The sequence below is a fragment of the Macaca mulatta genome, chromosome 1 (assembly GCF_049350105.2).
Source record: "Macaca mulatta isolate MMU2019108-1 chromosome 1, T2T-MMU8v2.0, whole genome shotgun sequence".
Classification (NCBI taxonomy): Eukaryota; Metazoa; Chordata; class Mammalia; order Primates; family Cercopithecidae; genus Macaca; species Macaca mulatta.
This window is the reverse complement of record NC_133406.1, coordinates 19,696,133-19,821,395: the sequence shown is the minus strand read 5'-3', so window position 1 is coordinate 19,821,395 and position 125,263 is coordinate 19,696,133. Positions and strand designations below refer to the sequence as shown.

The 125,263-nt window shown below is 43.6% G+C and overlaps 2 protein-coding genes and 2 long non-coding RNA genes across 9 annotated transcripts; 2 read left to right on the top strand and 2 right to left on the bottom strand.

Moving 5' to 3' along the window:
• Window positions 1-30,173: 30,173 nt before the first annotated feature.
• LOC114678945 (uncharacterized) lies at window positions 30,174-43,854 on the bottom strand. Its single transcript, XR_013416086.1, has 3 exons — window positions 43,676-43,854; window positions 40,664-42,325; window positions 30,174-32,398 (listed from the first exon to the last, which is right to left on the bottom strand). It is a non-coding gene; the product is annotated as an uncharacterized LOC114678945 (long non-coding RNA).
• Window positions 43,811-78,058, top strand: RAB4A (RAB4A, member RAS oncogene family). 5 transcript variants are annotated; one of them, XM_028826814.2, is made up of 8 exons: window positions 43,811-44,070; window positions 59,508-59,588; window positions 61,707-61,821; window positions 68,381-68,443; window positions 70,056-70,172; window positions 71,528-71,623; window positions 75,366-75,502; window positions 76,325-78,058. In XM_028826814.2, exons 4-7 carry the CDS (start codon window positions 68,431-68,433, stop codon window positions 75,479-75,481), a joined length of 342 nt encoding a protein of 113 aa, XP_028682647.1. In that variant the 5' UTR covers window positions 43,811-44,070; window positions 59,508-59,588; window positions 61,707-61,821; window positions 68,381-68,430; the 3' UTR covers window positions 75,482-75,502; window positions 76,325-78,058.
• An 11,049-nt stretch (window positions 78,059-89,107) lies between these two features.
• Window positions 89,108-93,514, top strand: LOC144340237 (uncharacterized). The gene is made up of 2 exons (XR_013416083.1): window positions 89,108-89,230; window positions 91,910-93,514. It is a non-coding gene; the product is annotated as an uncharacterized LOC144340237 (long non-coding RNA).
• Window positions 93,515-93,600: 86 nt separating this feature from the next.
• Window positions 93,601-115,657, bottom strand: CCSAP (centriole, cilia and spindle associated protein). 2 transcript variants are annotated; one of them, NM_001261517.1, is given in 4 exon segments: window positions 96,935-97,930; window positions 99,261-99,529; window positions 114,831-115,245; window positions 115,633-115,657. In NM_001261517.1, coding segments are annotated over 3 exon segments (813 nt in total). In that variant the 5' UTR covers window positions 115,198-115,245; window positions 115,633-115,657; the 3' UTR covers window positions 96,935-97,753.
• Window positions 115,658-125,263: the final 9,606 nt, after the last annotated feature.

Genomic DNA, 125,263 nt, shown 5'->3' with positions numbered 1-125,263 from the left:
TTGTGTGTGTAGTGTGTGTTTATGTATATGTGTTTAGTTTGTAGGTATAAGCATGTGTTTGTATGTTTTTGTGTATATGTTTGTATGTGTGAGTGTGCATATGCATGTTTGTGTATATTTGTGTGCATGCTTGTGTTTGTGTATGTTTGTCTGTGTAGTATGTGTTTGTGTGTGTTTGAGTATATGAGTGTGTTTATGTTTATGTGCGTGTGTGTTTGAGTGTGTGTGAGATTGTGTGTGTGTGTGTGTGTGTTGCAGCAGCAGCCGGGGATTGCAGGGCAAAGGTTTAGGATGCATGGAATGGCGAAGGTGCTGGCCAGCCTTCCACTGCCCATGCTATTTAATAAGCATATCTGACTCATCCACCACTTGGCTTGTTGGGTGGTAGAGGAGAGTGGAGGTCATTAGGAGAGGAAAGTATATTAGAAATGAGTGTTTTCCTTTCCAATCTAGCCCTATCCTGTTTCTAGATACACCTAAGTTATTAAACCAGGTTCCCTTAGAGATCTGTTTCCTATTCTATAAGTAGAGTTTATGCATTTGCTCAACAAGCATTGCCTGAGCACCTTCAACTGGGACAGAGAGCACAAAATGGTTTCATTTTCTCCCAGAAACTCCCTATTGGTTGGCGTCTAGGATCCTGTCTGAGATGTTCATGAACATACATTACCAACTTGGATGCTGGGGAAGAACTGGAGTTTGGTCCATGCCCAAGAGCCATGCCAAAGAACCAGAAGCCCTACTCCCAATCTGAACACGCCTGTGCCTTGGGCTCACAGAAGCTGACATCGCTCTAACTCACAATCAAAGCCAGGGTCGGGGCTCCGTGGAATAGCAGGGGAGGTGGGTGCAGAGCAGTGGAGCGAGCATCTGATGGGGCAGGGTGTGCACCTCGCCAAAGCTGGGTGTGGCTTTGTCACCCACCATTCTAGGATAGGCTTGACTTTTCATCACCTCCTTCACAGCCATGGGGGCTCACTCTGTAAGATGTGGTGCAGGGTTAAGGGGTGCAGACTGATCCCAAAAGAGAACAGAGCTGGTCTTGATAGAGGCTGGACCTCCGTAGAGCACAGGATGTTGGCACTGAAAAGCAGTGACGGGGCTGGGGTGCAGTTCAGGGCAGCTGGGCCCGGCCAGCAGCAGCTCACGTCCAGCGTCCTCAGCAGCCTCTGATCCCAGTGACAGCGTGACCAGGTCTCCCCTAGGAAATGGGTTCCTTTGAAGTTTTCAAAGGTATGAAGGAAAGCCTCCCTTTTTATGAGTTCTGCTGCAGGCAGAGGAAGTGGTTGTGTGCAGAGGAGAGCAATTAAGAGGCAAAGGTCGGCAAGCTGTTCTCTAGGCAGGGCGTGCTGCAGCCTGTCCGGGATGGAGGGGGTGTGGGCCAAGGCTCTAGTGCCTTCCTTCTGTGGGATCTGGGTGGGGGGGAGGAGCTCCTGGACAAAGGCAGGAAGCCACTTCAAGGCATCCCCATTTGGGATGAGTCCACTCAGACCCCGCTTGCCTGCCACAGTACTCTGGAAGACAGTGACTTGGACCAGCTCCCCATTCATCCAGTGTTGTTAGAAATGTCTTAAGTAGGCCAGGTATGGTGGCTGACGCCTGTAATCCCAGCACTTTGAGAGGCCGAGGTGGGTGGATCACCGGAGGTCAGGAGTTCGTGACCAGCCTGACCAACATGGAGAAACCCCATCTCTACTAAAAATACAAAAAATTAGCCGGGCATGGTGGCACATGCCTGTAATCCCAGCTACTCGGGAGGCTGAGGTTGTGGTAAGCTGAGATGGCGCCATTGCACTCCAGTCTCAGCAACAAGAGCAAAACTCTGCATCAAAAAAAAAAAAAAAAAAAAAAAAAAGTCTAAGTAGCACCAATATCAGTTCTGGTGGTGGGAGATGGTTAGTTCTTTTTCTCCCCAGCAAGTCTGCATCCCCAAGTGCCCTGTCACTTCCTAGAGCCACACAGCTGTCCTGCAGGGATCTAGACCAAGATTAACACATGATGTGCTGCGTCCCACAAGGTGGACACCCCTTCCAGTGTGCCCAGGATTAAGTGGCTTCCTGGGACGCAGGACTTTCAGGGCTAAAGCCAGAACAAACTGGTCCCCTACCCACATGACCCTTATCCCTCCACAAAGAGACCCAGGCCTTCAAAGGAGACAAACTAAGCTACCCCGAGGACAGAAGGCATCTAGACCAGCCCTCTAGTTGGAAGACAGACCCAGCATCATTTAAGATTAGAGGTATGGAGCCTTCCAGACCAGTCCCCAACCAAACCACTGGCGCCAATCCAGGCCTGAATGGTCCCCCAAGCCAGGCTGAGCCGAGCCTGGGCACTGAGCTCCACCCTCCTCTGAACCAGCTGAGGTTGTGTCCCCGCCCCACCCACCCACCCTCTCTGGGCTCCCAGGTCCCTACAGCAACCCTTCTCACAGCTGCCCAGGTAGGTGCCTGGGTATGGTGAGGACGCACGCCATCCAGGGTGAGGTCCATATGGCACTGCCGGTTCTGTGCATCCGGCTATAAAAAAACACTCTCGTGGGGTTTATTTTTGCTGACATCTCTTAGCCCTGGTCGGATGGAGTGAGGTTGAGGGTGGGTGCAGTGTGAGCTAATTGTGGCTAATTTTGCTTCTGCTGACCAAGAAACTAGATGAGGTTTATAGAATGCATCTAAAAAGCTGAGGGAGGTGGACTGGGGTTTCCACTGGCCTTCTTTTCACCCTACAGGTGGCTCAGCCTCCCGCTGGGTATCCCAGCCCTATGCATACAGAGGCTCCCTTTGACCCGCAGGCGTCGGTCTCAGGCCTGGATACAGGGAAGTGAAGAGCATGGAGAAAAAGTGAACAGGAAGGGAGAAGAAAAGGTGGTGGATGGGTAAGGAGAGAAAAGAGAGGGGGCCCCAAAGTTGCCTCAGTGCCCTGAGTAAAGATGCTTACCAATTCCTAAATCCCGCAGTGGCTAAGAGCTCTACGTCTATCAGCCACATGCTGACTCCTCCAGCAACTCTAGAAGCCAGGTTGGGTTCTGCCCCATTTTTACATAAAAAGAAATCGCCTCAGAGAAGCTGAGCAATTTGGTCACCATAACACAGCAGTCAGTCTCATCACAGGGAGGGGTGACTGCAAAGCTCTCAGCAGCGATCATACACAGCTTTCTGTCTTTTAAACTTCTATGTGCAGAAGTACACAGTGAATCTCCATAGCAAGGAAGTTTTCTGTCATCCTAACTGAAAGATCTTCAGGCACCAAACTCATTAACAGAAGCACCCAGAGAGTCAGAACCCTCGCCTGAGAGCTGGGAACGGCTGATGCGCTCCCCCTGCCGGCTGTTACGAAAACAATCAAATAACGTGAGGCTGGCAGCCTGGACAGGGATGCTTCACAAAGAAACGAGAAAACGGCAGCCATGCTGAGACTGCTCTGGGTTTGGAAAATGCAGTTCTGGAGACAAGAGAGAAAAGAAAGGAGTAATTCAAAACGGCTAGTTCCCTAAAGGAATGTTTGAGAGAATGGTTCTAAAATGAAAATGGTCTTTCGGCTTGAAAATTTGCAGTGGCAGGTAGATTCACACAGCCTGAATTCAGAATACAAAGAAAAGGCAAGAAATGAGATGTAATCCTTGACTAAAAATAAAAACAATCACAAAAGCCATACATAGATATATAGAAAATGTTGACAAAAACAATATTTGAGTGCTTACTATGAGCCAAGCACCATTTAAGAGCTTTACCTTTATTATCTTATCTAATCTTCATAGCAATCCTATGAAATAATGCTAATGTATCACATGTGGAAAATAGGGCATACAGATGTAAAGCAACTTGTATAAGGCCAAACAGCTTAACAGTAGCAGTAGTTTACAGGGATAGATACAGTAAACAAAAGGCAGGTGGAAGAGGGATTACATGTTGTTCTTATCCAAAGTGTTTGGAGCCAGGTGCAGTAGAATGTACCTGTAACCCTAGCTACTTGAGAGGCTGAGACAGGAGGACGTTTTGAGCTCAGGAGTTTGAATCCAGCCTGGGCAATAGAGCTAGACGCTCCCCCCACCCCACTCGCCCCCGCCCCTGCCATCTCTAAAAGATTTAAAAAATGCCAGGCATGGTGGGTCACACCTGTAATCCCGGCACTTTGGAAGGCCAAGACTGGAGGATCACTTGAGCCCAGGAATTCAAGACCAGCCTGGGCAACATAGCAAGACCTCTCCCCACCCCCATCTCTACAAAAATTTTTTAAAACTTAGCTAGGCATGGTGGTGCGCCTGTAGCCCCAGCTACTCAGGAGACTGAGGCAGGAGAATCACTTGAGCCCAGGAGGTCGAGACTGCAGTGATCACGCCACTGCATTCAGCCTTGGTGACAGAGTGAGACCCTGTTTCAAAACTAAATAAATAAATAAAAATGCCTGGGACCAGAAATGTTTCCGATTTGGGATTTTTTTGAATATATGAGATATATTCCGAAGTCAAAATTTTTAAAAAGATACGTAATGAGGTATCTTGAAGATGGACCCGAAATCTAAAGACAAAATTCGTTTATGTTTTATATATAAACCCTTATAAACACAGCCTCCAGGTAATTTTACGCAATATGTTTTAATAATGTCGTGCATGACAAAGTCTTGAATACGTTTTGACTGCTATCTGTCACATGAAGTTAAGTGTGGAATTCTCTACTTGTGGCATCATATTTCTGCTCAAAAAGCTTTGGATTTTAAAGCATTTTCGATTTTGGGTTTTTGGATTAGGGATACTCCATCTGCTGAGGGAACAAATATGCCAGCTTCCCACTCGTGGGAAGTGATCGTGTTTTCTGGGAGTGATGAGTTATTTGAGCTGCCTCTTGCTCCTTCTTTATTCCCATTCCCCTTGTAACCAAAACAAACAGACAAACCAGCCAGGCACTTGTAAGCCCAATGGCTAAGGTTGTTCATGTCTGGCCACAGTAAAGAAGAAGCCCAATCAGCTCCCACTCCCAGAATTGGAATTTCTGTCCCCTGCACCATGACAACATCACCTCACCTCCCGAGCTAAGCAGCCATAGAGACAAAGAGGGTAAGGAAGGGAAAGAACCTTAGGCTTCGGGCTGTTTCCTATACTTGCGGTTTTTAAAAGGAATCTGGCATTCCTAGGCAGACAAGAATGCAAATTGGCCAAGGTACAGAGACACCTGAATCCTGTACCTCAGACCCAGAGAGCCGCTGCTGGAAGGTCATATTTCCTGCTTTGTTTTCTGCTGTAAGATGCTGTTGTAACTCCTTCCCTAACAGAAGTGGGTGAGTGAAGGGGGCGACGTTTCCTACAGCGGACCTCCGTGTGACTCCAGCTCCTCCCTAAAACATAAAGCCTGCTAGAGCATGAAGCTGAAGAGAGTGAAGAGAAATCACTGCGTGGCTTCCGGTGTCCATGGCGGGTGTTCTTGCTGAATAGAGGGACGCTGAAGACTCCCTGGACCCAAGTCTCCAACCCAGTTAGAGGGAGGGGTTGATAAACTAGGGGTGGCTGCAGAGAATAAGTTTCAACCTCAACGCTGAAAAACGGCCTGGGGATCTTGGCAGGGTTTTAGCCCTCACATCTGCCTTCAAATGAGGGACTTCCAGCTGACCTCTGACAGTGTCCCCCAGTATTATGCAAGGGCAGAGTTAAGCTTTTGGCAGCAGGCAGGAGCACAGAAGTGCCAGGGACATTCTGTTAACAAAGCACAAAGGGTAGAAGGAAGGAACAAGCCATTCTTGTCCACTGTGCAGACTGAGCTCCATTGTGTTGATCCAACATGACAGAATTTGTTTCATTAAAGACTCCCTCATCACCACCACTGTTAAAGTCAAATCCCTTCAAAAGCCAGAACCCAAGCCCCACTGTGGTGCAAGGATCCTGCAGCTCTGCAGTCAACGGGTGAAGCCTAAAGCTCCAGCAAAAACCCAACTGCCCAGATCTGCGAGCTGCGGGGAGGGCAGGCCATTTGGCCATAACCCACCCACTCAAGGAATCGCTCCTTTCCACTTGTCTGGGTAGAGTGGGAAGGAGAGCCTCCAAGAACCAGCGGGGAAGAAGTTTTCTGGGGCTCCACTGTGTCGCTGATTTATTGAAGCCTTTCAGGGCCAGAATGACACCATCCACCTACCTCCTGCTAATCCGTATTCTCAGAGCTTTAAATCATGGTGACAGCCCCGCCAGGCACTCTGACCAGTTGAGGGCTTCCAGGGCCCTGCGGGCCAGAGCCCCCCACAGCCGCACTGCAGGTGACACCCCCACCTGCCCCCAATACATCCCAGCTCCTGCTGCTCTTGGGCCCTCTGCTCAATCAGATAATCCACGGAGAAATGACCTTCTTTTCACTGATTTAGAAGCTCTCTCAACTGAAAAAATTACAGAAGTTAGAAAAAATAATTGACATTATGACTCACCCCTACCTCCTACTATTGCTAAGCTTCAAAGTAAACACCTGCTGCTGTAAACTGAATAAATGCTAAATCACTAAGATCTTTTGTTAAACAAATTCTGCCACACCACTGCAATCTTGCTGGGCTGGAGGAATTTTCTGATCACCCAAAGCATCTTGAGTGCCCATTATTTCCACCCCACCTTTAAATGTGAGACCAAACCTTTGAAGTATACTGCCTCTTGCAAAAAAATAAAAATAAAAACCACACACACCAAAAAGCCTGATTATTTCTGAGGAACACCACAGTAGCTCACTCTCTGTATGGTAGCTATAGTCAAAAGCACAAAAAACAAAGCAGGTAGAAGCAGAAATCAGGCAGGAAATAAAGACCAAGCTGGTGAGAAATTGGAGAAAGGCTTTCCAAAGCAATGTGACAAGGAAAAGGGAAACTTGAGGAAGATTTTTTTTTCTCTGAGATCAGAGCTGTGCTCCACAGCCAAAATTAAGCTGAGCCCTGCAATTGTCAGACAGCCAGTAAGCATTTATTATGCTCCCGGTACACACCTGGCCTTGTATTTGGAATTAGAGGTCACCTCTGAGTTTATCTAAGCTCTTCTAGAAAAACAGACCCACCCTTATACATTTAAATTATCCAGTCTGCTATGTGGTTTTCCTGTCCTGCTTATTATGACATAAGGGATTCTGCCTTTGAAACGAGGATGCCAGAGATGTACTGTGATCCATAAATTCAACTCGGGATCAAACAAGAAACTCAGGATCCTGGGATCTTGGCCAGGACGTGCCCTAACTTGCTTCATGCACAATGGGCTGTCATGTCACTGTTCTCTCAAAAACTCTAGACAGGAAGTAAGGGTTGTGACTGATTTCAAAGGGCACAGCGGGGAGCCACACTGTGCTTTCCAGCCACACTGCCTGGAAAGCAGGCTGCAGGCACTGCCTCCCGGGGAGTTTGATTCTGAGTTTTATTCTAACATGATCAAAGCAGTAGTTGGGATGGGGAGCATTCTAAAAATCTGTCTGATTAGGACTATCTGAATTTATATTCTACTTCTACTTGGGAAAATATGCATTTAAATCATTGACAGCTGCAAAATTCTAATGATTCTGTGAGCTACTGGAATTAGTAAGAGACTCATCAAACCAAGAATAAATGACCGGCTGTGGGCAGTGTGGGACTTCAGACAAAGCAGAGGTCCGCATGAAGAGGCACAAGCTTGGCCCTCTGTGGGGCAGCAGGGGTGGTGGTGGTGATTTTGATCAGGAAAATACACCAACAGCAAAGGCACCACTGCCAGGGGATGTTGTGAGCCGAGACACGAAGCAGAAATGAAGCCAGTCGGTTTTCCAGGACAGTGTGATCAGAGTGATTAACCCAGTGGCGGGGATAGTTTGTTTGAGGGAGTGATGGAAGGTAAGGTCAGCTGAGATCATCAAGAGTCTAGGAATCATGGGGATAAATAAAGGGGAAATCAAAATTTTATAATAACTCTTTTACAAAGATTACTCTGCAATCAAAATATAGGAAGGATAGGAATGAAGAAAGAGGAAGGGCAGAGAAAGCTCCCACGCTGCCCACAGCATCGCCCAGATAAAAGGCCTGCAGAACTGGAAGCAGACAAGAGCGGGTAATGGGAGGGACACCTAGACCTCCAAAAGGGCGAGATTCTGTGTCTGGGTGACTATGGCAGACAGAAGGAAGGGTATGGAGGATGTGGATGTTGTGAGCCTCTGTGTGTCCGACTAGTGTGGCAGGATTTCTCACTGCAGCATTCATGGCTGCCACCTTGTCATATCCAAAGTCTTCCTTCAAATGATGCAGGATTGTCTTGCTCCTTACTTCAGCTGAATCCAGATTCTTGTCTCACAACCAGGAAAAATTAGGCACACGGACACATTGAAAGGTGAGGAGGGCAGAATTTATTAAGCAAAAGGAAAGCTCTCAACAAAAAGCGGAGTCCTGCATGCAGGTTTTCCACCTCACAAATTGAGTGCCAGGCCACTACACGTGAGTTGAAGAGGCCGGGCTCCTCCCCTGCATAAGGCAAGAATTCCTGGTGGCTCCACCCCATTCTTCCAGTCCACACATGGGCTCTTACTCTGAACCACTCCACATTGATTTTTCCCTTACTGCACCTGTGTTAAGGGACGGAAGTCTTTGCCATGGGCATGTTTAGGTAAAGCCCGCAGTGCACAATGACCTGGGCAGGTGGGAGGCTCTCCAGGGACCACTCCCTATTTGCCTAGGCGTTTGGCTCTCTCCTGCCTCTATCACAGGTAGACTGGCCTCTGAGACTAAGCCACTGGACAACTTGGGAAAAATGGGGCCTCTCTGGTGGCTTTTCTTCTTTAGGATAAGTTTCAAGTGCTCTAACAGAGACTCACAAGATCGTGGCTTAAACAAGATAGATGTCTGTTGCTCTGTCTCCCGGTCGTCCAGGCAAATAGTAAGTCGAGGCTGGAATGGCAGCTGCACAGGATCTAAGACCCTGGTTCCTCTTTGCCAGTTGCTCTGCCATCTCTATGGTGCTGCCCTTGTTGGCATTCTCCAAACTGGCTTCCCCACCCCCAGAATGTTCTAGGCAACAGGATGGAGGATGGGATGGAAAAAGATCACATCCCTTCCTGTTAAGATATGATCTAGAAGTTACCTCCAATAATTTCACTCACAGTCTTTTGGCCAGAACTGAGGGTGTTACCACACCCAGAGACAGGGGCATCTAGGAAATAGATTCTTGGTCCTAGGCCACCCAAATGCAACACCTATCACTACAAAAGGAGGAATCGATGGATATTGGGGCTCCACCAGGTAGTAACTGCTACCCATAGCACCTCGCTTAAAACAACACATCACATCATTTTCAAGCAGTGTACAAAGAATGGCCCAAGATAATGATGGTATTGAAAAACCACCTTTGCAAAAATTATAACAGAAAATTATGACAGTGAAAGAGATCTGATCTAACCAATCCCCATCTTGCCTTTAACCTCCAAACTGCCTTGGTCATTCCTGGGCTTGGGCCAAGCTAACTTGGGGAGTTACAAACTTTAGTTTACAGTTTAAATGATAATAGTCCTTCCCCAAAACTAAACTGCCTTTGTAAAGTGAATGAAGGACCACCCAGTTAGGAGGATGAGAGAAGCCTGAATTCTGCTAAGATGTAGGTGTAAACAATTACCAGCCATTATTCTGGAGGTCACAAGATTTGCAACTTCCCCACTTACTCCTGCAGATAACATCACTCTTAAAGAACCTAAGATTGGTCTTTGGAGATGTCCTTTCAGGATTTTGTATTTCGCATGACCAGATGACCAGACCTTGACTCTTGGCCCAACCAGTCTTGTGGACCCACCCAGAAGCAGACTGAGTGCACGAGGACCATTTTCCACACCCTTATGATTGCATCCCCAACCAATCAGCTGCATCTGTCACCGTCGCCCCCTGCCAGCCAAACAACGCTTGAAAAACCCTAGCCTCTGAATTTTCTGGGAGGTTGACTTGAGTAATATCTTCATCTCCCACATGGTGTGGCCAGCCTCATGTCAATTAAACTCTTTCTTTATCGCGATGCCATGGCATCAGTGAATTGGTTTTGTCTGTGCGGTGGGCAGGAAGAATCCATCAGGCTATGACAATATCATTATCAGAAACAAGAGGAATGGGGAGGGGAGCCAGCAACTGAAACTGGATGATTCATTTCAGAATGGTAAATGGACCTCTGAAGGGACATTGGCTTGGAGATCTGGCATTTTAGCTCAGGGGAGAAGTCAGATTTGGAAACCAAGGTGGCAGTCATGATGCGAGAGAGCAGGGATGCCCTCCAATAGTGAGAGGATGTGCCTTATCTGGGACTGTCACTGTACTGTGGCTATTATCTGAAACTGTCTCCCAAAAGACACCATAAATCCTGCTCTCCAGTAGTATTCCATGTTCTGAATGGCACTAGTGTTTAACCTTGGGGGAAAATGTGTTCCTTTTTCCTATTGAGTCTGTATTTGAAGACTTGATTGGCAATGACTCCTCCTAACTAGGCAAGCTGGCAACTTCTTGATGTCGGACCCTTTTAGCAAATGTGTACACACTGGTAGGGGGTAGGGGGGAAAGACAGGAAAAAGAAAAGTGCTGAGAATTCCAGGTCACCCGCTGCAGGACAAGCTGGATACCTTTTCTCTGGCAGTTGTTATTAAGAGCATTTTCCAGCATCCTGACGTTTTCATCCCCCATTGTTCAGCCACCCATTTCTAAAGAGTTAGCATAATAAGTGGGATCAGGCGTTAGGTGGACTGGGCACCAGCACCTTACCCTGGGGGTAGAGATAAATGTCTGGCTTTTAGGAGTGAAGTTGATTCTAGAGTACGAAGTGCTGTCCCCACCCTGTTCCAGGGCCGCTGGGTGTGAAAGGAAAAGAAATCTCGGGACCCCAAAATCACTAAGCCAAAGGGAAAAGTCAAGCTGGGAGCTGCTTAGGGCAAACCTGCCTCCCATTCTACTCGTAAAAATGATAGCTACTAACTAAGATTTTTTTTTAAGCTACAAACCTCCCTCACAAGGAATTTCCTGATAGATAAAGGACAGACAGAACTCGAAGCCACCCCTCTGCTCACTGAGATAAATGCATATCTGATTGCCTCCTTTGGAGAGGCTAACCAGAAACTCAAAAGAGTGCAACCATTTTGTCTCTTATCAACCCATAACCTGGAAGCCCCCTCCTCACTTCGAGTTGTCCGGCCTTCCCATACCAATCCAACGACAGAGTGGGAAGACGACCTTCCCCTGGAGTTTGGACTTCCAGTGGCCAAACTCCTCTCCGAAGTCTGAGATTTTACTGCACCCGTCACCCGAATAGTGACCCCAGTACTGTACGTCGTATCTAATATGTAGTTTTTTTGATCCTTTATCCCGTCCCACCCTGTATCTATTTTTAATTGCTTTGTGAACTGAGGCAAATGTGATAAAAAGGCATCTGATGTACCTGCTTCTAGCATACAAGAAAACATACTTCCTGAGCATGCTATTACATGCTTGACACTTTATATATACTATTTCATTTAACATCCCAACAATCCTAAAACCTGGGTTTCATTATTGCTACTCTACAGATGAAGAACCCAAGGCTCTGAGAGTTAACTAACTTGCGCAAGGTCACACAGTTAGCAAGTTGTATGGGCAGGATATAAGCCCAGTCTGGCTGCAAAGCTATGTTCTTTACACTGTAACTTACTTCTGAAGGAAGGAGGCTTAAAAATAATCCATGCAGAATTTGTATCAGCTTGATATGTGTGCCTTATAATAATAATTATTATATTATATAATATTATTATATAATAGATAATATAATAATATAATACATTATATATTATATAATAATGTATATTATTATATTATATCATTAATATATTATTATATTATTATCATTATTCTTATTATTTTGAGACAGAGTCTTACTCTGTTGCCCAGGCTGGAGTGCAGTGGCATGATCTTGGCTCACTGCAACCTCCACTTCCTGGGTTCAAGCGATTCTCCTGTCTCAGCCTCCCAAGTAGCTGGGATTACGGGCACCCACCACCATGCCTGGCTAATTTTTGTATTTTTAGTAGAGACGAGGTTTCACCAGTTTGGCCAGGCTGGTCTTGAACTCCTGACCTCAGGTGATCCGCCCACCTTGGCCTCCCAAAGTGCTGGGATTACAGGCATGATCCACCACACCTGGATTGCCAAATTATTTTAATAGAATAGGATAGGATAAAACTTAGAAGATATCGGATACCATTTTCCAGGTTGAAGGAGCACTGGTGAGACACTGTCAAAGAGAAATGCACCACATACACATGAAGAGGAACCATTTGTAGGTGGTACATAAAAGGGTGAAAAATAGGCCAGGCATAGCGGCTCACGCCTGTAATCCCAGCATTTTGGGAGGCTGAGGCGGGTGGATCACAGTCAGGAGTTCAAGACCTGCCTGGCCTACACAGTGAAACCCTGTCTCTACTAAAAATACAAAAATTAGCTAGGCGTGGTGGCGCACCCCTGTAGTCCCAGCTACTCAGGAGGCTGAGGCAGGAGAATCATTTGAACCCGGGAGGGGGAGGTTGCAGCGAGCTGAGATCGCACCACTGCACTCCAGCTTGGAGGACAGAGCGAGACTCCATCTCAAAAATAAATAAATAAATAAAGGTTAAAAAATAATTATAAAGGGAACATATCCAGAGTTTTTTATTAGAAAGTGTTGTACAAAATCTTGAAAGTAGAATAGTTCTATAAAATGTATTATCTGTAGATCAGAAAGAGAAGATATAAAGAAATGTATTTTTAAAACTAAATAAAATGAAACTGGAAAAGCAACAATAATATTATATGTGGTATTAAATTAGCTTATTAAAAGAAATATAAAATCTAAAATCATATTAACTTATTAAAAGAAATGTAAAACCTAACAGAAAGACTAAAATTAGAGGACACAAATGCCAAATGTCAGTGAAGTTTAAAGCAACTGGAACTGTGATACACCACTGACTGGAGTGTAAATTTTTTTGTTTCCTTGAGAAACTATTTGACGTTAAACATACACCTATACTCAAGCTAAACATACACCTATACTCTGACCCAGTAATCCCACCCCTAGGTAAATACTCAAAACAAAATGGATGCATGTGTCCAAGGAAAGGCACACACCTGTGCATTCACACCAAGTGTATTTACGATAGTCAAAACCCAAAATAAGTCAAATATCTGTTAACCGTAGGTAGAAATTTTCAGTCTCTTGGCTTTTAAAGTCTTCCATGTTTTGCTATTGTTTTCTGATCAATTTTATTTCCTGTTCCTATTACCTAAAAGCTCACAGTTCCAAACAAGTGAGATTCCTTGGTTCCCACTGGATGCGACAAGGAAATATGTTAGTGACCCTGCACATTCGGGCAGCTGGGTCAAAGGATGTACAAACCTTGGGGGTTAGAGAATTAATTGCCCTGGGAAGGTCTCTGCAGGTTTATCTGCCTGGAGCGAAGTGTTTACATTTCAAAGAGTAATAAAACCTGGATCCATTCACTTTGGTTTCGAATGGCCAAAACAATCCAGGGATGCCAGTGCTGTCACTTAAAAGAGGAAGCAGCCAATTCACAAAAGAGTGAATAAACATTTAAAAAAAAAAAAAAAAAGGCAGCTCAATAACATTTTCCATTTATCAGTTTGGCAAAGAGTTTTAAAATTTTTTAACAGCCAGTGGTGGAAAGATGCATGTGAGCCTTCTCACACACTGGGGATGGAAGTTACTTTGAAAATAAGTTAAACACCTTAACTCACACACACCCATTGTTCCTTTTTAGAATTATGCAGAGGAAATATAGTGGATCCATGCAAAGACAGCAATTTCAAGGGGCTTATCGTAGGGTTATTTTTGATAGAAAAACCTAACAGTCCAACAAAAGGATGTTGGTTAAATAAGGTATGATATATCCATCCATTTCAAAATGCTGTAAAAAAAAAAAAGTATTTAATGACATGAAAAATGTTAACAATCTATTGTTTAATGACGAACAAATTATAAACAATATGCAAACTATATGAATATATAGGTACTATACACATGCACATGTGTGTGTAGTGTCAAAGACAGAATTACAACAAATTTTGTTATAGATCTTATTGACTATTATTGGCGATGAATCAGGGCAGCCTCCATTCTACAAAAGAGAATGAGGGCTTCCACCAGGCAATGGCAGAACTGTGGGTTTTGTATGGTGGAAACAAGAACAGAACAGTAGGAAAAAGCTGATTGGTTAACATCAGGTTATTTCAGGTTGCTTTTGTAGTAAGGGTTAAAGCAGAGGGGATTTCCTTACATACTGCTGACTCAGGAAGGCTGGACTCTCCTATTTTCAGGAAAACCTGGTCTGTTTTGGAAATCTATCTGGTTCTTTAAAGTTTTAGTTTGATTATGTGGCATTTAGCATGAGCGACTTCATTTTGATTTCGTCTGGTCTATTGGGGCCTAGTGCAGGAGCTCAGTCCAAGACAATGGCCGCTCATGATTTTTGTTTAACAACAGAAAAACACTGGAATCCTATATTACCAAATTGGTGAGAATATGGGATATTTAAACTTTCTTCCTCCTGTTTATCTGTGTTTTCTACGTTTTCAAAAATGAATACTCATTACTGCTGGATTAAGAAAAACAATAAACATTATTATATTTAATAACACAAAGGAGCCAACTGAGAACTGGATGCAGCTTGGTAGTGGCCTGGGCAGGACATTGTCCCAAGTTGAGCTCCTCCCCCACATCCCTCAGGCCCAAAGCCAGCCCTTCCTCCTCCCGAGCCCCCTGCCCTGGGATTCTCAGGCCTTGAAAGCCACAAGTCTTGAAAGTCTCTGAAGGAAGAGACAGGGAGCGAAGGGAGTTTCTGATGCTTCTCCCAGGCAGGTGGGATGATGATGCAGGATTTTTCATGGCCTCTTTGTGGGACTCACAACAGTGGATCCCCGTTTACTTGGCCCGCTGTACTCAACCCTTTGCAAGAGGGAGCACATGAGCAAGCAAGTGCAGGATCTAGCTGGCCGCTCCAAGCACTAGCAGGAGCAAGCTCCGTGCAGGGCCCATGGCCAGACAAGGCATGAGTAAATGAGTGTGGGATCCAGCTGGCTGCTCTGGGTGCCAGCAGGAGAAGCTCCATGCGGGGCCTGTGGCAACGCCTAGGTGGGGGTGCCCACAACCCTAAACCCCAGAGGGAGTGTTACAGCGCTCTCTTAGTTCCCCCAGCTGCAGACAGCTATGTGTTAGCAGCTCAGCTGGCCATTTGTGTTGCCATGGGGGGCAGCTGCTCTTCACCAGCAAGGGCAAAAGGTCAGCGTGACAGACTTTCTGGGTACCCGCACTTGGTTTGTCCTGAGCTCTTGTCCAGTGTCCAAGAAGAATGAGATCACACGGACGCACTGAAGGATGGTGAAGGCAGAGAATGTTACTGAGTGATGAAAACGGCTCTCGGTGGAGATGGGAGCTGGAAAAGGGATGGGAAGGGCAGGTCATCTTCCCCAAAGTCAGGTTGTCTCTTCCCAGAATTCAAGCCATCTCTCTCCAAAGTCAAGCCATCTCTCTTGAAGTCTGGCCATCTCCCCCAAAGTTCAGCTGTCTCTACCAACTGAGTCTGGGGTCTTTATAGGCACAGTATGGGAGTGGGGTGGGCTGTAGGTAGTTTTGGAAAAGGCAACATTCAATTGGTAAAAAGACATTATTCATAAAGAACCAATCAGGAGAGAGTGGGCAAACAGGAATAGTTCTCACTTTGGGCTGGGCACAGTGGTTTTTGGGAAACCAAAGTGGGAGGATCACCTGAGGTCAGCAGTTTGAGATGAGCCTGACCAACATGGTGAAACCTCATCTCTACTAAAAATACAAAAATTAGCCAGGCATGATGGGGCATGCCTGTAGTCCCAGCTATTTGGGAGGCTGAGACAGGAGAATTACTTGAACCCAGGATGAGGAGGTTGCAGTGAGCGGAGATGGTGCCATTGCACTCCAACCTGAGAAACAGTATGAGACTCTGTCTCAAAAAAAAAAAAAAAAAAAAAAAAAAGAGTTATCACTTTGGGCTGTGGGTTTCAGGCTACTTTGGCTTGAAGGTGGGGTTTCACCTGGGACCCATCCCTGTCTGCTTAGAATTTATCTGCCTCCTGCTTCTATCAATGAGATCTTACCAATATCTCTGAACTCATGATGTTCCCTCCATATGCTGGTCAGGTGCTAACCTACAATATTAATACTTCAGTCCACTGTGCGTTAAATAGGTATATGTGAGCTGGGTGAGACCTTACCGTAACTGTTTCTAGGAGAGTACATTCCAGGATCCAAACAGTTGGCTTAATTAGACACTTTTGGCACCTACCATACAGGTAATTGAGAATTGCCTTTACACAGCTTTCAGTAAATTGAAATTGTTTAATTGCAGCCAACAATGAAGATTCCTCAAAGAAGAGCTGTTCTCAAAGTTTCCACTGTGAACAGCCCCTTTTTGCTATTGTCCTGCAGTAGCAATCCCGTGGTGGAAACAGAGAGCCAAAAAAAAAAAAAAAAAACCAGACCGTGGCTACATTATGGCAGACTTGGTGAGCATGCACTGACCTTATTTGCTCTTTAGGGTGACTGGACATAGGGGCCCATCAACCCTGCTCCAGTCAGCACCTGGTCAGAGTCACTAACTACAACAACGACACCATGGGGACCCCCTGGGGCTGTTGTCTGTGGGGCTTTGTATCTTGGCCAGTGAAGTCATCCTAAGGTGGGGGCCAAAACCAGAAGCAGAGGGGGCCCGGCCTCAGCTAACAATACTGTAGGAAAGGTCAGCGAGGCTGTCAGCTCCCTCCAGCCCCCAGTCACTCTTGCAGGGTTGTGACAGTCACCCCCTGCTGCTGGCTCTGAAATTACCCTCCTGCCCCCCCTCAAACTGACTCCTTTAGGGACTGCTTACCCACATAAAAACAAAGAAATTTTTCTTTTTTCCCCAAAGAAGGTAAATATGGATGTGAAAAGTGGGCAGTGGTCCAAAAGGAAAAATGATGAGACAAGAAGCCTGTGCTTAGAGCTCTCCACCCACTGCAAGTGTTTGGCAGGGCCCTGGAGTCTAGGCACTTCCATTTTGTTTCCCAAGTGACCACCACTGGTCAATACCTATGATCTCTTTTCTTTAAATGCTTGATAATGAACATGCCTGTACCTACCCATCATCATCCTTAGAAAATACCACTTTACCAAAAGAGAAAAGGGAGTGATTATTTATCCCCCAAAGAAGGAACTCCTGAGGCCCCCTGTAAGTATTAACTTGTCTCCTATACCTGGTTTAGAGTGGGTTATTGAGATAAGATCCCAGGCCAAATCAGGGCCCTGAACAGTCCCCTAGACTAGGGGACCCAACAAACTATGGCCCAAGGGCCTTTTTATAAATAAAGTTTTATTGAAACACAGACATTCCCATTTGTTAACTATTGTCTATGGCTGCTTTTGTGCCACGACGGCAGATGCAAGGAGTTGTGACAAAGGTTACAGGACCTGAAAAGCTGATATGGTTTTGCTCAGTGTCCCCACCCAAATCTCCACTCAAGCTGTGATCCTCAGTGTCGGAGGAGGGAGGTGACTAGATCATGGGAGTGGACTTCCCCCTTGCTGTTCTCATGACAGCATTCTCATTAGACCTGGTTGTTTGAAAGTGTGCAGCACCTCCCCCCGCCCACCTCATGCTCTGCCATGTGAAGATGTGCCTGCCTCCCCTTCGCCTTCCACCATGATTGTAAGGTTCCTGAGGCCTCCCTAGTCATGCCTCCTGCTCAGCCTGCAGAACTGTGACTCAAGTAAACCTCTTTCCTTCATTAATTACCCAGTCTCAGGTACGTCTTTATAGCAGTGTGAGAACAGACTAACACAAAAGGTAAACATATTTTCTATCTTGCTCTTCACAGACAAAGGTCACCAACCCCTGCTCTAGACAGTGGCGGGCTGCTGGGGCCTATCTGTTGCCCTGACATAGGCCCCAGTAGTTTCCCTAACATTCACATCACCAAAGCTGTCTGCTGCTTTTCAAGGAGAGGTATGGAGAGGTTAGGAATGTGGGAAAGGGGGACTTATTGGAGAAACAAGTGAGACAGAGATGAAGGCAATTTAAAGTCTTCAGAAAAAGAGAAGGGTAAGATGACAAGACTGAAAAGAAAAGTGAGAAAGCATCTCAAAAAACGCACAAATTTATAAGCTTATATAATTAGATATAAAAAAAATATGATTCTAACATAAAGTTTTAGCTAATGCTTAAATCAGAATACATCTGTTCCAGGCCAACAGGCATATAAAAATTATAATAACAATAGTAAGCCACCTTGGATTTCTATAGGTCTTTTCTTCTAGTAAGTTCAAAGCCTTTCCTTCTAATCTCTCACCTACTTGTGTAAAATTTATGAGAACTGTTCTCATTTAACAGATGAGAAAACAGATTAAACTATAACACAATTGGATTTGAGATTTCTTAGCTTCAGATGACCATATGGGTTTTCATCTAATAAACCAGTGCTCCTTTTGTGAGCAAACAGGGGAGGGTGCAATTAATAATTACACTTGGACAACAAGTGTAAGCCAAAACTGTCCCAGGCATACATTAATTCTCACTTTAATAACTTGCATCCCAGAGAGAAACTAGAATGAGGAAAGTTCAGTTTATATGATTTTCAGCAAGTCAAATATCCACAAACCTACTTCTTGGGAGTTTAGAATGTAAAAAACAGAAATGAGGTTGTTGTATAGAAACTTCACAAGTCTAGCCAGGTGTGGTGGCATGTGCCTCCTGTCCCAGCTACTTGGTAGGCTGAGGCAAGAGGACTGCTTGAGTTAGGAGCCTGAGGCTGCAGTGAGCTATGATTGTGCCACTGTACTCCAGTGTGAGTGGCAGAGCAAGACCCCATCTCTAATAAGAAAAAGGAAAAAAAGAAACTTAACAAACTCAGAATTCTAGCAAGCAGCTGAGCTGCCCACCCCTAGGCCTGGGGCTACAAAGCTTTTAGCCTATCCCACTTGTCTTTAGGGCCAAAGCAGGACGAGTTCTGAGGAGGAAAGGGAAGGGAGGTGGGAAGCAATACCTATAGCCAAAGGCGCTCTGAAAGCCACAGGGATCCTGACCTAAATGGGGAGCCCAGGCCCAGATCTCAAAGCCTGTGTTCTTCCACAAAAACGTAGAACAGTGGAAACTGAATATTCAGATGCTTCTCATGCTTTGACAGAGAGAGGAAGAAGGGAGACGGGGGACGGGGGGGTGGTTATCATCAGCCTTTGTTGGCTATTCATCTTTCTGCAATACAGGAGACACCTCATAATGTTGGATGATTGATTGAATGTATTTCCATGCAGCAAACTTAGATGGACTTATTAGCTTCAAATATTGGAATAGCATTTGTAGTCACAAACCAAGATTTCAGAGGGTTCCACTACTTGCACTGGATTCCTCCACTTCAGTCCAGATCCCTCTCCCAAGTCCTATAAAATTAGAATAACAGAATATGTGTAAAATTATATTACATTGTTGATGCGATTACTTAAAGAGTTAACATATATAGGGTGCTTAGAATAATACCTTCCCTACTGTAACCATCATATAAGTGGATATAATGATGATAGTGGTGGTAGTAAAGGTGGTGGTTGAGGCAGAGGGGAGGTGATGATGGTGGTAATGAAGGTGATGAAGGTGATGGTTGTAATTGTATTGGCAGTGGTCATGATGATAAAATCCAAGCACCATAAAACAATTTCAAAAAGTCTAACATACATGCAGTTGGAGTCCCAGAAAGAATAAAAAAGGAAGAATAGGTTGAAGCTCAGTAATTCTAGGGGGAGACAAAAGAAATAGGGCAGAAGAAATATCTGAAGATATAGTACTCAAGAATTTTCTAAGATTATACAAAAACAACAAAACCACAGGTCCTAGTTCAGAAAACCCTAAGTAGGATCAACACAAAGAAAAATACACCTGAATATTAGAGTCGAAGTGCTGAGAACTTGAAGATAAAGAGAAATCTTCCAGGCAGCCAGGAAAAAAATTACTTATGTAGGGTAAAAAGGGATTAATAATTATAGTTGACTTCTTGACAGAAATTATGGAAGCCAGTGGGCAATAGAGAGACAGCTTTACAGGACTGTAATTTAAAAAAGCCTGTCAACCTAGAATTCTATACCAAGCAAAAATGTCTTTCAGAAATGAAGGTAAAATAAAGATTTTTTTCAAACAAGCAAAAGCTGAGATAATGTATTGCTAGCATGCTCTACAGAAATGTTCAATAAAATTCTTCAGGGAGAAGAAAAATGATACCAAGTAATATGTGGGATCATAAAAAGAAGAAAAAAAGAAGAAAAAGAGTGCCAAATGTGATAAATATATAGGCAAATGTGGGAAAAAAAAAAAAAAGACAACATTGTGTTCTTTCAGATACAATTTTTTGTTACCTAAAGCAGGGATCATAAGCTACAGCCCACAGGATAAATACTGCCTGGTGCCTATTTTTTTTTTTTTTTTTTTTTTTTTTTTATTTTTTTTTTTGAGACAGAGTCTCACGCTGTTGCCCAGGCTGGAGTGCAGTGGCGCGATTTCGGCTCACTGCAAGCTCCGCCTCCCGGGTTCCCGCCATTCTCCTGCCTCAGCCTCCTGAGTAGCTGGGACTACAGGCGCCCGCCACTGCGCCCGGCTAATTTTTTGTATTTTTAGTAGAGACGGGGTTTCACTGTGGTCTCGATCTCCTGACCTTGTGATCCGCCCGCCTCGGCCTCCCAAAGTGCTGGGATTACAGGCTTGAGCCACCGCGCCCGGCCTGGTGCCTATTTTTGTAAATAAAGATTTTTTGGAACACAGCCATGTTCACTTATTTCCATCTTATCTATGGCTGCTTTTGTGCTATGAGAGCAAGGTTAAGTAGTTGCAATAGAGACTGTACAAAGTGAAATATATTTACTATCCAGCTCAGAAAGTTTGCCAACCTCTGGTCTAAATGTATTGTGGGGGCCAGGTGTGGTGGCTCACACCTGTAATCCCAACACTTTGGGAGGCCGAGGTGGGTGGGTCACCTGAGGTCAGGAGCTCAAGACCAGCCTGGCTAACATGGTGAAACCCCATCTCTATTAAAAATACAAAAATTAGCTGGGCGTGGTGGTACACGCCTGTAATCCCAGCTACTCGGGAGGCTGAGGCATGAGAATCATTTGAACCTGGGAGGCAGAGGTTGCAGTGAGCTGAGGCTGCACCACTGCACTCCAGCCTGGGTGACAGAATGAGACTGTCACAAACGAACAAACAAAATCAAAATTCAGGTTGAAAGATAATCCCCAATGTAACAGTATTAAGAAAGAGGTGAGGTCTTTAGTAGGTGATTAGACAGTGAGACAGTGAGGACTCTGCTCGCATGATTGGATTAGTGCCTCATAAAAGGACTTGAGGGAGCCAGTTCAGCCCCTTCTTCTCTTCCACCAAGTGAAGACTCAGCCTTTGTCTTCTCCCTCAGCAACAAGGTGCCATCACAGAAGCAGAGAGCAGCCCTCAGCAGACATCAAACATGCTGGTGCCTTGATCTTGGGCTTCCTGGTCTCCACAACTGTGACAAATACATTTCTAGTGTTGATAAATTACCCAGTCTGTGATATTTTGTTACAGCAGCACAGACTAAAACATAAATATATACTTTTTAGCCTTCTACATACACACACACACACACACACACACGCGCACACACACACACACACACAAACACACACACATTATTGGGATATAGTGTGTGTATTGTTTCATAATCCACTTCTTTCACATGAACATTTTATGGTGAATGTTTTTCCATGCTAATATTTTTTCCATAAAGATATTTTTAATGACGACATACTATTCTATTTGAACATATCAAAAGTTTTAATCTACTATTATTTGACATTTAAGATATTTCAAAAAAATTTTTTTATTTTTGCTACTAGCAATAGAATTGTCTTTTTTTTTTTTTTTTTTTTTTTTCTTGAGAGAGGGTCTCATTCTGTCACCCAGGCTGGAGTACAGTGGTGTGATTTTGGCTCACTGCAACCTCCACTTCTGGGGTTCAAGTGATCCTCCGCCCTCAGCCTCCTGAGTAGCAGGGACTACAGGCACACAGTGCCACACTCAACTAATTTTTGTATTATTATTATTTTAGTAGAGATGGGGTTTCACCATGTTGCCCAGGCTGGTCTCAAACTCCTGGGCTCAAACAGTCCACCCACCTCAGCATCCCAAAGTGCTGGGATTACAGGCACGAGCCACCACACCCAGCCACTTGCTTTGTCTCGAACAATCTGGTACTGAAATCTTTGTCCACATCCATGGCTATTTTCTTAGCATAAATGTCTAGACATAGAATAACTGGATTAGAGGGATATGCATTTTAAGTTCCTGGTAAATAGAGTCAAATTAGCCTTCAGAAAGCTTATGCTAATTTTCCGTCAGCAATGCTGTTTCTCCAAACTCTAGATAAGCCTGGCTAGTATCAATTTATTTTCTGTTACTAATTTTCTTTGGCTTTGAGACAGAGTCTTGCTCTGTTACCCAGGCTGAAGTACAATGGCACGATTTCAGCTCACTGCAACCTCTGCCTCCTGAGTTCAAGTGATACTCATGCCTCAGAATCCTGAATAACTGAGACTACTAAAAAAGGTACAAAAGTTAGCCAGGCATGTCTCTACTTAAAAAAAAAAAAAATTAGTCAGGCATGTACTATCATGCCTGGCTAATTTTTCTATTTTTTTAGGAGATGCAGGGTAGGACAGAACATTAAAACACAGGAAGGAAAAACTAGTAGAAAGAGAAAATAGACAAATTCAAAATTATATTGGGAGATTTATATTGGGAGATTCCAACATCTCTCTTTTTAATTGATAGAATAAGTACACAGAAAATCAGAAAGGATATAGATTTCAATAACATTAGCAACCAACTTGACCTAATTGACATAGAGCCAAATTAGCCTTCCCTTTCTTTCCTTTCTTCCTTCCTTCCTTCCTTCCTTCCTTCCTTCCTTCTTTCCTTCCTTCCTTCCTTCCTTCCTCCCTTCCTTCCTAAGACAAGGTCTTGCTCTGTCTCCCAGGCTAGAATGCGGTGGTGCAATCATGATTCACTGCAGCCTCAACATCCCAGGCTCAAGTGATCCTCCCACCTCAGCCGCCTGAGTAGCTGGGGCTACAGGGGCGTGCCACCACACCCAGCTAATTTGTGTGTGTGTGTGTGGTAGAGATGGGGTCTCACTATGCTGCCCAGCTGGTCTCAAACTCCTGGTCATAAGCAATAACCTCCACCTCGGCCTCCCAAAGTGTTGGGATTACAGGCGTGAGCCACCTTGCCCAGTCTTCATTTCTTAATAGTGTCAGCAACTGAGAGATATAGGAAAGGAAGCCTGTTTGGTGTGTCTGTTGCCTCCCCAAAATCTTCAGCCTTTGCAGGACAGTGCATCCCACTGTGCAAAACCAGAGAATATTTTTTGTGAGCGCCGTAAGTAACTGTCTGCAATAGACATGCAGGGGTCTCTACTGTCATCTCTTATGCAACTGAACTTCCTAAAAACTGTGTTGTTTATCTCTTCTGTTGCTCAGCACTGCTGGGACTGAGGCTGCAAAAGACAAAAACGCACCCAGGTTTACTGCCCTTGAAAAACTGACTGTCTGCTTGAGGAGATAAGCATATACATGACAGAATGTGATAAGATAATAAGCAGAATGTGATCAGAATCATAGGAAGTATATACAAAAGATGGGAACACTGTTAGAGGTGACTACAACCACCTGCTTTGTAGAGGAGATGACATTTAAGCTGCGCTTTGAAGGATGAGTAGGAGTTGGCCAGGAATGAAGAGGGGGAATAAATCACAGGGAAGTTACACAGGCATGGCATGTTTAGAGCATTTTTGGAGCAGGATACACCAGAATATACTGGAGGTTGCTAGTAGAGGAGATTGGAAAGGAAAGGGTCCGATTATGAATGGATTTATGTATTATGCAAAGAGTTTATATTTGACCCTTTTTTTTTTGACAATCTGACATTTAGCCTTATCATAAAATAAAGATCTCTCAATGCTTCACATAGAAACTTCATCTGATCTTGCCGGGCGCGGTGGCTCAAGCCTGTAATCCCAGCACTTTGGGAGGCCGAGGCGGGTGGATCACGAGGTCAGGAGATCGAGACCATCCTGGCTAACATGGTGAAACCCCGTCTCTACTAAAAATACAAAAAACTAGCCGGGTGTGGTGGCGGGCGCCTGTAGTCCCAGCTACTCGGAGGCTGAGGCAGGAGAATGGCGTGAACCCGGGGGGCGGTGAGCCAAGATCGCGCCACTGCACTCCAGCCTGGGTGACACAGCGAGACTCCGTCTCAAAAAAAAAAAAAAAAAAAAAAAAAAAGAAACTTCATCTGATCTCTTAAGGATCAAAAAATGGCTTTCTGGTTTTTATTTTTTTCCTTTCTCTCTCTCTTTTAATATCTCACATATACTTTAACCACCATAAATTCAAGTTTTCTCTTACTCAGACATGAGTTGCTTAACAATAGAATAATTCATTTATTTATTTCTTGACATTGCCCTTTTGAAGGTCTTAGGTTTTAGGTTTCCTAAAACTCCGAATACTTTTGGCCATCATTATCCAGGGAAAGCCTGAAGATACGCCAAAGCACAAGGACAAAAGACACCTTGTCAGATCTAATTAAGCGCTCCAGCACCAGGGGCACGGGGAGCAAGAGAAAAATACAGAGTCAGAAACTGAGCTGAGTTCTATGCCAGTACATAAAGGCCTGCTTCACTGTGGACTGGGGCAGGGAGGCCTTCATCTCGCTCTAAGCTGTGTGAAGTACTTCCCACAATGCTAAGTATAGAGCTACTCAATAAAAATTATGCAATGTGGCTGGGCACAGTGGCTCACGCCTGTAATCCTGGCATTTTGGGAGGCCGAGGCAGGTGGATTGCCTGAGCTCAGGAGTTCGAGACCAGACGGGGCAACACGGTGAAACCTCATCTCTACTAAAAAACAAAAAATTAGATGTGCATGGCAGCATGTGCTTGTAATCCCAGCTACTGGGAAGGCTGAGGCAGGAGAATTGCTTGAACCTGGGAGGCGGATGTTGCAGTGAGCCGAGATGGCGCCATTGCACTGCAGCCTGGGTGACAGCATGAGACTCCATCTCAAAAAAAAAATTATGCAATGCTTAATAAACTCTCTCTTCTCCTGATCCTCCTTTCTCTCCTCCTCCTCCTCCTCCCACCACCACATCTCTCCTCATTCCAGGTGGCTTTAAATACCAGCTGTATAATAAAGCCTCCAACATTTATTTCCCCAACCTTGACCTCTCTTGACTCATACATCCACCTGTCTACTCAACATCCCTGTGTGATAATTAACAAGCAGCTCATGCTCTAAAAATCTTGATTTCTGCATCCTCTATGTGGCAGACGATATTGACTAAAGATGGGCACAATATCTCCTGTCACACATGTTCTTCTACAATGTGACATCGACACCCTCCCATCTAGGGCCAGGGTCAGTGTCTCCTCCCTTTGAACTCGGACCAATCTTCGTGACTCCTTGAAGCAATAAAGGACAGCAGAAATGAGACTATGGGACTTCTGAGACCAAGGCATGAAAATGTCACATGCTTCGTATCTTGTTTTCTTGGTAGATCACTTTTGAAGCCCAACCTCCATGCCGTGAGGGAGTGAACCCCAACATGAAGAGGTGCAGGAGTTCTGGCTGACATCGCAGCTGAGGGCCCAGCTGACAGCCAGCATCCACAGCCAGATGCGTGAGTAACAAGCTTCCGATGGCTCCAGCCAGCCTTTGAGCTGCCCTAACGAATCCCACCTGCACCCGTCCCCACTGAGCCCTGCCCAGGCTGCAATTGGTGAGTAAATCAAATGATTGCTGATGTTTTATGCCACTAAGTACAGGATGGTTTGTCACTCAGCAGTAGGTAACTGAAACGCATCCGCCGAAACCTGCTCTGATAATAGAGCCATTATCTACTCCATTGCTCAGGAAAAACTCCACTTTTCATCTCCCAGCAAATCCAGTGGATTCTGCCTTCAATTATATCCAGAATCTAGCCATTTCCTGTCACTTCCCTCCCCATCCCCCACCCCAAGCCTCTATCATCTTTCAGGATGGGCAACAGCCCCTAATGGCTCCCCATGCCTGGGCTTTGTCCCTTATGGCCTAGTCTCCATGAGTCTTTAGCATCCTAGTGCCGCTTGTGAATAATTGTCTTGTGCCCTGTCCCTTAATCGTATCAAGTCTCACTCAGAATTTAAAAATAGAAAAATGCTTTCAGTGGCCTACAAGACCCCATACTCTGCCCTACACAGCCTGGTTCACTCCCCATGCCATTGATCTCCCTGCCCCGACTGCTGTCCCTGCAGGCCCCACCCGTATGCTCTCATCTCAGGGTCTTTGTCTTCTGCAGGGCTCTTTCCCCAGATACCACAGCCTTTGCTCCCTCCCCCTCCCCTTTGGTCTTGGTACAAATGTCTCCTTATGGAAGAATCCTGCAGGCACCCTACTGAAAGCAGAACTATGGCTTCCCCCCCCCCTCGCCCTCCCGGCAGGCCCGACCTCCTCACTATTCGTTTTTTCACTGTACTTATCACCCCTGATGTGCTAGTGTGCTAGATATTTACTTATTTGCCACATCTGTCTCCTCCCACACGCAAGTATTGCTCCATGAGGTCAGGAACTCTGCTTTCTTTACTGCTGCATCCCCAGGAACCATAACAGCACCTGGAATTAATGAGCATGCAATGAGTACTTGCTGAGCAGATGTGAATGAATTACTTTGAAACTGACGCCAAAGGGCACCGTCAACACAGAGGTGAGTGAGTCAGAATAGTCCCGCCTTTGTTCCCGCTCCCTTAGGATAGTTTCTCTTTACTTGACTTCTTAAGAAAATTCATCAACAAGTTAATCACAAGGAAAATACTGAGGGATTTTCCTCACTGCCCGACATTTAGAAAATACTCTGCATCTTTCTTCAGCCTCTAGGCTTCCTGACATTCCTTGAAGATGTGAGATCTAAACAAGCACCTGAGACAGCTACTTAACTGAACTGAATGCTTGTAAATATAATCTTGATGATGCTCCCTTGGAGGTAGAATTGTGTACCTCGAAGTTACTGAGACTTTCTGCTACTCTAGAAACCACTTCCTGTGCTAAGTGCAAAATATGCATGATTTTATCTGTGTTCAGAAAGAAAAGTCAGAAAATTAAATTACAGTGATAGCTTATCTAATGCACAGGGCATTTTTCTTTTATCAACTAGAAGACTTTAAAAATCAAATATGTAATTTATATACCTTATAGAAAAATTGTAAAACATACATTAAAAAGTAAATTTTAAAAAAAAGTAAACAAAAATAATTTAAAATTCCAGAGGCTGGGTGCAGTGGCTTATGCCTATAATCCCAGGACTTTGGGAGGCCGAGGCACGCAGTTGGGGCCAGGAGTTCAAGACCAGCCTGGTCAACACAGTGAAACCCCATCTCTACTAAAAATACAAAAATTAACCAGGCATGGTGGTGCACGCCTGTCATCCCATCTACTTGGAAGGCTGAGGCACAAGAATCTCTTGAACCCCAGAGGCAGAGCTTGCAGTGAACCAAGAATGCGCCACTGCACTCTAGCTTGGGCGATAGAACAAGATTCCATCTCAAAATTAATTAATTAATTAGTTTAATTTAATCTAATCCCAGAGATAACAATTATTACTTGATGCATATTCTTTTACCATTTTGTCAATGTATCCATCTACACATTTATATTTTTTCTTATTAAAATGGAGCCATACAAAAACAACTGCTTGAAGTCTGTTTGAAGTCAGCTTTGCCCTTTAAGATTTCAAAGATAGGCCGGGCGCGGTGGCTCACACCTGTAATCCCAGCACTTTGGGAGGCCAAGACGGGTGGATCACCTGAGGTCAGGAGTTCGAGACCAGCCTGGCCAACATGGTGAAACCCCGGGTCTACTAAAAATACGAAAATTAGCCAGCGTGTAATCCCAGCTACTCAGGAAGCTGGGAGAATGGATTGAATCCAGGAGGTGGAAGTTGCAGTGAGCCAAGATAGCGCCACTGCACTCCAGCCTGGGCAACAGAGCGAAACTCCATCTTAAAAAAAAAAAAAAAAAAAAAAAGATTTCAAAGACGTAGAACCTTTACAAGTCTTCAACGTTGTCTGTAGGGAGAAGATCTCAACACACAGCTCAGGACATCCAGCTCCTGGTTCCTATTCAGCACAACATTAAATGACAGGACCTTGGGTGGAAATACTTTCATCCTCAGAGTGTCAATTTCCCTGCCTGTTAAAATGAGACAGGTAACTACAAAAGCTAGACACAGATAAACTCTGTGGCTTCTCCCCTTGGGTGCCAAAATGTTAAAGCTTTGAAAATGGCAGAGTATTTTCAGGTGTGGCATCACACTGCCACCCCTAGGCTCATTAGAGATGTCCTAGAAAGACTGAAGCCTCAAGACACCCTAGATCCTAGCTACCTTTATTCAAAAGCTGGATAATTTACATGCTAGGGGGCATTCTTACAGAAAATGCCATTCATGCATGCGTTCATTCACTCAAAAAATGTACAGTGAACACCCATCCTGTGAAGAGCTAGATTTAAAAAAAGGTTAGAAAGCATGACTGATACGTGCCTTCAAGAAACGGTCTAGGGGTAGTAAGTATATAGGCGAGTACATAAGAAATTATGACACAGCCTGGTGGTCGCCATGGAATACGGAAAGGAGCACTGGAAAGTCGCAGTGGGGCTGCCCGCTGTGACTGAGTAGTTCACGAAAAGCTCATGGAAGACGTGACACCCTGAGTCTTGGCGAAGGAACAGGATCACAGAGCACAGTGATTACAGAAGGTTGGAGAAGGAGGACAAGATGGGAAGAAAGGAACTTTAAGGCAGAAAAAGCTTCCTGCACAAAACCCACCGCATGTCTGGAAATGATGAGTGGTTCTGAAGCACCAGAGCAGGAGTGTGCCTGGCAGTAGATGAGAAGGGGCAGAGAGTGGGGTGGCCAGGCCTGGAAGGACACCAGCTTCAGAGTCAGAAGAATCCGGGCTCCCCTAAACTCAACCATTCACTTGAGGGTGTGGGGTGGGAGTGAGGCAGGTGCTGAATCAGCCAGATTTCAGCTCTGAGCTTCTCCTTATCTCTAAAATGGAATCATAAAATCCACTTCTTGCAGAGTTCTTGTAAGAATTAGAAAGAGAGTGTGAAAAGTGTCTGCCATGTGACGATAAGGTTATTGTTATTAAAAGTAAGTTGGAGTCAGATCGTGGTGTGCTAAAGAGGTTTATTATCCTTTGGGCAGTGGGGGTCACGGAAGGATTTAAACAGGGAATTACACAATTCGATTCACATTTGACAGAGCTCTCTGTGGAACCAATGGTACTTAATCTTGGAGCCCCTTGAAATTCTATCTAGAATATTCTGTGTAAGTGCATATGTGTACTTTACTCAGGAAGAGTCCCTAGTTTTCATTAGGTCACAGTGAGCCTGTGACCCCATACAGGTTGAGAATCACTGACAAGAGAAAAAACACGTTGGGCATGGTGGGGTGGGCAGGAAGGGGAGGTGGAAAGAATGAGGAGATGCCATATTGTAAAAATACTCACCAGACCTGTGGAGAGGGCCAGCCACAGTGGGTGAGCCATCGGGGAAGTGGGTCCTCCAGTCCCAGTCTAAACCCTGGGTGACTTCAGTCTCACAAGAGACGCCAACTGAGAAGCACCCAATTAAGGTGCTCTCGATTCCTGATCCACGGAGACTGTGTGAAAGAATAAGCTCATTATTTGAAGCCACTAAGTTTTGGGGTTCATTATAGAGCAACATATGACTGATACATTCCTTTAAGTTACCACAACTCCATTCCTGGGCATCACTGCCTTTGGCTCATTCGAGAGTCATGTTTTCATAAGAAACTTCTTTGTAACATTTCCACTCATAGACCCTGGCAAACTGACTTCACAGTCTAGTTTTTTTTTTTTTTTTTTTTTTTTTTTGAGATGGAGTCTCGCTCTATTGCCCAGGCTGCAGTGCAGTGGCACCATATCGTCTCACTGCAACCTCTGTCTCCTAAGTTCAAGTGATTCTTCTGCTTCAGCCACCTGAGAAGCTAGGAGCTAGGATTACAGGAACCTACCACCACACCTGGCTAATTTCTTTCTTTCTTTCTTTCTTTCTTTTTTTCTGGTAGAGATGGGCTTTCACCATGTTGGCCAGGTCAAACTCCTGACCTCAAGTGATCCACCCACCTCAGCCTCCCAAAGTGCTGGGATTACAGGTGTGAGCCACTGTGCCCGGCCAGAGCCTAGCTCTTAATCATTCCGCTCTACTACCTCCCACCTTCCTTTCTTTATGTAATAAGATGGCAGTATACAGTGCTGTACAATAAACAAAATGTTTTTATATACATAGTCACACTTCATCCTCATAGGGATCCTGAGGCAGGAGAACAGTTACTTTTGTATTTCTCCATTTTGCAGTTTATAAAGCTGAGGCTCAGAAAAATTGAACTTCTTTTCCCAAGGTCATTCAGGTACTAAGTGGTAGATGGGATTCAAAGCAGTTCTTCTGACTCGAATCCCAGGTTATTTCTGTATTCGTCTGCTTGGGCTGCCATCACAAAGCAGCACAAACTGGGAGGTTTAAACAACAAACATATCTCATCTCACAGTTCTGGAAGCTGAAGTCCAAGATCAAGGCATCAGCAGGGTTAGAACCTTCCGAGGGGTTGAGAGAGACTCTATTCCACGCCCTACTGCTGGCTTCTAGGGGGTGCTGTCAATCCTTGTGCATCCTCAGTCTGCAGGTGCATCACTCCAGTGTCTGTCTCCATTGTCACATGGCGTTCTCTCCTTGTGTGTCTCTCTCTTCCTTTTTTTTTTTTTTTTTTTTTTGAGTCAGGGTCTCCCTTGTTGCCCAGGCTGGAATGCATTGATATGATTATAGCTCACTGCAGCCTCGGACTCCTGGACTCAAGCCATCCTCCCACCTAGCCTTTCAAGTAGCTGAGACAGCTGCATGCCACCATGCCTAGCTAATTTTTAAATTTTTAGTAGAGATGAGGTCCCAATATGTTGCCCAGGGTAGTCTTAAAGTCCTGGGCTCAAGTGATCCTCCTGCCTCAGCCTCCCAAATCGCAGGGATTACAGGTGGGAGCCACTGCACCCAGCCTCTCCTCCTCTTACAAGAACGCCAGTCATATTGGATTAAGGGCTTGGCCTAACGACCTCACCTTAACTTCATAATTACATCTGCAAAGACCCTTTTCCCAAATAAGTTTGCATTCACAAGTACTGGGGCTTAGGACTTTAACATGTCTTTTGGTGGGGGATACAATACAACCCATAGCATTTTCATAACTCATATTTTCCATTAGCAGACAATCTTTAGAGCATCGTTGGACTGGGCCTAAACTGCAAATTCTTGGACTCACCCTGCTGGTGCCAGCCTTGTCACAAAGCACAGCCTGGGAAACCAGCATTCTGGAAGCGTATGTCAGTGAACCCACCAGGGGGCACTACGTGACCAGAAAATAACCCCAAAACACCAGCGGTTTCATTAAATTCCATTCTGTTAATGAATATTGTTTCTTAACTTTATTTCTTAAATCAGCAACTTCACATTTGATAGAGAGTCAAGGATTTCCCAATATTCGAATCACAGATTTCCGAGCAGCTTTAAAACTCATCGTTCCCCTATATGTAGCAGTGGATTGCTAGTTAGCCCTACCAGATCCTTGAATTGCTCTGGAATGCCAGGTGGAGCTAAATTGAGGGGTCAGGAACTCCTATTGGATTTGAGATTCAAGTGAGATCATACATCTAAAAATAAATTGAAGAGCAGGATAGCCAATCTCTGCAGGGCTGGGGTCGATCTATCTCTGGGAGGTAATGTTCAACTCTAAGCAAAGCTGCACGAGAAGAGAAATCTGCATTCGTCTGCTGTTTCCTGGCTGGCCCCACTACTCCTCCCTTCCTTCCTGTTCAGACACATGTCCCACAAACTTGCCCCCAAACCCCATTGCCTACCAGGTCCCAAAGAGGCCCCAAGTTCCAAAGCCACTTCCCCCACAACCACGATTTCCAGCTTCCTTAAAGTCAGCTGTAAGGAAAGGCCTCTCCTTAACTGAAACAAAATGTGACATTCTTTTGGGCAAACCAAGAAGGGACCTGGAAGGCAAACCCACAGGGTTTTCCCTCATGCGTCAGTATCAGCAGTGCCTGAGTCCCACCCCGGCGTGGTGAATCTATTCCTTAGGATTCTGGCATTTCGCCTTAACACACACTGCACTCATCTGGGCTGATTCAAAGACTCGGCATATTCTCTCCACGGTCATCCTTACCGTGTGCTTACAGGTGGTGCCAGCACTCATTCATTCATTCCATAGATGTTTGTTCGGCACCTAAAATGTGCCTGACACTGGGGCAGATGCTACAGGAGAAAAAAAAAGAAAAAGAAAAAGAAAGCTCAAATCTCTCCCCTCAAAGATTTTACATTATCAGCTCAGAGGGCTCCAAACTCCTTGCCCAGCCAATACCCAACAATTCCTAGAGAATGGGGGCAGGGGGAGTAAATTTTTAAAAGAAACTGAACAGATAATGCTTTAAGAAGGAAATCAACCATCTTAACAGAGAGGATCGAGGAAAAGTTCTGAGTCGAGATCCTCCCTAAGAAAGGAGGGAGAGGGCCGGGTGCGGTGGCTCATGCCTGTAATCCCAGCTCTTCGGGAGGCTGAGATGGGAGGATCGCCTGAGGTCAGGAGTTCAAGACCAGCCTGGCCAACGTGGTGAAACCCTGTCTCTACTAAAAATGCAAAAATTAGCTGAGCGTGGTGGTGGGTGCCCGTAATCCCAGCTACTTGGGAGGCTGAGGTAGGAGAATTGCTTGAACCCGGGAGACAGAGGTTGCAGTGAGCTGAGATCGCACCACTGCATTCCAGCCTCGGCAACAGAGCAGGACTCCATTTCAAAAAAAAAGAAAGAAAGAAAGAAAAGAAAGGAGGGAGAATACAGGAGGGAGAGTGAGACTCAGGAAAGAGCAGGGGGAGTTGACAACTACCCTTTCTACCAGCTCTCATTTAACCCATAGTGTGTTTCTAACCCATAGATATTTCTGACTGAGAAATATCTCCAAGCAACATGTCCTCACTGCTCAGACATAAGGATTTTCTCACTCACAGCATTTAATGCTCTATTCAATCTCTGCTATTCCCTGTTCCATTTTCCACAAGCGGCAGTGCCTGTATCCTTTAGGAACAAAACCATTCCTCAACCCACAGCAGGATTTCTCCAAATGTGGGACCACCTGCATTAGAAATACCTGGGGTCGGTCAGGCACGGCAGCTCATGCCTGTAATCCCAGCACTCTGGGAGGCCGACGGGGGTGGATCACCTGAGGTCAGGAGTTCAAGACCAGCCTGGCCAACACGGTGAAACCCCACCTCTACTAAAAATACAACAATTAACCTGGCATGGTGGTGTGCACCTGTAATCTCAGCTACTCAGGAGGCTGAGGAGGGAGAATCACTTGAACCCAGGAGGCAGAGGTTGCAGTGAGCTGAGATCACGCCACTGCACTCCAGCTTGGGTAACAGAGTGAGACTCCATTTCAAAAAAAGAAATAATAATAATAATAATAATAATAATAATAAATGAAGGCAGAGATAGGAGTGATGCTTGCTGGGAACACCAAACATGTCCAGTAAGGCACCTGAAGCCAGGAGAGAGGCCTGGAACAGATTTTCCCTCAGCTCTAGGAGGGAAGCAACTCTGCTGACACCTGACCTCAGACTTCTGGCCTCCAGAACTGTCAGACAATAGATTTCTGTTGTCCAAGCCACTCAGTCTGTGGTACTTTGTTTCAGCGGCCACAGTCATCTAATCCAGGAAGGTGACATGGTGGGACACTACAGTGTTTGATTGCATGCCTGCTGGCCTAGCTGCTAGTCCACACAATTTCAGGGAAAGGAAGAGAAAGTCTAATGACTCTGACCTAAATCTCTCTCTCTCTCCTGTAAAGTCACAGGGAACATCAATAAATCCAGGAAGCTTTTTCTATTAGGCCTCATTAGTCTTCCATTAAAGGACACATTTCACCAAGCTGATGGATGGAAATGGTATTGGCTACTGTCTGGTCCCAAATAAGAAGCTGGTGGAACACAGATGAAGATGCTTGAAAGGGCAAGAAGGACAGGCTGCTGAGAGGTCTAGAGGTGGACTGGATGGTGGCTGGTCTGTGCAGTGGGGAAACCCCCTCCCCAGTGTCCTGGAGTAGGTTACATCTTCCCATGTGAAAGCCAATAATCCTCTATCAATACTTCTCAAAATCAGCCCAGAAAGGGCTGCAAAAAGGCATAAAAGAACTCCTGGAGGTGACAGAAAAATTCCATATTGGGACGAGGTTGAAGTTGTCACATGACCATGTACATCTGTCAAAACTCACTGTACACTTAAAATTGGTGAATTTTGTCATATGTAAATTATACCCCAGTAAAGCTGATTAAAATGTTAAAATCAACTCATAAAAGAAAATTTCTGTTGGTGGTGTTCAGGGAGAAATTTTTTTTTTTTTTTTGAGACGGAGTCTCACTCTGTTCCTCAGGCTGGAGTGCAGTGGCGCGATCTTGGCTCACTGCAACCTCCGCCTCCTGGGTTCAAGCGATTCCCCTGCCTCAGCCTACCGCGTAGCTGGGATTATAGGCATCTGCCACCATGCCCAGCTAATTTTTACAGTTTTAGTAGAGACGGGGTTTCACTGTGTTAGCCAGGCTGGTCTCGAACTCCTGACCTCGTGATCCATCCGCCTCGGCCTCTCAAAGTGCTGGGATTACAGGCGTGGGCTATGGAGAATTTTTTTTAAAGCAGTTGTTGTGTAAACTATCTTTTTCATAAGAAACCAGGCTGAAAACAGGCCATTTAATTTGAAACACAGTATTTGAAAATAAAAAAGTAAATAAAAGATAATTCTATGGTACTTTTATCAGAATATGGAGGAAACACAGAAATATAATTAAAAAGAAAAGAGGAACCTGAAAATCCTCTTTTTCTGAATACAAAACAAGAATTTAAATGACTCGAATGAATAATCCCTGGGTATCAATGCTGTTAAATGCAGAAATAGCAGAGATGCATCACACTAGAATGGATGGAAGATTTGCGGTAACTTTCAAATGAGAAGGTGAAGGTAGGAAATTATCATATCACTGAACTCAAGAACTCTATCCACAACTCTAGTCTTGGCTTAATGTTGTAGACTGTTACATCAAGCATTTGTAGCATATTCCTGTTAGATAAACAAAATCTATATGCTTTGGAGGATGACAAACTCAAATATCTGAGTTTAATATTAGAGGACTGGATGTCAACTTCAGGACTATATTCTATCTTAAAGCTAACCTGAGCTTATGCTGAATTTATAGAAGTGCTCTGGGAATGTTTTCTATCATAAACCCTTTCTCATCTGTGTCTCCACACTTATTTGGCACCACAGTACAATAAAGAGCCCTGGTTTAGATGTCACCCTTGACTATAATATAAAGATAAGAAGAGTAACCTTGTCAGGTGGTATAAGGATCAAGGGAAGTGACACAAAGCATCCAGAACAGGGTCTGGATCAACGGAGAGCTCTTTTCCTTAGGCATTAAATAATTCTATGCCTTTTGGAATCATAGCTCTGTGTTTTGGGCTTTTTATACCGCATTTTTAAAAGGAGAGGTTTCAGTTTGGTTTGGTTTGAGAGAGAAATTCCAACACTGATACATACTAGCTGTGGAAACTGGACAAAATATGTAATCCATTTGGGCCTTTGTTTCTTCATCTGTAAAATAGGATAATACCTCCCTATAAATCTGTTGTAAGGATTAGGTTTTATAATACACGTAAAGCGGCCGGGCGCAGTGGCTCACTCCTGTAATCCCAGCACTTTGGGAGGCCGAGGCGGGCGGATCACGAGGTCAGGAGATCTAGACCATCCTGGCTAACACGGTGAAACCCCGTCTCTGCTAAAAATACCAAAAAAAAAAAAAAAAAAAAATTAGCCGGGCGTGGTGGTGGGCGCCTGTAGTCCCAGCTACTCGGGAGGCTGAGACAGGAGAATGGCGTGAACCCAGGAGGCGGAGCTTGCAGTGAGCCGAGATCGCGCCACTGCACTTCAGCCTGGGCGATGAGCAAGACTCCATCTCAAAAAACAACAACAACAACAACAAATAATAATAATAATACACGTAAAGCACTTAGCACTATACCTAGTGTTTATCAAGTACTCAATAAATTATACTAGTATTAGATGATACTCTAGTTTTATTATAGCCTTCCCACAATCACGTGGTGGCATATAAGAGATCCATTATTTTTTTTTTTTTTTTGAGATGGAATCTCTCTCTGTCACCCAGGCTGGAGTACAGTGGCATGGTTTTGGCTCACTACAGCCTCTACCTCCCAGGGTCAAAAGATTCTCCTGCCTCGGCCTCCCAAGTAGCTGGGATTGCAGGCGTGCACCACCACATCCAGCTAATTTTTGTAGTTTTAATAGAGACAGGGTTTTACTATGTTGATCAGGCTGGTCTCAAATTCCTGACCTCAAGTGATCCACCCACCTTGGCCTCCCAAAGTCCTGGGATTACAGGCAACACTGGCTGTTTTAAAGGGGAAGTGTTATTTATTTTTGGTTTTGTTTATTTACATTTTAATAGGATTGCTCTAGCAGCTGTGTTGAGAAAAGACGACACAGGGAGACAAGCATAGAAGCAGGAAGGGGAGGTCGCTGCAAAAGGCAGCAGAGAGGTGAGGCGGGCTGATGCAGGAGGTGACCGGGGTGGGGGTGGGGGGGGCAGTGCAAGTAGCAGAAGCAGATTCTGGATGCTCTGACAGTACAGCCTGTAGGCGTTGCTGATGGATCAAATGTGGGCATAAGAAGTCAGGCAGGACTCCAAGGTTTGGCCCTGGTGTGATGGTTAATATTAAGTGTCAACTTGATTGAAAGATTCACAGTTTTGTTCCTAGGTGTCTCTGTGAGGGTGTTCCCAAAGGAGATTAACATTTGAGTCGGTGGACTGGGAGAGGCTGACCTACCCTCAATCTGGGTGGGCCCCATCTAATCAGCTACCAGAGCGGCTAAAATAAAGCAGACTTGCTGAGTCTTCTGGCCTTCATCCTTCTGCTGTGCTGGATGCTTCCTGCCCTCGAACATCAGCCTCCAAGTCCTTCACCTTTCGGACTCTTAGACTTACACCAGTGGTTTGCCAGGGCCTCTGGGGCCTTTGCCCACAGATAGAAGGCTGCACTGTTGCCTTCCCTATTTTTGAGGTTTTGGGACTTGGACTGATCCACCACTGGCTTCCTTGCTCCTCAGCTTGCAGACAGCCAATCAAGGGACTTTACCTTGTGATCGTGTGAATCAATTCTCCTCAATAAACTCCCTTTCATATATACACGTATCCTATTAGTTCTGTCCCTCTAGAGAACCCTGACCCTGACTAATACAACTGGCAAACTGCCATTTACTGAGATACAAAAAATTGCTGAAGGCACTAGTTTGGTCAAGAAATCTGGATGTTTAGTTTGTTTGTTTGTTTGTTTGTTTGTTTGTTTTGAGACGGAATGGCTTCGTCCAGAGCAACAGTCTGGGCTCTGTCGCTCAGGCTGGAGTGCAGTGGCATGATCTTGGCTCACTGCAACCTCTGCCTTCCAGGTTCCTGCGATTCTCCTGCCTCAGCCTCCTGAGTAGATGGGACTACAGGTGCGCGCCACCATGCCTGGCTAATTTTTTGTATTTTTTAGTAGAGATGGGGTTTCACCATATCGTCCAGGCTGGTCTTAAACTCCTGACCTCGTGATTCACCCGCCTTGGCCTCCCAAAGTGCTGGGATTACAGCTGTGAGCCACCGTGCCCGCCCTTGGTTTTTATTTCGTTAGTATTAAGAAGCCTGATAGGCATTCATTCAAGTGGACGTATCAAGTAAGCAATTGTACACAGAAGCCTAGGCAAGCTAGAAATTAAGGAATCATCAGCTTTAGATCGTATTGAAAGCCTTAAGACCAGATGAAATGAATGAGCAAGTAAGTGACTGCAGAGAAAGAGTGCCACAGACTGAGCTCTGGAGTCAGACGGGAGGAAGAAGCAGCACTCCCTGAGCTGGGGGTTGCCCAGAGTTGTACAGACAGAGAGACAGAGAGAGGGCCAGAGGTTTGCAGAGGGTTCCCTTCGAGTCTTCTACTGAGCAGTGCAGGCAAGTGAAGAAATACCTGCATTTCTCCTACCGTGGTAGGCACTCCTACCCCATGCCAGATAAAGAATCACCTGCAAATATTACAGAAAACAATCCCAAGCACTCATGCACGGCCCAGAGGAACTCCCAATTCCGCCAATCATGGTGAAAACCTTCATAACTCAAGGACTTGTTGAGTAGAACGCTGCTCAGGGCCCACCCCCCAAAAACGCCTAAAAACAAGATTTGAAGCATCAAGCTCTTTCCAAAGAACTTATCTGCACCCCTGAACAAAGCTCAAAAATATTTATAAAAATAAACGTTATATGTATCTCAAAGTAAACTTGTTAATGTCTGGCATTCAATAAAAAATTATCTGGCTTGTAAAGTAGGAAAATATTACCTACAATGAAGAGAAAAGCCAATCAATATAAACAATCTCAGAAATGACTTAGATGGTAAAGTTAGTAGAAATGACACATGTTCCATATGCTCAAGAAGCTGGAGGAGGGCCTGAGAGCGTGATTACTAAACACGGAAACCAGAATGTAGGTCCAGACACCGAGTGAAACTTCTGCAGGTGAAACAGCAATGCCTGAGAGGAAAATTACGCTGGATGGAATTGACAGCAGATTAGATACTATAGGAAAGATGAGTGAATTTAAAGACACAGCAATGGAATTACACAAAAATGAAAAACAGAAAGAAAAAAGACTGACAAAAAATGAACAAAGCCTGAGTTAGCTGTGAGACAAATTCAAGTGACCTAGTATTTTGTGCAGTAGAATCGCCAAAGGAAAGGAGAGGCAGGGGCAGAAAAAATATTTTAAGAAATAATGGCTGAAAAAATTCCAAATCTGATAGCAACTATAAACTCAAAGACCAGAGAAGTTCAGTGAAACTCAAGGACAAGAACTTTAAAGAAAATCAACACCAAGGCACATCATAATCAAATTGCTTCAGACCAGTGATACAGATGAAATCTTAAAACCAAGCAGAGATAAAAGACACATTGCATGAAAGAAATAAAGATAAGAATGGCAGTTGACTCCTTATCGGAAACAAAATAAGCCGGAAAACACTAAAACAGTATCTTCACGTTAGAAAAAAAAAAAAATTGAAAACTCTAAAAATCAAAACTGAGCAAAAATAGCCTCAAACACAGAAGTGAAATAAAGACTTTTTTGGATATATAAAAGCTGAAAGAATTAGTCACCAGCGGATCTACACTTCAAGATCTGTTAAGGAAAGCCCTGCAGGCAAAAGGGAAATGAGACCATGGAAATCTAATCTGCACAAGAGAATAAGGAGTCCTAGATATGGTAACTACATGAGTAAATATAAAATACTTTTTTCTTATCGTTTAAATCTATTGAAAAGAATTGGCTGGAAGTGCAGTATATACGTACGAAGTATTGAATATTATTCAGTCTTAAACAGGAAGGAAATTCTGACATATTCTACAATGTTACAGATGAATCTTGAGGGTATTATGCTAAGTGAAATATGACAGTCAGGAAAAGACAAATACTGTATGACTCCATTTATATGAGGTACTGTATCTAGAGAGGCCAATTCCTAGAGACAGGAAGTAAAATGGTGGTTGCCAGGCACTGTGGGGAGAAGTGAATTGGGGAGTTATTGTTGAACAGGTACAGAGTTTCAGGTTTGCAAGATGAAGCGTTCTGGAGATGGATGGTGGTGATGGTTGCACAACAATGGGAATGTATTTAATGCCACTGAACTGTACATTTCAAGATGGTTGAGATGGTACATTTTATGTCTATTTTACCACAATTGAAAGGAAAAGAGAGAGAGAATCAGTAGCTTATTAAGTAAAAACAATAACAATGTATGTGGGTGTACAACATATGTAGAAGTACAACATCCTCAGCACAGATGCTGAGGGAGGATGGAGGTAAATGGTTGTTTCTTACACTCTGTATAGTGTATTACCACTTGGAGGTGGACTGTGATAAACACCTATACTATCAACCCCAAAACCACCACTAAACCTCACAAGAAATTATTTGTCCTAAGCAATAAATGAGATAAAACAATCACAAAAATGCCTCCGTCCACAGAAAAGGCCTAGAAATAGCAGTCTCCTGGAGCAGCAAGCACAAGTGTACACATATATCAAAAATTATCAAAATGTACACTTTAAATATGTGCAGGCCGGACGCCGTGGCTCACGCCTGTAATCCCAGCACTTTGGGAGGCCGAGGCAGGTGGATCACCTGAGGTCAGGAGTTCAAGACCAGCACGGCCAACATGGCGAAACCCCGTTGCTACTAAAAATGCAAAACTTAGCCAGGTGTGGTGGTACGTGGCTGTATGACTGCAATCCCAGCTACTCAGAAGGCTGAGGCAGGAGAATCACTTGAACCCAGGAGGCAGAGATCATAGTGAGCTGAGATCATGCCACTGCATTCCAGCCTATGCAACAAAGCAAGACTCCATCTCAAAAAATAAAATACATACATACATACATATGTGAAGTTATGCCTATTATACTTCAATAAAATTGTTTCAAATAAAAGCACGGTGAGCTGCCTGGACGGGTGAAAATTCCAGTGGTAGCCATAATGTCTTTCCACAGACTTTCTCTTCTCCTTTCTTTCAGGGACACAATAATATTGCATTTCCTGTCCTCTTTGAAATTAAGCGTTGCCACATGACTTGCTTTAGCCCACAAAATGTAAATACAAGTTCTTATAGCAATTAATTCCTGGTAAGTGCCTCTCTAGCTAATGCACAATTGGTCCTAGTGCATTGCCACTCCTACCTGAGTGACTGTGGAGGTGTGTTTAGATAAAACACATTCGGTCAGCCTGGGTCTAGGAGGGCCCATGAGCAAGTCTCTGCTAGTGGGAGTGGACAGGTAGTCTGAGTGAGGAACTTTGCTGTGTAAGTCATCAATGGGTTGAGAGATCTGCATTACTGCAGTTAATCTAGCCCATTCTGACAAATATTCCCTAGCAACAGGGGTATCTGATCACAGACATAGTTTTTTTGACAGTGGAAGGTAAAGTGGCCCAGTGACCTCTGAGGTCTCTACTTTCTTGAAGATGTGAGTTACATGTCATAGTCTCCACCAGCCTGGCTATGGAATTGAGCTTCCAGTTTCAAGTCTCCACTTGTATGTCCAGAACGTGGCTCCTTCTCAAGGTAACACCCAGGGATTGCTGAGTTCCCAAGTGCTCAGACACAAGTCCACTCATTTTCTTCAATTCCAGTTACCAAAGAGAGTCACCATTCCACCGAGGCTGTGACCAGTGCCCTCCACCAGGCCTCACTCCAAGAATCCCATGCATCAAGCCCTAGGGCTCTTCACGTTGGGCATTAAATGCGAGGTCCTGCCACATCCTTTAGCATTGACAGGAAGCAGGAAGGAAAGTATCAGATATTTGAAGGACCACTGACCTGGAAAAAAGTGGGATCTAGTTTCAGCTCAAAAAAATCCTTCTCCATAATTACATTTCCCTTAGACAAATCTCCAACATGTCTAGGCTTTTGTATATCTGTTTTTACTCTGTCACAAACCTCCCCCAAAGAGAAAGGAGATGATAACTGGAGAAAACACAAATTAATTTTGCAATAATTTTTTCTTCCATATAATCAGCAGTGCCTCAGAATCAAAGCAGTCTCTAAAAACATTTTGAAGAAATTTGTTTTCTTTCAAAGACCCAAAGTTAGTAAGATGCAAAGAACCTTCCATAGTATCATTCTAGGATACTGAACTGAACAGCTCCTTCAAACCTCACCCTTGCATATTTCTTCTTCCAATTGTGATACTGCAGTTACATTTGCAAACTAAATGGTCTCTTTAGGTGGTTTTTCCAAAACAGTCTTTCCCAAAGGCCTACCTAAGTCTTCATTTTCCACAAAGTAGAAAACTGCCCACAGCTTTGAAGTGGCAGCACTTCAAAACACCTTGTCCAGGTTTCAGGGATCTCTGGTCCAGTTTCAGTCAATAACACTATCACTGCAGCTCACTGACTTCTTTCTTGTACATAGTGGTTTTTCGCAGGAAGAAAACATCTAACGAATAGGAAAGATTTCAGGTGATGCTGTTTTCTTCCCACTTCCTGGGATCACTGTCTTTCCTCTGAAATGGTTTTAATCAGAACCAATCTACTATACTCAGGAGCCTAAATCAAACACAACATGCAGAGAACCAAACAAGAAAGCAAAAAATGATCTGAGCCATTGAACAAGAAATATATACAAAACAATTTTAGGAAATTGCAGCTCTCACAACCTTTCACCATGGGGCCTTCTCTGTGGTTTAGAAAAAAAACTGCATTTATTTGTTATTAGGATGGGAAAGAAGAGAAAAATACCGACCCAAATAGCCCCTGGGGAAGAGGGAAGCTCTGATGCCAATGTGGAGGATGGAGCCAAATTGACTCAGGAAAAAAAAAAAAAAAAACTTTGTACTGGCATTTTCCACACAGTCCAGGTCACTTGGGAGCTTAGCCAGGGATATTTTGAGCATTCGACAACCTATTGTGAACAAGGTTGGGAACTATGAGGCGCTATGTGGCCCTGATCAAGCTCAGATGGGCCAAATCCTCAACCAAAATTCTCTTTCCCATAAATGTTTATCTCTACATTTCCCACAGAAGGGGATTCTAACTCAGTTTTGCTTCTGAAACCAAACTATCCAAGGCCAGGTGAGATGATTCACGCCTGTAATCCCAGCAACTTGGGAGGCCAAGGAGGGAGGATGCTTGAACTCAGGAGTTCAAGACCAGCCTGGGCAACATAACGAGACCCCATCTGTACAAAAAATTTAAAAATTGGCGTGGTGTGGTGCTGTGTGCCCCTAGCCTCAGCTACTCAGGAGGCTGAGGTGGGAGAATCGACAGGGCTGCGCTGACAAGAGCCAGACCCTGTTAAAAAATAAAAACAAAAAAACTCCTAAATTTGGAAACACATCCCCAGCTGGGGGCCAGGAGATAGTTCTCAGCCGTAATCCAGAACCCTCTAAAATGGGATGTGGAGAGGCTGCTGTCTGTAGTCTTGCGATGACCCTTCAGCATCTGGGCATCTTGAGCTTCTGTCATTCTGCCCACACCTGCTCAGCTCCATTCAAGAGGGCCGGGCAGTTTGGAGTGAAAGCTTAGCTTCCCAACGGGTAAATGAACCCGCCTCCCATTCACAGGGCGGCCTCTGGCTGGACACCTGGGGCCTACTGCCCCCTTGTTACACATTAACCAAGTTCTGGCCTCGATCGTAACTGCGTCAGGGAAGTTTCTTCCTGGCTGACAGCCTCAGATGATGACCGAAGACAATGTCTTTAACTGAGACGGGCCAGTGTGGCAAATGGACTGCTTTCCTCCCCAGTGCAGGCACCTTCCTCCTCTGTTCGGTAACTGGACCCCACTGTCCCCAGCCCTCTGTCACCCCCAAACCTGCCCACCGCCTGCCTCTACCCGGCCTTCCCTGAGGGAAATCGGGACTCAGCCCGCAACGCCCCCACCCGCCGCTCGCCCAGCCTCGGCGCACACAGCCAGGGGACCCAGCCCGCGCACGTGCTTCCGGCGCGCGCCGAAGTCCCCATGCGCCCCGCCCCCGCCTCCCCGTGCGCACGCGCGAACGCGGCGTGGGCCGGGCCTCGGGTAGCCCATCTCCTCTTCCTCCTCGCGGTCGCGGCCGGACGGAGGGTGGAGGTCCCTGCGCCTGCGCGGAGCTGGAGTCCGGCTGGGCCGCAGCCGCTGGGAGGCCGGCGGTTGCCGTGGGGACCGGTCGGGCCCCTCCCTCCTCCGGTCTCCCGCCCCAGGTTCTTCCCCAGCGAGACGCGCCAGCGGACCGCGGGCGAGTGCAGCCGGTGACCCGGCGAGAGGCGGCGCCGCTCCCAAGATGTCGCAGACGGCCATGTCCGAAACCTACGGTACGAGGCCCGGGCTGGCTGGGCGCGCGGATTGGGCCGCGGGGGGCGTCGCCGGCGCGGGGCCGGGCTTGGGCTGCGGGGGTCTTGAGGGTGGCGGTGGCGCCGGCCGGAGCCGTGGGACGGGTCTCGGAAGTGTCTGGGCCTAGGACCGAGATGGGGGACGCGGGCCGCAGAGAGCTCGGGTGGGGTAGCGGGTGCGCCGGGCGCGGGCGGGGCTGTGCACAGCGCATTGGAGTGATCCGCCTTTTCAAGTTTCCTCTTGCTCTTTCTCTGCGCCTGCACTGTTAGCGCTTTTCCCCTCTCAGTCTAATGTAAATAACTGAAGGTTTGGAAAGCCAGCTTGATGTTCCGTTTCAGCTGCTATATTATCCCCAGCGAGCCGTGTGAAGGGCTTAGGGCGACGCCTGTGTTCCTCAAATACTTAAGTTTGACCTTTCCTGGTTTGGAATTCCTTGCTTTACATTGGGATTACGGTGAGGAGTTTCTGATAGACTAATTCATCTCTTCCTCCGGAGACCTCTTCGTTTATTTCTCCCTCCCTCTCAGTGTTTTTTAGTCTTTTCTGAGTTGCATTTTGGCTATTTATAAACATGCCTTGTATCCTTAAGACAGTAAGCACCTTGGAAGCAAAGCCTTGGCTGTTTAATCTTTGTTTCCCCTGCAGCACCCAGACCTGGAGGTGCTCGACAAATACTGTTTTGAATAAGCGAAAGCTTTCCCAGTGCATATACTGTGTGGTGTTTTTTTTTTTTTTTTTTTCCTCCCCTTTTTTGGCCTTGCGTGGTAAGAATAAACAACTTGTACTTTCTTTCAGAGTTGAATATTAATAGATGTTTACCAGTCCCTAATCAGTCTTTCAGATGTGTGTATTCTCAGATTAAGACTTTGATTTGGAGTTTTACAGTCCCAGAGAGAGGCTCAAGTTCAAAATTACATACCTCAAGCCAAATTAGTCCTGTCTCCATCTGTCCTGGCGTGCTGCCTCCTTCTCGGCAACAAATACTGTGGAATGGCATCAGGGAAGCGGGCACCGTGCTGGGAGGGCTGTAAGTCCTGCAGAAAGACAGCAGACACGGCTCTAGTCTCATGGAGCGTACCGTCTATTGAGGGAATGCAGTATTCATCCAATTGTGATACTAATGAGTGAATAATTAAAAACCAGCCAAGAGTTCTTAAGGAGTGTGGTCCGTGAAAGTGTGTTAGAAAGAAAGGTGACCCAGACAGGGGGTGTCGGGGAGGCATTAGCCAGGCAACACACAGAACATCTCAGGCCTGTGGGAAGGGCAACTCAAGAAGGGTGTGTTTTGAGCACCACGCTGGAGAGATGGATGAGGAGACAGAGAGGAGAGGGCCTTGAGGAAGGCGTGAGTCTGTCTTGTAAGAAAAAATGGGAACTTTTGGAAGGGCTTCCATGCTGGGGTCACAGTGCCTTTGGTCCACCTTCAGTGAGTGACTCCTGTGACTGGTACTGCCCTGTTCTTGGTGACAGAGGGGCATGACATCTGTTCCTAGAAGGCTTAGGAAATCCTCCAGTAAGTCGATGCCTTCATCAGGACAAGTGTTTGCAAATGCTTCTGCAAATGGCAGTGGTCTGGTTCTTCCTGTAGAGACCACAGTCAGAAATGTAAGGAAAACATGCTCTTTAGCAATTTTTGGTTGCATCTTTGCACTTCTTTATTTTCAAGTGCTCTTTAGCCCACGCTGAGTTTCTTTAACCTGAGTAAGGAGCACAGAGCACAAGGGAAGGGTGGAATGTCCAAAGAAGAAAAGCAAGTGGGGGTCATGAATCAGTAAGAAAGGACCTTTTATGTTTCATTTTTCGTTTACACAATGATAACAACTGATAAAATAGAGCATATCTTTGGCATCTCCACTTCAGACACAGTTAACTGAACTTTTGAGCTTCACAGATTGATTGCATTCTGATCATAAGGCTTTAACCATTAGTATTCTTATTTCATGATAACTTCCAAGTATGTTTTTACTTTGCAATTCTGAATTGAATCTTTTCTTCTAATAGAGGAAATTAATCAAAAACTAGTAGAAACTAATAAATAGAAAATGAGGCCAGACGTGATGGCTCACGCCTGTAATCCCAGCACTTTGGAAGGCCGAGGGGGCAGATCACTTGAGCTCAGGAGTTCGATACCAGCCTGGCCAACATGGCGAAACCCCAACCCTATTAAAAATACGAAAAATTACCTGGGCATGGTGGTACGCTTGTAGTCCCAGCTACTTGGGAGGCTTAGGCATGAGATTGCTTGAACCCAGGAGGCAAAGGTGCAGTGAGACAAGATTGCGCCACTGCACTCCAACCTGGATGACAGAGTGAGACTCTCAAAAAAAGAAAATGGGCTTTAGAAGGAGCAAGCAGGACAGTTGAAGTTTGCCAAGCTGAAGTAAAAGTCACCTAGAACCAAGTCCTAGGCTGTCACTTGGACATATCAGTGGCCATATTTATATGGCATTGTTCCTTAAAAGTGAAACAGTCAGGCTCCCTTCTGGATATTTGCCTCTGAGCTGGTGAAGGAATGTTTGTCTAACCTTTAAACTCCTTTGTACTCTGTGCTCATTTGCTCTTCTGTAAAAGGAGGCTCTGTGTAGCTTGACAGAGGGATGAGGAAAAATCAAGGGCCAGTGCATGAAATGTACTGGGTTTTTGTTTTTTGTTTTTTTTTTTTTTTCAATCTTTTTTTTTTTTTGGAGACAGGTCCTCACTCTGTCACCCAGACTGGAGTGCAGTGACACAGTCATGGCTCACTGCAGCCTCCACCTCCCTAGCTCAAGTAATCCTCCCACTTCAGCCTCCTGAGCAGCTGGGACCACAGGTGCATGCCACCACACCTGGCTAATTTTTTTTTTTTTTTAAATTTTCTTTGTCAAGACGAGGTCTCTCACTGTTGCAGTGTCATCTCGAACTCCTGGGCTCAAGTGATCCTCATGCCTCCACCTCCCAAAGTGTTGAGATCACAGGCATGAGCCACTGTGCCCTGCTAAAATGTACTGTTAATGAGCTACCTTTCATTAATGTGTTCATTTAATATGCTTTTTAACATATTAAAACAGTATTTCACCTTCCATAGACTGAGTAGTGTTGAACATTTTTTGTTGCTTTGAAGTCACCACTTGAATATTGTACTTTATGTAATATCATGAAGCAAATTGAAATCTTAGGTTTCGGATGTAACCCTTAATCTGAATATGAAACAAAATTCTCCCAAATGTCATTAGATACACTACATTCTTAAAGTCCTGGCTGGTTAGTACGGCTTGGGACTTCCCAAGGAACTCTGCTTCAGCCATCTGAGACCTGGGAGATGACAAACTGGAAGTAATTTTGATGCCAAGCAGCAATGTTCAGAAAGGAGCTAAAAAGTATATGTAGTGGGAAAATGCCAGAAATTTCTTTTAAAATTTTAAGTGCTGGGGCAGTTTGAGAGTGAGGAAAAATCTAATACAAAATCTCTGCATATATTAGAGTTTATGCCATCTACAATGGGAATAATATATGAAAAGAATACAACTCAAATTGCTGGTTCTGTGCTCATTTTTATTAAAATATACTCTTAATGTTTTTATTTTGTGCTTCATTTTGAAAACAGCACAGTATTACAGTATTTGCCATATAATTTTGAGAATTATCAGAATATTTTCCTTTAAAACTGTTTCATTGTAGGCTGTTTGGGTTGAGTTGTGTTCCCCAAAATATCTGTTTAAGTCCTAACCCCTAGTACCCATGAATGTGACCGCATTTGGAAATAAGATCTTTGCAGATGTAATCAAGTTAAGATGAGGTCATCATACTGAATTACAGTGGGCCCTAATTCGTTGCCTGGTGTCCTTATAAGATGAGGGAAACTTAGACACACATGTATTCGGGGAGAAAGAGATGTGAGGATGGAGGCCAAGATTGGAAGGATGCATCTACCAGCCAAGGAGTGCCAAGGGATGGCTGGCAACCACCAGAAGCCAGAGAGAGGTAAGGAGGGATCCTTCCCTAGAGCCTTCAGAGAGAGCTTGACCCTACCAGCACTTTGAATTTGAACGCCTGGCCTCCAGACTGTGAGACAGTAAACTTCTGTTGTTTTAAGCTTCCCAGTTTGTGGTTCTTTGTGATGACAGCCCTAAGAAGCTAAAATATAGGCTTTGTTCATCAAAATACGACTCATGGAGAAATTTAGGATGACAAAGCAAGATGGAGTGAAGAAGATATCCTTGATAAAGGAAGTAACATTTCTTTTCTTTTTTTTTTTTTCTTTGAGACAGTCTTGCACTGTTGCCCAGGCTGGAGTGCAGTGGTGCGACCTCAGCACACCGCACCCTCCACCTCCTGGGTTCAAGCGATTCTCCTGCCTCAGCCTCCCAAGTAGTTGGGACTACGGGTGCCCGCCACCACACCTAGCTAATTTTTTTTGTATATTTAGTAGAGACAGGGTTTCACTATGTTGGTCAGGCTGGCCTCCAAACTCCTGACCTCATGATCCGCCCTCCTCAGCCTCCCAAAGTGCTGGGATTACAGGCGTGAGCCACCGCGCCCGGCTGTAAATAGCATTTCAAAGTCACCTGGTTCCAATAAAGTATGAAATAACTTGCTGTTAGGGAAATCACCCCAATTGCCCTTTACCTCAATTTCATGAAAGAACAGGTAAACATGTCAGCAAAGGAATCCTGTAACACCAAAACAAAGGACATTTCTTCAAGTTGAATAAATATATGACTATACATGTTTGTCATTTTCTTTTTCTCATTCACTGAAAGCTGGTGAACATTTCAAGTACCAAAGTTTGGGAAACATTGCACCAGTGCTTATCAAACTAATGTGCACACGAGACCCCTGGTGTGTTAAAATGTAGATCCTGACTTAGAGGGTGAGGGAGATCTGCATCTGACCAGCTTCCGGGCCATGCAGGTGCTGTTGGTCCAGGGAGACATGTAATGACTCCATGCTCGAAAACTCTGAAAACACGATTTTTTGAAAAAACAAAATATTATTCTTTCTCATGGTCATTTAAACTGTAAAGTATTCCAGCCCATGCCCATGATTTACTGCTGATGCGCTGATGACTTTAACATCTATATTTCTCGTCGCATCCTTCACTCAAACTACAGGTCTTATTTTCAGCTACCTAACTACACCTCGGTGGCCTCCTGGCATCTGAACACAATACGTCCCAAACCCAACAAACTACTCACGCCTATACCCGTCTTCTATTTTTCCTGTGTTTGCCTAGAAGATAAAGTTAGAGTCCATTTTTAATTCTTCCCCATCCTTACCTCCTGGATCTATTTGGTTTCAGAGTCTTTTGAGCTGACTTCTTAACATGGTTTAAGTTACTGTTTACCCTGAAAGATGCAAAGGAAAGTTAAATTAGGGCCAGTTTACATGATTAAAAGGTAAGAAAATTGGGTTTCATTCCAAAGTTCTTCGTCACAGTGACTTGAGCAGCTGTGCTGACTGTCTTGCAGCTTGCCATTCAGCATCCGCACCACTGCCCCTGTGGCAGCTTCCACAGCACCTGGAACCTGGGTTCATGAGGATATGAGAGCCTCCTGGGCCAGGATGGGAGTAGTCTTCCGCTTTAGAAGAACTATATATCTATATATAATATAGATACATAATATATATATATGTATTTTAAATAGTTTATATATAAATCATTTACAATTATATATAATTATTTTATATATATATATAAATAAAAATTGTTATATCAGTGGAAAATAGCAAAGAGCTGGCCTGCTAAGTAACTGGCTTCCTCACATCAGCTTCCTCAGTGCATGTGATCCCAACGAATGGGTCAGGAAAACCAAAGACCCAATCACGAACCTGGAGCAATTGTTGGGGAGCCTGTGCTGCAAATGTTAAATTTACAAGGGTCAGGATTCCTCTGTGACGACAACGTTTAATTCAGGCTTAGGTGAACCGCGGCTCCCACAGGCACACTGCAGAGTCCCATGATTAACTTTTGCTGCCTGTTCCACCTCCTTTACTTCTTATTCTTCTCCTCCACATGTCATGTGTTCCTCTGCTGCCCAAACCTTCCACCTCTCCTAACCAGCATTTCATCAAGGTTTCCACTGTTCAATTCCTCCCTGACCATTGTACCAAAACTTTTTGTCCTTTAAAGTACGTGTCATCTTATATTCTGTCCTCTCCCGGCTCCTCGTTGCTGTTCTCTGATGACCCTGGGGATAGTCCTTACTCAACAAGGTCATCTGTCATATGGTCTTGTTCTTTTGCTCCAACTCCTGACGGATCCTGGGTCACTGCAGTGTCCTTGCAGAGGTCAGTCAACAACTCAGCTCCACAGTTCCTTGATTGATCTCTAGTCAGGATGAAGTTACATCTCTTCTACCACCTCTTCAGGTACTCCCTTCCCTGGCTGCTCCCTGGACTTTGTCACCTATCCCATTCTGACCACTCCAACTCCATCCATTCTTCACTTTCAGAGCTGCAGGCTGCTGGTCCATCTCCTCCCTTTCTTCTTCTTTTTTTTTTTATTTATGTTTGTTTGTTTGTTTTGAGACGGAGTCTCACTCTGTTGCCCAGTCTGGAGTGCAGTGGCACTATCTCAGCTCACTGAAACCTCCACCTCCTAGGTTCAAGTGATTCTTGTGCCTCAGCCTCCTGAGTCGCTGGGATTACAAGTGTGTGCCACCACACCTGGCTAATTTTTGTATTTTTAGTAGAGTCGGGTTTCACCATGTTGGCCAGGCTGGTCTCGATCTCCTAACCTCAAGTGATCTGCCCACCTTGGCCTCCCAAAGTGCTGGGATTACAGGCATGATCCACCATGCCTGGCCCCTTTCTTCTTTTCAGGCAATGAGCTGCTCTCTCTTCAGATAAGACACCCATGGCATTTCCTTCCACCTCGTCCTTTTTCTTTCAGCTACACACACTTTGCACAGCTCCAGCCCTGGCTACCCAGCCGTCTGCCTTGCCTGCTGTGCAGACAGAGCTCCTTTTAGATTGAGATCATTGCAGATGTATGGTCTCTGCTTCCAGCTGGGTACTCAGTAATACTTAGCAATCATTTTTCTTATCCTGGTCACCTCTGTCTTTCTCCACATCAGCTATTTTAAACCTTCACGCATCTCCTCGAGCCCATTCTCTCACTTCTAGTAGATGACCACCAGTAGATGTAAGGAAAAGATGCCATGTCTGCAAACTTGCTTACCTCATCCTTAACCCTTTCTATGTCGTCTCAGAAGAAGGTCTCTTTTGTTTAAAACTAACCCCAGCCTTCTACTTTGGACCCCATCTCTAAAGCTTCAGGTCCCCACTTCACCCATCATGTCTGTTCCCGTCCTTTCTCTTTCCACTGGTAGCTTCCTGGCTTTGCGCCTTCCTCCTTTAACAACCTCTGTCTCTCCTTTCCCTCACAGCTAAACTGCTTATAAGAGCTGTCAGTACTTTTTGTCAACAGTGTCTGTCTTCCTTCATTCTTCAACTGACTGTAATTAGGATTTTGCCCCCACCTGAAGCGATGTTGGTTTCACCAGGGATGCTGATGATCAGTCAGTGGACACTTGGCAGCCTTTTTCTCACTTAGCTTCTCTTTTCACATTCAGCCCTTATGAGAACTGCTTCCCCAAATCTCCACTGTGTTGACTTACAGGTATTTTCAACTTAATCTCTGAATTTGCAATTTATTGTTTTGCCTTAAAGCCTATTCCTCCTCAGAACCTTCAGCATCTCTTATCTCAGTTTTCATAATCACAGACCCTAAGCCTTTAATTCCTAAAGAAGGAAACCTTGTTTAAATGACTCCATTCTACCCAAATTCTAATGCTATACCACGGCACTTAGCCTCTTCTGCCAGGAAGTAAGACACATGAAGTGCATCATACGGTGAGAGGCCATACATTCGTGCTTCCTTTCTGACCTTTGGAAATCTCGAAAGCAAGACCATTGCTTGGGGAAAAAACTAGGAAGGCAGAGGTCATCTTGTCTGCTGAATATAGCTTAATTTTCTTGAACACTCAAGGTCATCCTTGACTATCAACTGCTGCACAAAATGTGCTGTGCTATTATGGTCACTTTCTAGCTCATGCCCTGCTGTCCCCATCTGCCTTTGTGCCTGTAGTTCACAGTCCTACTTCAGTATATACCTTTGATCTGCTGCAGTTTGGGGCATTAGGTAATAGTGCTGTTTGAAGTGAATGTGAAACAAGTCAGTCAATTCCAAATGAGGTGTCTCCTGTAGAGTTAATCTTTTTTGGCTTTATGTTTGCTATTTCAGTGGGTAGGAGGCCATTTTTTCCTAGTCTTTATTTTGTCTGTGTTCCTGAATGGCTGACATTTGCCCAAGATTGAATTCTAATTATTTGATACCTTTCCTGTCATCTCATTTGACATTTCATGTGGAAAGTTAAAAGCACATTAGTAGGATGTATCTGTTTTAGATTTTCTGCTTTGGGGTGTGGTCTTTCCCTTCAAGCTTAATTCATTCTGTAGGAAACCCTCATCAGGTGAATGTAATTATCATAAACTGAATGAGAAAAATTTATCGTGAGTTTGAGCCCTCAAGTTAACGTTCACTATAATAAACACCAAATCTAATTTAGGTGGACACAATTATTTAACCAATTCACATTTAGTTATCTTATATAACCTACATAGGCATTTTCCCTTCATTAATTACTCTGTAATATGGCTATTCACCTGTTCCTGTTAAGCCTTTCTGTAGTTGTTAAGCACTATACACTTAACATATAAAACATACACTTGGTATGCTATATATATGTCATCCACTGTTAAGCAAGGAAAAAGAAAGAGAAAACCACAGATTAAAAATGCAAAATAAACCCATAAAACTAGTACAGATTCTGCCATATTTTGATATGGAGTCATGATGAGTGAGATCATCATTGCTGCAAACCAGCAAATGTTGAACACTCTGAGAGAACATAATGCCATACATTCCTGCCAGAATGATTTCTGTGAGATCCAGGTAATTCAGCACTAACTGAAACTCCTCCTGAAGTTGGATTCTCATCATCTACCAAGGAATAATTCATCGTCCATATAGTATTATCTGTGTTATCTAAATACATGTATCACCACACAGAAAAAGAATTAATAGACAGTTCAGCTGCTTTTCTGCTACTCCTTCCTTCTGGTATTGTTTCCTTCTTGAATCCTTTGCTAATTCTTCCAGTTTGGGGACTGTGCATAGTAAACTTACAGAGTCATTGTCTGATAATATAATTTTTTTCAGTTAAGCTTTCTATTTTGAGATCATTGTAGATTCATATAGTTGTAAGAAAAAATACGGAGTTCTCATGCACCCTTTTCCTAGTTTTCTCCAATGGGAAAAACTTACAAAATTATTGCAGAATATCACAACTAGGATATTGACGTTGACACAGATCCGGGACACTTCCATCACCACAAAGATCTCTCCTGTTGCCCTTTTATAGGCACAGACTTCCTTCCTATCACCACATTTCCCTTAGCCTTTGGCAACCACGAATCTATTCTCCATTTCTATAGTTTTGTCATTTTAAGAATGTTATATAAATGGAATCTTGCACTTGCAATTTTTTGGGATTGACTTTTTCACTCAGTATAATTCTCTGGAGATACATCCAGGTTATTGCATGTGTTGACAATTTAATCCTTGTTATTGCTGAGTAGCATTCCTTGTTATGAGTGTACCAAAGATTGTCTAACAATTTACCTGTTAAAGAACATCTGGGTTGTTTCCAGTTTGGGGCTATACCAATACAACTGCCATAAACATTCATATACAGGGTTTTATATGACACAAAGTCTTCATTTCTCCGAGATGAATGTCTAGGAGTGCAGTTGCTGAATCATATGGTACTTAAATGTTTAGTTTTATAAGAAACTGCCAACCATCCAGTTAACATTTTACTTAGCGTTAAAATCTCGGGCTATAATGGTGGGTTTGTCTGTCCTTTTAATTCTGTTAGTTTTTGCTTGACATATTTTACAGCCGTTTGGCATATACATGTTCAAGATACCTATATCTTATTGGTGGCTTTACCCTTATGTATTAATAGTTATGTAATGGCCCTTTCTGTCTCTGGTTATTTTCTTTGTTCTGAAGTCTATATGATATTAATACAGCCAGCCCTGTTTTTCTTTGATTAATGTTTGCATGATATATCCTTTTCCATTCTTTCAGCAGTCCATATCATTATAACTGAAGTGAGTTTCTTGTAGATGGTGTATGATTAGGTCATGCTTTTTAAGTCAGTCTTCCAATCTTTGTCATTTAATTGGTGTATTTATTCCTTTTACATTTAATATAATTATTGATATTGTATGACTCAGGTTTGCCATTTTATTTCTCAGTTTTCTTTTCCAGCCTGCCTTGACTGGCCGTTTTTAAAGAATTCTGTTTGATTTACCAAGAGTGTTTTTGAATGTATCTCTGTTCATGGCTGTTTCAGTGGTCACTCTGTCTTACTTTATATATATATAACTTATCATAGTTATATATATATATATATCATAGTTCACTACTTTCATCTTTTTATCCTGTCTTGTTTTAATTGTCTTAAGTATTTCCTTTACATATTTTAGAATCATATAGATAATACTATTTTTCTTAAACAGTTAAACATAATGAAGAAGACTCAAGATAAGAAGGAAAGCCTTATTGTATTTGCCCATATTTTTGCTTTCCGTGTTCTTTCTTCCACTCTGATGTTCCAAGATTCCTTCTTTTATCATTTTCTTCCTGTTCAGAGAAATTCCTTTAGCTGTTCTTTTGCAGGCAGATTTCTTGGTGATAAATTCTGTTAATTTTTTTTTTTAAATCAGAGAATGTCTTCATTTACCCTTTATTCCAGAAAAATAGTTTCACAGGACATAGGGTTCTGGGTTGAAAGGTTTTCTTTCTTTGAGCACTTGAAAAATACAATCACTCTCTTATGGCCTCCCTGGCTTCAGATGACAAATCTGCTGTTATTTGAATTGTATTTCTCTTGTAGATACAGTATCGTTTTTCTCTGGCTACCTTTAAGACTTTTTATTTCTCTTCAGTTTTCAGAAATTTAGTTATGATCTTGTCACAGACTTGTTTGGGTTTATCCTGTTTGGGTTCATTCATCATTTCAAATCTGTAGATTGATATCTCTCACCAAATTTAAGTTTTCAGTGCTATTTCTTGGAGTGCTTTTTTCAGTCACTTGCTCTTTGTCCTCTCCTTCCAGGACTCCAGTGACATGAATGTTAGATCTTTTTTATTGTCACCAGGCCTTTGAGGCTCTGTTTATTTATTTCAGCCTTTTATTCTTTGTTGTTCAGATTGGATACTTTATCATTTTGTCATCTAGTTCACTGATTCTTTCCTGTCACTTCCATTCTGCTGTCAAGCCGATCAACTGAACTTTTATTTTGGTAGTTTTATTTTTCTGTTTTAAAATTTCTGGTTGGTTCTTCTGTGTATCTTCTAGTTCTTTGCTGAGACTTTCTAGTTCTTTGCTGATGATTTCTAATTTTTTCATTTATTTCAAGCATGTTTGTGTTACTTGTTGGAACATTTTTATGATGGCTGCTTTAAAATCTTTGTCAGATAATTCTAACATTTGTCATCTTGATATAGGAATATGTCTGTTACCTTTTTTCTTTCAGTTTGAGGTCTTCCTGGTTCTTGGTATGATGAGTTTTCAACTGAAACCTGGATATTTTTCTATTTTGTTATAGGACTTTAGATCTTTATTTAAGTCTTTTAATTGTCTTCCTGTCTTGGACACTACCTGATCACTGCCATCATGTCTGGATTCTGGAATCTAGAAGTTCAGATTCCCCACTTGCTTCCATTGACACATGAGAGGAATTCATCTTGTTACTGCTGGGTAAGGATTAGAATGTTCTCATCCCCCTTTCCCTGGTGACCTCCACTGACACTATGGCGGGGACACAGAAGAGCTCATTACCCAGCCAGCAGAGATGAAAGCCCTAGCTCCCTACTTGATCTTCTCTGACACCATCTTTATGGGAATATTGATACGCTTGGGTGTAGCCTTGCAAGGGTGGAAGTTTAGGCTCCCCATTCGGCCTTCGTTGGCATGGGTACAGGTTGGACCGTAGTTTTTGCTGTGGTACTTGGCTAGAATAGAGTCATTATTGTGGCAGAGTTTCCTCTCTCTTGCTTGGCTGCCCCTTTTTTGGTCCCATGGCTACAGAGAGCAGGCTTTCGCTAGGACTTTTTTTTGTCTGCATCCATTGGCATTTCTGGGTTGCCAGCTTGTTCTGCTCCAAGCCTAGGATATAAGAGGCAAAAAGAACCCAGGAAACTTCCTTCCAAATCATTCCTTGGGCCCTGAAATCCCTGGTACACTGAAATCTCTGGTACACTGGCCTTCTATTGCTCCACCCTTTCAGAGTCTTTTTTTTTTTTTTTTTTTTTTTTGAGACGGAGTTTCACTCTTGCTGCCCAGGCTGGAGTGCAGTGGCGCAATCTTGCTTCACTGCAACCTCTGCCTCCCAGGTTCAAGCGATTCTCCTGCCTCAGCCTCCTGAGTAGCTGGGATTACAGGTGCTCTCCACCATGCCCGACTAATTTTTTTAAATTTTTAAAAGATTGTTAGTAGAGACAGGGTTTCATTGTGTTGGCCAGGCTGATCTTGAACTCCTGACCTCAGGTGATCTGCCTGTCTCAGCCTCCCAAAGTGTAGGGATTACAGGCATGAGCCACTGCGCCTGGCCTCAGAGTCTTTTCTATTTCTTTTCTAGGGTGGTTTTTGTTTTGTTTTGTTTTGTTTTGTTTTGTTTTGTTTTGAACGGAGTTTTGTTCTGTCTCCCAGGCTGGAGTGCAGTGGCACAATCTCGGCCCATTGCAATCCACCTCCCAGGTTCCAGCGATTCTCCTGCCTCAGCCTTCTGAGTAGCTGGGATTACAGGCACCCATCACCACGCCTGCCTCATTTTTGTACTTTTAGTAGAGACAGGGTTTTGCTGTTGGCCAGGCTGGTCTCGAACTCCTGACTCAGGTGATCCACCTGCCTCAGTCTCCCAAAGTGCTGGGATTACAGGCATGAGCCATCACGCCCATCTTTTTCTAGGGTTTTTAGTTGTTCTTAGTGAGAAAAATAGGAAAAAGTTCTTCTACTCCATTGTCCTGGAAGTGGAAGACCACCTAGGCTTTAAGGGTAATTTTTTTGCACATCAAATGCAACAGTGTTGCCCCTCTTCTCAGCTGTGTGAGGATAGTACCCCGTTGTTTTTGGACCTTTGGAATCAAGATACCTAGTCTCTTTATAAGCCTTTTTTCCTTTCTTTCTTATTGCTTTTACAGTCTTCGTGTTTATTCTGCAGTTTCACAATTACGTATTTATGTGTAGGTTTATCCTTATTTATTCTTCTCATGGTTCAGAGTTATTTTTTATTTGAACAGTCCTTTAATTTTAATTCTATAAAATTCTCAGCCATTATTTCTTTAAATGTAGTCTCTCGGTATACCCTCATTCTCTTATTTTTTTAATTTTAAAATTCCTGTTAGACTCATGTTAGATATTTTCCTCCAATCCTCCATGTCTCTTGAGTTCTTTTATATGTTCTGTCCTCAGCTCTCGGTACAGCCTACTGAAATCTCCAGGTTTTATTCTGATTCACTAATTCTCTCCTCCGTTTTGTCCATTTTACTCTTTTTTTTTTTTGAGACGGAGTCTTGCTCTCTCGCCCAGGCTGGAGTGCAGTGGCCGGATCTCAGCTCACTGCAAGCTCCGCCTCCTGGGTTTACGCCATTCTCCTGCCTCAGCCTCCCGAGTAGCTGGGACCACAGGCGCCCGCCACCTCGCCCGGCTAGTTTTTTTTTTTTTGTATATTTTAGTAGAGACGGGGTTTCACCATGTTAGCCAGGATGGTCTCAATCTCCTGACCTCGTGATCCGCCCGTCTCGGCCTCCCAAAGTGCTGGGATTACAGGCTTGAGCCACCGCGCCTGGCCCCATTTTACTCTTTAACCTATCCATTGAATAAATTAGTTTACAGACAGAGTGCTCTGTCACCCAAGCTGGGGTGTAGTGGTGTGATCCTAACTCGTTGCAGCCTTGAACCCCTGCACTCAGGTGTGTACCCTCCTCAGCCTCGCAAGTAGCTGGGACTACAGGTGCGTGCTACCACACCCAGCTAAGTTTTTTATTTTTATTTTTTTTAGGAACAGAATTTCATATGTTGCCCAGGGTGACCTTGAACTCCTGGGCTCAAGTAGTCCTCCCTCCTTAACCTTCCAAAGTGCTGGTATTACAGTTGTGAGCCAACGCGCTTAGCCTGGAATTTTTTAATGCCAACAAAATTCTAATAACGTTATTTTTAGTTTGATTGCCTGTAACCGTGTGAATATTATGAGAGGTTGAATAGGCTTCATCTCTCAGTGGTGATTAACATAGTTCTTAAGAAACAGGTGACAGAGCTAGGCCAAGCATCAGTAAAGGAACACACTCTTGGAGCTTAATTGAGGAGGAAGTGCTTGGTCTGATCTGGAAAAGAGTGTGGAGGTGACACTTTCAAAGGTACAAACAGGGGAGCCAGGAATACAGAGCAGAGCCTTTGAGACCACAGAAGGAGTCAGGCAGCAGTGGAGATTAGCAGTGGTGGGTCAGGAGCAAGGGTAGGGAGTGGACTTAGCAGCTGAGTGAAATGGGGAGGGAGTTGGTGTTCTGGTGCTCCCGAGCTCCTCAGCTCCTAAGCTATGCAGAACTACGTACGGTTCTTTGATAACACAAAAAACAAAGTGAATTAATATGGGTAATATGAAGTTTACCTATACTACATCATGCTAATTAACAATTTCTCTTTGGAAATCCTTTACTTCCATTTTATAAAAAATAATATCCCAAATTGAATGTATTACTATGTGTAAAGAAGAAATTATTCAGTTTGTCATTGAATCAGACAAATTTCACACTTGAAGTGCTGATCTAAACATGGCTTATGCTGCTAACAAATTACAGATGAGGGAAAAGAAGCAAGACCACATAAATCTGCAAGTGCAGACAAAACTTATTTTTTTCCTCCTTTTCCCTTTTCCCCTGCTTTTTAAAAAGAAGAAAGAAGTAGACTCTTCAAAGTCTACCAGGCTTACTGTTTTGTACAGAAAACACTTGAAATTTCTAAACTAAGTTTGCTGCCAACTGAATATGCATATTTCTTTGAATGGTGGCTAGCAGAGGGACAAGTTTTATTCATTCCAACAGTAGTTTTCAAACTTTCAGCTTGCAAAGTAATTATTCAGAGAGCACAGTTTGGAAAACCACTGACTTTACATGTCAGCCAAATATCTAAAATCCTTAAATGTCAGAAGGTAAGTCAACACGTATATTGTCATTTCACAAGATACTCAGTTACCTCTTTTTCCTGTTATATTAACAACTAAGATACTAAATTTTATGATCATGATCTAAGAAGAAATTCACAGCACCATTTTGAAGTTATTTTCACAGTCTCTTTTTATCTTTCAGATTTTTTGTTTAAGTTCTTGGTTATTGGAAATGCAGGAACTGGCAAATCTTGCTTACTTCATCAGTTTATTGAAAAAAAATGTAAGTGTCATCAAATGGTCATTCTCCCATGCATGTCTTCTGAGAGCCCTCTCTTGCTCAGATTTGTTTACAGTAAAACTTAAACTTTTTTCAGAGGAAAAAAGTAATAGTTTGAAAGTACGTTGAAGGGTTATGTTATTAAACTTTGGGTGATGTGATTTTTTATTAAGTTAGCATTTCAGTTTAACAGTGGTTCAATATATGATTACTTACACTGTACATTTTCCAAATGCTGAGAGATCTTATAGTGATATTGAAGATAGCAAAGGGGTTCTCTGGCAGGAATCCCATTTCCTGACAGAGCGGCCAGAGAAACTCTAGGCATACATTTTGGATAAAATAACAACATTTGGTCCTCATAGTGGGCTTGTATTGTAGTTAAGGCAGTTAAGGCAGTTGCTGTCATCAATTCTGTTTTATAGGCCAGGAACAGACCTCTTGACCACACAGCCCATCTTTTACCATCAACCTTCGCTGTTTTGGTAAGGGAGGTTGAATTTTTTATTTCAAACCATGTGAGACCTTGGAAAGCTGTAGAAGACTGTAGGTTTGAAAGGCCCTTAAAATTTAAAAAAAAAAATGCTTTTATAATAATGGAAAGAATTGTGGAGAAAGACCTGTCTAGTTGGTGGCAGGTGGGTGAAGGCTCAAAAACAGAATGTCTTTTTTAATTAAGTGTATCTTAAGAAAGTATACGTGAGACACTGTAGGTGGTGGGTAAAAAGGAGAAAGAGCCAGTATGGGGTGGCTTGGCGGAAAGCTTTGAAGAATAATAAAATGCTAGAAATTTACTCTGCTACTTCCATTTTCATCAACCAAGAGCTTGTTGGAGCCTGTTTGTTTAGTGACATGGACCCAGTGTGTCTTAGTCACAGAACTGGTCCTTACTGAATTTAGCAAGTGTTCATTCACTGGATAGTTTATTTACAAGTTGCCAAGACTTTGCATGGTATAGTCTTAGAAAAGAATACCCAGAGGGTACTGGGCCAAGTACTCAGCTTATGTAATCATTCTCTCCTCCTCAGAGAACTCCCCTGCATGGTCCTCCCCACAACTCCTCACAACAGTGATGAATGGAAGGTCTCTCTTTGTAACCAGGATGCCCGTGGCCTTTAGCTGTTGTTTTTTGAAGGATTTTACTCTGCATTTTTCCTGGTAGTTTACTCCTAATGGAATTTCCGTACTAGTTCTATACTGTCTGGGCATGAAACAGACTAGCATAGTCACTGTAACCATTTATGCACCTTCTGCCCTGTGAATAATAAATCCAGTTGCCAAGTGGCATCCCTGATCCCTGGAAAAATTAAATTTTGTTCTGCAATTACAAAATACAAACTAGCCAATGGACTGTATAGCCATGATATTCAATTTTAGCTTATCTGTTCATCATCACCGAAATGTTCTTTCATAGGCAGTGTATTCCCGCTGGGTTTAGCAAAATACTTATTTTGCCTCTCTCCTGCCCATTCAAATAGTACTAATTTCTCCAACAAATTCATCCCAAATCATTTCCATAGAACACTACAATTAATAAAAGCTCAAACACCTGTAGATCGCATAGGGTTTTGTTTTGGGCTTTGTTGGAGGGTGTTTTGGGCTTTGTTGGAGGGTGTTTATTCTTTGGTTCAATTTTTTTCCTCCTTTTCCCTTTTCCCCTGCTTTTCCTTCCATTCACTGTTATTTCTTTAGAATATTTAACCATTCAAATACAGTAGTTGAAACTGTCTCCACCTCATTACTTACTGAGTTCCAGACCTGTCACTGGGCGTTACGCCCTTCAGAATGGTACCTGGTACGTCAGCAGTCGCCATCTGTGAGCATCTTCACAGCGCACAATTGCATGTGGTTCGGGTATGGCAGGGCTACCTTCAGGCATAGGTTTTTAAATGTATGATTTGTTTAGGGGTTTTGAGAAAAATCTTTATGTCTGTTGGAGAATAGGGGCTATGTGTATTATCTTTTAAACTAAATGCATCTTCTCAGTGGAATGTTGGAGAAATGAATGGCTAACGTCCATTCCCCATTGGTGTAACTCTTGGTTTTAGTGTCACTTGTTTAAATTTATAAGCCTGTTAATGTTCTAAAATTAAATATGCTGTTCTTGTTTTTCTTTTTTAGTCAAAGATGACTCAAATCATACAATAGGAGTGGAATTTGGTTCAAAGATAATAAATGTTGGTGGTAAATATGTAAAGTTACAAATATGGGATACAGCAGGACAAGAACGATTCAGGTAGCTTTTCTCTAACTTAATAAAAATATTTGAAAATTTGATTTGAAATACTTGATGATATTCTCTCAATATGTAAGGTCTCATCCCCTCCCCAACACACCCCTTCCTTGTCCTAATCTCAGAAACTTCATTTTTGGAAACTTTGCTTGACAAGACAGCTAAAATTCAGGTTAGCTCTGTGCAGCATGGATTACTAAAGAATACAGGAGGATTTCCAGGCAACCGCATTATCATTCGGAGGCTGACCCGTTCTCAGGAGGATGTGACACTGTGTATTGTACAGTATGTTTCTAGATTCACATCAAAGCACAAGCTTGTTTTTCTGTGTTCCTTTTTTAAAGAAGAACTTTTTAAAACCTCTTGTGAGGGTTTGTTTTGTTTTACATTAACTAGAGCATGTTCTGATGTTTGATACACACTCCACAAAATATTCTCTCCACACTTTTATTACAATAGGGTCATAATTGAGGCTCAGAATGACTTCAGCACTGCAAATGAGGTTACATGTTTAGTATTCTGTAACTACTAAAGTAAGAAAATAGATGAATATTTCAGTTGTGTTTTTTGCACAGATGCACAGTCAGAGCAGATAGTTTTATAATTCAGTGAAATCCACCCCATTTGTAAACGTTTCACTTAAAGTTGAGTATATATCTTATATTAAATAATTGAAGTTTGGCCGGGCACAGTGGCTCATGCCTGTAATCCCAGCACTTTGGGAGGCCGAGGTAGACTTCCTCACCTGAGGTCAGGAGTTCAAGACCAGCCTGGCCAACATGGTATAACCCCTTCTCTACTAAAAATAAAAATAATTAGCTGGACGTGGCGGCAGGTGCCTGTAATCCCAGCTACTCTGGAGGCTGAGGCAGGAAAATCGCTTGAACCTGGGAAGTGGAGGTTGCAGTGAGCTGAAATCATGCCATTGTAGTCCAGCCTGGGCAACAAGAACAAAACTCTGTCTCAAAAATTAATTAAGTAATTGAAGTTCAATAATTGCTTCAAAAATACCATAACCACCTTTAATCACCATCATTTTTCTGGAAGCATTGATTAAACACGGTGGATTCAATTAGACATGTATGCCTTTTCCTTCTCAGAACCCCACTGAAATATCTATTAAGTAACTGAAATTGAATTAATACAAAAAGGCCAAGATTGAGAGAGTGCACAATTATGGTTGAGAGATTTCCAAAAAATTTCTTAAAGATAGGAAGTAGATGGTGCTGTGACAGCAGAAGGAGCTCTGCCTTAAGTGCTGTAATGGGGGAAGCCATTTCTTCCTCCGGAGTCCCAGAAAAGGTCAGCATTTGGAAGCATCAGGTTCTACAGGAGGTAGACGTTACAGAGGTTCATGTTTACACACGAAATAAGAGGTTCAGTCTTTTACGTTGAAATGGGGTCTAGACTCAAGGTCATAAGGCCCACCTGAGGGCACGGGGTCAGGCCTGAAAAGAGAGAAATTAAGTGAAAGTGAAAGCCTCTGGCCCCCAACCGCCCCCCCACCGCCCCCTGCCGCCCACCTCTTCCCTGGTCACTGGCAGCCAGGTGTGTATGTCCCACATAGGAGAAAAGAGAAAAGAGCCTTCTCTAGAAAAATGAATAGTCGGAAAGGAAAGACTTGAAGGTACTGTGTTTTGCTTTCCCAGAGAAACAGCCCCATCTCTATCCAGTCATCTGACAGTGAAACCCTCCAAGCCCACCCGCTTCACCCACACATAAAGAGCTGCTTTTAGACTTTTTCATTCCTTGCTCTTAATGATCAGGCAGAAATTTGAAGAAAGTTTCTACAGCAAAAGAAAGAGCTCAAAGTAAAGAAGCTAGAACTTTCAGGGAATAAGAAAATCACACTAAAACCACAGTATCCTCAGAAAGAAGAGCAGAGATTGCATTGAAGTAAGTAATAGAAACAAAGTCATACTTAAAAAGAGCAATCAGAATAATAAGTAAACTCATGGTGAAAAATGGGAGAGATGACGTAAAGAATCATTCAGAATTAATCCAGAAGATGCAATGCCTGACTATTAGGAGTTCCAGAAGAGAGAAGAGCAGAGGAAACAATAGAAGAAAACGTTTCACTGAAGGAATGAGATTCCAGATTAATTGGCCCACCTAAAATCAAACATAGTAAGGAAAAAGTCCAGACCAGAGCATGTCATGTGAAATTTCAGAACACCAGAGATGAAGTAAAGGAGACCAAAAAGGTTCCAAGAGGGAAAAAGCAGCCACATATACAGTGTGAGAAATGGAATTGCTTTGAACCCTGCCACAGCAACATTGGAGGCTAAAAGAAATGGAAGTATTGCCTTCAAAACTCAGGGTGAAATAATTCTTCAACCTAAAATTCTAAACTTAGCCAAACTGTAACTGTGCGAGTAAAGGCTGAATACCAACAGATGTGCAAGAATGAGCAGGAAGCCAAGATTATCTTTCTTAGAGACTTCTTAGAAATGTACTTTCTTAGAAAGTTTAGGAGGATATACTTCACCAGGACAAGGGCATGAACCGAGAAAGGGGAAAATGAAGCCAGCAGGAAGATCCAGCTCAGAATGGCACAGGTCTAGAGGGACAGTGAGGGAAGACTAAGATGTGATGGCACTGCCCTTCCAGGAGGACCGGGGGAACAAGTGAGGAGTCTGTAAGTGAGCTCACGACTCTTGTCAGAGCGGGAAGAAACAGCTCTGAAATTCACAGTTTGCTAAACCTTTTGTAGAAGTGAGAAGAAAGAAACTATAAGATCCATGAGTGTAAGGATTTTTGAGTTTTCTGTTTGTTTCCCCTGTGCCCAGAATAGTGTCTAGCACATAGGGGTACAGTATGTGCTCTTTTAATGACTTAATTAAAGGAAACCCAGTTACCAGAAAGAGAACTCGCCTTGCTTGTGGAGAGTAAGGCTCCCAGAGAGGAGTGAGGCAGGAGATACCTGTGTTTAATTTAGAGACTTTTCATAACATTTCACTTTAAAGCTATCCACATGTATTATGTTGGTTAAAATTACTTTTGTAAGAAAATTTAACACCTCAGAGTAGTACTCTTAAATGTGTACATTTGTCTACTTGAATAATTTATATAAGAAACCATTTGTCAAAAGACAGTGTTGTAAAATAAATCCGAAAGTAAAATTTTAAGAAGTAGATGTGATATAGCTTATCTTGAAGAGAACTGTTAGTTCCCTCTTCCTCTAGCAGCTAGGTGCCTGCTGAGCAAGAATAGAAAGGCGCTGCCTCTTAATAGATGTGAAGAAGCGAGGCCTTTCCCCCTGCCCTAGGAGGTTGGGGGGGCGAAGCAAACAGTCCACTCTGCACCTGCACCTGCCACCAGTCCTTAAAGCGTGTGCCTCTCCTGGTAACAGTCTCAAGGCAGAGAGGAAAAGCTTCAAGCTACATGAAGAGTTTGAAGCTTCCTGACTAAGAGCTAAAAAGAACATTTAAAAGTAGCTCTTCTTTTCCAAGTAGCAAAGTAATAATCAGTAAGTTTGTTTGTTTGTTGCAAGCTCCAGGGTTTCCTTGTTCTCCAAGGATAGGCACTGTTCATTTCTGTGGTGTCTTTTTTTTTTTTTCCTGACATCAAGTCTATGGGGTTTTTCTTCACACCAGCCAGTTGGATTCTCTGACACCAACTGGGTGTCCAATACTTCACTTCTGACACTACCCAGAGTTAATGGAGACCCTCCAGGCTAAGGGCTTAGTCTCCTAGACTGCCACCCCCACTTCAGATGCCAGTCACCACTGTAGTGCCCAGGCTTCCTGCACTTCTTGGCCAACTACAGATCTGGCAGTTCCCACGCCCTCCATCCTTCACATCCCTGTCAGGTTGGAGAATTCTTTAGAATGATTCACACAACTCAGGAAAAACATTTTTCCTGGCATTTACTGGTTTGTTAGATAGGTGTCAATTCAGGCACAGCCCAGTGGAGATGCTCAGGAGGACATGGTATGGGGATGGGCCACCCTCCCAGCACCTCCATGCCACCACCAGCCCAGGAACTCTCTGAACCCCATCATTTTGGGTTTTTTGTGGGTTTTTTTTTTTTTTTTTTTTACATAGGCATGATTGATTAAAACATTGTCCATTGATGAGTGACTCAATCTCCATCCAGCTCCTCTTTCCTCCCCAGAGGGCTGAGGTGAGGCTAGAAGTTCCAGCGCTCTCCTCACACGGCGAGGGCTCCCACGGCCACAGCCCCCATCCCAAGGTTCTCTAGCCTGCTCCTCTTCCCACAGTTATCTCCTTGGCTTACAAAAGACACCTTTATCATTAAGAAAATCACAGGGGTTTAGGCCTCTGTGCCAGGAACCTGGGATGAAGACCAAATATGTTTTTTTAAAACTAGGCCACAGTTAAGTTCTGGAAATGTCTGGCTAGCAGTTGTCCAGGCCCTGTGCTAGGGACCGGGGTCCTCTGGTGAGTGAGACAGCAGAGCCCTGCTCCGTGGAGGGGAGGCAGCAGCCAACACAGAGACAGAGCATCCCACCAAGTAGGATGGTGCCACCCAGGAGACAACGCACTGAGATAGACAGAGGGGGTCCACTGGATGGGGGTGCTTGGGGAACATTGCCGAGGAGACTGTTAATGAGACCCAAGGGACAAGGAGAGCCAGCGGTGTGACGAGCCCAGATGGGAGTGGCAGGGGCTGGGAGCAGGGAAGAGAATGGGGCCAAAGGGCCAGGTACAGTGAGGGGTGTGTCCTGTCGTGGGCCTTGATGAGTTGGGCTACTCTGAGAATGGACTGTGGGCCACACGTGGCAGCAGGGACAGCAGCGTAGGCAGACACAGGATCTGTTTAGGAGACCGGACTAGGCAGGTGGAGTGAATGTGGAAGTGGACAGGAGTTGAGGATGAACGTGGAGCTGATTTGCTTTAGAAACAGGGTGGGTAGTGATGCCTCTTGCTAGGCCAGGACGGGCCTGGAGGGTGGAACCAAAAAGAGTTCTGCTGTGCAAATGTTAAGTTTGACATATTTATCAGGCAGTCTCATGGAGATACAGAGGCAGCACTTGGATCTGAGCTGGAGACAAAATTTGAGTCGAATGTTAGGAGAGCCCAGGACCCAGCTCTGGGGAATTGCAGTCCCAGGGCAGATTCAGAAGAATGACCAGAGCCAGAGAAGTGGCTGGTGCACGGGAGGAAGACTAGCGGAGTGCAGGGCGCAGAGGCTGCGCGAGTGAGTGAGCTTCGGGTGCACAGAGGGTGGGGATCTTGACAGGCTTTTGGGGAGTAGCAGAGAGAGATGCCAGGTTGGAGGTGAAGAAGAGGAAGCTGCAGGTAAAGCCAGCTCTTTCAGAAAGTTGGATGTGGGGCCAGGTGTGGTGGCTCACGCCTGTAATCCCAGCACTTTTGAAGGCAGAGGTGGGTGGATCATCTGAGGTCAGGAGTTTGAGACCAGCCTGGCTAACATGGTGAAATCCCGTGGTGGCGGGTGCCTGTAATCCCAGCTACTCAGGAGACTGAGGCAGGAGAATTGCTTGAACCTGGGAGGTGAAGTTGCAGTGAGCTGAGATCGCGCTATTGCGCTATAGCCTGGTGTAACGAGCGAAACTCTGTCTCAAGAAAACAGAGTTGGATGTGGAGAAGAGCAGACAGTGGGACAGTAGCTGAAAAGATTGTGCAGCATATTTCTGTTTTGTGTTTTAAGATGGGCGGTACCAGAGCCAATTTATTTTTGTTTTGCTAATAGGAAAAATCCTGAACTCCTGGCTTTTTTTTTTTTTTCTGTTGCCCAGGCTGGAGCGCAGTGGCATGATCATAGCTCATGATCACCTCGAACTCCTGGGCTCAAGCAGTCCTCCTGCCTCAGCCTCCTGAGTAGCTGGGATTATAGGTGTGCACTGCCATGCCTGGCTAATTTTTTATAAAGACAGGGTCTCTCGTCTTACCCAGGCTGGTCTCAGACTCCTGCTCAAGCAGTCCTCCCTCTTGGGCCTCCTAAAGTGCTGGGATTATAGGTGTCAGGCCACTAATGGGAAAAATCTAGCAAAGAGGGAGAGATTGACAATGTAAGGGAAATCGTGTGACCGAAAGACGCCTTCAACGAAAGATGCCTTCTTGAATGTGAGAGTGGGTATGACATGCTGGCACACTCAGTTTCCCCATGGTGATGGGGCAGGGATGCAGATGGGTGCAGGGCCATGGTGACTATGGATTCCACTGCCCCAAGAGGTGGCGAGAACTGGAAGAGATGGAGAGAGCTGTGCCAGGGAGTGGGGTAGATGAGGAGCCCACAGAGAAGCGAGTGGATTGCTGAGCCCCTTAGTGACCATCTAGGCGGTGGTGCTGGCTTCCGCTTGCAGACAGCTCACCCTGCTAGGAGTTCTCAAAGGAGACATCCATCAGAGAGCTGCATCCGCTTTGAAGGAATCTCCTACTTGTCACGGTGATGTGATTTCAGGCAGAGTAACCCCTCTCACGTATGTTCAGGTGTCTTTGAATCATTTCTCTTTTAAACCGGCGTCTGTCCCTGTGCCGTGGTTTACAGAGCAAGTGTGGGTGTTTTTTCATGGGAAGGTGGGATACGGTAAAGGGTCTCCATTGGTTGAAAGTAAAACCAGTGTAATTCTTCCAGGTCCGTGACGAGAAGTTATTACCGAGGTGCGGCCGGGGCTCTCCTCGTCTATGATATCACCAGGTAATGCCAGCTCCCCGTGGTGAAGGAGGCTGCTCAGTGCCCTGCAGCCCAAAGGCTGGTCTTGGCAAGGTGCCTTCCGTGCAGTGTGTGCTTTGTGTGTCTGGGGACGGTGGTGTGGCTGGCATCCAGGAAGCCCCTTAGCCCTTCCATCTGGGGTCTCAGAGGTCTTTGAACAAGCCCCTACCACTGCTTTCCCATGCAGAGAAATGTATTTGTAAGGTTTTAGGTAGATGAAGCAATCTGTCTTATTGCATTATGTTTCTTGACATGATGCTTGGACACTTTCCTTAAGGTTCACAAAGCTTTATGTACGGTAAGTTATTAGAAGTGAGTTGAGAGAGGGCGAGGACACATTGCTGGGCTGAGATTGCTTGGTTCAAATCCCAGTTGCAGTCACTAGCTGAGTGACCCTCTCGGGCCAGCTGCTTCAGCTGCCTGGGCCTTAGTTTTCTTGTCTGTAAGATGGAGGTAGTAATAATCCCATGATCCTCAGGAGGTCATTGGGAGATTTAAATTAGTTAATGTGAAGCACTTAGATAGTAGCTGTTTGTGACATATGGCAATTTAACTGAAATAAAATAAAAAATTCTGTTCCTCGATTGCACTGGCCACATTTCAGGTCCTCAGTAGCTACACGTGGCTGGTGACTACCATATCAGAACAGATTATAGAACATTCCTATCCATGAGGAAATTCCATTCGACAGCGCTGATCTGAGTAGCACTATCTCAGAAGCGTGTCATCTAAATGGCATCACCTGGGAGCCCTTTCTGGGTAGGAACCTGTCCAGTGAGAGGCTGTCGGTCAGCCGCTTCCCTCCTCCAATCTGTGTCCCTGGAGACAGGCATTCTGAGAGGAAGCAGGCAGTTTCTGGCCCAGCACTTCCTGCACTTGCCCCAGCAGTGAAAGGCTCTGCCTGCTAAAGTGTGAAGTCATCAGTCAGGCTAGCAAAGTGCCATGAGAAGAACTCGGTCCTTAGACACATGAGGGCCAAAAATAGTAAGTCTGAGAGTTGGTTCTGGAGCCAGACAGAGCTGGTCAAGTCCTGGCTTTGCCACTGGCTGCTGTATGACCTAGGGCAACGTAATTAATCTCTCTGGGCCTTGGATTTCTCAGGGAAAAGGAGAATAATGGCAGTCTGTGTCATGGAATCCTTATAAAGAATCAATGTGATAAAGTCCTGTAAAACAAAGTGCTGGCACATTGCAAGGATTCATTAAGTGGCAGCAGTTAGCTATGAAATCTTGCCTACCACAGTCTAATACCTTGCACATGCTAAGAGCTCAGTAGATGTCAAATGAATGAAGGAATATATCTTTCCTTTTGCTCCATGACTGGGCAAACAAAAAATGACAAAATATCTGACTTACTGTCTCATTTTACCAGAAACAAAACGAAACAAACTCTGTGGATATGGTATATGTTTGGTGCATTCACGTTGTCTGAGTTACCTTAAAGGTGTTGGTGCCATTACCCTGAAATGTTGAAAAGCGGTGTGAGTAGTGAGAATGACTGGAAAGAGTTGCTAGTTTTATAAAATACATGTATTATTTTCACAATCTTATATTACGCAGCCGAGAAACCTACAATGCGCTTACTAATTGGTTAACAGATGCCCGAATGCTAGCGAGTCAGAACATTGTGATCATCCTTTGTGGAAACAAGAAGGACCTGGATGCAGATCGTGAAGTTACCTTCTTAGAAGCCTCCAGATTTGCTCAAGAAAATGGCAAGTGACCTTTTACTTCTTACTATTTTTCAAATGGCATATTTGAGGATAAAAGCATTTCTTTGAATTTAAAACATATATTGGAATTTCGAGATCAAACTAGATTTAGGAAATGTGGAATTTCCAATTGTTTTTACTATAAATTAGACCTGTTTAGCATATTGTTAGTGTATTGCATTCTGCCTGCAGAAGTTACTATAATGATAAAAGCAAATGTAGTAACATTATGTAATGACTTTTCAGTCGAAGGTCTTTGAATATTAGAGATCTTGGGCTAAAGTGAAATTTATAACAATAATCTTTAAAGACTCTAACCAAATGATGTCATTATTTTTTAATGTATTTTGAAGGAAATTTGGTGAAGTATTAGCCCAAATAGAAAGGGAAGCAGAAGAAATACTTGGCTTATTGGCTTCATTTGCTAAACTTAAGTCATTTGGTTATAGGTGACTTTGAAACTTTTTTGAATTTCCGTGTAGAATACGTGAAAATGCCACATAAAATTAATGGTTGCTTTATTAATGGATAAGAGAATGATTTTTTAAAAATTCAGACATTTTAAATAACTTTAATTTTTAGAACCAAAGACTATAATATGCTAATATCAATATTTGATTGGACTCTAAGATTCCAAATTATATTGTAACTTTACTAGTTTCTTGCTAAGAAAATAAACATGAGAGAAATCCATACGCCATCATGACAGTTTTTAAAAAACTGTTTAGAAATCAGAAGTTTGGAATGTTAACAAAGATGAAAAGGAATTTAGATGTCATCTAAACTCATTTTTACAAGTGAGGATACAAGAGGCTAGCGAGGCTGTGGTTTGCTGAGAGAGCAAGCAGAACAGGCCTTTCTGCTGAGATGAACAGCCACTCTAGTGGGTAGAAAGAATATTAATTCCTGTACTATCTCTTCATGGGCTGTATGACAAACTGCAGTATAGTCCCCTAAAAAGTGTAAACACTTGTAGGTCATATTTGTGGTGACACTCAGATTGTTTGAAGGAGGACATTGCAACTTTGCCTGAAATCAGTGGCAGGGCCATTTTGGCGAGCCAGCTCCTTCCTGATGGCTGGTCACTCAGCTGGGGAAGCCTGGTGGCTTGCTCAGGCCTTTCACCAGTTGAAGGGCTAGCACAAGATTCCAGTGACTTTTCAGTCCGGTGCTGAAATTCTTCTAACATTTAAAAAACACGTAACGACATATATTGGTTTTATATTGACAGAAATATATGGTTTTAGGTTATAAATTATATTTTGTCTGCTTTTCTAAGAGAATGCTGCACAGACTTTTAGTAAGTGAAAATTATCATCTTCTAAATATGACTTTATTTTGTTTGATGTCCATTTTAGAGCTGATGTTTTTGGAAACAAGTGCACTAACAGGGGAGAATGTAGAAGAGGCTTTTGTACAGTGTGCAAGAAAAATACTTAACAAAATTGAATCAGGTAAAAGCCTTTCCATTAGTCAAATTTTCTTCTGCATATTTTACACTCTAGCTCAGTAGATCACCTTTTAATTAATAGTTTCAGGAGTGGTTTAATAAAGACTATTCTCTCTGTACCTGCCAACCTAAAATCATCACATATGGGTTCAAAGGTCATGTTCTCCTGGCTGAGGTGAAAGCCCTTCCTTATCAGGATGGTTTCCATGGTGATGAAGGTGGATGGGCACACCAACTCAGCTGTGGAGGAGTAGTCAAGGTTTCAGGGAGTGTTTGCATTTAGAATTATAGTATTTCTTGGGTCCTTCACTAAAAGGAGGAAGAATAGGCCTTTGTCCACTCTGTCAACAGCATGCTAATTCTGTTGGACCAGTGGTCATGTGTAAGGGAGTTACAGGTACATGGTGTAGTGTTGATCTTTGCAGATCGGGCATCATGGAGCTATGGAGTCCAGAGTAATTTTATTTCTGAAGCTCACTGAGCATGCCTCAATTATAAAATGCCTCATTTTTGTGTTTGTTGCTTCAGTTAAAATAATTCAAAATAATCCTAATGTAGGCAGCTGACAAAATACTACATAATTGTCATTTACTAAAGTAACTATATATAGGCATCACCTTTTAATTGATTCATTCAAACATCTGAGTGCCTATTCTTTGTCAGATGCTGGGATACAAAAATGAATAAATCACACCCCTTGTCCCCCAAGAAACTGTCTTCCGTGGGAGACAGTCAGAGGATAATTATAATATCACGAGGCTGATGTGGTAATTGAGGGATGCACAGGCTCAGGGTAACATGAAGAAGGGGACCTGCAACAGCCAGAGGATAGAGGAGGTGTCAGGGAGGGCTTCCAGGAGAAGGTGTTAGATGAGCTCAGGCTTTCAGAATATAAGGAAGAGTGAGCCAGCAAAGGGAGTGAGGAAGATAGAATAGCAGGAGAAAAGGTTGAAGAAAGGCAGGAACCAGCCAGTCCTCATCAAGGATCTAGAACTTTATCTTGTAGATTACCAATTCTCAACCCTGGATGAGCACTAGAGTCACTGAGATGCATTAAAAGTTCTAATCCCAGGCTCTGCCTCTGGAGACGCTGAATTAATTGGGCTGAAGTATGGTCGAGGCATCAGCGTTTTTAAATGTTCACTCATGCGGTTCTAATGTTCATCCAAGGTTGAGAACCACTGCTGTAGGTGGTGGGTTGTCAGCAGGTGGGTGATGTGATCGGGTTGTGACCTGAGATAAGTCATGTATGTAGGGAGTTATGTTGAAAACAGACTGAAGAGAGGACAGGGTTGGAGGCCAGGATACCAGTTATAAGGCATTTTTGAGTAATCCTAGTAAGAAATGACTGATTAATGCTTTAACAGGGATATGGAAGCAGAGATGGAGAGAGAGAGATGGATCTAAGATATATTTAGGCAGTAGCATCTTATGACTCATATGTCCAATAGTGGAACAGGACAACTGGTTCTTAGGTGGGACAGGGTGAGCAGGAGGGGCCAGCAGGGGAGGAGGAACCAAGGATGACTCACAGCTGTCACACTGGGGTCTCTGGACAGAGATGCGGTGGAGCCAGAGGAGAAGCAGGGAGTGTGAGGGAATAAAGATGGCTCTGTTGCGAATGTGCAGCCTTTGTGGTGACACTGGGACATGCACATGGAGTTATCTAGTAAGCTTGGGGAAGAGTTCCTGGCTGGCAGTATAAATTTGGGAACCATCAATATATAGGAACAGCTAAAACTGTGGAAGCAATGTGATCATCCAGAGAACAGTGTTTAAGGAGAGCAGTGATCAACAGAACCCTGGAGATGAAGGATGAGCAGGGGAAGAGGAATCTACAAAAAAGATGAAAAAGGAAATGGTCAGAAATGTGTGAAGAAAATCAAGGGAATGTGGGTGTCACTTAAGCCCTAATTATAAGTAAATCAAAGGAGTGTTCATTATGTACTATAATAGTAACAGAGGGAAGCCTCATAAGCTAAGACTGAGCTGAAAAACACACATTGGGATAGGGAATAGAAAGTCAGTGATCAATTTGATCAAGAACAGTTTCAGCAGAATTATGAAGGTAGAAGATGGCTGGCCATCCGTCAGGAAGAAGTAGGAAGTGAGCAAGCAGAGTGTCCACTCCTCTCCTGAGGAAGCGCAGGCTGGCACTGTAGGGTGCAAAGGGTTAATTTAAAGTCAGGGGTGTGGGTGATGGGAGAAATTGCAGCATGTTTAAAAAGGGGGAACGGAGAGAAGAATGGGCAAGGAGAGGGCAGGGAAGAAGGAGGGTGCTAGGTAAAGGAGGAAGGAGGAGAGTCGGGCCCAGTTGGAAGGGCTGGGTTTCAACAGAAGTGGATGCGTCATCCTTTTGTATTTTTTTTTATCAGAAAGAAAAAAGAATTACTAAGCTTGGTACAAAAACCAAGACTCTGTAACATAAACATTACAGTTGGCTTGCTGTTGAGTATTACTAAGCTCAGCATGAGGTTGTATTTACATGACCTTGCTATTTTAATATTGTATCCCTGAATACATCAGATAGAGCAACTCATATACAGTCTTCAAGATGTGTTTTTTTCTGAGATCATCAAAATCATAAGTACCTCTAGGTTAAAAAAAATAAGGGCATAAATTAGGATTCTTCAGCAGTACTTTTTATTTTTTTTAATGGGTAATACATTCAAAAACCATTGTTTTCTTCCCTTTTTTTATACAAAATATATGATAGACTACCACGCCTTGCTTTTTTACTTACTGTTATATAACCTATAAATCATGACAAATCAGCGTATAGTTCCCGTATATACATATACCTAATGTACATATATATAACACATAATGTCATACATAATGTGTATGTGTAATATATAACATGGGTTGAGTATCCCTAATCCAAAATGTTCCAAAATCTGAAACTTTTTAATTGCCAACATTGCCACTGAAATGCTCATTGGAGCACTTCAAATTTCAGATTTTCAGATTAGGGATGCTGAACTGGTAAGTATAATGGAAATATTTCAAAATCTGAAAAAATCCAAAATACTTCTGGTTTCAAGTATTTTGGATAAGGACCACTCAACCTATATTTCACGTATGTGTTGCCATAATTTATGTAGCCAGTCTACTTTGGACATCTGGGTTGTTGCCAGTATTTTGCTATTATAAGTAATGTTACAGTAAATACTTTTATATATATATATATATTTTTTTTTTTTTCGTGTGCATGAGTCTGTGTGTCAGACAGATACGCAGAAGTGGAATTGCTGGGTCAGAGAACATAAGCATTTGGGATCTTGGTGTAGAGGTGGTCACATTTTCTCCTAGTGATGGGCTTATTTCACTAAAGCCATGTCCACAGCGTGTAGTATCATCATACTTGGACTTTTGGCCCATCCGATAAGTGAAAAATTGTATCTTTGTAATTTAATTTTAAATTATTTTATATAAATAATATATTCACATAATTTGAAATTCAAGAAGTATAAAAGAGTATGCAGTGGAAAGTCCCGCTGTTACCACCCCCTCCCGTCCCCGGCCATCTAGAACTCCTCCGAATCAGCCGTTCCTTATGTATCGTGCTAGAGACGTTTTGTGCCGGTGCAAGCAAACATGTAAATTGTTTTTTCCTCTTTATTCAGAGTGGTGGGATATATACACAGGGTTCCGTACTTTGCTTTTTTTTTTTTTTTTTTTTAATCTATTTTTGGGATCTCAGAAACATAAAACTTTTTTTTAAAGAAGACTTGCTTGGTCCTTAGGTGAGCTGGACCCAGAAAGAATGGGCTCGGGTATTCAGTACGGAGATGCTGCCTTGAGACAGCTGAGGTCACCCCGGCGCGCACAGGCCCCGAATGCTCAGGAGTGTGGTTGTTAGGAGCCATGGGAGAGCGCACAGGTGGGTTCGGACACCTCACTGCCCTGAGTTCCTGACAAGCTGAAGTGCAGAGGCCTGTGAAAGCTTTGGGAAGCTGCAGTATGAAAAATAGAGGATCCCAGCCAGGTCCAGTGGCTCTAATTCCAGCACTGTGGGAGGCTGAGGTGGGCCAGTCGCTTTAGTTCAGGAGTTTGAGACCAGCCTAGGCATCATGGTGAAACACCATCTCTACAAAATACAAAAAATTAGCCAGGCATAGTGGCATGCACCTGTAGTCCCAGCTACTCATGAAACTTAGGAGAATTGCTTGAGCCTGGGAGGCAGAGGTTGCAGTAAGCCAAGATCGCACCACTGCACTCCAGCCTAGGTGATAAAGTGAGACAGTCTCAGGAAAAAAAAAAAAAAAAAGAGAAGGAGACTATCCCATAAGTTAAAGTTGGATGTTCTAACTGAAAGAATTTACACCCTATAGGAAATTCTCATGTTCTTGTTCAGAAAGAAAGGAAGGGCAGGTGGTGGTTGACGGGAGAGGGTGAGATATCCTGATTCCTTATGTCAGTGAGGAGCCTTTCCTGGATTGAGTGAGGTCTAAAGGAATGTGCCTTTTGCTAAAACAGGAGACTCATTTATGAAATTGACAAATGTCTCCCTTTAACTTTTTAAAGCTTCTTCTTTTTTCCCATTTACCACAGTGGACGTTTTATTTATAGTCGACATCATGTAGTAGACACAGACAAGTATTGAAAGACGAGATATTCACAAATTCTCTTTTAGGCTTTAAGCTGTATTTACTTTTGCATTTATAATTGTGCAGATTTTGACATTGTTCTTATTATTTTTTAGGTGTTCATACAGTGGCATTTGGGACACAATCGTTGGAACCTGAAGAACCTGAAGTTTTTTTACCACCATCCTTTTCTACTCTATATGGAAGTAGATCTTTATGGGGAAAAGAGAATTTGGGGTGTTCTGCAAGCTGGTCAAAGTGGCACAGCAAATCATATAAATCGAATTAAATGGACAACACCGTTAGATGTGTATGTAAAAATTTTCTGTTTCATATTTTCCCTTTCACTTTCGGTTTAAAACATGCTATAAACATGCTATAAACATGCTATGTACTGTATGTCCTGTAGCCCAGTGCGGCTCCGCAGCATGGAATCTGATGTATGATATGATAGAATGTGGCACTAAATGCAGTTTCAGATTTTATTTTTTTTAATCATATGAACTAAAATTGTCAGTTGTGAGGTGTGCTCTTCTCATCATGTTGGTTATATTGCACAATTGGTTATATTTATGACCTGATATTCAAAGACTCTGGCATTGATAGCCAGTGTGTTTCTTATTTAATTCTGTTTACTACATTCTACATGGTGTTTACGTGATCCACACTTGAAATACTAGATCAGTAGACATTCACTAACATACCAAAAAAAATAAAATGAAAAATGGAGTTTTTCCGTGAACTTTATACTGTTCAGCTCTGTTGATTTTAAAGCCTCTTCATCCAGGTCAGTTCAGGAAGTATATCTGGAGTACCTGCTCTGTTTTAGGCTATGAGACTAGCACTAAGGATTCTGGTACCTTTACGCAAACCTACCGGGCTACTAACACTTCTCTCAGCGGTGGATAAAATACAATAGACCATGCAAGCTAGGGCCGCTCATCCATTTCCAGTTTGCTGGTCTGTCTGGTCTCCCTGCTAGAAAACACATTGTTTGTACTGTGCTTTTTCTGGAATTCAGTAGAATGGCATCACTGCCTGTTTTTCATATCTTTTGTTTCCTGTTCATTTTAAGGAAACCTGCTAAATCCAGTTAATATGAAAAGGACACCACTCATTAAGAAATTTCTTTATGGCTTCTGCTGAATACTTAAATGCCTTACTACAGTTATCAAGTTGACATGTTTTTAATTCATATAAGGTATATTGGGTATATTGAAGTATATATTGTATTACAAAGACTTGTTCTTATATTTTAAAATGTCAGTGCAAAAAATATATGGTGGAACCTTTCTTTAAAGTTGAAATACAGTATTATTTAAGTCTGAAAGGTTAAAAAGCTTTCTTCACCTTATATATGTTCTTCCACTGTGACTTTTTAGTTGAAGACTAGTAAATTAACTTTTAGTTAGAAGATGCCTACTGCTTTTGTTGTTTATTTTAATCAGCAGAGCACAGAGACACACAAAAACTCTGGGAAGTAACTAGGATAAAAATACCAGTATGTATCTGTTTTAGATATTTTGAGTTTTGCTTTTTTTATGCCTTGAATATTTTATTTCAAAAAGTATCTGAAGCAAATTCTTAGACTGAACTACTTCTTAGACCTCACTGTAAGAATGTTTTATTCAATGTCTCATTTATGATAGATTTGCAAGCTGCTCATTTTTGAACAGCTTTTTGCATGGGATAGGAGCATGTCTATTCTAACACATTAGCTTATTCAAAAGCAAGAATTTTAAAAATAAGATAAATGTAAAGTTGTTTTATAAACGATCCTGTTAATTAACCTACAGACACCATATATCCTTCTGCATCCTTTGACCAATAAAAGTTGCTGGAGAACCAAACCATGGTGGTTCTTAATCAGGCTTTGCCTTTAGGGAGAATGAGGAGGGGAGATAATTCGGTATTGTTCAGGCTAGTAATAAATGTTATGTTTCTATTTCCCGTAACTCATTAAGTTTTCAGGAAGCTCTTAATTTAGATTTCTAGGAAAGTAATTATTCAGTCTTCCTAGAAAAAGATTATAAAGACCATTTAAACTGGAGATCGTAATTTATTCTTTTACAGTCCAGCATTTAAGTAAAAATGAGAACATCACAATTTGGGAATGTGTAATGGTTTTGTTGAAAACATTACTTGTGGCTTGTATAAGACTTGCTGAATTCAAGAACATTGATTCCTAGCAGATCAATAATAGTATTTAAAGAATCTGATGCTAAAATTAGAAACCTAAATGATCTGTAATTTGTACTGTGACACAGCAGATGATGTTTCCTTATTTTCTGTCATCTTTTTATGTTTTTGGAGAGGCAAATTAGAGGTGCTTTAAAAAAACCCGTGAATTTTTAATGTTTTGTGGTGCCATTTGTGAAGCACCTCTTTCCTGATCCATCTAACTACTCATGTACGTACAATCTGAGTTTGTTCCACTTGTTGACTTGGTTACTTCCCTATTGTATTTATTTCTTTAAAGGGTTGTTTTAGAATTTTAGAGGAATTTATCTAAGAACACAAGATCTACCACTTTCAGTAGGACAAGTGACCCAAGTTGTTGGTCACCAGCCTCAAAGGTTAGGAAACACTACCTACTGATAGAAAATAATGTGGTTAGGGAATCTGTTTTTTCATTTAAAAGAGCATTTATGTACTTTTTTCCCTTCATATTTCCCCCTCATTTTTTGTTCTTTTTCTTTCTTTCTTTCTTTCTTTTTTCTTTATTTTATTTTTTGTAGAGACAGGGTCTCACTGTGTTGCCCAGGCTGGTCTCAAACTCCTGGCCTCAAGGGATCTTCCCACCTCAGCCTCCCAAAATGCTGGGATTACAGGCATGAGCCACCATGCCTGGCCCCCCCAGATTCTCCCTTTATATACTTATAAATTTTTTATAATGAAGATTTTCAAATATACACAAATATAGAGAAAAATAGCCTAATGAACCACTATATCAGCCAGCTTTAACAATTGCCTACATTTTGCCATCTTGTTTTCTTTATCTTTACCCAGCGTTTTCATGCTATATATAGTACTTGAAAACATCTGAGGCATCTGTCATTTCACCCAAAAATACATCAGGGCCGGGTGCGGTGGCTCACGCCTGTAATCCCAGCACTTTGGGAGGCTGAGGTGGGTGGATCACTTGAGGTCAGGAGTTCAAGACCAGCGTGGCCAACATGGTATAACCCCATCTCTACTAAAAATACAAAAATTAGCCAGGGGTGATGGTGGGTGCCTGTAGTCCCGGCTACTTGGGAGGCTGAGGTGGGAGAATTGCTTGAACCCAGGAGGCAGAGGTTGTAGTGAGCTGAGATCATGCCATTGCTCTCCAGCCTGGGCAACAGAGAAAGACTCCATCTAAAAAAAAAAAAAAAAAAATAGGTCAGTATGCATCTTTGACAATAGCATTTTCTAAAAATTTTATGAAATTTTCCATACCATTGGGAACTTACAAAGCCAAGGCTATTTATGTTTTTCATATCTTGCAATCATATAAAGTTGGTTTTCTGGTATGTGCTAAAACAGCAAAATGTGTCTTTCGTGAAGCATTGGAGGCAGTGACTTCCCAGCGTGTGTCCAGTTGTACAGAAGTGCTGTTCCCTGGCTCAGGGGCAGTGTACCTTTAGCAGGGACACCAGGACCATCAGCCTGCTATACATAACCAGCATGGCTTTGGAGGGCTGGTACCCCTTGTTGTACTGGTTTTAAAACACTCCTGCCAATGTAGTAACATGAGGCATATTTACTTTAAATCATCTCTACAAATTTAAAGATCTCATCTTCAAACTACTCTATTTTGAAGAATGTATTTTACTGTAAAGGAAACATTTAACTTTGATGCACGCTTGTCTGGACCATATGTAACTATATAGAAGATGGGTTGAGCCATTCCTTTTTTTGTTTGTTGTTGTTCTTTGTTTTCTTTTTTAATTTTCAGAGACACAGTCTTGCTGTCACCCAGGCTGGAGTGCAGTGGCACAGTCATAGCTCACCACAGCCTCAACTTCCTGGGCTCAAGCAATTCTCGTGCCTCAGCCTCCTGAGTAGCTGGGACTACAGGCATGCACCACTTAACCTGGCTAATTTTTTTTTAATGTTTTGCCTCCATGTTTCTTAGGCTGGTCTCAAACTTCTGGCCTAAAGCATTCCTCCCATCTTGACCTCCCAAAGCCTTGGGATTATAGGCATGAGCCGCCACACCTGGTCCTCCATTTCTTGCAATAATCTCGGTGTCCTCCTTCATGCTGTAGGGCATTGTCATGAAGTGTCTGTGGAAAACTCCATGGAAATTGGATAAGCCTGTGCTCTCAAAACTAACTTCTTGATGCAATGTGTAAACTTCATTTTAAAGAAAACTAGAGTGAAGAAAACAAACTTGCTTAATTTCTGAGTATTTTGCATTCTAAAATGTCATGAAAATAATTAAGTTTACTAAATATTGATGGACCAAGGAATGATGTATGATGGTAAAAATGCTAATTTCTGTATGTTTGAGTGTGAGCCCTCAAAGAATTTTAAGTTGAATAGGAAATTTTATAATATGATTGATTTTGGGTAAATCTACCACATTATTACCTTTTACAGAAAATTCATCATATTGGTTTGTGTGGCCATAAAGGTACCTACCATGCCCTTGTACTATTCTCACTTTCAGGGGAAAATGGTGCTTTTATAGGACACTCGTGCACATCTCTGAACACCCTTGGCTTCTCACAGTCTCTGTGGGGACTCGAGTTCCTCACCCGGAATGCTCCTCAGCCAGCCCCCCAAGTCAGTCGAGCGAAAGGCCTGCTGCTCTTTGGGGTGCAGTGAAAATTTCTCTGCTGTGACGCTGTCTCTGACCTCAGCATATGCAGACACCTAGCACTCATGATTCTCTGTCCGGACCTCCTTTCTTGCTATTGATCTCATTGATTGTACCTTGTCCTTGTTTGTCTTCTCTCCTGGGCTGAGAGCTCCCTGGGACACAGCTTTGGTGTGCCTGATGCCTGGCACATAGGAGGGACCCCAGGGCTTGTGGGAAAAAATGATCCCAGAGCCAGGTGTGTCCCTAAGACTTCCCAGCGTATCTGCGTATCGCTGGTGCAGCCTATCCCCTGCAAGATCCCACTTCGCAAAATTTCCAAACAGGCAGTTAAAACCCTTCCTTCCTGCAGCAGCTCACTTTGTTTTTGAATATTGACTACAGTACATGTTTGACCTTCCGGGATTGATAGCTTCCAATATTTAGGCCTCGTGTTTTGTTGTCAGGTAAACAACAACAGGAGTGCACAGGATTCTGTCTGCACTCCTTCTTGACTCTTGGCACATCTCACAGCACAAGCAGTTATGTCTGTGAACAAGCAGTTATGCCTGCTGTGTTCTCCATCTTAGCAGGATTTGATATTGTAAGAATGGGGAGCTTTAGCTCGAGGGTTGTCAGATGCAATTGAGGTTATAATTGTCCATGAGCCTCTGATCTAAGGCCTAGCCATGATCAGTTGTTGTAGTATTTTATGCTGCCTCATAAATGATTAGGGGTGAAATGTGTTGAATCTCTCACTTCTGTTAATTACACACTCTTAAGTTACAGTTGACAAGTCCCCATGTTGAAGCAGAGGCCAGAATTATAATTAGATCTTGGAAACTTGGTAACTCTGCTGCCTTTTCAAAGGAATAGAGGAATGACAAATAGTTTTCCTGCCCTAATTTTAAGACTCACTCTTTTCACCTGACACTTAAATTCTGAATTCTATTTAGGTTCTTTTTATGTGTTTCTATCTGATTTTTCCAAACTTCAGCCCTATCTGAGCTATAAGAACTTGACTCCTGCACTTGGAGAGATCCCACTGTGAGGATCTGCGGTTGCTGAGGGCTCCTTTTGCTGTTCACTGCATCTCCCATCCCTTGACAAAGTATAGGACTCAGTGGCCACCTTTCTTTTCTTCTTTAAAACCATAGTGTGCTGGAGAAACACTAGATGATATTTAGTTTAACAAGAACCTGTTTATAATACTATCAATTGAAATGTCTGTAACAGTAAAACCTTGAAGGGGCATAGCATATTTTACAACTTGAGCGTATTCTCACATTTAGCATTTAACCTGCAGAACCACCCATTGCAGTGGGTCATTAGGCCCATCTCACAAATGAGGGGCCTGAGCCACCCAGGCAAAGGGCTGGCCCAAGGCCAAACCCAGAGAGCAGGCAGCAGCCCTGGTTGCAGGCCCCTCTGCACGGCACAGTGGACGAGGAACTGGGATTTCTGTTGACTGGAATCCTTTTTCCCCAACATTTTATTATGAAAGTTTCAAATATTTTGAAAATTTGTTTTAAGAACAATAAACAGTTCTGATTTTAATTGGCATAGGAGTATTTTCCATTAAAAAAAATATATATTTTTGAGACCGGGTCTCAGTGTGTCACCCAGGTAGGAGCACAGTAGTGCAATCACATCTCACTGCAACCTCGAACTCCTGACCTCAAGCTGTCCTCCCACCTCAGCCTCTCAAGTAGCTGGGACTACAGGAGCACACCACCATGCCCAGCTAATTATTTTTATTTATTTATTTATTTATTCATTTTGAGACAGAGTCTCACTGTCGCCCAGGCTGGAGTGCAGTGGCGTGATCTCAGCTCACTGCAACCTCTGCCTCCCAGGTCCAAGCGATTTTCCTGCCTTAGCCTCCTGAGTAGCTGGAATTACAGGCACACACCACCACACCTGGCTAATTTTTGTGTTTTCAGTAGAGACGGGGTTTCACTATATTGGTCAGGCTGGTCCTGACCTCATGATCTGCCCATCTTGGCCTCCCAAAGTGCTGGGATGACAGGTGTGAGCCACCGCACCCAGCCACTAATTATTTATTTTTTTTTTTTTAGAGATGGGCTCTCACTATTTTGCCCAGGCTTGTCTCAAACTCCGGGGCTCAAGTGATCCTCCTGCCCCAGCCTCCCAAAGTGCTGGGATTACAGGCATATGCCACAGCACCCAGCTAGTACTAAATTATCTGGAGTGAGGGGTAAACTTATCATTGTGAAACCATGTTTTGATTTTTTAGAAAATCTTGCAAGTTTGGTAGCTTGCTTTTTTTTGATTCTGCCTCCACCAAATTGAATTCATTAAATTAAAAGTATTACAGGTTGGAAGTACATGAGTGAAAACGCATGTCAATTGACTTTCAGAATGCCTGTCACAGTCTGCTTCTCAGCGGTTAAGGCAGTCTGGTACTGACGTGTTGGTTAGATCTTCCTCTCATCAAGGTAAGAAGGTGCCTGTGAGGCCTTCGCAGGGAGGCTATTCTCCATCCTGTATGATTGGATCTGCCTTTCTAGCCGCAGCAGTTACTGTATTCATTCTGGCAGCATTCCTGTGCTGTCTGCCAATAAACTATTGACCCACGCTAGCCCTCACCTGCGCTACTCATCTCTACTTAGTCCTTGAGCAAGAGTAGAAGAAAAATTTCATTTTTCACTCATGAATTTTTCTTTAATCTGTAACTATGCAAGTATTCTACTACTGGCTATCCTCTCTTCCTCTTTTTTATTTCCAGGAATAATTTTGGCTTTAAATGCTAGCCTGTTGCTCCAGACTTCTACCATATGTAGTTACATTTTAGGAAACGTCTAGTGGCCTGAAGTTTAGGCACGGAGTCTGGTGTTTGTTCACAGGGATCTTCTGTGGGGATGATACCTTACTCTGGTTTGTACCTTGGCTGGGTGATATTATACAGGTTTGTTCCATGGCTGGGTGACACTACACAGCAAAGGAATACTTGAGCTGGGCTTCAAGGAAACATTTAGCTATGTGGTCATTGCAGAAAGCACAGATGACAAACGGGGGCTGAGTGTAAGTATCCACAAGTGAGCACAGGTCGAGGCCTGAGGGCATCACTGGAGCAGGCTGGGTTGCCATGCATTGTCCATGGGGCAGCACGAGAGGTTGTCCTAGGAGGCTGTTGCCAGAAAGTATGTGCTTAGTCCAGACTTCTCAGGTTCTCAAAAACCAGACAGCATCCTGGACACAGAGGAACTTCCCAGTTCTTCTGAAATCCTGATACTCTAAAACAATGAAACAGAAATGGATGCAGCAGTTGTCACAGGTATTAGTCAATAACCTAAGTGTTAAGAACAGTAAAACATGAACTAATAGCGATGTTAATTTTCACAAAATAGTCATCCCTTTTTTTTTTTTTTTTAATGGAGTTTTGCTCTTGTTGCATAGCCTGGAGTGCAGTGGTGTGATCTTGGCTCACTGCAACCTCCACCTCCTGGGTTCAAGTGATTTTCCTGCCTCAGCCTCGTGAGTACAGGTGCCTGCCATTATGCCCGGCTAATTTTTGTGTTTTTAGCAGAGACAGGGTTTCACCATGTTGGCCAGGCTGGTCTCAAACTCCTGACCTCAAGTGATCTGCCCACCTTGGCCTCCCAAAGTGCTGGGATTACAGGTGTGAGCCACCACACACGACCAAAATAGTCATCCTTAACTGGTTTGGACCATCTTTCATTAGTAAAATGAAAAGCATATGTGCACAGTAAAATTCCTAGCTGCAGATACAGGCTCACCTCCCACTGCCAACCCCTTAGCCCCTTGAACTGCTCATGTGAGGACCTCAGACGCACTTCTCTGAACACCGCGTTTCATATGAAAATACTGGAGGCAGAGTGTCCTTCCATTTGTGAGTTTCTGTTATTTTTGAGACAGGATCTCACTCTGTCACCCAGCCTGGAGTGCAGTGGTGTGATCACAGCTCACTGCAGCTTCAACCTCCCGGGCTCAAGCGATCCTCTTACCTCAAGCCTCCCAAGTCGCTGGGACCACAGTTGCGCACTGCCATGTCTGGCTAATTTTTTTGTTTTGTAGAGATGGAATTTTGCTATGCTTCCCAGCCCAGTCTTGAATTCCTGGGCTCTAGCGATCCTCCTGCCTTGGCCTCCCAAAGTACTGAGATTATAGGCGTAAACCACAGCACCTGGCCCATTTGTGTTCTTAGCATGCTTTAAGACTCTTCCACGCTTTCCTTTTTTGCATTTCCTCCTGTCGAGGTCCAGCTTATGACTCGAGGCAGGCAGTGTGGATGTGACACACTCTGATCCGTGTCCTGCACCGTGTGAACACCTTTGTTCAGTGTGTCTGCACATATGGATGTATCAGAAAACTTTTAGGAGCAAAATTGCTAAATCAAAGGCATACTCCTTAAATATCAATAAAGCTACATTGCCCTCTGAAGAACTTGACCAGTTTACCCTCCCACTTACAGAACAGGAAACCCAACTATTTAAAATGCACAACTTTTTAAAAGAGATTTATGGTTTACATTTTGTCTTTATTAAATTGTAATATTGGCCATCCATTTTATGGTAGCCATGAAGACTGTGTCCTTTCATTCTACAAGTAGCAGTCACACAGGCTTCTGGAGCATCGCATTATGATGCACACATGGTGGGACGCCCCGGCGACAGTCCCTGCTGTGGAAGAAAGTGGAGCAGAACCTGGGTCCAGAACAAGGGAGAGATGAAGTCACACCCAGGGCTTTCAGAAATGCTGAATGAGCATCAGCAGCAGTCCGAAGATGCTGTACTGTGTATTTTATTGTGGGTTAACAGAATCATGTCAAAATTCTGTTCCTAGAAAAGGTTCATTGTTTTGTTGAAAATCCAGGATTTATACCTTATCATCCAAAACTTGCAGAGTTTTAAATATTGTAATGTGCCAGAGCCCCATTCCAGACCAGCAGGAAGTGGAGGGGTCCCGCGCTGTTCTCCTCTCCGCTGCCAGACAGTGGCCTCCTGAGTGGGAAGCTCCACTTGCAGGACCCTCCAGGCGGCTCGGTTATTAGTCTAGCTTAAGAATCACACAGCTGAGACTCTTCAGTGGGAGGGCATATCTTGAAGAGTGGTTGTTTGTATTTGTTTCTCTTTTGTTTTCTCTAGGATTTTTTTTAATGGTTAATGCATTCTTAGGGTTTAAAAATCAAAGCCGCATGAAAAGGTGAACACTGAAGGCTCCCTGCCCATCCCATCACTCCATTTCTTCCTCTAGCCCTGCAAGCAGCCACTAGTTAGTTTGTGAATCCGGAGGTTCTTAATGTAGATACAGATATTTTCATTGGCCTTCACTTTCTTAAAAGGTAACATGTTACGTACAGCATCTTTTGTACACCTAAACTCTCTTGGAGCTCTTTCCACTTCTCAGTACATTGAGAGCTTTCCATTAAAGGCTACATAGGGTTCCATTTTGTGGAAATAATGTTTTCTTTAGCCAGTTTCTTACTGATGAACTGGGTCATTTCCAGTTCTCTTTTGAGGTAATTGCAAAACAATTTGGTTAATGACAGCATCCTTAATTTTTGTTTTCACTCATATGCTCCTCCCATTTATCAGAAAAGGTAATAATTTTCCTTCCAATTTAGTCCTTTCCCTACACATCGGCAGGAACCATTTAGAAAATTTGATGGAGGTGGGGAGCAAATCCAACGAGAGGTGTGCAGGACTTTTTATTCATGAAAACTTTAAATCCTGCTGAAATAAATATAGGAAGACCGACCTAAATGGAGACATACTATATTTGGGGATAAAAATACTCAATATTAGAAAGCTGTTAATCTTCCAAAATTAGTAAATTCAGTGCAGTTTAATGAAACTGCCAAATGGAATTAAAAATAGAATTTGACGTGCTCATTTTAAAGTTTATATTTAGAAAATAACCAAGAAAAGAGAACAAGGTGGGCATGTGGAGACCTGGCCTCCCAGATACGAAGTAAATGCAAAATTTATTTTGCAGTTTAGAAGAATATGGTGAGCTCAGGTTTGTCCAAACTGATCCATAGAAGAGCAGCACCTAAAAACCTTCCCATGTATCTATAGGAATTTATTTTTTAAAAAATGATGTAACACTCTATATCAGAAAGGACTGTTCACCAGATGGTGTTAAACCCATCTGCTACCCATTTGATTAAAAAAGAAAGGTTGGGCCAGGCAGGGTGGCTCACGCCTGTAATCCCAGTAATTTGGGAGGCTGAGGCCAGCAGATGGCTTGAGCCCAGGAATTGGAGACCAGCCTGGGCAACATGGCAAAACCCCATCTCTACTAAAAATGCAAGCAGTAACCGGGTGTGGTGGTGCATGCTTGCTGTCCCAGTGATGGGAGGCTGATGTGGGAGGATCACCTGAGCCCAGGGAGGTCAAGGCTGCAGTGAGCTGTGGTCACACCACTCTACTCCAGCCTGAGCAACAGAGTGAGACTTGGTCTCAAAAAAAAAGGAAGGTTAGATTTTTACTTCATATTCACAAAAAATTAACTTCCGTTGGATTAAAGCACTAACACCGGAAGCAAGGTTTTTCTTTTAAACCATTGGATGACAATGTTGCATTTTTTATAATCGAAGGGTAAATCTTTCTGAAAGTGACACAAAGTCCCCCATCTGTAAAGGAAAGGTTTCAGATTTTAGTATGCAAATTGATATTTTCCATAAGACAAAAGAAAGCATAAAGGAAAGCAATGGGCTGTATAAAATATTCACAAAATATCTGTCTGAAGATGGATATCAGATATATAGAGAGACCCTAACAAGGTCAGTAAGAGAAAGAAACTCACTTAAAAAAAAAAGTCAGTGAGCTTTTCTATATTTTTTTCCAAAACAATTTTAAAAGGATTGGCAAAGCACATAAGCAGGCCATTCATCAAAGAAGTAAAGATGACTGATTAATAAGAAAAAGATGCTAGCATCACTAATAATCAGTAAGTTCACACCTGACTTTGGGATCCCTTGAACCCAGGAGTTCGAGTCCAGCCTGGGCAAGATGGCGAAACCCTATCTCTACAAAAAAAATACAAAAATCACCTGGGTGTGGTGGCACATGCCTGTAGTCCCAGCTACTTGGGGGGGCTGAGGTGGAAGGATCACTTGAGCCCAGGAGTTCAAGGCTGCAGTGAGCCGTGTTTGCGCCACTGCCCTCCAGCCTGGATGACAAAGTGAGACCCGATTTAAAAAAAAAAAAAAAAAAAAAAAATCAGTAAAATGTAAATCATTGCATTCCTGATGTTGATATGCATGGCTTCTTTTTTTTAAAATGTTCAGTCTTACTAGAGGTTTCTCAATAATTTTTTCAAAGCAACAGCTCCCGGCTTCATTCATATTCCATTTTTGTTTTCAATTTCATTGGTGTCTGCTTTTTTTCTTCCTTTGTTCTGCTAGATGTGGGTTCATTTTACTTACAGTTTTCTGTTACTGTGGAAGCTCAGATTATTGATCTGAAACCTTCTTTCATAATAAAAGCACTCAATGCAATAAATGTCCCTCTAAGCACTGCATTATGTGTGCCCACATACTTTAATATGCTATAATTTCACTTTTCTTCCCTTTAAAATACTTTCTGATTTCTCTTGAGAATTCCTCTTTGGTGGTTTATTTATGAGTATGTTGTTTAACTTCCAGGCAATTTCAGATTTTCCTGTTATCCTTCTATGACTGAATTTTAGTTCAATTCCATTTATGGTCAGAAACAAATTTTGTATGATTTCAGTTATTTTACATTCTTTAAGGTTTATTTTATAAACCAGGATATGGTCTTAGAGAATGTTCCATGTGCCCTTGGAAGAATATATGTATCACGCTGTTGTTGGGTGGAGTGCTATAAATGTCAATTTTACAGCCACTTGATTAATGATACTCAATTCTTCTGTCTTGGCTGATTTTCTGTTCTATTACTGTTAGGAGTATTAAAGTCTTCAACTGTAATGGTGAATTTGTCTAGTTCTCCTTTCAGTTGTCAGATTTGCTTCACATATATTGCCTCAGCACAATCTTCTTTGTCATGTTAGCCTTTTTCCAGTAATTCACCTGTCCACCATCGCCGTCTGCTTCCTGTCATAACCCTGCTTTTCCTGGGCATACGGAGAATCTTATGTTCTATTTTTCTTGCACTGTCTCATTTTTTAGGGATGACGCTTGCCACACTTAGAGTAAGTCCAGCAGGTTTTAGAGTGTGTCACTGTGCTTGTGCACTGTGGGCACAGAAGCTCTGTGAAGTTCTGCTGCCAGGTGCGTACACCTTTAAACGTGGTGCATCTTCTTGGTGAACTGAACCTTTTGTATAAAAACCCTCTTTATCCCTGGTAATTTCCTTTGCTCTGAAATCAATTTCGCTATTGCTTTCTTTTTTGGTTAGCGTTTTTATTATATTTTTTTATTTTTTATTATTATTATTTTTTTTTTTTTGAGACAGAGTCGTCCAGGCTGGAGTGCAGTGGCACGATCTCGGCTCACTGCAACCTCCACCTCCCAGGTTCAACCAAGTCTTAGGCCTCAGCCTCCTGAGTAACTGGGATTACAGGCATGTGCCACCACACCAGGCTAATTTTTGTATTTGTTTTTGTTGTTTTAGAGATGGGGTTTCACCATATTGACCAGGCTGGTCTTGAACTCCTGGCCTCAAGTGATCCCTCCTCAGCCTCCCAAAGTACTGGGATTATAGGTGTGAGCCACCGCGCCCGACCTGGTCCATCTTTTTCTGTCCTTTACTATTAACCTACTCATATGATTGCATTTAAAATGAATTTCTTACAGACATCATATAGCTGAATCATGTTTTTGAAAAATCATTCTGATACTGTCTTTTAGTTGGTGTGTTTATACTATTTACATTTAATGTAATTACTAATGTGTGTGGCTTCTTTTTCTCTGTTTTTTGTTCTTTGGTTGCCCCTTTTCCTGTTTTCTTTGGGGTTATTTGAACTTTTTTGTTGTTGTTGAGATGGAGTCTTGCCCTGTCGCCCAGGCTGGAGTGCAGTGGCGTGATCTTGGCTCACTGCAAACCTCTGCCTCCTAGATTCTGGGTTCAAGTGAGTCTCCTGCCTCAGCCTCCTGAGTAGCTGAGACTACAGGCACCCACCACCATACCCGGCTAATTTTTGTATTTTCAGTAGAGACAGGGTTTCTCTATGTTGGCCAGGCTGGTCTCAAACTCCTGACCTCAGGTGATCCACCTGCCTGGGCCTCCCAAAGTCTTGGGATTAACAGGCGTGGGCCGCCACACCTGGCCTATTTGAACATTTTTAGTATTCCATGTTATCTATTATGATTTTGACCATATCTTTGTATAAAGTTTTGAAAGGAAAACATTAGCCTATTTAGAACCATTTTTGTCACTTAAATTTACTTGGAATACAGAAACCTTCCCACCATGTGGGTGCCTTTACTCGCCCCTCTTTCTGTTACAGTTGTCTTACAGATTGCATCTACATAAGTTGAAAACCTTATCAGATGATGTTATATTTTTTGCTTTCAACAATCAAACATGTTATAAAAACTCAAGAGGAGACTAGTCTATTCTATCTTACCCATTTTGGTTGCTTTTCTTCATTCCTGACGTTGCAAGTTTCCTTTTGGTGCTGTTTTCCTCTGAAGGACCAGCTGCCTGTGCAGTTCCTCTGAGCAGGTCAGCTGCTGCCAGTCCTCTCTGTTTTCATGCCTCTGACAATGTCTTTATTTCACTTTCATTCCTGAGGGATATCTCATTGGATAAGAATTCTGAATTGACAGTGATTTTCTTGCAGCACTTTAAAAAATGGGCCACTTCCTTCTGACCTCCATGGTTTCTGATGAAAATTCTGATGTCATTCAAACTGTTGTTTCTCTACAGATAATGCGTCATTTTTCTCTGGCTGTTTTCAAGATGTCTTTTAGTTTTTAGCAGTTTATGACGCGTCTGGGCGCTGACTTCTTTGAATTTATCCTGTTTAGGATTTACTCAGCCTCTTTTTTTTTTTTTTAATTTATTTATTATTATTATACTTTAAGTTGTAGGGTACATGTGCATAACGTGCAGGTTTGTTACATATGTATACTTGTGCCATGTTGCTGTGCTGCACTCAGCCTCTTGCATCTGTAAGATTTCACCCATCTTGGGAATTTCTCAGCCATTAATTATACAGATGTTTGTTAAGCACTGCACTTTTTTGTTTGTTTGAGAGAGAGTCTCGCCCTGTCGCCCAGGCTGGAGTGCAATAGCACAACCTTGGTTCACTAAAACCTCCGCCTCCCAGGTTCAAACGATTCTCCTGCCTCAGCCTCCCGAGTAGCTGGGATTACAGGCACCCACCACCATGCCCAGCTAAGTTTTGTATTTTTTGTGGAGACGGGGTTTTGCCATGTTGGCCATGATGGTCTTGAACTCCTGACCTCGTGATCTGCCCACCTCAGCCTCCCAAAGTGCTGAGACTATAGGCATGAGCCACCGCACCCGGCCAGCACGGCACTCTCTTATCCATCTGGGACATGACTGAGACCTGTCAATATCATCCCACAGGTCCCCGAAAGTCTGTTCGTTTTTCAGTGACTTTTTTCTGTTCATATTGGATGATTTTATCAATCTGTCTTTCTTTTGTCATCTCCATTCCATTGAATCTATCCAGTTAATTTTTAAAATGTTATAGTATTTTTCAGTTCTAATACTTTCCTTTGTTTCTGCTTTATATCATCTGTTTCTTTACTGATAATTTCTATTTTAATGTTTCAGGAATGACTGCTTATTTAAGCTTTTTATTATTAACTACTTTAAAGTCTATAATGACTTCTGTTGTCTTTTCTCATTAGAATTATTTTCATGGTTCTTTATATGCTGAATAATTTGGGATTGTATTCTAGACATTTTGAATGTTACATGACGAGACGCGACTTTTAAGTTCTATAGAAAATGTTGATATTTTTGTTTTATTATAGCAGGAAATTGATCGGGTGAGGCTCACGCCGAAGACTCCAACCTTCCTTCTCTGAGTTTTGGTCCCAATGTCACTTCAGTCTTCAAAGCTTTTGCAATGCTATTTGGATTCATCCCATATAGGCCCCATCTTGCGGTCAGTCTGAGGCCTCACAGGGCTCACCTGTAAGCTCAGTTCTCTGCTGTCTTTGGTATAGACTTAGGATCAGCTCTACCCATAAGCACTGTGAACAGTGTGAGTAGGTGGGGAAGGGCTCAGGTGTTCATAAACAACTTTGTGGAATCACTTTCTTAAGCTCTTCCCTCTCTGCTCTCTCCCTAGCACTTTCTAGTTCCCTGGGGCTCCCCTTTTTTTGGTCCTCTGGCCCAAAATTGCCCACTTCTGCAATTCAGCCATATCCTTCAGAGAGAAAAAACGCGCATCGGCTCACTCCCGCACTCTTGGTGATGCAGCTCTACTCAGTGGAGATGTGCGAGGCTCTCCCTCAGGCTTCCGGCTCCTGCAGGCTCCCACTGGCAGCCAGGGGGTTACCTGGGAGCTTCAGCACAAAAAAAAATGAGGAAAAGGAGAGGTAAGGGGGGCATTTCCCCCACTCTCTGAGCTTCCGCTGTTCCCTCCCCTCCTGTTCCTGGAGCCAGGCTGCTTCTGGATCTCCACACCACAGTGCTCACTTCTGTGTTTTGGCCTGTGTTAAGGCTGGACGATACGTGAAGAATCAAAAAAAAAGGAAGACTCACCACCACTTTAGTGGTCCTTAGAAGTCTAGTGTACCCAATCCGTGTGTTGCTGTTTACTTTTCAGAGTCCTCAAATAGCTGTGTGACGCAGTCCATCTATATTTTATAGACGTGTTCAGTAAGAACAAAGTGGGGGAAATGTGTGCTCCCTCCATCTTCCTGGAACTAGACTCTTCCCTAAGATATTAAGGGGAAAAAAATTGGAGAATGTCCATAGCGTTACCCAATATTTGTGCAAAACAAAACGTGTATGTATCTCCATAAATGCTTAGAAAAAAGGTCTGCAAGTTTACACACAAAATTTAAAAATGATTTATTCTAAGAAGAGGAGTAGAATTTCGATGAGAAGGGAACTTTCACTTTTCACTTTTAACTTTCACTTTTAACTCTATACTTTTTTTTTTTTTTTGAGGCGGAGTTTTGCTCTGTCGCCCAGGCTGGGGTACAATGGCATGATCTCGGCTCACTGCAACCTCTGCCTCCTGGGTTAAAGCGATTCTCCTGCCTCAGCCTCCTGAGTAGCTGGGATTACAGGCACATGCCATCATGCCTGGCTAATTTTTGTATTTTTAGTAAAGACAGAGTTTCACCATGTTGGCCAGGCTGGTCACGAACTCCTGACCTCAAGTGATCTGCCTGCTTCAGCCTCCCAAAGTGCGGGATTACAGGCATGAGTCACCACACCCAGTCAAGTCTATACTTCTTTTTGAGTTATTTTAACCATACACTATTACTTTTGTAACTTGGAAAACAATAAGATGTGATGGAAAAGACTGGGAAAAATTATAGCTCAACTCAAAGTGTATAATACACTATCTTCTCATGGACATAACTAATGTATCTTATTAAACATTTATCTACTGAAACATCCATTCAGGAGTCAATATGATCATACATTTTCTTCAAGTCATATATGTACTAAGCAGAATTACTTCTCACAAAAGAGTCTCAGCCTGTAATGTTAATTAACTTTATTCACATTTTTCCAAGTAAATACAATATTAACTATAAGCTAAAAACAATACATAGTTCTTAGAAAATACAACCCCAAATTACCGTGTGGCCTGGGCTCTATGATTATATGTGCCCAGACTTTGTTCCTCCGAATTCTTAAAGTGAATGCAGTGCTCAAAACAAACTTACGATAGCACAGGGAAACCTTCCCTAAATAAAGTTTTGTTATAATTATAAGATACATCCAAAAAGAAGCCTCTACCGTCTTCATTCAAGTGTCCAGAATTTCAAAATGGAAATAAAATTAAAAGAGCAATCGATTTGTTTCCATCTCACACTAGTAGGCTTGAAGGAGGCAAATTTGGACCAAAAATCTAGACATAACTCCTTGCATAGGGTTTGGTATTAAGCGCACACTTGCACTGAATAACTCCATATCCACCCTGTAGTACAAAAATTCATTTCGAATGCAAACATTGTGAAATGACCAGGTCATATTTTGAAGATCACTCTTTAAAATATCATTTAACTGATCACAAAATTATATAGTAAGGACCTTATATGGATCAGGTATTAAGTTTGATACCAAAGCAACTACAGCATCAAGCTACATAAATATTAGCACCATTTTTTATCTAGTCCAGTGAAATGTAAAACTGTGCATCACACGGTTTTTTAACCAAAGCAGTCAACAAGAAAAATTGTTTTAATTCTGATATATGCTTTGCTCCCCCCTCCTCTTTGCTGGTCATACTTTTGAACACTTTAAACAAAGTGCAGTTGACCCTTTATCCGTGAGTTCTGCGTCCATGGATTCAACCACATACAAATTGAAAATATTTGAGGGAAAAAAGGATGGTTTCATTTGTGCTGAACATGTACAGGCTTTTTTTCCTTGTCATTATTCCCTAAACAATACAGTATAACAACTATTTACAGAGCATTTACATTGTATTAGGTATTTTAAGTAATCTAGAGATGATTTAAAGTATACAGGAGGATGTGTCTAGGTTATATGCAAATTCTACACCATTTTATAGAAGGGGCTTGAGTATCCGTGCAGTATGGCATCCTAAGGGAGGCCTGGAACCAATGCCCCATGGATACTGAGAGGCGACCGTACCATAACATACAACAGACTTTGTAACATAAATTACAAAGTCTGTGCCCAGTACAGCATTATCAACCTAAAAAAGGATAGTGGAAGACCCTACAGATTTTTCTTAACTTACAAATTGTGCAGAATTCTCTTCTGGAAGTTACGGCTTCCAATAACAGCCATGTTGCTTGCTCTCTTTCTTACCATTTAGTCAGCTGAGTTCAAGTGACCTAAGTATAATACCCTTCAAGTTGCTAGCAATTGTGTTCTTTGATGGAACACAATGACAAAGATACTACATATGAAATGGTATAAATATGTGCCTCCTACATAATATGCAAGATCATCTATAGCCTATTATACATCTATTCATTTTTAAAATGAATCATGTGCTTAGAAATTTTAGGGGGGAGAACATATATATAACCAGAGGTGCCAAGTATTTTAACAGCTCCTAAATAAGGGCAGTTAAAAGACAAAAAATCGATTCCATTCACTTCTCACCCACAGACTTAATGTCCAGCAGAGTGCTAGACAATATTGCTTCAATATTCTATTACTTTTATCTTATATTAAAATTGGTAACATAAAAAAAAGCATATTTATGACAAATTGTTTTAATTAAGAACTTAAAATCAAAATTTTGAAAAGTTTTATGTAGCATTTATTTTTAAATATCATTGGATTCTCGGTTTCAGGCTTTTTCAACATGAAAGGTAGTTTTTAAACTATCTCACTGTCTTGCAGGTTGTCCCAAGAATTAGGAACATGATTACAACCACATTCATTTCTAGAATAAAAAGAAAGAAGTAGGATCATCAAATTGTAACAACTATAAAATCTGCACAGGTTCAAAAGGTAATTGTCACTCTTTAAAAAAGAAAGAAAAGAAACCCTAACCAACTAAGGACTTGGACGTAAGATGAAGGCTTACAATTCATACTGATTTATTCACTATTCTTGCACTTTAAAAGTACTTTAAAAATCCCGTTCATTTGTCTTCCACTTTAAAAGAGGAAAAAATTTGCCCATAATTGCTTTCTATGTTTTATCTCTGTCTGGAGTTTTAAGTAGCAAGTACATTAAGTACAACTTTGTTTTCTAAACGAGAGAAAAGTCTGGCTGTTCAAAGTCTAGAGGAAGTTGGGTTTCTAAGGCAGTCCGTCAGTGTGGGGTCTGAACCACTCTCTAAGGCCATCTTTCCTGGATTGTCAGCTGCAACACAAGCCTGAGCTGGATGGCTAACACCGAACATGCAAGAAGCGACTTTAAAGGAACAGTTTTCACAATCAGCTAGCTACACCATCACATATTGCCACATTAAGGTGATCTTTAGGTACCTGTGTCGTTTAAAGACTTTAATAATAGTTAATACCAAAATTCACCAGTTACTAGCAAGGCTGTTTTGGACAACATGTAAAATTTCCTCTTTTGAAATATGCATCTCAATGATTAGGAAAGATCTCTAAGGAAACAAATTCACCTCAAAACGATGCAAATATTTTAAAAGGTTTTTTAAGCTCACAATACTTCAGTATGTGTTTTCAAAGCTTAAACAGTTATGATCATGTGTGAAGATTTTATGGGGAATGAAAGCAATCTGTTCTAAAAATTGACTATGGTCTTCCAAAGACCCGGAGAAAAATACCAAGGTAATGCTCAGCCTCACGTCCACTCACACATCTTCGGTGCCAAGCTGGCACAGGCAAAACACCTTTCTTATCTCTCATAAGAAACTTAGCATATGTCCTTCTAGCAGATTCTTGTCTCCACAGGATGGAGAAGATGTCATTCATTTGATGGAAACCAGTGTTTGTTAAAACCATTTTCTACCCCCAAAGCAAACACACTAAAGAGAAGGAGCACTATTTACATAAATTTCTGCCTACCCACACACCACCATTCTCTCCCATTGAAGTGTAGATAAGATCTACTGGCTAGGAATCAAAGAGTAATGTATTTCAACCTAAAGTCTGAATACTGTATATCATACATCATCAAGACTTTGTTATTGTTAAGTGCTGTAAAGAAAAAGTAGAGAAAGTAGAGGTGGGCAGTCTGTCTAACAGGCATCTTAACACTGGTCCCCATCCCAGTGGAACAAGCAATGCCAGTGTACCAAATGCAATTCCAGATTGTAAGTTCGAAATGTCATTGCCAGCCATTACAGAAGAGGCAAAAGTCCACAGGGGGTGTATGCCAAAAGGTCAAGTGTGACAAAGGACTGAATCCACAGTATGTGTTCTAAAAAAAAAAAAAAAAAAAAAAAAACTTGCAATAAAAATGGGAGTCTTTGACTACTCAAAAGAAACTTACTACTACTCTACACACATATTGTGTTGTGTGCACTTTGTCTATTGGAATGTATTTGAGCTATTAAACTATTAAATAATAACTGCCTAGATGATCACTGAAAAAGAGACCCTCGCCCAGCCCAGATAATTCTTAAATATCACAGTCTACACAAAGATGCTGCTGAACTGAAATACAAATAAGTTAAAATTTTTCAGGAACTAGCAAAGTTCTAGTTTCATTATACATGGAATCAATAGTAGTGTTGACACTCATTTTTGACTTGATATTCTTTCACAAACAAAACAGCACATAAGGAAAACAAGTCTTATGCTGTAGGATGGAATGATCTTATAGCTATGGAATCTGGAAAGTTATTTAGAACAAGATGAAAATAGGCTCTACCTAAACTTATGAAAAGAATACTGAAGTGTAAGCATCTGTCGCCATTTAAAGGCATTTGGTGTCAGTATCTTAAAAGATTAAGATGCTTTAAAACAAAACCCTTATAAGAATATCAAAGATTTAGGGAATTATCTTCATAAATAACCAAATATCTATGGCTTCAACTGTCTGCCCTACTGCCGAGGTAGGTGACCAATATTCATCAAAATAAAACAATCTTTTACAAATTCCCTAAAAAAAACCTTGCATAATCAGTTGGTTTCTTAAACCTGTGTCCAGTTTCTTTTGATGGTTTTTGTTTTGTTTTTCCTTTCAGTCATTTACACTTTTTAAAAGAGGCTGTCCACGCAAGTGTTTCTTTAAGCTCTTGCCGAATAGCACCTCATGTATTCTGTCATCCACGGGTTCTCTGACGAGGAAGCCTTCACCTTTCTGTTCTTCTCCACATCCACAGAGTGAGCACGCTGTCTTTGAGCAACCAGTCTCCTTTTCTCCACCTGTCTTCTGTTCTTGGCTCGTAATGCTGATTCATGAATCTAAAGAGAGTTCAAAATAAAAGGATAGCAACTTAACGGGCTATTATACTAATGTTCAACAAAGGTTGCAATGAAGCTGGCTACTGCCAGGTCACCTGCAGCGGGGCAGAGTCAAGCCCTGCCTCTCTATATAGTTCTTCTTTACATAAAACCTTCCACAGAAGAGCCATTCTCACTTCATGCTATTCTCACTTGATTCATATCAGGGATAATGAAACTAAGCAACAGCAAACTAAATGTTAGAAATGGTAAGCAACCAATTTGCATGTACCTCTAGAGTTGGCTCTGGAAAGCTGTCCGAACTGCTTAGCATTAAGCATAAGTATTTCATCAAACACTTATAAACAGGTCATAAAAAGCAGGGAAAATAAAAGAACTTTTAAATGTTTAACATCAGTAGACCAAAGACATCTCAAGGGATTTTACCACCTAAGATGTCTTATACTACAGATAAATCCTGTTAAAATTAATCCCATGGACTTGTCAGAGATCTTTTGTTAAACAGCAGCTTTGTTGTCTCAAATATCACTCCAAATAACACCATCTGCTGGGGTTCAGATGTCTGTTCAGTGCAATTTTCATTATGCTATTTATCCAGAACTCAAGCAGTTTGCAGTTTCCCTTTCTGCTTCCTTAAACGCATCCTTTGCTTTAGGCTATCCTAACAGTATTAATGCTAACATACATGTTTTGTGACTACACCCATGAAGGTCCTCTCATTTGAAATGTTTCCGGGTCTTGACACAGGGAGACAAGCTAAGGCTAAGTCAGGGAAGGACTAAAGCTCCTGAGAGTAAAATGCATTTGTTACAGATGAACAGGGGAAATGCAGCCATTTGAATTTAATCAGAAGAGCAAAAGGGAGTCTATGGCAGATGCCAGGCAATCAATCAGACAAACCAAAGATAAAGGAGTCAAAGAAGTGCCAGGTTATCCAAGCTGAAGGAAACTAAAATGGCTCAAGAGACCAGTGGCAAATCCAGATGGGCCATTACCAGCCTTGGCTGTGCTGCTCCTCCTGACCTCCCCGCCCCGCAGGAACTTGTGAACCCCAACTCCATCTACGTCTTTGCCTGGCTTGGTGTCACTAAACCCTTCTAGCTAACTCCCAGCCAAAACCCCTCGCTCTCCAGGCCACCAACATACAGAATCCTCCTTTGGTTAATCAGAGGTTCCATTCTGGAGTTCCCCAACCCACCACGCTATCCCCTAAGATTTCCCATGGGCCCAAAGCACTCAGTGACCAAAGGACGTGATGCCAGATGACAGGCGCATGGCCCAGCTCGCCACTCTCAAAGGGAACACAGAACCACAAGGGCCCAGAGCGCACCTCGTGCACAGGAGCGGACGCGCAGACGTTGTGAGTCTTCTGGCTTCCTGTATCCGTCTGTTTTTCTCCCCAGCCATAAAGAGCAAATGGATGCTTGTTTTCTTTTATTTTACTCGATGATCTTTGGGGACTTTTGACCGCTTTCCTGTTTCCTCTAGCAAATAAGGCACTTGGTTGCTGTCGAGGCTCAGTACTGGTGGGTGATTTGTCAGTTTCTCTTGTTCTGGTTTGTTGTTCAGGTTTGTCTTCTACATCTTTCACTGGCAGTGCTTTTGAAGAGAGATAAATGAGATGAAAATACTTTGAAATCAGATTTATATGTAATTACTTAAAATATTTAGGTTGAAAAATCATAATGCTTAATTAAGTCAGTAACATTTTCACGTATGGCTCAACTCACACGATCCACTTAAAGCAGAAACACGGGAACAAATTAGCATAATTTTCAAACCATTTATCTCATTTTAAAATCAACAACAAATATACCAAGATTGAACCAAGCCTATTCAAAAGCAACCACTGCCACTCTGATTCTGAGATTTGGCACCTGGAATGTTAAAAGCTAGACAGCACCAGGCCCTAAGGGCTTTCTCCGCAATCCCCCAAAATAAATCCAATCATCTCAATTTTGCTTTCCTTCAGGGAAAGATCTGGATTTGTGGTCATTCTCCAGCAGCTGCAGAAAGTAGATGTTTGAGTTACTCCACCCGAAAATGCTCCTTAGTCCTTCCGGGCTCCTCCTGAGAGCCGCCTCCTTCACTGGAAAGCCCCTCCACCCAACAGGCAGTGGTTTCCATGTTACGGCCTAGGTGCACAGCCAGGCGTTCCCCGTGAGGAGAGTTAAAAATGAGGGCCCCAGCCGGGCGCGGTGGCTCACACTTGTAATCCCAGCACTTTGGGAGGCCGAGGTGAGCAGATCACAAGCTCGAGACCATCCTGGCCAACATGGTGAAACCCTGTCTCTACTAAAATACAAAAAAAAAATTAGCCTGGCATAGTGGCGCGTGCCTGTAGTCCCAGCTACTCGGGAGGCTGGCGCGGGGGAATCGCTTGAACCTGGGAGGTGGAGGCTGCAGTGAGCCGAGATTGCGCCACTGCACTCCAGCCTGGCGACAGAGCGAGACTCTGTCTCAGGAAAAAAAAAAAAAAAAAAAACGGCTCCAGTTTTAAGGGAGCTTCCCCAACGCTTGCAACGGAAATGACTCCATGAATCAGGCTCGGGTCTGTACCACAGCCCTAAATTCTGGGGAACCCCTGCTGGTAAATGTGGCTGCCCCACCTAAGGGGAACCTCAGATAGCAAGGATGTACTCCAAAAAATACCTCTTCCCCTGAATTACCTTTTATGATTTTCCCATTTATTATTTTGTAAGGTTTTGTTTTTTGTTTTTTGTTTTTTTTGAGACAGTCTCACTCTGTCGCCCAGGCTGGAGTGCAGTGGGCAATCTCGGCTCACTGCAAGCTCCGCCTCCAGGGTTCACGCCATTCTCCTGCCTCAACCTCGTGAGTAGCTGGGACGACAGGTGCCCATCACCATGCCCGGCTAATTTTTTTTGTATTTTTAGTAGAGCTGGGGTTTCACAGTGTAACTCGATCTCCTGACCTCATGATCCGCCCATCTCGGCCTCCCAAAGTGCTGGGATTACAGGCATGAGCAATCGTGCCCAGCCAAGCCTTTCTTTTTTTATGAAATCAATGCAATTCGGTATAAACCCTTTGTGAGCCTGTTTCCTTCCACCTATAGCTCTGCTGAAGTAAGAGTTCCTGATGGGTCTAGGGCTCCATCTGAGGTGCCCCAGTTGTTTAGGCCACAGGAGACCCTTTGTTTCAGGTGCTCCAGAGTTTTGCTGTTGGTCATGATGTTATTTTTTTGTTTCCTTTTTCAGAGACAGGGTCTTGCTCTGTCGCCCAGGCTGGAGTGCAGTGGGCACAATCATAGCTTACTGCAGCCTCAACGTTCTGGGGTCAAGTGATCCTCCCACCTCAGCCTCCTGGGTATGTGCCACCAGGCCCGGGTAATTAAAACAATTTTTTTTTTTTTTTTTTGTAGAGATGGGGTCTCACTATGTTGATCAGGCTGGTCTTAAACTCCTGACCTCAAACAATCCTCCTGCCTCCGCCTCCCAAAGCGCTGGGATTACAGGCCTGAGCCACCGCACCCAGCCATCAGTGATGATTTTACAGACTGCTATTACAATCTATATAAGGTCTCATCACCTCTGTAGGACAGAATTTTGCCATTACTTTTAGTTGTGACTCTTCTCTTGGCTATTTCTACTTCCCTTTAAAGTTGAAGGAACCCCTGCGTGGGCAGTGCATGCAAACTGGCACATACTTGTAAGAAACCTTTAGAGGTCATCTGCCATGTCTGCCTTCAGGGATGACCCTGACTCTAGCAAACCATTGCATTTATTACTAAACATCTGAAGGAACAGACACTTCATGTCTGAATCTGGGTGTAATGTTCTGCATTGGTGTGCATCGTCTCTTTAAACCCAGCACTGGAGTTGCTGGGGATGAGGCAGGACACCAGCCTTCCATTTCATCATGAGACGATATCCATTCACTGCTCAAACGTTTATCTGAGTGATGTGTCCATACACTCTCCTCTCCTCTTCCCTGGTGTTTAAGAAGAAAAGGAAAGAAGAGATCATCAGGACCAAGACGAAAGGGAAAGAGAAGTGGGGAAGTGCAAGCAAGAACTGTACAGTGGCACAGTGATACTGAGAGACTCAGAGAAGAGCAGCCACCCAGGTCATCTTCATTGATTCACTTCCCCTCTCTTCCTCCTGTTCCAGGTGTGTCTAGCCCAGATCTCCCACAGAAGCCTGCCCATAGAAGGCAATAAGGATTTTGCTGAAAGGGCAATCTGGGGCTAGCCGGGCAGAAAACAGGAAAGAGAATTCCAGAAAGAGGGCGTGGCTTCTTCAATGGCACGGAGAGAAGAGAAAAAAGGGAATTATAAGTAGTTCAAAATGGCAAGTACGTAGAGGCCATGGATGAAGGCCTGGAGCAGATAGCGTGGGGAAAATAAAGGCTTTCCATGCCAAACTCTGGCATTTTTATTTTATTCTGGAAATGAAGAATCATCATGGGAGGACTTTAAGCTGCAAAATGACATGGTCCTATTTGTATTTTAGGAATGAGGCCCCTGGCTCCACACGTGGAGGATGGGTGAGATCAGAAATAGGGGCAGAGAGGCCAGTTAGAAAAACACACTGATCAGATCAGCTGGGAGGTGGTGCCAGGATGCTTTTTTTAACAAGGCCCCTCCAGCCAAGCACGGTGGCTCAATCCTGTAACCCCAGCACTTTGGGAGGCCAACGCTGGTGGATCACCTGAGGTCTGGAGTTCGAGACCAGCCTGACCAACATGGTGAAGCCCCGTCTCTACTAAAAGTACAAAAATTAGCCAGGCGTGGTGGCACACACCTATGATCCCAGCTACTCAGGAGACTGAGGCAGGAGAATCGCTTGAACCCAGGAGGCAGAGGTTGCAGTGAGCCGAGATCGCACCATTGCACTTTAGCCTGGGCAACAAGAGCAAAACTCCATCTCAAAAAAAAAAATAAGGCCCCTCCAAAAGAGACAGCCCAGCAGCACTGCATCAGACTTACAGGTGGATAGACAGACACCATGAGGACACCAGGAAGGACCATGTGGGTGCTGGGTTCTGTGGCTCCTGGAGGTGTTCTGAGTGGATGGTCATGCTGCCCTCTGGCATAGACTCCCCAAAGGATCAGGAAAGGGTGCTTGTCACCTCGGATGCAAGACACTCCTGGTCCCAGCGGCCAGACCTTCAACTGGAGCTCAGGAAAGACAGCATGAGATGAAAGCCACGGCTCTGGGTGTGGACCAGGTCACCCAGAAGAAACGCAGAGCCAGAAGACAGGAGGCACAAACAGGCCTGGGGACACCGTTATTTAATGCGCAGGCAAAGAAAGGAGAACTCGAGACGGGGGCACGGGAAAGGTAGCAAGAGAGTAAAAAAGTAATAACCAGGAAAGAGGCTGAGCAAAGAGTTCCAGAAAAAGAAAGCACAATTAACAGTCCAAAAATTATAGAGAGATTGGTACGATGAAGATGAAGAGACTTTGCCATGGCAGCTCGGTGGTCATTGGTGCCAGAGGGGAAGTGTGGGAAAGTCCAGGCTTTGGAACCAGACCCCAGCTTTTAGAACCAGACCCCAGCTGGCTGAGGACTGAACAGAGTGGAGCCTCCCCATCCTGGTTCTGGGAGGCCACTGGACACACCCTCCCCACTAAGGATGACGTGGAAAAGCTAAATGAAATTCAAAAGTGGCCCCAGGTTAACAATGTCTATGGGTACCCAACACAAGAAACTAAAAAATCTTCTCAGGAAACCCTTAGGCCTCAAATTATTCCTAGAAATAGCTTTTCCAACACAAAGACCAATGTGTGGTAAAGATAACCAGACACACAGGAGGGCAGGCAACAAGGGGGACCTGGAGAAGCAAGAGGCCTGAAATCCAGGGAGTCTTATTCAGACTACAAAATAGCTGTGCTTATAGAAAAAGGCACAGGAATTATCTGCAACAGGAGGAGAGAAAAGATGGAAAATACAGAAGAGAAAAGGGAAAACTCATCACCGTAACATTAATATTTATAAAACTCTTTTGTAAAACTCTTGAAATAGTGGCTGGCACAAGAGAAGTGTATATAAGTGTGGTATTATTATATTCGTGTGTGTGTCTCTATGTGTATTCGTTTTTGTCCATAGTTCGTGGCTCCTAACTCCCATAGCCCTTGTTCCAGCCTTTTGTTATAATGTTGGCTGTGTTAAACCTCAGGGGCAGGCCCCCAGAAACCGAATCTCTCCTGCTCTCCTTTGCCCTGCCCCTAGGCAGGACACTAATCTTTCAACCTTCCGATTGTAGCTGAGCTCAGGAGGTTCCTGGAGGCTGGCGAGAGAGTATGGAAGCTTCTCACCCCTTTCCCCATATCTCACCCCGTTCATCTCTTCATCTGTGTCCTTTCTAATATCTTATTATTATTATTATTATTATTATTATTATTATAAGAGACAGAATCTTGCTCTGTTGCCCAGGCTGGAATGCAATGTTGCAATCTCAGTTCACAGTAACCTCTGCCTCCCAAATAGCTGGGATTACAGGTGTGTGCTGGGCTCAAGCAATTCTCTCCCCTCAGCCTCCCAAACAGCTGAGATTACAGGTGTGTGCCACAATGTCCAGCTAATTTTTGTATTTTTAGTAGAGACGGGGTTTCATCATGTTAACCAAACTGGTCTCGAACTCCTGACTTCAAGTGATCCACCTGCCTCGGCATCCCAAAGTGCTGGGATTACAGGCGTGAGCCACCGTGCCCGGCCTCTAATATCCCTTATAATAAACTCGCAAACATTGTTTCCCTGAGTTCTGTGAGCCACTCCAGCAAATTAAACCTAAACAGGGATCATGGGAACCCCAGTTTGAAGATGGTCGGTCAGAAGTTCCCAAAGCCTGGACTTTCGACTAGTGGGAAGAGGGGCCAGTCTGTGAGACTGAGCCTTCAACCTGTGGGACCTGACGCTATCTCCAGGCAGACAGTGTTGGAACTGATTGCTTGCTTGCTGGTGGGGGAATAGCCCCACATATTTTGGGGTCACAGAAGTCTGTGTTGATGGTTGTTGTGTGACAACAGAGAAAAGAGTTTGAGAGTTTTTTCCAAACAGTAAGTATATGTTTCTAAAATCCTGTTTGAAAATATAGTTTAAAATACAGACTTCTTCAAACAAAAACAGCATTATCCACCAGTTACGGTGGAAGATTACAATGCCCCTCTCAGTAACTGGCAGATCATTCAAATAAAAATAAATTCAGTCTCAATTTAGAACTGGGCGCTCCAATACAATAGCCATGAACCAGATGTGGTTAGTAAATATAAATTGTAATTAATTAATTAAAAGTAAATAAAATTAAAGATTCAGTTCCTCAGTTACACTAGTTATCGTTCAAGTGCTCAATACCCACATGTGGCTAGTGGCTACCCTGGTAGACAGCGCAAATGGAGAACACGCCCATCATCACAGAGAGAGCTATACCGAACATCTGATTTTCCAAATGTACTTAAACAGAATTAATAAACTTGACCTAATGGGTATATATAGAACATTGAACCCAACAACTGCAGAATATAAATGTTTATCGATCATACATGGAACATTTATATGAATCTGCATATCCAAGGCCATAAAGAAATCTTAAGATATTTACAAAACTGAAATTTTGTAGAATGTATTCTCTAACCACAATGTAATTAAACTAGATACAACAAAAAAAAACTTCAAAAAATCCCTCCCAGTTTTGAAATTTAAAAACATTTCTAAATAACCTATAGGTCAAAGTGAAAACAGGGTTGCACAAAAATGTGAAGGTACTTAATGCCACTGAGCTGTACACTTTATTTATTTATTTATTTATTTATTTATTTATTTATTTAGAAATGGAATCTCACTCTGTCGCCCAGGCTGGAGTGCAGAGGCGTGATCTCAGCTCACTGCAACCTCCACTTCCCGGGTTCCAGCGAGTCTCCTGCCTCAGCCTCCCCAGTAGCTGGGACTACAGGTGCCCGACACCACGCCTGGCTAATTTTTTGTATTTTTTAGTAGAGATGGGGGTTTCACCATGTTGGCCACGCTGGTCTCGAACTCCTGACCTCAAGTGATCCACCCACCTTGGCCTCCCAAAGCCTCCCAAAGTGCTGGTATTACACACGTGAGCCACTGCGCCCGGCCAAACTGTACACTTTAAATCAGTTAAAGAAGGCCAGGCACGGTGGCTCACGCCTGTAATCCCAGCATTTGGAAGGCTGAGGCAGGAGGATCACTTGAGCCCAGGAGTTTAACACCAGCCTGGCCAGCATAGAAAAATCCTGTCTCTACCAAAAAAAAAAAAAAATTTTTTTTTCATACAGGGTCTCACTCTGTTGCCCAGGCTGGAGTGCAATAGCATGATCTTGGCTCACTGCAACCTCTTCCTCCCAGAGTTAAGCAATCCTCCTACTTCAGCCTCCTAAGTAGCTGGGACTACAGGTGCACACCATCACACCTGACTAAGTTTGTATTTTTTGGAAGAGACAAGGTTCCATCACATATCCCAGGGTTCAAGCCCAGGTCTTGAACTCTTGGGCTCAAGTGATCTGCCCACCTCAGCCTCCCAAAGCGTTGGGAGTATAGGCATAAACCACTATGCCCAGTGCCAGCTCCTCCCCACCGTTTTATTTTTTTTCTTAATTAGCCAAGTACGGTGGCATGCAGCTGCGGTAGAAGCTACTTGGGAGGCTGAGGTGGGAGGGTTCTTGAGCCCAGGAGGTTGAGGCTGCATGCAGTGAGTGATGACTGTGTCACTGCACTTGAGCCTGGATGACAGAGCAAGACCCTGTCTCAAAAATAAATAAGGCCAGGCACATGGCTCACGCCTGTAATCCCAGCACTTTGGGAGGCTGAGGTGGGTACATCGCCTGAACCAGCCTGGACAACATGGGGAAACCCTGTCTCTACTAAAAATACAAAAAATTAGCCAGGTGTGGTGGCACATGCCGGTGGGCCCAGCTACTCAGGAGGCTGAGGTGGGAGGATCACTTGAACCTGGGAGGCAGAGGTTGCAGTGAGCCAAGATCATGCCACTGCACCCCCGCCTAAGTGACAGAGTAAGATTCCATCTCAAATAATAATAATTAACAAATAAATAATAAAATGGTTAAAATCATAACATGTATTATGTGTATTTCAGCACCATTTTTCAAAATTTCAAGTAGTGGTAATACAGGGCATTCCTTTCTTTGATATTATTGGGAATGTTTCTAGTTTTCTCATTGAGCATAACGTTTGCATTAGGTTTTTTTGTTTGTCTGTTTGTTTGTTTTGAGACAGTCTCGCTGTCACCCAGATTGCAGTGCAATGGCGTGATCTCAGCTCACTGCGACCTCCACCTCCTAGCTTCAGGTGATTCTTACGCCTCAGTCACCCAAATAGCTGGGATTACAGGCACGCGCCACCACACCCACCTAATTTTTGTGTTCTTAGTAGAGATGGGCTTTTGCCATGTTGACCAGGCTGGAATATATGTTTTCTTTAAAAAATAAATGTTTCTTTATGTGAATACTATATATAAATGTTAAATTTTATGAATTTTTGTGACTATCTTTAAAAATCATAATGAAAATTTGAAAATGAGTTAGAATAAAAATGTTATATGGCAAAACATATGTGATGTAGCTAAAACAGTTATCAGAGGGAAATTTATAACCTGACATGAACATATCAAAAAAGAAAGGCAGGGGGCAAAAAAATCAATGATAAGCATCCATCTCAAAAAGTTAGAAAAATTAAACTAAGGAAAAAATAATAATAAATGAATGAAAATATACAATAAAGAGAATCCACAAATCCTTAGTATAGGGAAAAACTAAACAAATTCACAAACCTCTGGCAAGTCTGATCAAGAAACAGAGAAAAAAGTAAAAATAAAAATCAGTTAAACAAATATAGCAAATTGGAGGGTTCAGGTTAAATTTGCACTGAAAACCTGTGCCTTATAGTTCCTTAAAGCTTAGAGTCTCTTCCTCTCCAAATCCTACTAAAGCGAAGGAAAAAAGGTATAAAGCCACAAGGACAGAGAGCAAGGGAGGTGATGACATCAGGCAAAAGGCATCAGTAAAATTTGGAGGAAAAGAAAAGAAAAGCAGGTGAAGAGGTAAAAATGGCCTCACAGAACTGAGTAGGATGAATCCTAACTGCCAGAGGGGAAAGGCCTCCAGGACAGAAGCTGAGCCCTAGAAAGAATGACATGAGCCAGGTGTGGTGGCTCACATCTATCATCCCAGCACTTTGGGAGGCCAAGGCCAGAGGATTGCTTGAGCTCAGGAGTTTAAGATCAGCTAGGCAACACAGCAAGACCTCACCGCTACTAAAAATTAAAATTAAAAATTAGCCAGGTATAGTGACGCACACTTGTGGTCCCAGCTACTCAGGAGGCTGAGGCTGGAGGATTACTTGAACCTAGGAGGTCAATGCTGCAGTGAGCTTAGATCATGCCATTGCACTCCAGCTTAGGCAACAGACTGAGACCCTGTCTCAAAAGAAAAAAAAAAAAATGAAATAGTTGTACAAGGCACCAGCTTCCTCAGGAAGCTAGTGAAGTGGATTCTCTTTTCCAAAAGTTCAGTATCAATCAGCACCCCAGCCCTCGTGCTCTTCTGACTATAATATGGATGTGCTCTGCTGAGAGTTGGGATCCATGGGTCCTCCCCTTGAACCTGGGCAGACTTTTATAATAGGGTGTTGTGAAAATAATTGCACCAAGTAATAACTTCCCCAGCGAGGGTAGAATGGGGTGAGAAAAGGCCTGCAAAGCTCCTGAGGATAAAAGAGAACAAGCAACGCAGCATCCACCTGGGTGTGTCTCCGGACGCTGTCCTTATAGGCCAGCCAGTGTGTTCTGAGGAAGGCCAGGCACAGGAAGAGGTCATGCATGTGAGGGTCCCAGCAACAGCCCAGCCGGGTCCCTCCAGCCTGGAGCCTTCCAGTACAGGCTGCAGACAAGGTATCTCACTGCCCAGGGCCAACTTCCAGCCCAGGAAACCACAGCAGCAGCAAAGGAGGACAGCAGGCCGGGGGCCTCGGTATCCGGGGGTTCTGCATCTGCAGACTTACTCAACCATGAATTGAAAATATTTGAGAAAAATAAACAAAAAATAATACAACAATAAAAAGTAATACAAATTAAAAATACGGTAGAAAAACTACATAGTATTTAATTGTATTAGGTATTATAAGTTATCTAGAGATGATTTAAAGTATTCGGGGGATGTGCACAGGTTATATGCAAATACTACACCATTTTATATAGGGACTTGAAGATCCACGGATTTTGGTATCTGTGGGGGTATTTTGGATGCAATCTCTCACAGATACCAAGGAACAACTGTTTTTACTAATTTTAAGCTACTCATTTTCAAGGTAATTTTGTTACACAGCAATTGACACTTCTATATTCTTTCCCCTAGCTCATGTGCCAGGTAGTCGCTCCTCTCCTACCCAGAAGGCCTGTGGATTTCAGTCTCAAGTGGCAGAAGCAGGGGAGGCTTGGACTTCAGATGACCCTAGGGACAGCAGAAGCCAAAGGAAACAGCTTCCTGAAAACAGAATTAGGTGAAAGGCCTCACGGTAAAGGAGACCCCTCCTCAGCACCTTCCTCTGCCTCTGTTCCCAGGATGCTGGTGCCAGGCTTATTCCCCATGAGACAGGAGACTGCAGATGCACTGTCTGGGCAGCTCACTCAAGAGACGCTGGCAAGTATACATGTTTGGAGTCCCCAGAGGAACAGCTGGGTCCTCATCCAATTACAGAAAACAGGCATCCCCCATGCACAGCTCTCCTTAAAAGCTCTTTCAGGCCTTACTCTTAAATATGAGCAGACAGGCTAAGAGCAAACATCTGAGCACATCCTCTATTAGTAAGGAAGAGACCAAAATCATGCAGAAAAAGGCAAGGCAGGGAATGGAAGACAGCTTTGAAAAGATATTTCTGTCCTTTTCTTTTATTTTCTTTTTATTTTTTTTTTCTTTGTAGGTTAAAAGAAATCTGAAAACAGAATGCTATTTTTTTTTAATGTAAAGAACATTAGGGACCAAAAATAGATGATCTCTTGGGAATTTAAAGCTAAGGTGAGAATTAAAAATTTCAATAGAAATGTTGGGAGATAAAATTGAAGGGTTCTCCTAGAAAATAGAACCCAAAATTCCAAATTCCAATGTAGAAACATTTTTAAGTAAAAATGTTAGAAGACTGATCCAGGAGGTACACCATCCAACTAAGGATAATTATAGAAAGAGAAAATAAAGCATATGGAGCACAGAAAATTATTTTTAAACAGGAAAATAGGAAATATCACTGAACTGAAAGAAGCTTCCAGAATGAAAAGGGCCAGCCAAATGAAAGAAAAAAAGACACACACAGGCACATCACAAAATTTCAGGACATCTCCTAAAAAGATAAAAAGATAAAATAAAAAAGATAAAAAGAATCTCCTAAAAGTTTCCAACAAAACAACAAAAACAAACATAGTGGGGTCACACACACAAAGCGGGTGTCAGAATGGCATGGTACTTCTCAACACTATGACCAGAAGCTAGGATTCAGTGTTATTATAACGCCTCAAATGCTGAGGTTTCCAATCTAGATGTATCTACCTTGCCAAAATATCAAACCTGGATATAATAAAGGCATTTTCAGATATGCAAGGTTACAAAATTTCTAATTCCCACTCTGTAGATCCTCAGGATCTACAGAGGATGTGTTCCATCAGAAGGAAGGAATAGACCAAGCAAAAGGAAGACTTGAGATGTGCAAGACAGGGGATCACACAAAGGAGGGAAATGGTAAAGAAAGCCCAGTTCAGCAGCTGTGCCAGGGCTGGACAGTATAAAATCTAGACTGGAACAAAAAGATCAAGGGCTCAAAAAAAAAAAAAGTCTCCAAGGGAAAAAAATAAAATCAGATGAATAGAACACCCAATATATCTGACATATGGCAAGTTTCACAGTACTATCAGACCATTTCAGGCATTAGTGATAGCTAAAACAAGAAATAAGAAACAGTGATAGGCAGTGATAGGTAGCTTATTTTTAAATAATCCTATTACTGGAGTAGGCGCAAAAAACAAAAACGAAATGAGCAATAAAAAAGTGAAACAATTATTAATTTCAGGAAAACCATAAATTTTAACAAAAAAAAATGTAATCAGATATATATTACATGGCTCACCTGCAAATATTTACACAGTCATAATTCAAACACAGAACAGAGATTAAACAAAGCAATCATATAGTTAATATTGTGGGGATCTGGTGGAGATGGGTGTTGGTATGTGTCTGGGGGTAGAGTAGGGAAGGCAGAGCTAAGATCCTGAGCTAAATCTTCATCTCCCATAATGGGAAGTCAGTAAATAATGTTCACAATCAAAAAAGCCAACAGATAAGTTTAAAGGAAAAGAGGGTGGCCAATGCTGAAAGGAAAGTGAAATTGAGTTGAAAGCAGCAAGGGACATTCGTGGGAAATGGGGCAAGATCATATTTTTTTCATTTTAAGTGAAATTTTTAAAATTACTGCATATGTAAACTTTGCTAAAAATAAAATCTAACCTAAAAAGAAAACGTGACTATGAAGTAAGGAATGGGAGACAGTCTAGACCACTCTTCACAGCATATTGGCTATGGGAGGAAAATAATCTCACACACACACACACACACACACACACACACACACACACACACATACACACACATAATTTCCTAACAGCTTTTTAGTATCCATTCCTTAAATAGGAATAAAAAACCAAGGATCATTAGACATTTCAGAAAAGTGCCTAACATGAAATAGAGAATTGCCAGCAAAAAGAAACAAAGAGGCAGGGGTGAAAGACTGCTGAAGAAACACAGGAAGAGAAGAAAACAAACAAAAACTTCTAATATATATCCTCAGTAAGATAAAACCCTATATGCATGAATCAGGAACCAGATACTGTGTTTTAAAAAGAAATAAAAAGGGAAGGAAAGGAGTGAGGGAAGGAAGGGAATAAATGGCAGCCCAGAAAACAATTCAAGAGCTCTTAAATTTAAAAGAAAAATAGGATCTGAAAGACCCTGAAAGCTTCCTGAGAGGGACACGTTACCTATGAAACATCAAGATGAAGAATCATAATGATGCAGGCTGTAACATCAGCAGTCATAACACATAAGGAGGAATGCCTCCAGACAACTTTTCCAACCTAGAATTCCATGCCCAGCCACACTCACCAAATTGTAAGGGTAGAATAAAGCTACCTCTTGGCATTCAAAGAAAACTAACCTCTGAACCATCCTTTCTTGGGAATCTACTAGAAGATGTGCTCCACCAAGAAGGGGTAAACCAAGAAAGAAAATGACATGAGAGCCACACGACAGAGACTCAAACCCAAGAGAGAAGCCAAGAAAGGTCCTAGGAGGATGGCCAGGGGCCCTCCCAAGATGCCAACCAGGCAGCAGGCCACAAGAGCAGCAGCAGGCCACAGGAGCAGCAGCCAGCCCGGACAGAAGTAGGTCAGGGGCCCTGGGAGGGGTGACTTTAGATGACAAGAGTGATAGAGAACCTGATGTGTTGGTTATATTGTGAAAGAAAAAAGGGAATCATGGGAAACAGTATGGGTCGGCTTTGAGTAACTTTTTCCATGGGCACAATATGGTAGATACTAATTATGAATCCAACAAACTCTATGACGACTGTACTGAGCAGGTGTGGAGATGGGTCGTGTCTGTGTGGGTGAGGAGAGCAGTAAAAAAGAATTAAAGTCAACAGATAATGTTAAAAACTGAAAAAAAAAAAGCAATCAAATATCAATAAAAGTCATGTTACTTAGAGGTACAGAAATAAATACCAAAGGAAAAACCAGGGTGTTATGTGTGGCAGGAGGCTGATGTGCTTTTGTAGTAAGTCAGATGGAACTACGTGATTCTATATGCATCTGTGGCTTCAGGGAAAGTGAGAACTTTTATATTTCATAGAAACTCAAAAGAGTGCTCATTGCACTAGTATTTAAAACCATCCACTTAAAAACAAGGATATTTAATCTTGTGCAAGCAACACAGGAGTCAAGAGGGCCTCTTACAGGTGGGAGCAAAACAAAAGATGCTGTGATTGTGAGTCCTGAAAGCAGAAAATATCCTTTCTTCTTCCTGATGCCTAAACCAGAAATGTGAGCAGGGAAGAAATAACTGAGAGGACGCTCTCTCTAAGGAAACCAAAAGGATCATGAACTCAGAGCTTACCCGAGCTGGTAAACACAGGCACCATCCATAGCACAATGCTGCCTAAAAATTGTATTTACATTGCATATAAACATTTGACAGCTCCATCACAAACCATAAAAGATGGGGTAGAGAAAAGCCATTTAGCCTGATAAAGTACATCTCAATTTAGCTAGCAGATCAGCACCCACAGGAATAATCTGGAAGGCATGTTCCCTACCCCCTCCACCTTCTGTTATTTGCATTTCTAGCAGTGATCACTGAAGCATCAGGATTTGTGGGAATTCACAAGTAACATGATGATGGCAGGAGGCAGCCCTGCCTCCCATGATGTGCTGAAAATAGCTGAAGATGGTAAAACCAAGAGCAAAGCAACCCGGCTCACAGCCGAAATTTCATCTCCTCCTCAGCCTCTCACAGAGAAGCCAGGAACAGTCTGATTGGCTTGCAATCGGGTAAACAAAAATAAACACATAAGTGAATAAAGTCACTGATTCTGAGCTTCCGTTTCTTCATCTATAAAACTGAGACTAGGGCCGAGCATGGTGACTCACTCCTGTAATCCCAACACTTCGGGAGGCCGAGGCGGGCGCATCACGAGGTCCAGAGTTTGAGATCAGCCTGACCAACATGGTGAAACCCCGTCTCCACCAAAAACACAAAAATTAGCCGAGCGTGGTGGCGCGTGCGCGTAATCCCAGCTACTCCGGAGGCTGAGGTAGGAGAATCGCTTGAACCCGGGAGGCAGAGGTTGCAGTGAGCTGAAACCGCGCCACTGCACTCCAGCCTGGGCTACAGAGCGAGACTCCATCTCAAATGAAAACACACACACACACACACACACACACACACACACACACACACACACAGATTAAAACAGGGTCTGTTTGGGGATTGTTTTGAACATTAAATGACAACATACATATTCCTAGATCAGTGATTGATCTAGGAATACATTTTCCAAATACATCTTCCATGTTTTCCTCACTCAAGCCTTTTTAAAATCCAGTGATCTGGTGGTGCCTGGCCAACGTAAGAGGAGCAGGAAGGAACCATTGGTTACTCCAGGCTGTACTGAGGCGTTGAACTGGGTCCTCGGCACCAGCCTCACATGCTGACAGTCCCCAGTCTACAACCCTCTGGGCAGGAAAGAAGGTGAAGGGCCATGGCTGAAAACACGCGCAGCGCCACCGGTGCTTTCGGATCTGGAGGGGCGAGGGAGGATGCGGTGGGACGGAAGGGGAGAGGACCCAGCACTTACAAAGATGCTCTCACAGCCAAGTTATACAACACTCCATGTAAACAAATGCAAAATATTCTTTAGGGACAGCGCAGCGAGGTCGGGGAGTTAATAGGAAAAACAACGGCCCCATTCATCAGACAGAAAGCTTAGTCCTGTGGTTCTTAACCTTTTGGGTCACCTTTGAGAATGTGATGAAAGCTGGGGCTCCTCTGATCAAAAATGGGCGCTTAGAAATAAGCAGATGGGACTCAGTGGTTCGCCAAGCCGCAGAGGCCCACAAGGAAAGACCCCGGACTCAGCCAGCGGCGTTTGAATTGAGTTCACCGCTGGCTCCATCGAAAGCCACCTAATTAAGCAAATAAAGGGTGGCAAAGGCTGCCACCTGATTCTGTCAACCGGAAAAAAAAAAAAAAAAAAAAAGGAAGAGCTCACTCCAAGCGGCGCAAGAAATAGAGATCAGCTGCTGCGAGCTTCGAGCAAACTGTCCCTGCGCGCAGGCCCCTCGCGTTCCCCTCCAGGCCCAGTACCTGGCAGAGCCGCGTCCTCCGCGTCCTCGGCCTCCGCGTCCCCGGCCTCCGCGCCCTGCTCCTCCGGGGCCCCGCGCGCCCGCCGTTCCGCTTCCTCCTGGGCAGCCTGCTCTACCGGCGGCGGGGGCGAGGGCGGGGCGCACCGGGGTGCTGGGCCCCCGGCGCCCGACGACTCTGACGACGCCGAGTCCTCCGAGGAGCCGGCCGGGCCCCAGTCGTCCCAGAGCCAGGGCGCGTGCGCCTGCTCCAGCAGCCGGCGGCCCAGGCGGTAGTGCAGCAGCTCGCGGTAGCACGGCCCGTACTCGTCCCAGCGCGGCTCCTGGTAGCGCTTCATGTACTCGCTCTTCACCCCGCTCCCCGGGGACATGGTGCCGTCCGCCGTCTCAAGCGCCAGCCGCTCCGAGCTGCCCGCAGCCTACGGGACCCGGTACACGACACAGAGGCCGCCCCGCCCCTCCGCCGGCCCTGCCCGCCGCGACGTTTAAACCCGGAGCCCCGCCCGGACGGGAGCAGGGGGCGGGTCCCGGCGGGGGCGGGGCGGGGGCGGCCTCACTCGGCGGCCCAGACCAAGAGCAGAGGCGGGGACCCGGGCTGCTGGGGTTGAGGGGCGCGACGCCGAGGAGGGCTGCTCAGAGGGTGGAAGGCAGGGAGGCTGCGGGCTGGGGCGAGGGGACCGCGGGAAACGGGGGCTGAGCGGGAGGAAGAGCGAGGCAGGGGAGCGGCGGGGCCCGTGATCGGGTGATCCTGGGGTCTCCCGAGACGCCCCCTGAGCTAGGCGTGCGGTCCCGCGGGGCTGCCTTACCTCCTTCCCGCCACGCCCGGCCGATCCTCTGCGCCCAGGCCCGAGATGCGCGTGGCGCAGCAGCTAAAGCGCGCCTCGCTCTCCCGCGCGCTTTCCTCCTGAACAAGATGTCGCCGCGGCTGCCCGCGCTCCAGCAGCAGGCGGGAGGCGGTGGCGCCGCCTCAGTCCCGGAGCCTCCCCGCGCGCTCCTGGCCCCTGGGCCTCCGCCCGCTCCGTGGGGGCGGCTGCTTCCGTGCAGAGCGCGAGGCGTGGGGGTGCGGGCGGGCCTGACAGTCCAAGGGGCCCAGGCCCAGGTCCCTGGCCCACTTATTCGAGGTGCCCGCTCACCCTGGTCCCAGCACGCGTCACTCTGCAGGAGTCGTCAGTTAGGGGCAAGAGATGCTCCCTTCAGAAATGTAGCCCCCCAGGCTGAGACTGGGGGCGACACTCTCTGTCCCCATTCGAAGCCTACCCGTTCTTCCTCTCTGTGTTCACAACACCTGTTACTCTGGCTCCCTTTTATGTCTACACCCCCCAAATTCTTTTAGATTTTCATCAAAACCATTTCACTTGCTCAGAGACCCGTTTGCACATAAAACCTTGACAGATTCAGTTACGTTGTGCAGAAGTGTACAACATTGCCCCATTTGTTACAGTTTCAAAAGTGGCCCCGCACTATTTTCCCTTTTTGCACTTAAAACCTTCACAGATCCAGTTACGTTGTGCAGAAGTGTACAACGTTGCCCCATTTGTTACAGTTTCCAAAGTGGTCCTGCACTATTTTCCGTTTCTTAAAAAAGAGCCTTGATACAGTAGCCGCAAAAAGATTTGAAAGGAAAAAAACTTTTGGAAAATCAAAATATATGTAGCAGTTAAAAAGCAGGCCCAGGCCGTGAGTAGCACTCACGGCTTCCACGTCAGGATTCCCACGAATTCACCTACTTTCTGCGTGTCCGCATCCTGCCTCCCACCAGCGCCCCCCACCTCATCATAGCTAAATGATTCAGAGGCGGGTACTGGCCCAAAATGGGGAGGCTCAGACCGTCTGCTCTGAAAACTTGAAGTTACTAGTCCAGTCATTAGCACGGGATTGTGTTAATGGCAGTCTCTTCTGGACGGAAACTCCATGATACCCTGCTGCTAATGAGTCCGCGGACGCCGTGATTTCTCCGCTTCCCAACTTTATTTTCTCTTCCTTGACTTACATTAGGAACATTCTAATGCACTTTCCTTTTGTTTAAGCTGGCTGGGGTTGGTTTATGATGTTTGCAACCAAAGTAGCCTTAATAAAGATTTAATAAGGTGGGGAAATGGTTATATGCAGTTCTGTGGGACATGCAGGACACCATCAGTTTCAGCTTTTGCTGCATAATTCACTCCAAAACTTAGTGGTTTAAAACAGCTAAGATTTATTATTTCTTATGATTCTGAGGGTTAGCTGGGCAGTTCCTCCACAGTTGGATTCTGATGGAGAGACAGCAGGGTTCAAGATGACCTCCTGATATAGTTGGGATAATTCTCTCCTCCAAATTTGAAGTTGAAATTGGTCACCAATGTTGGAGATGGGGCCTAGTGGGAAGTGTGTGGGTCATGGGAGCAGATCCCTCATGCATGGCTTGGCGCCGTTCTTCAGTAATGAGTGAGTTCTCACTCTTTTAGTTTGCATGAGAGTTGGTTGTTCAAAAAGATCCTGGCATGTCCTCCTCTCTCTCTCGCTCCCTTTCTCTCTCCATGTGACATGACAGCTTCCCTTCCCTTTCCACCATGATTGGAAGCTCCCTGAGGCCTCACCAGAAGCAGATGCTGACACTATGCTTCCTGTATAGCCTGCAGAACCATGAGCCAAATAAACCTGTTTTCTTTATAAATTACCCAGCCTCCGGTATTCCTTTATAACAGCACAAAACGAACTAGTACACCTCCCTCACATACCTGGCAGTGGGGTGGGCTGTGGGTTGAGCTGTCTTGGTCACACCCTCCAGAAGGTTGTACTGGCATCTCAAGGTCATATACATCTCCTGCTGCATTCTCACGTTTAAATAAATCACAAGGCTAAGAGTCAAGGGAGAGAAATAAACTTCCCTTCTGCATAAGGGGAGAGGAAAATTCACATTCCAAAAGAGATTGCATACTGGATGAAGGAATTTGCGGGCATATTTTACAATCTTCAACACAACACACACGCACACACACACACGAATATAAGGGTACTCTGGGAGGCTAAGGCAGACGGATCACCTGAGGTCAGGAGTTTGAGACCAGCCTGGCCAGCATGGCGAAATCTCATCTTTACCAAAAATACAAAACTTAGCTGGACTTGGTGGTGCCTGCCTGTGGTCCCAGCTACTCTGGAGGCTGACAGGAGAACTGCTTGAACCTGGGAGGCAGAGATAAGCTGAGATCATACCATTGCACTCCAACCTGAGCAACAGAACAAGACTCTGTCTCAGAAAAAAATTAAAATAAAAATAAATAAGGTTAGGAATGATTTGGGGTTTTTCTTTTTACTTGTCTCTATTTTTCATAATTAAAATGTATTACTTCATTCTAATATTTAAGCATATTATTATGTCAGGACTTATCCATTTGGAAGTGACAAAAAAAATTCAAACTAGCTTAAACAGAAAGGATATTTGTGGGTTCAGGCAGAGCTAGAGCCGGGGGTTCAACCAATGTCACTGGGACTGTCTTTCCTTCTCTTTATCTTTGAGCTCTGTTTTCCTGCTGAAGGCTGGCCTCTTCTTCTCCCACTGGAAAAGGACTTCCTCCATATAGCTGGAGAAAGTGCCACTTATAACCTCGAGCTTATATTGTCTGAGCCAAAGACCACCAGCAAAAGAGAACTTCTTGGTATTCCAATTATAGACAAAGATTCTTCCAGTTACATGCGCAGCTGTTTCCAGGGGCATGAGATGATCCGATTGCCCAAGCCCAGGTCACATCCCTATCCCTGTAGATGGGGACAGAGTGGGAGGCTGGGGTCGACAGCCCCACGAGAACCACAGGGGGACAGGGAAGAGCAGTGAGCAGATGAAGCAATAAGTGGCCATCTATACATTTGCCTTTGTGTTAAAATAACAAGAAGATGATGAGAAAGACCAAATTGGACTGCACTCATGGGGTGGGAAGGGATATAATTGACTATATGTAAGGTCCAGCTGTTAAATAATCAAATATAGTCACAAGCAGAATCTCTAAGATTGTATTTCTAGATCAGAGGAGGTAAGCCTTCCTCCAGAGAATCCCCCACTGATACAGCACTGAAGGACAGACACAGTGGACGAGGGTGTCCATTTGTTCTGCAGATGAGATGAGGACTGACGAGCAGAGATAAAAGATAGGAGTGTGGCAAACGTTACTGGCTTGGGACTGGTTTCTTAAGCAAGAGGGAACTTTTAGGAATGGCCTAAGGCAGTGGTCCCCAAACTTTTTGGCACCAAGGACCAGTTTTGTGGAAGACAATTTTTCCACGGATGTGGGGTGGCAAGGCAGCGTGGTTTAGTGATGAAACTGTCCCACCTCAGATCATCAGGCATTAGATAGATTCCCATAAGGAGTGTGCAGCTTAGATCCCTCGCATGCACAGTTCATAAGGGGATTCGCACTCCTATGAGAATCTAACGCTGCTGCTGATCTGACAGGAGGCTGAGCTCAGGTGGTAATTGTTCACCCGCTGCTCACTTCCTGCAATGCGGCCCAGAACCTAACAGGCCACTGACGATACCAGGACCCCTAGCCTAAGAGGTTCGCAAAAAAAAAAATGGAAAGAGTGGAAATTTAGGAGACACCAAGGGGACTCCAGAAACCAGGCTGCAAGATCCAGGCATAGGCAGGAGAGGGAAGATCTGTGCCCTTAATTTCAGCAGAGGAAGCCCTGGCTGGGAGGCAGCCCTGGGTGAGGAGGGGCATCTCCCCCTGGTGGAGATTGGGGAGCCAATAGAAAGGAAGATCTGGCCGGGCACAGTGGCTCACACCTGTAATCCCAGCACTTTGAGAGGCCTAGGTGGATAGATCACCTGAGGTCAGGAGTTCAAGACCAGGCTGGCCAACATGGTGAAACTCCATCTCTACTAAAAATACAAAATTTAGCTGGGCATGGTGGTGGGTGCCTGTAGTCCCAGTTACTTAGAAGGCTGAGGCAGGGGAATCGCTTGAACCCAGGAAGGGGAGGTTGCAGTCAGCCAAGATCGCACCACCATGCTCCAGCCTGGGCGACAGAGTGAGACTCCATCTCCAAAAGAAAAAAGGAAGGTCTGGATCTGTACATCTGAAAGATAAACAATAGATATTTGCCACGTAGGCCTACAGATTCCACATGAGAAAACCTGCTGGCGACCAAGTCTGGCCAGGAGCAGAACAGGCAGCCTCACAGGGACATAAAGGCTGTCCACCTCTCAGGGGGCGTGGCTGAACCTCTCAGAGCCCTTCCACCCTAAGCCTCTGGCACTATCACTCCCTCGGCTTGCCAGCCCATCCTGTCTGAATAACTTTTTTCTTCTGAGCCAGGGGAGGCCATCCTCCGACGGCTTCCTTGACTTCTCTCTTCCTTGCTTCTGAGAAAAAGCTGATCTTCCATCTCGCATGCTCTGAACCCACTCCTCCTGACTCCTTCCCAATTCACGTGCTCTGTATCCACTCCTCCCACAAAGTGCTCCCTCCCTCCACTGCCCTCTCCTTCCCATTTGTCTCTGGATGGTGCTGTTCTCTCTCTCGGCCCCCCACCGCTCCTTCCAAATACAAGCATACTCAGGAGACATTCCCTATCCACTTGACACTTTTTATGGATTCCCATGCCAGTGTAGAAGCTAGAAAAGCCAGATATTTGCAAGCCTTCCTTGTAAATAGGGTGCAGTTGTGAGACCTACCTCTGCTCTCCAGGTACCCCATCCCCAGACTTCGATTCAGGATCTATGATGCATAGAAATAAAGACCAGGAGGATCCCTCTTTGACTGAAATGCCAATTTAAAGACCAAACTCTTAGAGCAGCAGTGGCCACAGTGCTGAGAAAAATGTCAGCATCTAGAGCTAATGGTGTCAGTGGTGGGATACAGCATATCTAGTACCCCAAAAGAGTGGCAGTCTCTATTGGTATTCTTCCTGCCAGAGCACCAAACCTGGTGTTTCAGCCCTTCCAGAGAATCTTTTAGATATGTGTGGTTTATCCTAAAATTAACCAGAGTTGATTTTTTTCTTTTTCTTTGTCTTTTTTTTTTTTTATGGGGTCTCATTCTGTCACCTAGACTGGAGCACAGTGGTGCAATCACCTTCTTTGGGATCCCATGATCCTCCCACCTCAGCCTGCTGAGTAGCTGAGACTAGAGGCATACACCACCATGCCCGACTAATTTTTTTTTTTTTGTATATTTTGTAGAGACAGGGTTTTGGCATATTGAAGGCTGGTCTTAACTCCTGGGTTTAAGCAACCCCACCTCCCAATGTTCCAGGATTACAGGCACCTGCCTCCCACTGTGCCCAGCCCAGAGTTGATTTCTATAGTGTGCAATTAAGTATTTTGTTTAATACATTGGACTGTCCTGCCTCCTTCCTCTTGACTTGGCCTCTCAGTTTCTTTGATAGCTTCCTATGCCTTCTCTTCCTTTTTTTTTTTTTTTTTGAGATGGAGTCTCGCTCTGTCTCCCAGGCTGGAGTGCAGTGGTGCAGTCTCCACTCACTGCAACCTCTGCCTCCTGGGCTCAAGCGATTCTCTTGCCTCAACCTCACGAATAGCTGGGATTACAGGAGTGCAACACGACGCCCAGCTAATTTTTGTATTTTTAGCAGAGATGGGGTTTCACCATGTTGGCCAGGGTGGTCTCGAAATCCTGACCTCAAGTGATCTACCCACCTTGGCCTCCCAAAGTGCTGGGATTACAGGCATGAGCCACTGTGCCCAGCCTCTCTTCCATTTTAAACCAAGGATTCCCCATCCTTTCCTCATCTCTCTTAACATACCATCTCTGCACAGGTGACCACATGAGGGTCATTATAAATATCTCAATGTCTGGCCTCTCTGGAGGTCCAGACCACCCTTTCAACTTTATTAATCATTGTCTCCTTGTGCACAGCTTGCCAACACCTTCTGCTGTGATCATATCTACATTTTTCTTGTCTTCCCCCACCTCCATCCTCCAACAGTCCCTTTTTCTATATTCCTGATTTCTATTAGTGACACTTTCTTTCTCCCAGTCACAGAATCAGAATGTCAGACCCACCTCTGAGACTGGGTGCCTTACATGCAATAACTTGCTAGGGTGAGTCTTGTCTATCAGACCATGTCTCACTTGTCTATCCCCTCCCTTATCACCTTGGCTGGGGCTGACCAGCCACAGTGTCCCAAGTGGTACACAGTCATACACACATTAAGCCCCCTCATTGCCCTGCAGAGAGGAAAGACCAGATCCACACAAAGGGTCTGCAGGCAGGGCCCCCCCTAACTGAGCTTCAGCACTCACAGAGGCCTAACTGAGCTTCAGCACTCACAGGGCCTCCAGTCCACGGCTGATAGGAGCCACAGTTGCGGTTTAGGAGGGAGCTGTCAGAGCTCCCAGCTCCCAGGCTGATCCAAACTGCTAAATGGCAGCAAAGAGAAAGACCTAAAAAAAAAAAAAAAAAGCAAAAAACTACAACCATTACTGTTTAACTGTCCTATTTTCCTTCTTGTCTACATGAAAACAGCCAGGAACTAGCATAAGAAAAATGTATGCGTGTAGTTACTATTATATGGACAAGATTTAGCCTAAGCATTTGTTCTACTGGATTACTCCTGGTAGTCACAATCTTATTTCTCAAGGCCATATTAGCCACAGGAAAAAGTAAGGATATGTGTTAAAAACAGCGAACTATTTAACCTGAGTTCCTATCAAGGAGCCTGGGGAAATACTCCCAACTAGGTGGCCTGGATCCACTGTTAACAGGAGGAGGATTGCTGAGCAAAGGCACCATCCACATATCCTGTCTCCATGCAGAAGTCACAGCTACCAAGACACCCACCTACATCAGGGCCTTCTGGAGCCCCACAAGAAAACTACCTTGAGACCTTAACTCACTGAGAAGCAGCAAAGGGATGTTCTGGGCCAGGACCCACCAACCACAGACTCTGCTATGAGATGAGCTCCTGAAAAGCTACTGAAGACCCTTGTGTCCCTTCTCTGCCCTTCCTTCACTGTGCTGCCTTTTCCCTACAAGTGACTTCTCTGAGCAACCAACGGAGTCTCTTCCTCTCCCTCTCTACTGCCTTCTCTCTCCTTCTCATCCTCGCTTCATTCCCTCTTCCCTCCCTCCACCTCCCACCCTCCCTCCATTGGCTTTTCCCTCTCTTCCTTTCTTTCTCTCTGCATCCCTCCCTCTCTCCTTTCCCTTTCCCTCTCCCTCTTTCTCTCTCTTCCTCCCTCTCCCCCTCCTTCCCTCTTTCTCTCTCTCCCTCCTTCCCCTCCTTTATCTTTCCATCTCCCTCCCTTCCTCTCCCTTCCTTCCTCTCTTTTTCTCCCTCCCTTCTCTCCCCTCTCTTTTTCTCTGCCCCTCCCTCTCTCTCCCTCCTCCCCTCTCTCTCTATCCACCCATCCCTTTCCCCCTTTTCCTCTCCCCCACCTTCTCCTCACTTCTAAGTTTCACAGCACTGTGCCTCTGTCTCCTTCCAGAACAGTCTCCTTTCCCTGATGTTCCCACTCTTAGACCTATCTAACAAAAAGCAAAAATCTCCCCCAATTACCTTGACTACCAGATAATAAGCCATCAAATCCAGAAGCACAGCGTGACTGCCATGGCAGTTTTCAGAACATAGAATTCTATGCGCAGTCTCACTGGAAACGCCTGCTTTGAGAGAGTGCCCAGACTGCAATGCTGCCTGCTTTGCCCTACGGGTGTACAATGCTGAGCCCAGGGTTGCCTATTGGTTTGCATTTCTGAGAAAATTCTTGGTCCTATCTATGTAGACTCCATCAGTCTGCCACATGCAGATCAGGATACCAATCTTTTTATGAAGCTTCAGACTTTTCATGAGTGGATGGACATTCCATTGTCCACTTAGTTAAGCAGTGTAGAATAGCTGCACTCCAGCTTCTTTTTTTTTTTGAGAGGGAGTCTCGCTCTGTCGCCCAGGCTGGAGTGCAGTGGCGCAATCTCGGCTCACTGAAAGCTCTGTTTCCCGGGTTTACGCCATTTTGCTGCCTCAGCCCCCAGAGTAGCTGGGACTACAGGCGCCCGCCACCTCGCCCGGCTAGTTTTTTTTATATTTTTAGTAGAGACGAGGTTTCACCGTGTTACCCAGGATGGTCTCGATGTCCTGACCTCGTGATCCGCCCGTCTCGGCCTCCCAAAGTGCCGGGATTACAGGCGTGAGTCACTGCGCCCGGCCTGTTTTGTTTGTTTGTTTGTTTGTTTGTTTTTCTACTAGAGATTATAGTCTTCAACTCTATTAAGCTGGAGAACAAGAAAATAATTTTCATGGAAGATAGCCTGATGCATATACTTGCCTCATTGCTTTAGGCCAAATCATTAGAAAGCAAGGTACTTTAAGAACATTTCTCTGACCCCTCACGGAATTGATTTTTCTGGACCGGGCAAGGTGGCTCATGCCTGTAATCCCAGCACTTTGGGAGGCCAAGGCGGATGGATCACCTGAGGTCAGGTCAGGAGTTCAAAACCAGCCTGGCCAACATGGTGAAACCCCATCTCTACTAAAAAATAATAATAATAATAACAACAACAGAAAAAAATAGGGGTGATGGCACACACCTGTAGTCCCAGCTACTCGGGAAACTGAGGCAGGAGAATCACTTGAACCTGGCTGGGAGCCAGAGGTTGCAGTGAGCCAAGATGGCACCACTACACTCCAGCCTGGGTGACAGAATGAGGCTCCATCTCAAAATAAAATAAAATTAAATAAAATTAAAATAAAATAAAATAAAATAAATTGCTTTTTCTGAATCGCACTTAGTGTTAGGGTACTGGTTTCACTGACACACTCTACAAGCAACGGCCAAACTCAATTCCCTCCTACATCGTGCAAGACAAATTGTGCAACTTGGCCTGCCACTTCACCCGTTATCCCCTTCGCGAAACCCACAGGAGAAATCCTTCTCGGTCCTCTATTGACAAATGCACTTATTTTTTACCTTTGGACACTGCAGGTTTTGGATTTTGTTTGTTTGCCTGTTTGTTTGAATTTGGTTTTGAGGTTGTTTGTTTTAATTAGGTTTCTGTCTTTTTGTTTTTTGTTTGTTTATTTTTTGTTCATCTGTTTGTTTGCTTGCTTTGACTCCTAGAATGTAGACAGCCAACCTGATGGCCCACTTTTATGCACTCACCTATCACAATTTTCTTCTATTTTCTATGCTTATCTCAGTCTTGCTCTGGTTTCCTCTCTTGCTGATTTTATTCGTTTGTATTATGTACACTTTGGGAAGTTTACTTAAATCCTTTTTCAAATGTTTGAAAATTGTTATTAATTCTCTACAATGAATGTAAAAAGTAAGCATTTTTAAAAATTCAGCTGGGCACGGTGTCTCATGCCTGTAATCCCAGCACTCTGGGAGGCTAAGGTAGATGGATCACCTGAGGTCAGGAGTTTGAGACCAGCCTGGCCAACATGGTGAAACCCCATCTCTACTAAAAATACAAAAATTTGCCGGGCATGGTGGCAGGCACCTGTAA

Excerpts from the sequence above, each read along its gene's own strand:
- RAB4A (XM_015125766.3), top strand. Across the intron at positions 70,173-71,527 it reads CAGATTTGCTCAAGAAAATG|AGCTGATGTTTTTGGAAACA; the intron begins GCAAGTGACCTT and ends TGTCCATTTTAG. Across the intron at positions 71,624-75,365 it reads ACTTAACAAAATTGAATCAG|GTGAGCTGGACCCAGAAAGA; the intron begins GTAAAAGCCTTT and ends CTTGGTCCTTAG.
- CCSAP (XM_078001376.1), bottom strand. The coding sequence starts at position 115,197 with ATGTCCCCGGGGAGCGGGGTGAAGAGCGAGTACATGAAGCGCTACCAG. Across the intron at positions 99,530-114,830 it reads GGAGGACGCGGCTCTGCCAG|CACTGCCAGTGAAAGATGTA; the intron begins GTACTGGGCCTG and ends TCTCTTCAAAAG. Across the intron at positions 97,931-99,260 it reads CGTCCGCTCCTGTGCACGAG|ATTCATGAATCAGCATTACG; the intron begins GTGCGCTCTGGG and ends AACTCTCTTTAG.